Source organism: Xiphophorus couchianus, chromosome 11, assembly GCF_001444195.1.
Source record: "Xiphophorus couchianus chromosome 11, X_couchianus-1.0, whole genome shotgun sequence".
NCBI lineage: Eukaryota > Metazoa > Chordata > Actinopteri > Cyprinodontiformes > Poeciliidae > Xiphophorus > Xiphophorus couchianus.
The window spans coordinates 7,756,094-7,889,227 of NC_040238.1; the positions used below are offsets into that span (position 1 = coordinate 7,756,094).

The following is a 133,134-nucleotide window of genomic DNA, read 5'->3' on the forward strand; positions in this document are numbered from 1 at the left end:
TGAAGGCTGAGTTCCGTGCTTTTAGCATTTCCCGTACCTCCTTAGTCATCCAGGGTTTTTGGTTGGCCCGGGTGATAATGTTCTTAGTGATGCTGACGTCCTCTGTGCACTTGTTGATGTAGGCTGACACAGTCATGGCGTACTCATCGATGTTAATCTGGTCGTTGTAAGTGGCTGCTGCCTTGAACATCTCCCAGTCAGAGCACTCAAAACAGTCCTGGAGTGCCTCCATGGCCCCCTCAGTCCACACTCTCACCTGCCTCACTGTAGGTTTTGTTTTGATCAGCAGGGGCTTGTATGCAGGAATTAGCATAACAGATAGGTGGTCTGAAGAGCCAAGGTGGGGGCGGGGGGCTGCTCTGAATGCTTCTTTGATGTTGGTGTAGGCCAAGTCTAGAGTATTTCCTCCCCTGGTTGGAAAATCCACATACTGGTTGAAGTGAGGGAGAACAGTCTCCATGTTGGCCTGGTTAAAATCCCCAGCAATGATGAAAACGCCTTCTGTGTGTGAGGATTGCAAATCACTGATGGTCCGGTAGAGAACACTCATAGCCTCTTTAGTGTTAGCACTGGGGGGCACATACACAGCAGTGATGCTAACCACAGTAAACTCCCTGGGCAGGTCTGCAGTTAACAGTCAGAAGCTCGATGTCCGGGGAGCAGTAACTGGCGACAGTCATGGCATTTTTACACCAGTCGTTATTGATGTAAATACACAGCCCTCCTCCTCGGGTTTTACCGCTGAGAGCGCTGCTCCTGTCTGCGCGGAATGTAGCGAGCCCCTCCAGGCTAACAACGTTGTCCGGTATGGACGAGTTGAGCCATGTCTCCGTCAGAATGAGAGCGCAGCAGTTCCTCAACTCTCTTTTTGAAGACAGTTCTAGTTGCAGATGGTCTATTTTGTTGTCCAGAGAGCGAACGTTGGAGAGGAAGATGGACGGAAGCGGCGATCTGTGGGGGTTAGTGTTTAGCTTAGCTGTTAGTCCACTTCGACAGCCGCGCTTCCGCTGCCGGTCGCACCGCCTTCGCTTTCTCCTCCTCCGACTAGTGCTGCTAGGCGAGTCCGCTGCGCTGCGGGCCGCTGGGTCTTGCCTCCGTAGCACTCCGAGATCACGTAAACACTCCAGAGTAGTCGTTTTTATGAGTCCAAAATCACTTGATGATCGTAATTCCAGCAGACGCTGGCGATCATATGCTAACTTACTGAGTGGATGCAAAGTTTGTAGCGTTTTAGGCGGAGTATTTTGCTCAAATACTCGCAAGTTGTCGAGAGCCCATGCAGCCGCAGTCATACAGGGCGCCGCCATTTTAGTAGAGTATGAGCTTACTTTAGAAGTTAAAGCAAAACTTGTGATTCATGTTTTTTGTAACATTTTAGTACCTAAATGAAAATAAAAGAGATGAAACTGAAGCTAGCGTTAGCTTTGCTTCAAAGCTGTAATGGAGCGTTATTCCACTGGAAGTCGATTAAAGCTCATATGACTCGCTGTTTAAAATCAGAGAGAGTGATTGATTTATTGATGTTTGGCTCTTTGTCAAACATATACAGTACATAATAATATTAATATTGTGGTGAATGTTTTTAGGGTTGGTGTTGCTTTCAACGTCACAGCGATGAAAGTGAGACGCTTCTGGTGTTGGAGGCGAAGCAACGCTTTGGAAAGATCAGCTGAGCTTATTGACAGTATATCTCATATCTTTAACAGTCTTATTCAATTTTTCTCTTAGAAAAGTCGTACAAGGAGAATTTAAGGTGGTAAATGAGTCAGTAGTGCTGAATAATTCAGGATGTAAATGATGTGGGGAAACTAATTATGTAGAATGAATCCAATAACCAACAAATCTCTCAGGGATTGAAACTGTTTGTTCTGATCCAATCAGCGGCTGCAATGTTTCCGTCTAACAAGCTGCAGCTTTCTGAACCACATGTTGCTGAACATGTGGATTCAGAACCTGAAGTCTGACAGGCCCGAGTTTTTCTCAGGAAGTCGTTACCTGGAGGCAACATGGCTGCCAGCCGCTCACCTGGCTCAGGTTTCCTCCAGCCAGGCAGTAACTAATTACTTTTACTCAGTTACATTTTGGAAAAAATGCACTTTTAGGAGTACTTTTACTATGCTGTACTTCTTACTTTTACTTGAGTAATATTTTTATGACTTATTCTAAATTACTGCAGGTGCTGTGAATAACTTCACTGAATGGAAAAGCGTCAGATAAAGAAAAGCTTCATGTTTTGTTTTTCTAATGATTTTTATTTGCTACCTGCTGAAAATGCTATATTATATTTACATAAGATAAATATTTTTATGATTTACTTCCTGAATTTGTTATTTTGTAATCATGTTATTGAATTAATAAATCAGGTTTTTTGCATAATATTTCAGCAACACGGCAACTCAAATTGCTTCACATCACAAAAAATATTTTAAAACTCATCATAAATACATTGTATATTTAAGCTATGCAGGCATTATAAATAACATTGATTATTATTATTTTTTATTTCTTTTATTTAACCAGGTAAACCCCATTGAGATCTAGATCTCATTTTCAAGACGGACCTGGGCAGAAGTCTGCAATACACAGCAACCTGGTTACAAAATTAATTATTATTATTATATTTATTATTATTATTGTCCATCTATCCATCCATCCATCCATCCATCCGTCCGTCCATTTTCTTCTGCTTATCCTGGGTCGGGTCGCGAGGGTCGCAGCTTCAGAAGGGAGGCCCAGACTTCCCTCTCCAGCCACTTGTTCCAGCTCCTCCAGGGGAATCCCAAGGCGTTCCCAGGCCAGCCGAGAGACATCGTCCCTCCAGCGTGTCCTGGGTTTTCCCCTCCTCCTGGTGGGACATGAACTCCTCACCAGGGAGGCGTCCAGGAGGCATCCTGGCCAGATGCCTGAGCCTCAACTGGCTCTTCTCGATGTGAAGGAGCAGTGGCTCTACTCTGAGTCCCTGCTGGATGACTGAGCTTCTCACCCTATCTCTAAGGGAGAGCCCAGCCACCCTACGGAGAAAACCCATTTCGGCCGCTTGTATCCGCGATCTCATTCTTTCGGCCATGACCCAAAGCTCATGACCATAGATGAGGGTGGGAACGTAGATCGACCGGTAAATCGAGAGCTTGGCTTTTTGGCTCAGCTCTCTCTTCACCACGACGGACCGGTACAGCACCCGCTTCACTGCAGACGCTGCGCCAATCCGCCTGTCGATCTCCCGCTCCCTTCTTCCCTAATTCGTGAACAAGATCCCGAGATACTTGAACTCCTCCACTTGGGGCAGGACCGACCCCGACCCGGAGAAGGCACTCTACCCTTTTCCGGCTCAAGACCATGGCCTCGGATTTGGAGGCACTGATTGTCATGCGATCCTAAGGCCACCAAACCGGATCCCCTCAACACCTTGGCTGGTCTAGAAATTCTGTCCATGAAAGTGATGAACAGAATCGGTGACAAAGGGCAGCCCTGGCGGAGTCCAACTCTCACCGGAAACGAGCCCGACTTACTGCCGGCAATGCGGACCAGACTCTGACACCGGTCATACAGGGACCTGACAGCCCGTATCAAAGGGCCCGGTACCCCATACTCCTGGAGAACCCCCACCGAGCTCCCCGGGGGACACGGTCAAACGCCTTCTCCAAGTCCACAAAACACATGTAGACTGGTTGGGCGAACTCCCAGAACCCTCCAGGACCCTGCCGAGGGTGTAGAGCTGGTCCAGAGTTCCACGACCAGAACCAGAACCACCCTGCTCTTCCTGAATCTGAGGTTCGACTATCCAACGGACCCTCCTCTCCAGGACCCCTGAATAGACCTTGCCAGGGAGGCTTAAGAGTGTGACCCCTCTATAATTGGAGCACACCCTCCGGTCCCCCTTTTTGAACAGGGGGACCACCACCCCAGTCTGCCAATCCAGGGGAACTGCCCCTGATGTCCATGCGATATTGCAGAGTCGCGTCAACCAACACAACCCTACAACATCCAGAGCCTTAAGGAACTCCGGGCGGATCTCATCCACCCCCGGGGCCTCGCCACCGAGGAGCTTCTTAACCACCTCGGCGACCTCGTCCCCAGAGATTGGAGAGCCCAACCCAGAGTCCCCAGGCTCTGCTTCCTCAGTGGAAGGCATGTTGGTGGGATTGAGGAGGTCTTCGAAGTACTCTGCCCACCGGCCCACAACGTCCCGAGTAGAGGTCAGCAGCACACCATCCCCACTACAAACAGTGTTGGTGCCGTACTGCTTATTATTATTACTATTATTATAGGGTATTGTTAGGGTTAACATTTTGTCAAATTAAATATTTAGAATAATCAATACGTATATTGATCAATGTTCCAGTTATTTTTAATTAATATTCTCTTTCTGTTATGTTGTTGTTTGTTGAAGGTGAACCCAAATTCAGAGAAGCAGCAGCAGCTACTGAGTCTTTAGATGATTTAATGATGAATGGTAGAAAAAAAGATGGGCACTTACAAAAATCCAAAATCCAAAAGAACATCAAATCAGGAGACACATGGAGAAAACAAGGAAGCACAGAGGACTGAGGTAAATGAAGATGAGGATCTGATGGGGAATGGAGATGAATGAGAGGCTAAAATACTGGGAGGAAGAGAGAGAAACCAGGCTGAAGGGCGGGGAGAAGATCTGCTGGGGAACCAGAAGGAGAGGAAGCAGGGAGCTCAAAAATACTTCTGATAAAACACTAAGAATCAAGAAAGTCTAATGAACTAGGAGAGAAAGACATGAGGGAAACAGAAACAAGGCTGATCTAACAACAATAAGAACTAAGGAACATAGAGCTAGAGAAACTAGAAGATCTGAACAATGAAATAACCTATCTAGACTAACTAAACCTAAAGTGACAAAATAAGAAAACACTACCGGGGAACTAGAAGGACTTAACTTAACTGAAACCACTAAAAAAAAGTGAACCTGAACTCAGACATGTAAGAATAACTGAACCCAGACTGAGGAAAAAACTAAGAAATCAACTTTACTAGAGTCACTACAGGGAGGCTGAAACAAGGATAAAATACAAAATAAACTATAATCACTAAAGAAAACTCGACATGGACTCAGACATACAAGGAAACAGAACTGAAGGAACTAAAGAATAAACCCAACTAGAAACACGATGAAGGATGAAAATAATGAAAACGACAACAAGACAATAACCACTAAATAACCTCAAGCAATAAAACTGAAAGTGAGCTAAAAACATAATGACACTTTCCAGCTGCTTTCAGCTCACATTATTAATATATAATTTATGAATATATTTGTTGTTTCGGCTGATTTGCAGTTTTTTGGATGTTTGTTCCAGATTAAAGAGAATAGAATATGCTTTATTTGTATTTTTGTTATTTTCAATTTTGTGCGTAAAACTCCAGAAATTGGAAATAATTTACGTTGTTGTGTGATGACATCATTAAATATGAAATCAGAGGATCTGATCTGTTAAACTCTTATTCTGGTAATTTCTTTTTTTCTACTTTTGACCGAGGAAACGTTAGTTAGTTCCTCTGACTTAGCAGGATGTTTGGTTTCTGCTAATTGCAGCAGCGGTTTAGCTTCTTGAAAATGGCGGCGATGGTTTGTCCCAGAGGAAATTATGCGCGATGGCTTCAGGGTGTATTTTCCGGTGGGACCGGAGCGACATGCCCCTCTGTCTTTATCAGACTATTTTTGTCCTCCTCACTTTCCCAGCTGATTCTCTGGCGGCTCTTTAAATCAGACGCTCCACCGTCTGATCTGAGCTTCACTTTGACTCCCAGCAGCTTCACTGCGATCCTCTGAGCTGCTAAACGAGGCTTCAGCAAACGCTTTGCAGAAACTCTGAAGAGCTGAGAACAATTCTGACGTTGGTGGAGCTCAGCTGTTCAGAACCATAAATAGCTCCGGTTTCCTCCTGATTCGGACCACATCTGGTTCTGCCTCAGCAGACCGACCTGAATCAAACCGCTGAAGCTCTTCGGCCCACATCCTGCTGCAGGACAAACTCAGCAGCACAAGAGCAGAACCTCTGCTGGTTCTGACAGACCTGATGAGGAGATTTAATGTGTTAGCAGTTCAGCCAGCTAAAGCTCAGACAGATTTTATTTTCTGGTTGAAATAATCAAAGTAAAAGATGAAAATGTTTGACTTTAGTTGATGGATGGGTGGATGATGGATGGATGGATGGATGGATGGGTGGATGATGGATGGATGGATGGATGGATGGATGGATGATGGATGGATGGATGGATGATGGATGGATGGATGATGGATGGATGATGGATGGATGGATGGATGATGGATGGATGGATGATGGATGGATGGATGATGGATGGAAGGATGGATGGATGATGGATGGATGGATGGATGGATGGATGGATGGATGATGGATGGATGGATGGATGATGGGTGGATGGATGGATGGATGGATGATGGATGGATGGATTGATGGATGGATGGATGATGGATGGATGATGGATGGATGGATGGATGATGGATGGATGGATGGATGATGGATGGAAGGATGGATGATGGATGGATGATGGATGATGGAAGGATGGATGGATGATGGGTGGATGGATGATGGATGGATGGATAATGGAAGGATGGATGATAAATGGATGGATGGATGGATGATGGATGGATGGATGGATGGATTATAGATGGATAATTGGTGATGGATGGATGGATGATGGATGGATGATGGATGGATGATGGATGGATGATGGATGGATGATGGATGGATGGATTATAGATGGATAATTGGTGATGGATGGATGGATGGATGGATGGATGATGGATGGATGGATGATGGAAGGATGGATGATAGATGGATGATGGATGGATGATGGAAGGATGATGGATGGATGATGGATGGATGGATGGATGATGGATGGATGGATGATGGAAGGATGGATGATAGATGAATGATGGATGGATGATGGATGGATGGATGATGGAAGGATGGATGATAGATGGATGGCAGGATGATGGATGGGTGGATGGATGATGGATGGATGGTTGATGGATGGATGATGGATGGATGGATGATGGAAGGATGGATTATAGATGGATGATGGATGGATGATGGAAGGATGATGGATGGATGATGGATGGATGGATGGATGATGGATGGATGGATGATGGAAGGATGGATGATAGATGGATGGCAGGATGATGGATGGGTGGATGAATGATGGATGGATGATGGATGGATGGATGATGGAAGGATGGATGATAGATGGATGGCAGGATGATGGATGGGTGGATGGATGATGGATGGATGGATAATGGAAGGATGGATGATAAATGGATGGATGGATGGATGATGGATGGATGGATGGATGGATTATAGATGGATAATTGGTGATGGATGGATGGATGATGGATGGATGATGGATGGATGATGGATGGATGGATTATAGATGGATAATTGGTGATGGATGGATGGATGGATGGATGGATGGATGATGGATGGATGGATGATGGAAGGATGGATGATAGATGGATGATGGATGGATGATGGAAGGATGATGGATGGATGATGGATGGATGGATGATGGAAGGATGGATGATAGATGAATGATGGATGGATGATGGATGGATGGATGATGGAAGGATGGATGATAGATGGATGGCAGGATGATGGATGGGTGGATGGATGATGGATGGATGGTTGATGGATGGATGATGGATGGATGAAGTAAATGTCTCACTGATTCTCCATTTAATCTGGTCTGTTTATGTAAAAGCTAGCGATAGCATAGTAGTACAGCTTGCTGCAACAGAAGATTAGTAAAGCAGCTTAAAACGTTTTAAATTAAGTCAAGAACCTGAATTTCTTTGTAACATAACAGATTATATTGAATATCCTCTTATTTTTTGCACAAGCTAGCATTAGCTATCAGTGACTACAGGGCCGGCCCAAGGCAAAGCAAACTAAGCAGCCGCTTAGGGCCACCAAGGGGCCCCCTCAATGGAGCTGATTTTTTTTTTTTTAGTAATAATTTCTATGTCATTATAATATCAAAAACACACAATTTGAAGGATCTGTTTTTACAATAATATATATTTGATAATGAATGTAGAAATCTTTATTTTATGGATAAAAGAAAAAAAAAAAAAGAAATTGCTCTTGGGGCCCCCTGGTGGCCGCGGTAGGTACCGCACGCTTCGCCGGTAACGAGCTGCTGTTCAGAACATCCAAAGGTCCAAAGCTCCGGTCAGAAGTTAAGTCAGTAAAACTACAGTATGTCTCAGAAAAGGACTGATCCTTCAGGGAGAGAGAAAAGAAAGAGGAAGAATAGAAAAAGCCAAGATAAAGGTTTGTTTTAATGAGTCTTGCTAATGAAATGTAAAAGATTAGTAAAGCTGCTAACAGAACATTAGCTTGATAGCAACCTGGACCGGTCCAGTTCAGCAGTAAACATTTATGCTAGAGTTTAAACTTTAAATGAGTTGATTCTCATGGTGGCTCTGGATGTTTCTGAGCTATTTTGGCTTCAAACCATCTTTAATAAGAATAATTAAAACTTGTCAATGTTTGACATTGTTAGCTAAATGTTTTTCCGTCAGGCTACAAGCTGCTACATGATGAGCTGCTCTATGTTGTTTGCTGCTGAGCAAAATCATTTAGTGGCTAAAACATTATTTTTACATCAACTTCTAAGTTATGAGAAACTTCTGTTAAAATCATTTGAAGGCTCAGAATCAGTCCGGTACCGGTACCAGTACCAGTACCAGTACCGGTCCATATTCTAAGGGGAGAAAGACTCACCTGGTGTAAATAACATTTTAGCTGTTGGAGTAACACTTAAGAGAAATGAATTTAATCAAAGAACGTCATGAATATGTGTAGAGCTGCACCGATTGCAGTTTTCAGGCCGATCCCTGGTTACCGATCTTTAAAAGCCTGACCTGCTGATTTTGGCTGATATGAATTTTTTTTTGTCTGAAATGTAGCAAGAAAGTCACTGAGTTGGTAACAATGAGGTGAATATTGTTAGCTGTAAACGTTCAGACCTGGTGGGTCGGTCTGTCAGTTAAACGTCTCACTGCAGAGCAGAAGAGGACAGAGATGATTTTTAAACCTTTGCTGATGAAGATCAGATCAGCTTCACATGTAAGAATCAGCTGATCACGATGCCCCAAAATTATGGAAATCAGCTCCCAGAAATCAACTGGTCAATAAACCAGTTGGCCAGTAAAAGTATCTTATATTATACATGTTTATAATGTAAACAGCTAGAGATGCAATAAGTTTATAGCAGGTGTGTGAATGATCTAATGATTTGACGACATTCAGTTATTCAGACCAAGAAGCATCAAACCCGATGTTTTTTCATGGTTTTAATATTTTGTTTAATCGTAAATGATGAAACTGAACCACATTTATCCTCAGACAATAAGCTAACACGCAGACAAAATAAAGAAAATCAAAATAAAAGTATGTGAAAACCTCACTAGAATGTAAATAGTACTTTTCCTCAGTTTGTGTCTCCTAAAGATGTAACTCATCGGTCCGAGAGCCGAAGCGCCGAAATGCATCTATGGGTCATTTCATTGTCACTAAAATTGGATCAGCAGATTAACTCCAACCTGCTGATTAAAAATAATCAACAGGTTTGATTGATTGAAGGTGATCAGGTGTGAATGCAATCCCAGGTATATCAGTAGCTGCATCAAGGTGAGCCGCTACCTGAGGAGCTTTGGCTCTGATGGAGAACATGGAGCCATTGATCAGAGATCAGATTGATCTGCTGGTTTCTGAGCGTTTAGATTCATCCAGACTGATCATCCTGGAGCTCTGAGCAGAACTTAAAGCAGGTAACGGTACCGGTACCGGTCCAGCTGCAGCCGCCCGCTATGTGAATGCTCCTTCTGGACATGAAGCATCTAGTATTTACAATAATCGTCCACATTCCCACTCAGAGACTCTCTGACTGTCTTTAAATCCGGCTGAACGCTCTGCTGCTCTAACAGCCATTTACAGGATCTCTTTATTTTTCATTTTTTTAATTTGGATTTTTTTCTTTAAAATGTATTTTTATTTTCGTGAGGTGACATTATGTGTCCTCAAAGCACCTTTTAAATAAAAAATATAATTATTATAAACACTTTTACAGCTTCGAACAAGGACGTTGCCATGGTTACTGCTTCACGCAGCGGCAGACTTCCGGGTATTTATACCAATTTACATTAAGATGCATTTATGGAGGCGACAGGCGGAGCAGCAGCTGCTCTGCTTCCGCAAATTAGGATTTATAAAGGAAAGGTGCGCGGCCACGGTTTTATGCATCCGATTTTTATTTTGTGCGCCGCACTTTCCTAAATTTTTCCGTGCGCCAAGTTTTAGTGTGAAAACTGCAAACTGTTTTATGCACGAGGCCCCTGACCTTTATTCGTTTTTGAGTTTTTCCTTTCTATTATTTTGTTAAAGTGTATATGTGTTTATAAAATGCTTTCATTATATTGACATTATAAACAGAAACAATAGAAAAACAAATAATTTTTTTTTCTGCATTGTTTTCTAAATAGGCCTGTCACAATAGCAAATTTTGCTCAACGATTAATTGTCTCAAAAATTATTGCGATAAACGATAATATTGTCTGAAGACCTTTTTACACTGATTTAATGGAAATGATGTAATAATGATGTGATTTCCTGCCAAAGATTGATACACTTTATTTTCAAAAGAATATTTAACACTGGAGCTGATAAACAAAATAAACAAAACAACCAAAAACAAAATGGATTCTCAGTCTCCATTAACAAAAAATGTACTTGATAAAAACTAAACAACATAAAGCCAAAGTGGAAATAAATACTGCATTCAACCAAAAGAGTGCAGATTATGAAGTATGTATATTATGTTGCCCTTCAGTAATAATTAGATTTAAATACAGAAGATGGGCACATCGACTACCTGATGCAATAGTTCACACTACATGATTTTTTGCTCCTATTTTTCCCCTTATAACAATCTTAAAACGTTGGTCTTTCTAAGATTGTGTGGTGTGTTACGGTAGATCGTCGTTGCCGCTCTGATCTAAATCAGAGGTTTTCCCCGACTGGGAGCTTTAACTCCACCTGTTGAATGTGACAGGTAGCCAATCAGAAAGCGAGGATTCTCCTCCGTGTTTTCTGAGGGGAAATTATGGAGGGGAATCCCAAACAGCTGACACGGAGCAACAGCGGACATTGGAGATGATATGTGGAAACAACATTAATGTTTATTCAACATGCAAAGAATATAGAAATGACAAGAGGAGGAGTTGGAGCTAAATTGCTACCGCAGTTGATAAACCCAGTAACTTTTCAGCTGTTCTTCGTTACGTGACGTAAATAGGTTCTAATGATTTTCATTCAGTCAGGACTTTACTCTGACACTAGCCACATGCATTGCAGGTAGATTGTAGTAAAGCATTGATTAATGCCTGGTTTTAAAATTAGTTCACTGAACTTGTAGCCATTATTTGGTGCCCATTGTTGGACACCACACGGCAGGACCGAACCCGATGGAACCGTTATACCTAGGATTTCTGTCGGCTAATGTTTGGTCTGTTAGGTTTTGAAAATGGGCCGACAATCGGCCGACAGCTCTAAGATCGGGTCTCTGCGCTGGGCTTTACACTAAGGAAATGAGGAAGGGAGGGTCAGTGGAGAGCACCGGAGTTGAGCCTTTTTTCATTCGGTGTCATTAACAGAAAGAGAAAAAGGTCAGAAGAGACGATAATGCCGATAATTGAAATGAAGTCAATAGATTTAATTTATCGTATGAGTAATTGATTTACCGTAAACAAAGTGCAGAAGTTATTATTTGTGAGCAAATCTATGCAAAAATCTTTTTTACTTTAGAGTTGAGAATCTACAATAGAAAAGTAAAATAAAATTTTAAGAGGGATTCTGAAATGAACGTTTCAGTCTTATCATGTTCCATTACTGATATCGACTCGATATTTTGGCTTGATGCAGAGATTTAGTACTGGCTCTCCACAGGGCTGTGTGCTGAGCCCCCTGCTCTATTGTCTGTACACATACGACTGCACCTCTGCCCACCACAGCAACACCATCATCAAGTTTGCTGATGACACCACAGTGGTGGGGCTCATCTCAGGAGGCGACGAGTCCGCCTACAGGGGAGAGGTGGAGCGGCTGGTGGTGTGGTGCAGGGAGAACAATCTGCTCCTCAACAACTCAAAGACTACAGAACTCATAATAGATTACAGGAGGAATAAAACGGACATTACACCACTAACCATTGGGGGAAAATGTGTGGAGAGGGTAGCTGATTTCCGTTTCCTGGGGGTCCACATTGAACAGGGCCTCACATGGAACATGAACACCTTGGAGCTGATAAAAAAGGCCCAGCAAAGACTGAACTTCCTGAGGGTTCTCAGGAGGAACAGCATCAAGGAGAAGCTGCTGGTGTCCTTCTACAAGTGCTCCATAGAGAGCATACTGACCTACTGTATCTGCGTGTGGTATAACAGCAGCACTACGGCTCAAAGGAAAGCTCTCCAAAGGGTTGTGAATACAGCCCAAAAAATCATTGGCTGCCCTCTCCCCTCACTGGAGGACCTGCACAGCGACCGCTGTCTAAGAAAAGCACAACACATCACAAAGGACACTTCTCACCCCGGACCTTCTCTGTTCACACTGCTGCCTTCAGGCACAAGATACAGAGCAACCAGAACCAGAACCAACCGTCTCAGAGACAGTTTCTACTCGATAGCAATAACAAAACTAAATGCAATCAAAAACAACCATTAATCATCATGAATGATGGATGTGAGAATGTGGCTGTTCTTATTTATTAGTTTTTTTTCCAGTTGTTTGTTGATTCTTGCGTTGTGTGTGAATTGTGAGACAGTTATTTTTTGTTTTTGGGCATATGCACCGACTGATGGCACCTTTTGAATTTCGTTGTCCTTGTGACAATGACAATAAAGATTTATCTTATCTTATCTATCTCTTGCACCGCACACTGTAGAACCAAACCTCTTATATTTATGACTTTTTTAAATTGTCGGATCTGTTATGTTTTGAAAATCTTGCCATGTAAACCAAACATAACGTCAAACTCCAACCCACAATAAATGTACATTTCTAAATGATTTTATTGTAAATGTGTGCATGTTGGTGTCTGCAGTAGTACTAGCAGTGTAATTAGTTCCCAGTGTTCCCAGTCCTTTGTTGTATCTTTGGAGCGAACCTCTTCCCAACAGGCCTGTATTGTTGGTTTATTTTTATTTATTTATTGTTTTATTCAGAATATTGCGAGCGACAAAAAAACAGATGTTAGATGAATGGCAGCTCCTAGGACATTGTTCTGCCCAAACGAGATGAAACAGGCTAGGGCTGCCCAGCGCCACGGCCTCATCCAGCTTTTACATTCCTGCTGCACTCCGCGCGCCGTGGAGCCGAGCCGCGAGTTGCCATAGAAACCAGCGCTGCTCGCGCTCCCATATTCCCCCGGCGAGCGCGAGAAGCTTCAGCAGAGAGGAGAGATTTACTGTCTCTATTTCTGCTGCTTTTCCTGCTTCCTCCTGCTAGCAGAGCTGCGCAGCATCAATAGCTTCAGCTCTGATATGAGAGTTATCATGTTTGGATGTTACATAAATGGAGTCTGAGAGGTTTAAAATGGGAAAAGTGTTGAACACATGTAAAGGCTGACAGCAATTTAATCCAGGAGTGTGATCACACGTTTTACAAGCATCCAAAAGTTTATTTTATAAGTGTTTTTTAGGCCTACTGCTTTATGTTTAGCTGGCTGCTAAAGCTGCAGTAACTAATAAAATGTTTTTGTCAAATTGTCACCATGTTGAGACAGATAATCTGAACAGATCCATCTCCTTCTCAACTGATAGGTCAATTTTAACAAATATGTAAAAGAATATAGTCCTTATAAACATTATTGCACCTTTAACAGCTGCTCGTTTAGTTTGTATAATTTCTATAATACAGGAGGTTTGGGATAAAGGCAAACTAGAGTCTGAGGTTATCAATTAAGCAGAAAACCAATTAAAAAGTAAAAAAAACCTGAAAAGTTGATTTTAAGAAAAATATCAAAGGCAATTAGCTTATATTTTATAATTCATATTTAAAGGTTTAGTTTGAATTGTGTTGATAGATTTCAAGCAAAATCCCTAATACAGCCAAGTCTCAGTAAATAATGTTTTTCTGTAACTCAATTAAGTGAAAGTCATTATATAATTAATAACATATATAGTTGTTTTCAGGTGTTTATTTCTATTAATTAATAACACTAACCCACTGAAAGCTAATGTAAACGTGACATTTAAGATTAAAAAATTACATCAAACCAATTAAAAACATTTTTATTACATTGTGGACTTAATGAAAAGTACGTTAAACATCTACATCAATCTGACGGACATTTTTAATTTATTGACATGTACTTGGACATCTAGTATTTACTCATTTTCAATCCCGTTTTTCTGCAGCACAGACAAAATACTAGTTTCATGTGAAATAAAATATCTTTAAAACCGTAAAGAGAGCAGCACTAATTTAAAATACATAATGAGTGGGCATTGGAGAAAAAGCTGCGTTGGATGTTTGCTGAACTCTGAACTTTGCTTTAGACAGGCTCGATTGTGAAAAATATTTATTTTCGACAGTTTCTCTCATCGAGGCGATTCTGGTCCACCACCCGGCATCTGAGGGGGGGAAGCAGTACGGCACCAACACTGTTTATAGTGGGGATGGTGTGCTGCTGACCTCTACTCAGGACGTTGTGGGTCGGTGGGCAGAGTACTTCGAAGACCTCCTCAATCCCACCAACATGCCTTCCACTGAGGAAGCGGAGCCTGGGGACTCTGGGTTGGGCTCTCCAATCTCTGGGGGCGAGGTCGCCGAGGTGGTTAAAAAGCTCCTCGGTGGCAGGGCCCCGGGGGTGGATGAGATCCGCCCGGAGTTCCTTAAGGCTCTGGATGTTGTAGGGTTGTGTTGGCTGACGCGACTCTGCAATATCGCATGGACATCGGGGGCAGTTCCCCTGGATTGGCAGACTGGGGTGGTGGTCCCCCTGCTCAAAAAGGGGGACCGGAGGGTGTGCTCTAATTATAGGGGGGTCACACTCTTAAGCCTCCCTGGCACGGTCTATTCAGGGGTCCTGGAGAGGAGGGTCCGTCGGATAGTCGAACCTCGGATTCAGGAAGAGCAGGGTGGTTCTGGTCGTGGAACTCTGGACCAGCTCTACACCCTCAGCAGGGTCCTGGAGGGTTCTGGGAGTTCGCCCAACCAGTCTACATGTGTTTTGTGGACTTGGAGAAGGTGCTTGACCGTGTCCCTCGGGGAGCCCGGTGGGGGTTCTCCAGGAGTATGGGGTACCGGGCCCTTTGATACAGGCTGTCAGGTCCCTGTATGACCGGTGTCAGAGTCTGGTCCGCATTGCCGGCAGTAAGTCGGGCTCGTTTCCGGTGAGAGTTGGACTCCGCCAGTGCTGCCCTTTGTCACCGATTCTGTTCATCACTTTCATGGACAGAATTTCTAGACCAGCCAAGGTGTTGAGGGGATCCGGTTTGGTGGCCTTAGGATCGCATGACAATCAGTGCCTCCAAATCTGAGGCCATGGTCTTGAGCCGGAAAAGGGTAGAGTGCCTTCTCCGGGTCAGGGGGGGTGTCCTGCCCCAAGTGGAGGAGTTCAAGTATCTCGGGATCTTGTTCACGAATTAGGGAAGAAGGGAGCGGGAGATCGACAGGCGGATTGGCACAGCGTCTGCCGTCAAGCGGCGCTGTACCGGTCCGTCGTGGTGAAGAGAGAGCTGAGCCAAAAAGCCAAGCTCTCGATTTACCGGTCGATCTACGTTCCCACCCTCATCTATGGTCATGAGCTTTGGGTCATGTCCGAAAGAACGAGATCGCGGATACAAGCGGCCGAAATGGGTTTTCTCCGTAGGGTGGCTGGGCTCTCCCTTAGAGAGAGAAGCTCAGTCATCCAGCAGGGACTCAGAGTAGAGCCACTGCTCCTTCACATCGAGAAGAGCCAGTTGAGGCTCAGGCATCTGGCCAGGATGCCTCCTGGACGCCTCCCTGGTGAGGAGTTCATGTCCCACCAGGAGGAGGGGAAAACCCAGGACACGCTGGAGGGACGATGTCTCTCGGCTGGCCTGGGAACGCCTTGGGATTCCCCTGGAGGAGCTGGAACAAGTGGCTGGAGAGGGAAGTCTGGGCCTCCCTTCTGAAGCTGCGACCCTCGCGACCCGACCCAGGATAAGCAGAAGAAAATGGACGGACGGACGGACGGAGTTTCTCTCATAACAGCAGGAGATAAAACTTGCCGGCCGGTTTGAACTCGTTACTGCGGCTCGTTTCTCCTGCTAGCAGTGAAATGTTTCCTCTGTGGCTGTGGGACATGACGCGTTTTGCTGAATCTTCGCTCTGGACTTTAAACCGAGGAGAGCCGGAGCGTTTTGATTTGCCACATAGGAAACGTCCCATCAGGCGGCTCAGACTGGTCCGATGGGTCCACTGGGTCGTACTGGAAACAGGGTGCATTGTGTTTCCATGTGATTTATTTCATATAAACATAACATCACCACGTTTCATAAAAACTAAACAGGAATTCATTACATGATCTGATTTATTTAACTTAAAAAGGAAAGCAACAATTACTGTAATAGTTAAGATAATTCTTTCTAACTTTTAGTTCCCGCTCATTTATTGATGCAACTCAATGAAATCACAGAATTGATATCTGCTGCTGTTTTCAAATGCATAATGTTTAACTTAAGCTACTAAAAATGTAAAATATTACAAAGATTTCTCCTGCTAGGCGGCCGAGGGAAGGATTCAAACCGAACCCTGAGGCTGCATTCGCACCAGACCTGTTTGGTCCACTTTAACCTGACTCCGGTCCGTTTGCCTAAGTGTGAACACTAACCGACCTCTGACCCCTGACCTCTGGTCCTCCAAACCTCGGTCTGGGTTCAGTTGAAGTGAACTCTGGTTGGTTTGAATATGAACGCCAAGTGGAGCAAAGCCTGCTCCAAAAGCAGGAAGTGGACTACAGCGCAGGGCATTCTGGGTAAATACAACCAAAGCTAACGTGCTAGCCTAGCACTAGCAGCAGAAATGGCTCCTGGTCTTCAGCCAAAGACTAAAGAGAAATCCTCCAACACTAAAATCTGACGCCTCCATCTTGTTTCCATCTGGTGAAGAAGGAAGTTGCTCTCAGTGTCTTCAGAGGTTTTTGTGTGGTTTCCTTCAGTGGTTCTTGGTGCAGCGCCCCCACAGGCCAGGAGGGGAGCAGGTTGGTTTGGGTCAGAACCACAGCAGCTGGAGGTGGAACAGATGTTCTGGTTCCAGTAGAACCGGGTCGACCGGACTGAAGAAGGACTCAGCTGAATATAACTGGATTATACAAAACTGAAGGTTTTTTGTGAACTGGTGCCATTTAAAAATGATGAATTGTAAACAAAGCAGCAATAAAATGTTAAATTAGACTCATTAATTTATTGCTTTCATTGCAATATGATATTTAAGGGGGCAGTATTATGTAAAATTGACTTTTTTATCTTTATATCATGTTATAATGGAGTGTTGATTTGATTCTTTCATATTTGAGAAGCCCATTAATCTCTATGGCAACCATCCAGGTGTTAAAACACCTGGATGAACCTACCCCTGCCTTCGAGGCTTAGCTCCTCCCCCATTCAGCTCCTTTAGACAAGCCTGCAGCAAATAGCTGAGCTCTGCTGCTCAGAGTGACGCTGGTAAAAACGTTAAAGGGTTAATAGAGGAGCCATGTTAGGACGACTTCCTGGAGGCGGAGCTTCAGAAACAGTAGGAGCTTCTTAAAGAGACAGAGAGACAATTTCAAGGCGTTAATTCAGGGAGTAAAATGTATTAAGTCATATTTGATATGTAGCATTTTGTAACAGCTAGTGGTAACATAGAAAGGACAATCAGACGTGCAGCTGCCATCTGACTCTTAACAGTTTCCATGTTTGTCTTGTAGGCTTGAATCCCCCGGAGGCCAAATGGAGCAGGATGTGGAGAGTCCGGCCGCCGTCAGGAAACCCAAACTGCCCAAGCAGGCCCGGGAGGACCTGCCCAAGCAGCTGGCAGAGATAGACAGAGCAAAGAAGATCCAGCGCTACGTCCAGAAAGATGGGAAGTGCAACGTCCACCACGGGAATGTCCGCGAGACCTACCGCTACCTGACAGACATTTTCACCACGCTGGTGGACCTGAAGTGGCGGTTCAACCTGTTCATCTTCGTGCTGGTGTACACGGTGACATGGCTGTTCTTCGGCCTGATGTGGTGGCTCATCGCTTACCTCCGCGGCGACCTGGACCATATAACTGATGGTCAGTGGACTCCGTGCGTCAACAACCTCAACGGCTTCGTATCTGCCTTCCTGTTCTCCATAGAGACGGAGACCACCATCGGCTATGGATACAGAGTTATCACGGACAAATGCCCCGAGGGAATCGTTCTGCTTCTGGTCCAGTCAGTGCTGGGATCCATCGTCAACGCCTTCATGGTGGGCTGCATGTTTGTTAAGATCTCGCAGCCCAAGAAGCGAGCGGAGACTCTTGTGTTTTCCACCAACGCCGTCATCTCCATGAGAGACGGACGGCTGTGCCTGATGTTCAGAGTCGGAGACCTCCGAAACTCGCACATCGTAGAGGCTTCGATCAGAGCCAAGCTCATCAAGTCCAAGCAGACCAAGGAGGGGGAGTTCATTCCTCTCAACCAGACGGACATTAACGTAGGCTACAACACCGGAGACGACCGGCTGTTCCTGGTGTCACCGCTCATCATCTGCCACGAGATAAACCAGCACAGTCCCTTCTGGGAGATCTCCCAGGCTCACCTGGCCAAGGAAGAGCTGGAGATCGTTGTGATCCTGGAGGGAATGGTGGAGGCCACAGGTCAGTTCACACTCAGGAATTAACAACCTTCCTGCACAATATTTAATTCAATTTAAGATTTCTAAAGGTGACCAGCTTCCTGGAACAGATTAGGATCGGTCAATGGCCTATACAAAACATGTTCATTATTTATCACTAAATCATTCTTAGATGATGAGATTTCAGTCTGATTAGTTCTGCCTATTTGGAGTGAAAATAGCTGCAAACAGACGAGCAATTATACAACTGTACAACTTTGAAAAGCATCAGTGGAGCCTCCTGCTCAACCAGCCAGAATGCAGCAAGTCAACAACTAAACTCATGTCTTTTCCAGCAATGCATAAAAACCAGCTGACCAAACGCTGGAGGTCAGCCGGGGTTGCTAGGTAACGGTATAATACATGTCGATTGTGACTCAACGATCGGGACATTTTTTTAACGGCTCATTTTTCAGACACCATAAAACATGGAAACATGAACTTATTGCCAAAAACGTCTGGGTGTTTTTAAGCGCATGGTCTGATTTAAAAGCAGCAAAACCAAAACGGAAGAAGAAAAATGCGCAAATTGTAAATTTTGCATAATCGGTTCCCTTTGAAACTGATTATAGAAACATGAAAGGTATTTTTATGTTTCAGTTCCACAAAGACTCAAATTCTTATGATGCACATTTTGTTTTAATTCATCAAAAATATGAGCAGTCGTTTATTTTGGTCGCTGTAATTGAAACATGATTGAGTCATTTTTACATTTTGGACTCGAACAGAGTGAGAGTTATTAGGTTTTAGAGAAGATTATTATTATTTAATATAATTACTGCTGCAACTAATCGATTAATACGATGAAAACGGGCAGAATCTGGAGAGCGGATGTTTACTACAGTTAGTTATTAATCACGTTCTAAATTAGTTGATGATTATGTCAATAAATGATTAATCAGATTAACCTGATTAATCATTCAGCCCTAGATATAATAAACATGTTCAACTCTAAAAGATTTGATGAGGCATAATATTTCTACATGTCAAAACCATTTTTCTACCTCTAACATATTTGTTTTACATGTAAATATGAATCTTTCTGCGTGAACAAAACAAAAGTAGACAACCTGGAAATATTTTCCCTTTGTTTAGGAAATGAGAATTTTTATTAGCTTCATTTTAATAAGTTGAATTTTGAAATAAGCTCCACTCAGACCTGTTAACAAACAACAGATGTTGGAAAGTTGGACAGTTTAAGATTCTTTAATTTTGTACTGTAAAAACAATCAAAAATATAAAATCCTTTTGTTTTCACAGACATTTTTCCACTTCAGTGAAATTTATGTGTCAATACTGAACAAGCTGCTTTTGATAAAAACAAAAATCCAATTTGATCTGTACAGAAAGTTTCAGCAGCTTTTCTTTACATCATAGAAACACAAAGTCATGAAACAGAATCAACAATCAATCGGGACATTAAGTTGAGTTCCATCGTTAAATTGATTATTGATTACGTTTCAAGTAAAACTCTAACCAGCTGCTTTTAGTCTGGATTTAAAGGATCTCAGTGTTTCTGATGCAGAACCAGAACCAGAACCTGAACCTGATGGGTCTGGAAGGTTGATCCAGCAGCAGCAGCAGATCTTTAATGTGTTGTGGTTCTGATCCGTTCAGTGGTTTATAAACTAACAGGATTTAAAGTTTATCCTCTGAGCTACAGGGAGCCAGTGGAGGTTCTGGAGAACTGGGTTTATGTCTCTATCCTCCTGGTTCTGGTCAGAACTCCAGCAGCAGCGTTCTGGATCAGCTGCAGCTGGAGGATTGATTTGTTGGACAGACGCTGCTGCAGGAATCAAAGCGACTGGATGAGTTTCTCTAGATCTCACTGAGATATTAGTCATCTAGATGTTGTTCAGCTGATAGAAGGCAACTTTGTGACCGTCTTTATGTGGCTCTGGAGGGTCAGGTCAGAGGTCAGAGGTCATCACTACTCCAGGTTTCAGGATGATCGCTGGTTTGAGTTGTAATAACTGCAGCTGTACATTGACTCTAGATCTGTAACTCTAGATCTGTAACTCTAGATGTATAACTCTAGATCTATAACTATAGATGTATAACTCTAGATCAGGGGTCTCAAACTCCAGTCCTCGAGGGCCGCAGTCCTGCAACTTTTAGATGTGTCTTTGCTGCACCTGAACAGAATAATGAGGTCATTAAGGTTCTGGAGAACCGATCTACACCAGGAGGAGATGATGAAGCCATTTCATTCCTGTGTTTTGTACCTGAGGCACATCTAAAACCTGCAGGACAGCGGCCCTCCAGGCCTGGAGTTTGAGACCTGTGCTCTAGATCTATAACTCTAGATCTGTAACTCTAGATCTGTAGCTCTAGATCTATAACTCTAAATCTATAACTCTAGATCTGTAACTCTAGATCTATAACTCTAGATTGCTCCTCTTTAGGTCCAGAAATTATAACTTCAGTTTGATGAATTTGGACAGAAAATGATTATATTTCTAAATTTATTCTTGTCATCATCTAATAATCCAGACTTTCATCCTCAGAAATCCTAAACAGTTTTAAGCTGAAATGATTTGATTGTCCTTTTAGCAGAACTCCTCCCTGAAAACAGATTATAGTTTTATAAATAAAGTGTTTTGTTGACACCGAGCGCAATAATTAATAATATGGAAAATGATTTAACGGTGGAACAAACTCCAGTCAGAGTTTTGTTTGCTCCTTCTAAGCCCATAAACTCAAACTCTTTCATATTCGGTTCTCCTTTTTCTGCTTTTTCCTCTCCAATGCAGCAGGAAGAGTAAAAACCTGGAACTGGATATTAAAATTGAGATTTATGTGCAGATTAACCCACGGTGTCCAAAATGACTGAAAATGTTTTTTAAGGAAAAGATTCAGAGTTTTGAATCTGTTTTCAGATTATCCCTTAATCCCTGTTTATGTGTCAAATAATCCATATTAGGAATTTTTATTATTTTAGTGATTAATTGGATAAAAATGACTCATTCTGGAGATTTTACATTTAACGCTCCTTGTATAATGTTGAAAATATGCAAAAAATATAAATAAACAAATAATTTAATTCCTTTCTTAAATATTTTATTATTTAAATATTTTTAAAACAGTTTCTTAACAGCTTTCCTTCACTGAATACTTGATCATTTTCTGCAGGTAAAAATACTAAAATGATTCATTTGTCATTGACAGCATCAACACAGCAGGGCTGAGAAATGAACAGATTAATAACTGGATCATTTTACACATTTTAAATCAGATGAAATTAAATATCCCATTTAAGGAGTTCTGGGTAAAACTCATTCTGAGTTTTATGTTGCTGCATTTTTTCCTCCCATCACCTGAACTCTGCTGCTTTTAACTTCCAGCAAGTTTTGCTAAATTAATGAGTTTTTGCCCAGAAACTGGAGGTTCTGCAGCGGGTTGGTTCCAGGGGGGTCCAAAGTGACGGGTGACTCCTTGTTAGTATAGTGGTGAGTATCCCCGCCTGTCATGCGGGAGACCGGAGTTCGATTCCCTGACGGGGAGTGAAGTTTGTTTCAGGTCCCTCTTGAAAATGAGATCTAGATCTCAACGGGGTTTACCTGATTAAATAAAGGAATTAAAATAAAAAAGTGGGTCCTGGAGGCCCGGCATCCTGCATGTTTTATTCCCTCCCTGGTTTTAGTAACAACCTCCTCAGCAGGTCAGTGATCTTCTAATGATCCATCACTGGATCCAGGTGTGTTAAACCAGGGAGAGACTAGAACCTGCAGGATGCCGGGCCTCAGGGACCCACTTTGGGCCCCCCTGGGTTAGACGGAGCTGAAGCAGCCGCACACTTTACTGCTTTAATAAAGTCAAACTCTTTAATATTTAGTTATCATCTTACTGCTTTTTACTCTCTAATGCAGCAGAGATCTTCATAACTCTGACTCCATTTCTGACAGCAATTTTACCAATGATAGTAGCTCAATAGATGATCAATAATAAAAATACAAGCTCACTAATTAAAAGGAAAGCAAAAAAACTCCAAACCAACTTAATAAACGAGTGAAACGATAGGAAAAATTATCACATCTGAGTGAAGCGGACAGTCAGACATTAACCAACGTTACATGGAAACTATATTCTGCATTTTATGCCTCAAATATTTGATGCTTTCAATCATTTATTCTGCTAATCAACCTGATGATGTCATTTTTAAATTGCATAACATTTTAGAGAATTTTTGCTTCTTTATTGTTCAAATGTTTGATTTTGTAAATAACGTTTACATTTATGTGAGTTATGGATGGGCAGCAAACCTGCTGCCTTGCAGCCAGAAGGTTCTGGGTTCGATTCCCGTCCGCGTCTTTCTGCATGGAGTTAGCATGTTCTCCCTGTGCATGGTGGGTTCTCCGGGTTCTCCAGGTTCTCCAGGTTCCTCCCACAGTCCAGAAACATGACTGTTGGGTTAATTGGTCTGTATAAGTTAGGTGTGAGTGTGTGTGGTTGTCTGTCTCTGTGTTTCCCTGAGATGGACTGGTGACCCGTCCAGGTGACCCCTCCTCTCGCCCTTTGACCTCTGGAGAGACACCAGCGCCTCCTGACCCCAATGGGATAAGGATGGAAGAAAATGGATGTATGGATGGGCAGTAGTTGCTAATGATGCTAATGTCCTGCACACTTCTGCAGGAGGCTCCAGTTCTGCTTTTCAAAGACGTACGGTTTTAGAATAGAATTCAACTTTATTGTCATTGCACTGTCACAAGTACAAGCAACGAGATGTAGTTTGCATCTATCCAGAAGTGCTCTACGAGATATAAATATTTATTTACAGATGTACAAGACTATGTATGTATGGACTATAAGGGGTTATAGCAAGAGATATAGATATTGTGTATAAATATAAATATGGGAGCTATATGCACAGATTATACAAGAATGTTAGGGAATGGATTATAGATAAATAATGGCAGATAAAATGTACAGGTTGTATGTGTGTGTGAAGAAAACAGTCCGTGATGTGTGTGTGTGTGTGTGTGTGTGTGTGAGGATAGTCCATGTGTTATTGTTGTATGAGAGGATAGGGGAGTACAGTCCTTATAGTTTATGTTTTATGTCAGGAGGCGTTCAAAAGCGTGACAGCTGTGGGAAAGAAGCTGTTCCGGTGCCTGGTGGTTCTGGTCCATAGGCTTCTGTAGCGCCTCCCAGAGGGTAGGAGGGAAAAGAGTGTGTGTGCTGGGTGAGTGGAGTCCTTTGTGATTTTCCCGGCCCTTTTCAAACACCGCTTCCTGTAGATGTCCTTGATGGCAGGGAGCGTTGCCCCGGCGATATACTGGGCAGTTTTCACCACCCTCTGCAGCGCCTGCCGGTCGAAGACAGAGCAGTTCCCGTACCAAGCTGTAATACCGTTGGTGAGAATGCTCTCAATGGTGCAGCGGTAGAAGTTCGTGAGGATCTCTGAGGACAGGTGGTTCTTCCTCAGGGTCCTCATGAAGATGAGGCACTGATGCGCCTTCTTAATGAGTTTGGAGCAGCTGGTCGTCCAAGTCAGGTCCTCGGAGATGTGGACTCCCAGGAACTTAAAGGTGTCCACATGCTCCACCACTGTCCCCTTAATGTGGATGGGTGGATGTGGGTCAGCGTTCCTCCTGAAGTCCACAATAAGCTCCTTGGTCTTCTCGGTGTTCAGCTGCAGGTTGTTTTTGTCGCACCACTCAGCCAGACGGTCTACCTCCTCCCTGTAACCGGCCTCGTCATTATCTCTGATGAGGCTGATCACCGTGGTGTCGTCTGCGAACTTGATGATGGCGTAGAGCCATGGACAGGTCTGCAGTCGTAGGTGAAGAGGGAGTAGAGGAAGGGACTCATCACACAGCCTTGTGGCACTCCGGTGTTTATGATGATGGTGGATAAGAAGTGGTTGTCTAGCCGGACATGTTGAGGTCGACTGGTCAGGAAGTCGAGCAACCAGTTACACATGAGTGAACTGATGCCGAGGTCTGTGAGTTTGGTAATGAGTTGTGATGGGATGACAGTGTTGAATGCTGAACTAAAATCTAAGAACAGCAGTCTGGCGTAAGTGTTCTTACTGTCCAGGTGAGAAAGGACAGAGTGCAGCGCTATAGAGACTGCATCCTCTGTGCTCCTGTTCTATCTGTATGCAAATTGGTGGGGGTCTAGTGTGGGGGGGAGACAGGATCTGAGGTGTGCTAGGACCAGCCGCTCCAAGCACTTGGTAATGATGGGGGTAAGGGCTACCGGGCGGTAGTCATTGAGTCTGGTTGGGTTGGGATTCTTGGGGATTGGGACGATGGAGGTAGACTTGAAGCAGGTCGGTACCACAGCGCGGGCCAGGGACAGGTTGAAGATGTCCGTCAGCACTCCTGCCAGCACCCCAGAGCACGTTCTGAGGACACATCCAGGTATGCCATCAGGACCCGCAGCCTTGTGGGATTTAATCCTGCTCAGAGCCGCTCCTACGTCAGTGGGGAGGAACGTCAGTGGCTGTTGGCCTGGGGTGGTAGCTGCTTTGGTTGCAGTTGTGGTATTCCCTCTCTCAAAACGAGCATAGAAGTTGTTAAGTTCGTTGAGGAAGGAGACATCAGTAGAAGCGGGGGTGGTAGACTTAGACTTAGACTTGTACTTTATTGATCCCTTGGGAAGACTCCCTCAGGAAATTGAAGTTACCAGCAGCTCCCAGGCAAAAAAACAAAGATAACACACAGTAAGTAAAAGTGCAAAAGAATACAAAAATACAAATTAAATACTAAGGTACACACTAAATGTGAGTAACCAAAACCTTAAATTATGCAAGAAAAACCTTAAATTATGCAAGAAACAAGGAATAAGAATATAGAATATAAGAATATAAGTAAATATAAATACAACACAAAAAAAATATAAGAATTTGGCGGATAAATTGACCAGTGATATCGTATTGCACTATGTGGTTTGACCTGATAAGTATGGAGAAAAATACAAGGGGTCACTACTCCTTCTACCCTCTGTCCTGTGTCACCCCCCCCCCAATGAGGAATTGTACAGTCTGACGGCATGGGGGACAAAAGAGTTCTTAAATCTATTGGTCTGGCACTTGGGAAGCAGCAGTCTGTCACTGAACCGGCTCCTCTGGCTGCTGATGACGGCGTGTAGAGGGTGGCTGCTATCGTTCATGATGTCCAGCAGTTTGTTCAGTGTCCTCGCCTCTGCCACCGTCACCAGAGAGTCCAGCTTCATGCCGACCACAGAGCCGGCACGCCTGGTCAGTTTGTCCAGTCTTAGACTTAGACTTCGACTTAGACTGACTTTATTGTCATTTTGCATGCACAGGGTGTATACAGAACAAAATTTCGTTGCATACGGCTCAGGACAATGTTCAGTCTGGACGTGTCCTTGGATATGCTGCCTCCCCAGCACACCACGGTGTAGAAGAGGACACTGGCAATCACAGACTGGTAGAACATCCAGAGCAGTTTGCTGCAGATGTTAAAGGACCACAGTCTCCTCAGGAAGTACATCCTGCTCTGCACTTTCCCATACAGGTGGCTAGTGTGTTTTGACCAATCCAGTTTACTGTCCAGCCACAGCCCGAGGTATTTGTAGGCGTCCACGACCTCAACCTCAGTTCCCTCTAATGTGACTGGTCTCGGCTGTGGTCTGGACCTCCCAAAGTCTATAACCAGCTCCTTCGTCTTAGCGGTGTTGAGTTCCAGGTGGTTTGTGTGGCACCAGAGAGCAAAGTCCCTCACCAGACAGCGATACTCCTCCTCTCTGTCGTCTCTGATACATCCGACTATGGCTGTGTCATCAGCATACTTCTGTATGTGACACAGCTCCGAGTTGTAGTGGAAGTCAGAGGAGTACAGGGTGAAGAGAAGAGGGGCCAGCACTGTGCCCTGGGGGGCTCCTGTGCTGCTGACCACAGTGTCAGACACGGTGTCCTTCAGCCTGACATACTGCGGCCTGTTTCTGAGGTAACTATGGATCCAGGTGACCAGGTGCAGGTCTACTCCCATGCTGTTTAGTTTATCCTGGAGCAGAAGGGGCTGGATTGTATTAAAGGCACTGGAGAAGTCCAAAAAAAGGATCCTCACCGTGCCGCTGCCCTTATCCTGGTGGGAGTGGGCCCGGTGCAGCAGGTAGAGGATGGCATCCTCCACACCAACATCTGACTGGTAGGCGAATTGCAGGAGATCCTGGGCATGTTCAACCTGGGGTCTGAGGAGGCCGAGGAAGCAACGTCTTCATCAGGTGTGAAGTAAGTGCCACGGGCCGAAAGTCATTCAGCTCGCTGGGCCTGTTCTTCTTGGGCACTGGGACGATGCAGGATGTCTTCCAGAGGGTGGGCACTTCCCTTAGCTGCAGGCTGAGGTTAAAGATCCGCTGTAGTGGCTCTCCCAGTTCAGTAGCGCAGGTCTTCAGCAGCCTTGGACACACCTGGTCCGGCCCTGCTGCTTTCCTGGGCTTGAGCTTCCTCAGCTGTTCTCTGACCTGGTCTGTGGTGATGTGGGGCGGGGGTTGTGCTGAGGTGTGTGGGGGGTTGTCAGTGTAGTGTTGTCTGGGGGGAGGTGTGTGGTAAGGAGCAGGGGTGGCTGCAGTGAGAGAGGGGGTTGGGGGGCCATGGACTGGTTGAACCTGTTGAAGAAGTGGTATTGGGGTTCTTGTAGTCTGTGAGAATCTGAAGGCCTTGCCACGTACGTCGGGGGTTGGCGTTAGAAAAATGATCCTCCACCTTCCTTTTGTAGTGGTGTTTGGCCTTCTTGATTCCCTTCTTCAGCTCAGCCCTGGCTGTACTGTAAGTCTGTGCATCCCCTGACCTGAAGGCGATGTTGCGGGCCTTCAGCAGGAGACGAACGTCTCGGTTCATCCAGGGTTTCTGGTTGGGGTACATGGTAATGCGTTTGCAGGTGGTGACACGTTCTATGGTGGTGGAAATATGGTTCAGTACAGATGAGGCGTACTGATCCAAGTCTGTATGGTGGTAAATAGTCCAATCTGTATTCCTGAACCGGTCCTGGAGCACAGCGTCTGAGCCCTCTGGCCACACCTTTACTGTCCTCACGGCAGGTTTCACACGTTGGATGAGTGGTAAGTACCGAGGTGTGAGGAACAGGGAGAGATGGTCTGATTGGCCGATGTTGGGGAGGGGTGTCACATTGTAGGCTCCAGCCAGATTGGAGTAGACGTGGTCCAGGGTCTTGTCTCCTCTGGTGTGGCAGGAGACATGTTGGTGGAATCTGGGAAGAACCGTCTTCAAGTTGGAGTGATTGAAATCACCTGCAACAATAAAAGCAGCCTCGGGGTATTTGGTTTGGTGTTTGCTAATAGCCGCATAGAGTTGAGTTCTTTCATGGCTAGCTTGGCATTAGCATCCGGGGAGATGTACATGGCAGTGAGGATGATCGAGGTGAATTCCCTTGGGAGGTAATCAGGTCTGCATTTGACCATTAAAAACTCCACATTCTGTGAGCAGTGACTCTCGGTAGTAGCAGAGTCTGTGCACCAAGCTTTGTTAATATAAATGCACAAACCTCCGCCTCTGGTCTTGCCGGAGTCACCTGCTGTCCTGTCGGCTCGGTGTGTGTGGCGTCCACTTAGCTGGATAGCATTGTCCGGGCAGCTGTTGTTTAGCCATGTTTCGGTGAAAAACATGACATTTGAGTCCAGACAGGTCCTAGGGGAGGGACCAGACAAAGTGCAGCCCGAAGACCCCAATGATGAGTAAAAACATTGGACTTGGTGTTCCCTTGCCCGGACGCGGGTCACCGGGGCCCCACTCTGGAGCCAGGCCTGGAGGGGGGGCACGATGGCGAGCGTCTGGTGGATGGGCTTTTACCCATGGAGCCCAGCCGGGCTCAGCCCGAAGAGGAAACATGGGCCCCCCCTCCCATGGGCCCACCACCCGTGGGAGGGGCCAAAGGGGTCGGGTGCACCGTGTGATGGGTGGCGGCCAAGGGAGGGGACCCTGGCGGTCCGATCCTCGGTTGCAGAAACTGGCTCTTGGGACGTGGAATGTCACCTCTCTGGTGGGGAAGGAGCCGGAGCTAGTGCGTGAGGTCGAGAGGTTCCGGCTAGAAATAGTCGGTCTCACCTCGACGCATGGCTCTGGTTCTGGAACCAGTCTCCTTGAGAGGGGCTGGACATACTTCCACTCTGGAGTTGCCTAGGGAGAGAGACGTCGGGCAGGAGTGGGCATACTTGTTGCTCCCCATCTCGGCGCCTGTACGTTGGGGTTCACCCCGGTGAACGAGAGGGTAGCATCCCTCCGCCTACGGGTGGGGGGACGGGTTCTGACTGTCGTTTGTGCTTACGGGCCGAACGACAGTTCAGATTACCCACCCTTTTTGGAGTCCTTAGAGGGGGTACTGGAGAGTGCTCCTCCTGGGGACTCCCTTGTTCTGCTGGGGGACTTCAACGCTCACGTGGGCAACGACAGTGAGACCTGGAGGGGCGTGGTTGGGAGGAACGGCCCGCCCGACCTGAACTCAAGCGGTGTTCTGTTGCTGGACTTCTGTGCTCGCCATGGATTGTCCATAACGAACACCATGTTCAAGCATAAGGGTGTCCATATGTGCACTTGGCACCAGGACACCCTAGGCCGCAGTTCGATGATCGACTTTGTCATCATTTCATCGGATCTGCGGCCGTATGTCTTGGACACTCGGGTGAAGAGAGGTGCGGAGCTGTCCACTGACCACTACCTGGTGGTGAGTTGGCTCCGGTGGTGGGGGCGAAAGCCGGTCAGACCTGGCAGGCCCGAACGTGTTGTGAGGGTCTGCTGGGAACGTCTGGCGGAATCCCCTGTGAGACGGAGCTTTAACTCCCATCTCCGGCAAAACTTCGTACACGTCCCGGGGGAGGTGGGGCACATGGAGTCTGAGTGGACCGTGTTCCGTGCCTCCATTGTCGAGGCAGCCGATCGGAGCTGTGGCCGCAAGGTTGTCGGTGCCTGTCGCGGCGGCAACCCTCGAACCCGTTGGTGGACACCTTCGGTGAGGGATGCCGTCAGGCTGAAGAAGGAGTCCTACCGGGCCTTTTTGGCCCGTGGGACTCTGGAAGCAGCTGATGGGTACCGGCGGGCGAAGCGGCATGCGGCTCGGGTGGTTGCTGAGGCAAAAACTCGAGCGTGGGAGGAGTTTGGAGAGGCCATGGAGAAAGACCTCCGTACGGCTTCGAGGCGATTCTGGTCCACCATCTGGCGTCTGAGGGGGGGGAAGCAGTACGGCACCAACACTGTTTATAGTGGGGATGGTATGCTGCTGACCTCTACTCGGGACGTTGTGGGTCGGTGGGCAGAGTACTTCGAAGACCTCCTCAATCCCACCAACATGCCTTCCACTGAGGAAGCGGAGCCTGGGGACTCTGGGTTGGGCTCTCCAATCTCTGGGGGCGAGGTCGCCGAGGTGGTTAAAAAGCTCCTCGGTGGCAAGGCCCCGGGGGTGGATGAGATCCGCCCGGAGTTCCTTAAGGCTCTGGATGTTGTAGGGTTGTGTTGGCTGACATGACTCTGCAATATCGCATGGACATTGGGGGCAGTTCCCCTGGATTGGCAGACTGGGGTGGTGGTCCCCCTGTTCAAAAAGGGGGACCGGAGGGTGTGCTCCAATTATAGAGGGGTCACACTCTTAAGCCTCCCTGGCAAGGTCTATTCAGGGGTCCTGGAGAGGAGGGTCCGTCGGATAGTCGAACCTCGGATTCAGGAAGAGCAGTGTGGTTTTCGTCCTGGTCGTGGAACACTGGACCAGCTCTACACCCTCGGCAGGGTCCTGGAGGGTGCATGGGAGTTCGCCCAACCAGTCTACATGTGTTTTGTGGACTTGGAGAAGGCGTTCGACCGTGTCCCTCGGGGAGCCCTGTGGGGGGTTCTCCGGGAGTATGGGGTACCGGGCCCTTTGATACGGGCTGTCAGGTCCCTGTATGACCGGTGTCAGAGTCTGGTCCGCATTGCCGGCAGTAAGTCGGGCTCGTTTCCGGTGAGAGTTGGACTCCGCCAGGGCTGCCCTTTGTCACCGATTCTGTTCATCACTTTTATGGACAGAATTTCTAGGCGCAGCCAAGGTGTTGAGGGGATCCGATTTGGTGGCCTTAGGATCTCATCTCTGCTTTTCGCAGACGATGTGGTCCTTTTGGCTTCATCAGATCGTGATCTGCAGCTCTCGCTGGAGCGGTTCGCAGCCGAGTGTGAAGCGACCGGGATGGGGATCAGTGCCTCCAAATCCAAGGCCATGGTCTTGAGCCGGAAAAGGGTAGAGTGCCTTCTCCGGGTCAGGGGGGGTGTCCTGCCCCAAGTGGAGGAGTTTAAGTATCTCGGGATCTTGTTCACGAATGGGGGAAGATGGGAGCGGGAGATCGACAGGCGGATTGGCGCAGCATCTGCTGTCAAGCGGGTGCTGTACCGGTCCGTCGTGGTGAAGAGAGAGCTGAGCCAAAAAGCGAAGCTCTCGATTTACCGGTCGATCTACGTTCCCACCCTCATCTATGGTCATGAGCTTTGGGTCATGACCGAAAGAACGAGATCGCGGATACAAGCGGCCGAAATGGGTTTTCTCCGTAGGGTGGCTGGGCTCTCCCTTAGAGATAGGGTGAGAAGCTCAGTCATCCGGGAGGGACTCAGAGTAGAGCCGCTGCTCCTTCACATCGAGAGGAGCCAGTTGAGGTGGCTTGGGCATCTGGTCAGGATGCCTCCTGGACGCCTCCCTGGTGAGGTGTTTCGGGCACGTCCCACCGGGAGGAGGCCCCGGGGAAGACCCAGGACACGTTGGAGAGACTATGTCTCTCGGCTGGCCTGGGAACGCCTCGGGATTTCCCCGGAAGAGCTGGAAGAAGTGGCCGGGGAGAGGGAAGTCTGGGCCTCCCTTCTGAAGCTGCTACCCCCGCGACCCGACCTCGGATAAGCGGAAGAAGATGGATGGATGGATGGATGGAGTCCATAATCCGTCTGTCACTCGTGATGGATAGGCATAACTCGTCCATTTTATTAGCCAGAGAACGGACATTGGCGAGAAAAATACTGGGTAAAGGGAGCCGATGTGGTGTTAGCATTAGCCTAGCTCGCACCCCTCCACGCTTACCCCGCCTTTGTTTACGTTCTCGTCGCGGCCTGCGTACCCTTCCACCCGGCCGGGAGAAGTGAGCAGCCTCCGGTGTTCTGGAGATCTCTGGGATGAGTCGGAGATCGGCGATCATAGAGTCAAAATTGTAGCTCCAAAGGTCCAGAAGTTCGTGTCTGCTGTAGCGCAGCAACGCTGTGCAATTCTGAAAAAAAAGTCCAGTCATGAATAGATAAAAAACCACTAAAGAGCAGATTCTTGAGAGACGCTGAGCCTCGCGTTGTTGACGCGCCGCCATCTTGGTCATGGGCGGGTTGGTTCCAGGGGGACCAAATTGCACATCTGATTTTTTACAGTGAAAACGTCGATCAGACTGAAATCTGATTGTCTAAGATTAATTTAGTGCAGAAATGTCGTTTAGGCCATAGATTTATGCTAATGTCACCTTTCCTTTGATCTCTACCATGTCAGCGGTGATACGTGACGTGTTGTCGGTAGTGTCTGATCCTGGCTATGTCTGCAGGGATGACATGTCAGGCCAGGAGTTCCTACGTCAGCAGCGAGATCAAGTGGGGTTACCGCTTCATGCCCGTCCTGACGCTGGAAGACGGCTTCTACGAGGTCGACTACAACAGCTTCCACGAGATCTATGAGACCAACACGCCCGCCTGCAGCGCCAAAGAGCTGGCCGACACGGCCGCCCGCGCCCGGCTGCCCCTCACCTGGTCGCTGGCCAGCAAGCTGAGCCAGCAGGGGCTGGCCGAGTCGGAGCAGGACAGCGAGGCCGACCCGGAGAGCCAGGAAAAGGTGGCCGAGAGGAACGGGGAGATAGCCAACCTGGAGAGCGAGTCCAAAGTGTAGCGAGAACCAAGCGGCTCAGCGAGCGCACTGCGGGAGGGAGAACTGTAGAAATCCTTCACTAGATCCGCTTTTCAGATTCCCACCTGGAGAACCAGAACATGTAGACATGAGGCCACAGCTGGACTGAGAATCCTCTGCATGTTTCAGCTGTCATGTGACGACTCCTCAGATCCCTGTTATTTTTTCTAACCAGATATTCCTAGGGGCATTTGCAGAAGTATTTTTGTACATATTATAAGCAGTTTTGGATTCTTTGTTTTGTTTCTGTGTGATTATCTACAGGATGTTTGATACTACTACCTTTAGGTTAGTTCTGTATATATTTTATGCCTTACTGTATGTATAAAGCTTTCAATAACCTTTTTTCAGAAATATATCTAAGCATGTAACAGTTCATTTATCTGGTATTCTGCACAAACTGAACGACATTAACGCTCTGAGACAAACATGGATGGATGCAAGCTCTAGTGAAACCAATGAGGAGTTCTTCCCCGGGTGAAAAGTGTGTGTTTATGATTGAACTAGACCAAGCCATGACTCGCTGCTTACAGCTGATCCACTTCAGACAACGGCCCTTTAAAAATGCATTTTGTGTGCATTTTTTTGCACACTGGAGACTTCCTGTCAGGTGCAGGATGTTAACTGATGTTCTCCATATTTCCTTCACGTGTTACCTAAAATCATAGACAATAATAAACAGTAAGTTCCTTATTATGCACATATTTTGCTTGTTTTCATTTTCACAAATTGTTCTGGTTAGTAGACTTCATATGATTTACTCTTTGAAGCTTAAAGCTAAAGCACTTTGAAAGGCCTTGCTGCTGAAATGTGCTATACAAATAAAATTTGATTTGATTTTTTGATTTTAAAGTTCAAGCTAATAGACTGTAAACAATTAATAGACTCACAATTAATTGCAGACTAATGGATTATTATATTAAGATGAGTTCCAATAGATTAACTAATGTCCGCTGTTAGACCTTGTTTCAGTGCTGTACTTTGGCCGCCATCCAGCAGAGGGCGCCGCTGGTCGTCCTTAAAGCGAGACGTTAATGCAGAAGTAAAGATGGCGGACTGTCCCGGAACCGGAAAGAGAACCTTTCCGATCAGAGTTCGGTGTTGGATGGAAATGAACTTTATTCGGTTCTGTTTCTTTAAGCTGCTGCAGTTTCAGCTTCGTGTCGCTCATTCAGACGAACAGCGGAAACTTTTCAACCAGCAGCTGCGAAGACGGAAAGTTTAAATGATTTCATTTTTCTATTCAGCAAAAGCTAGGAGGTTGCTGTTTATTTATACGTGTTTAAGTTGTCTAATATTGTGAGAAAACAACGATTTTCTGTTTATTCAGTCAGTAAATTAAAATTTTATGTTTTAATGTATGCATATTGTGAAAAATGTAACCCTTTGTGTTATGGAGAGACGGTCGGCCGTTTTGATACAAGAGAAAATTACAATTTTTAAGAAGTTTGTCAGTTAAACATTAATCGATCGATAAGCTAAATCAACTTTAGATTAACTCAATCAATAACTTGCATCCATAAAACGAAGATAACAGTAAATACAATGACACAGCTCTTAAACAAACTTGTCTTAAATGAAATACAATATTCTTGAGCTACCCTGAAAGAGGGAGCCTTGTTTTTAGTTTTTTTATTATTATTATTTAAATTGAGGACAAAAGGCTCGACTGATAGTAACGAAGTAAAAATACTTCACTACTTTACTTAAGTATATTTTGGAGTACTTCATACTTTCCTCAAGTATGAACATTTTTGATGACTTTCACTTTTACTTCACTATATTTCCGAACTTAATTGCGTACTTTTACTCCGATACATTTTCAATGTGTGGTTTAGTTACTCGTTACAAAAAAGCGAGAGAGAGAAACAAAGTGTTTTGACCCCACCTACTGATTAGCAAGTAGCAAGTAGGCTACCGAACAAAGTCCGTAGCCTACTTGCCTGGGCTTGTTCATCACCACCAATAGGATACACCTGTTTCGCTTCTCCCATTAAACACAAAGCAAGTCTCGCAATCAGCAGCAGCCACATGGAGGAGGAGACGGAGACCACAACGACTGCAACTACGTCGGACACAGCTCCAGGGGAACCACCAGCTGGTGATGAGAGCCCATGGCCTTATTTAAACACAATATACTCTTTCGTGGGTGTTAAAGATTCGTCGTACCGCAGTTTATGTTATTCCTGCCCGAAGATGTGGAAATTCTATCTTACAAAAACTCCCCGTCCAACTTGAAGAAACACATCGAGGTAACTTCTTATGAAATGGTTATCATCCTCCTGTTTCAGTAACTATAGCTTGGTCACTAGACACTACTGTATTGTGAAACGTTGACCATAAATGAACTTTGTTTGGCATTGTTTCAGTTCCATACGTGGTGTATTTAGCTTAGGCCTAATGTTGACTGTAGCAGGCTACCTAGACTCCTCTGTTCAAGGGGGGACAGAAGCCATAGCGATAGCAATTTAGACTAAATTTAACGAATATAGGAAAGGCATGCAAGTTCAAAACCAGGTTTACAGATGCCAATAAGCTGCATTTCCCTCCCAATTCTTTTTTCTTTTGCATAATGACCAGTTGTGTGCACCACCTACTGACTGTAGGTGAAGTAGAGTAATCGTAACAGATCTTTTTCTTCATGTTGGCCGCATTTTCTGTACTATTTATTTTTCTCATTTTCAGCACTGACCTTACTTGAAGGGAAAACTTAAGGCTTACAAAAACTTTGTATTTTCTGTCCTGGAGGGTTTACTAAGAAGCTGGTTCAGTTGTAAAGCAGGTTAAGTTAACCTTGTGCTATAGGTAAAGCACCTAATTTTCTTAACTAAATGATGCCTGCAGGTATATCTATTAGCAGGTTTAATTTTGCCTGCACTTGGTTGGGTACATTATTTTAAGTGTATTTGACAAGTTTACCAAAATATAAAAAATGTCATTCAAACTGCATTTGCTTTGTTTTACTTTTCATTACATTACTTGAGTACATCCATTTTTACAGTAATTTCCATACTTAAGTACAAGAAGTTTCAGATACTTTAAGACTTTAACTCAAGTAACATTTCAGTCAGTGACTTGGACTTTTACCAAAGTCATATTTTGGAGAGGTACTTATACTTTTACTTGACTCTGAGATTTCAGTACTTTATACAACACTGTTCAAAACATCCACAGGTGCGATGAGGATACAAGATGGCGGAGCCGGAAACAGCCGGAAGAGGTCAGAGGTGACAGAATCAAGGGTTTGAGATGGACTTTAGAAATAGCTGGAGTGCCTCAAAAATTATACATGCATGTAGCCACAGCTAAGCTGTGAAATAAACTTAAAGTCAACATCTCAGTTTTTGAAACTGTTTTAAACATTTTGTTTGTTTTACAAAATTCTATTTTTGCAATTTTTATAAAATAAATTCACCTTAAGCGTTTTTCAATTTAGATTCAAAAACATTTTATTTATTCAAAAGGAAATTAAATGTTGTCTCATTTAAGTCAAATATCTTATATAATATCTGTGGCGGCAGGACGGATCTCTGGTAGCAGTCAGTCTTACAGCGACTCTGAAGAGGCCTCTGACTGAAGCTGCTGTTGCAGGATTCCTGATGCTAACAGCTCATTTCTCACCAACTAGACGACACTCTGCGTTTACGCTACAGATTTGGGCAAAATTTTATGATATTCCACTAATGTTACAAAAAACAATTTTGTAATTGCAGAGTTTATGCAAGTTATAAAATTACATGCGAATAAGATTATTAACACAATAAGTCATTAAAAAACAGCAGCCCCATCCTCCTCCTCCCACTTCCTGTCGTTTTCTTCTTCGTAGTTTCCATCAGTAGTAACGTCCAGTTGCTGGTCATGTGACTCGTGATGCGAACAAACTTTTTCCATTGCAGTTTAGCAAAATACGCCAATTCTGATCACAGCCGGAAAATAAAATAAAACATCTTTTATTTTTAAAAGATCAAAACTTTGATCTTTGTTACGCGTTAGCACGGTGTCGTCACGGTTACGCGTGAGCGCGGTGTCGTCACGGTTACTCGTGTGCGCGGTGTCGTCATGGTTACGTGTGATCACTGTCTGACAGTTTGGAGTTAAATCCCTCCAGCATCTAAACCGGTCGGGATTTTTATCCAAATGTGCAGAAGAATTTTTATTTGAACAATTCCTTGACATAGTCCACACTTATGTATTTTTACATTGCAAAATAATTACACATACAACTTTCAAATATGCGTAGTCCAGATCCCTCCTCCCCCTACAGAGAATCAGGGCCGATTTTCCAGGTATAGATTTACGGAGGACCATCTTTTATTCTAAATGTCTTTCTGTAGTCTCAGAGTTGCTGTTAGTTCTTCCATCAAGTTGCCAGTCCTCAGTCTCTGGACCCGTTGCTCTAGGGTCGGTGGATGTGGTTTCAGCCAGTTTGCAGTGAGCTAACCCTAACCCTAACACCAGGACTCGCAGCATATATTTTGTATTGGTATCTTCCACCAGAAGTTTAGCATCGTCTAGGACCAATCTGTGGATATTTAAAGGTTGTATTCAAGTTTAATATTTTTCCTATTTCCGTTTTTATTGTTTCCCAGTATCATTTCACCTTAGGACATTCCCAAAATATATGGGAAAAATCTCCTCTCTGTCTGCACTTCCGCCAGCAGAGGTCGCTGGCCTTACTATCATTATCGGGGTTCTAAAAAATCTCATTCTTATTTACTCAGACATTTATGCCATTTACCCTATGCAGAAGAATTTTGACCAAAATAATTAACAGAAATTTGCTTTGATGGCAGCAGGAGTAAAATCAGTTTATGCCTTTTTACAGTGAATAGTTTCATGTAGCTTCTTTTAACAAACAAAAACTTTAACTTACTGCAGCATGTTTAGCTGGACATTATGAGGCAAAGTTAATCTTGACAAAGTTTTTGCATTAATAATCTTTATTTCACCAAAACGAAAATGTTTTGACCATTTGTGAAATATTAAACTAACACTTTCATGTTAACCATCCTTTTAAAGAAAAGTCATTTAGTTCTTACTTCTAAACACATTTTCATTTTAACATTTCAATTAAACGGTTTCTGTTACAGTTAGTGACATAAATTTTAAGCTTATTGCCCCACTAAACATATTTAACACTTAAGTCACAAATGCAGAAATTATGTTTTTATTTTTAGAAATTTCTAAAACAATTCACAATAATTCAACAGGAAATCTGCTCTATTGTCAGCTTTGGGTTTTAATACATTTATTTTATTTGCTTCCAAAGAAAAGGTTATGTGGCACACAAATTAAAAATAACGAAATGGGAAACTCATTTGCAAATTCTGTAATTTCTCATCAAACAAAAGTAAAAATCAGTTAAAATCCCTCTATTCACAAGCTAAAAACAAAAATGTACCATAAATAAAAGTGAATGTTTTAAAGGTGTTTTTATGTTCAGTTTGAAATAAAACAAAAATCAGAATCATTTTATTAAGACAAAGTGATTCTGAAATGAACCAAAACAGATTCAGTCACATAGATTTAAACTGAATGTATATTAATGCAGAAATATTTGAACTAATCAAATATTCACAGATTCACTTTATTGGACTTTAACAAAGTGCTAAATGTTTACCCCGGATCAGTGATGTCATCTGGGCGCGATGACATCACTGATCTACAGAAGGAGATCATCGGCAAAAGAAAAACAGATTTCCCAAAACTTAAATCTTTTAAAACCCCAAATTTGATTAATCAATGAAATGGATTGATCGCCAGCTGTGTGACGATCTGCTGATAAATCAATGAAACTGAATCAGTTTTCAGGTGTTGCTTCCAGTTGCAGGTCCCTCCTCGGCGCCGAGGTCGGATCTAAAGTTTTCAAGTTTCCTCTCTAGCCGATGAACATGCGGGGCTTGATCGGCGCCGGCAGGTTCTCGCCGTCCACGCTGTTGGCGTCGATGGCGGAAGCCTTGGAGGCCTTGGTGTCCAGAGGATACCTGTCCAGGATGTGGCGGACGTCCCGCCGAACGCCGTCGGTCCAGGTCAGGAGGTCGGCCCGCAGGCCGAGCGCTGCCGCCGTCACGGCCTCCTGCCGGGCGCTCAGACCCGACAGCATCTGCAGGTTGTGGCTGAGCCGGGCCAGGACCGGGCCGGCGGCACTGCTGACTCCGGGACCGCCGTCGGGCCGTCCGTCCTCCGAGCCGCTGCGTCGGGGCGAGGCATGACCCGACATGTGGCGCTCAAACTCATCTTGGGAGAGGTTGAGAGACTGAGCGTCCAGCTTCTCGATGAAGGCCACGGCGCAGCACTGCAACACAGACACAACCGTTAGCGCTGAGCCGTCCGCCCGCAGCTAGCTTCAGCCGCTAACTAGCTGCAAAGGCGCTAACTAGCTACTGTGCTAACTAGCTGCAATTGCTAACCAGCCTTCTGATGCAGAGTTTTCTCTGGTCTGAACAGGAAGTGATGGGCGCCATCTTGGTAGGTAAAGCATGGTTTCCTGACCGACTGGTAGAAAATCTGCTGACACGTTTAAATTTGTCTAAACAGCAAACTTGAATTTAATTTGACTTTATTTACAGTTTCACTGGATCCTGTTCTGTTCTGGGTGAATCTGAACTGTAACTTATGAACTCAGTTCCAGTTCACTGAACCGAACAGATTCAGTTTCTCTTTTAATAAACGAGTGAGGAGTGAAGCGGACCAGGTTGGTGAAGTAGTATCCGTCCTCTCCGGTCATCAGCCGGCTCGGGTTGCAGAAGCGGGTGATGTACTGGATGTTGGACTGCAGCCGCGGCGGGTTGGCCTTCAGCACGATGTAGATGAGCGCCGGCAGGAAGTCGTCGGCGGACGCCGGCTCGTTCTTGGTGATCCTGATGGCGCTGAAGATGTGTTTGCTGCAGCGAGTGATGCAGGCCAGCTTGTCCCGCGGAACGCGCTTCGAGTCCATCTCGATGATGTCTGCAACCAGACCACAGGTTTCCCTGCTTTCAGTAGCAACGCTGTCGCCATGGTTACCGCTTATTAAAACTGATCATTATGATTTACAGCCATTTAACAAACAGCCCCATCGCATTAAACTGGAACAGGGAGGAAACGTTTACGAATGTAAATCATAATATCTGCAAAGCGAGCCGTAAAGTTCTAGAAATAATCCTAATTATTTAACTGGCTGATGGAATCGTTGTTTCTCACCTGTTATGGCTCTGACCACGTTTTCTGACACTTCGGCCGTTTCTTCCTCCACGGACACACACAGCATCTGGACGGTGACCCAGTGCAGCGCCCTGCAGACACACGAGGCTAACCGCGTCAGGCTAACGGCTCAGTGCAGCGCCCCCTGGGGGATAACAAGGCTCAGCACGGTGCGTGAAGTGCCACCTAGGGGACGCTGACATGCAGTGTGCAGTTGTTCTCGTGTAGAAACACGGAGCTGAGCTTTAAACGCTGCTGGGTAACAAAATGCAGACAGAAACTTTCAGACGGAGTTTCCTGAGACGAACACGAGTTACACAGGAAGTGATGAAGGTGATGCTGAGAGCGATGAAGAGCTGACCTGATCCGGTCCTGGGTTGCCAGGTCCTTCTTCTCATCGTCCGTGGTTTCTGGACAGAAGACGCTCTTGTACAGGTGGGTCATGATGTATTTCTCCACCTGGTCCATCACCTGATCCACCGACTCTGACGACCCTGATGAGAAACCCGGTGAGACGCTGCTGCCACCTGGTGGCTGGCTCAGGTCACGCTGAGTCATTCATCTAGAATAATTACCAGGTAGCGTTGCTGCGCTCACCTTTAAAATGGCTCATGAGGCGGTCGGCCAAACTCTGGTAGAAATCCTGAACGCACTCCGACAGCTCGTCTGCTCCCAGGTCCTGTCCAGAGCAAACACAACGGCTAGTGGCTAACGCAGCTAACTGCTAACACTGAACACACAGAACTACAGTAACGCTAACAGCTAGCGGCTAACGTTAAGCACACACAGTCACGCTAACAGCTAGCGGCTAACGTTAAGCACACACAGTCACACTAATAGCTAGCGGCTAACGTTAAGCTGTCTCTTTAAAAGAACCCTAAACTTTTCATTAAACTCATTTTTATTTTTAAAGTTTTTTATTGATCTGATCAGATTTGAACGTATTAATTGGATTAGTAGTAATAATCACAATTATTCGTGGTTAATAATTATTCAAAGAATCGTGAACTAACTTAGTAATCATAGCTGGTTAGTAAAATAATTTGTAGCCATTATAATAATTGGGTTAGATGTAATATTGTTTTAATTGTCAGTGAAATAATAACCAGAAATAACGACTTTCAAACAACCATTTGTGTGAAATTTCCTGAAATAAATGTCCAATTCTGACTAACTGGTTGAAGGGTTGGTTGGTTGGTTGGCGGCTCAACGATCCGTCCTCACCTTCTTGCTGGACATGCTGACCAGGAAGGCCCGGCACTGCTTGTGGATCTCTCTGCCGGGTTTGTGAAGGTTCTTCAAGAACTCCACGAAGTCTTTGGACACCTGGTCGGAGTCGAAGCTGGCGCGGCGGCTGATGGACGGAGACGCCGACTTTCCCTCCGGAGGCTCTGATCAGAAAAAGGGATTATCATTCGGACTTTCTCTCCTTCAGAGTTTCCTGTAAATGGCTGAAACAATTAATAGCATTAGTCGCGATTAATCTTAATACATCAATTATTAAAATCAACTAATTTAGTCATAGATTGATTAACTGTAGAATAAAAGAGAAATAGAAACAAACACAACTGAACCAGAAATGAAAAGAATTATGAAAAATATTCACCATCAGATGGAAATTATTCTGCTAATTTTAATTTATCATTGATTAATTGCTTATTGCAGCAGGTTTAGCTGTAAAACACAGGTATCAAACAAGATGGCCGCCTCGGGTGATGACATCACCCTGAACTACAGAAACCCAAAGAGTTCATGGTGGAAAATAAATCCAGATTTTCCAGGAATTAAATCCTTCTAAACCAATTTACTACCTAAACTGTGATCAATTGACAAAACTGATTTATTGCCCCATTTGTATCACGCTGTGAAAATAAAAAGTTTAAAAATGGAGCCGATCCAATCAGCAGCTGAGTTCAGACGCAGACAGGCGAAGCGGGACGAAGCGAGCAGCACCTTTCTTAGTGGCGGTTCTAGACGAAGGGCTGAAGAACTTCTTCACCGTTGTCACTTTGCGAGTTTTCTCGTTGGTTTTCTTCTCCTCAAACTTTGAGAACGGGGTGAGCGTGGTGTGACCCGCCGCGTGACCCGGTGCAGCCGCGCCGTGCGCCACGTGGCTGCTGGCGTACGCCTCCTCCTCCTCTCTCTGTAACCTGCGGCGGGGAAACGTTGAGCCGGGCGCACTGAGCTGAAACGGCGGCCATGTTCGGCGGCTGCTCTTACTTTTCCGCCAAGGCCCAGTCGTCCTGGATCTGCTTCTGCCGGACCCGCTGGTACTCTTCCCGCCAGCACTTGGAGCAAAGGCCCTGCCATGCGGCGTTGCCATAGTAACCGCATCCTTTTTTGCACAGCAGGTCCGACTGGTCGACGTGGATGCCCCGCCGCTCCGTCCGCTGACTCATGGTGGCCTGGAGAGGAAAACGCTGCGCTTGTTTGGCTGGTTTGTGTCTCAGTTTGAACTAAAATGTTCTTTAATAACTTCCTCTGCTGGAAATAAACACAAACACTGAAACTCATCAATAAATGACTGAACTTCCCTTCACAGAGCTTCAATCTGAACTTTAGGCAGTAGAGTCTGGTGTTTAACGTCTGTCTATTCTACTCATTCAGGTTATCTTAGACATTTTGAAGAAAAATAACACTATGGTAATAGTATAGGGTAATACTATCTATTATTACTATGATAATAGTATCTAAATGTATTTAATTTGAAACACTTGCTCATTTTATTTGCGTTTAGTGTTTCTGTGCTTTTCTTTCACCTTGATGCTCTGGTTTTATTCCACTACATGATACTGAATGTTCATTAATTTCTCAAATGAATGAAATGAGGAGAGTGTTGCTTTACTGCCATCTAGCGGTGAACGTGTAGATTGCGGCTTGTTCCAACCATCTTTAGGACAAAATCTAGTTTTTATTCTCTTCCTTCCTCTTTTGCCAAGTTGGCATTGGAAAACGTTGACGGAAATGAATAAATGAAAAAGTAAGTTCCTCAAGTTGTGAACAGTTTTAGTCTAAAATGCCTGTTTTGTTTTAGGAAGTGACGAACTGAGGAGGAAATGGAAATGTCTCCGAATCTACTAAGGTCACCGAAATGATCAACTATTTCTTTAAATTTCTGCTTAATCGGCTGTTTATCGTCCCGGTTCCACTGAGTTCAGAAGATTTAGTTTAATTTGATTAACTATGTAGCTGAATTGGCTTCTCAGATTTCTTTGCTTTTATTGAAATTATGTCTCTAAATTACTTTATTTGTTTTAAATAAATACTTTGTAGTTAATTTCCTCTGTTATGTTATAGACATAGTACACAATATGAATGAAATGATTCTTAACATTTATCTAAAATAACTGTTATTGATCAAGTCCAGCACCACTGATTTTGTACTAATTTAGTAATTTTATGCTCCTGCAACATAAAAGGTTTATTTTAAAGCTGAAAATGAATAAAGTTCACATAAATAACATCACTTTGTCAAAAACGGTCCAGATGATTGAGGCTTTGTTATTCTCCTATCAACCCGGCAGAGACTTTCAAAAGTGACATAAAATGATGTTTATTCTTCTGCTCTTTATAATAAGAGTTAGGATGGAAAACATGTAACATCCACTAAAGCAATGCTAGTCAGAAGAAATAAAAGAAGGTTAAACCCTCCAAAAATCCGCCTGTTTGCTCCCAGAAGGGTAATTAATGAAAATGTTATTAAAGCACTTAACGTCTTTATAATCGCATGATTTAGTCAATAAATGATCCATTTAAATCATTTAGAGATCTGCATTTACAGCTTTTCAGCATTAGCTGCGATCTGCTGGACTTTAAGGACTTCTGTTGTAATTGAGTTAACTTTATTACACTTTATAGATAACCTAATAAACGTATATCCTTCATATATCTGTGTCTTCATTAATTTGCTCATGTCTGGGACATATTTCCTACAAAGTGCGGGTGTTTAGGCGGCTAACAGATTTAGCTCTGATTTAGCAGCTAGTAACGAGTCCTACCGGCCTCCCCTTTAAGGCCGAATACTTACATTTTGTCGGATTAAAATGTTATAAACCCGTTGATCCGCTTGGCTACTCACCTGTAATGTTTTCACCGAGAGAAACTGAACGAACCAACTCCCCCTCTGCGTCCCCGACCGATGACGGGGCACGCTTCGAAGAGGCGCGCAATGACGTAATCGCGTTGAGCGAAGCGCGTCCGATGGGTTGTGGCCCAGAAACGTCTGTTTATCGGTCAGAGCGAGTTTTAAAACTAATCAGTGTTTCGTGGCTGCGATTGTTGGTGATTTCCTTGTGTTTGCTGATTCAAGGTCCAATTTTTAAACGTTTGGTCAGTGACGTCACGAAACCCAAGCAAATGATTCCGTGACGTATAGACCGAGAAACGAAACATCAGGATATTCTGCCGGAAGTATGGCAGAATAACAACAAATGTTTCTTTTGTTTTTACTTGTAAGTAAAATATTAACAGAATTCTTTGAAATTAATTAAAATTGGGTATTAGTATTTAAAGTAACCTTGTCATAATGCAATAAGTTTCATGCTAGAGTCACAGGAGAACCGTTACGCCTTTTTAAAGGAAACCTCAGGGCCGGCCCAAGGCATAAGCAAACTAAGCAGCTGCTTAGTGCCACCAAGGGGCCCCCTCAGTGGAGCTGATTTTCTTTTTTTTTTTAAATATTAACTTCTATGTCATTATAATATCAAAAACACACAATTTCACTATGAAGGATTTGTTTTTACAATAATATATATTTGATAATGAATGTAGAAATCTTTATTTTATGGATAAAAAGAAAAAATAAATAAATTGCTCTTGGGTCTGTCAGTTAAACGTCTCACTGCAGAGCAGAAGAGGACAGAGATGATTTTTAAACCTTTGCTGATGAAGATCAGATCAGCTTCACATGTAAGAATCAGCTGATCACGATGCCCCAAAATGAAGGAAATCGGCTCCCAGAAATCAACTGGTCAATAAACCAGTTGGCCAGTAAAAGTATCTTATATTATACATGTATATAATGTAAACAGCTAGAGATGCAATAAGTTTATAGCAGGTATGTGAATGATCTAATGATCAGACTGCTGACTGCAGCTGGTCCATACTGTTAGCAGAACTCGAGGGCCCCAAAACCACATTTGGCTTAGGGCCCCATGGAGGCTAGGGCCGGCCCTGGGAGACCTATTAGGTAAAATTTATATTTTGCACGTTTTTGTTCTTCCATTTGGGACTCCGCTGCTTCTAAAAACAACCCAAGTGTTTAAAAAATGGTTTTGTGGCAATAATGTAATGTGTTGGTGTCTGGAAAGTGAGCCATTTCAAAAACCTGAAATCTCATTATCTAAGATTAAAAATGTGATAAACATGTTTTGCATGGGCCATAGAAATGTCCTAACCTGTTCAACCTTTAATAAATCCTCGGTTCTAGGTTCAGGCTGTCTAATAAACGAATCGCTCTTCAGCAGACTGGGCTATCTGTGACAGATCTCTGGACTGGAGCCGATAAACTCGCCTGCCTGGGTCAAATAAACACAGATAAGCCTCATATCTCTGAGCTGGAGCTCAGTGTCTGCCATGATCCTGACGGCTCCGTCTCCGTGCCTTCCTTCTGCCGCCACCGTCCAGCAGCTGTTCTCTGTGGCCCGAGACGCCGACATCGTCCCGGATATCTCCCTGGATCCGGTGCTCACCACCTTCCTGTCCCTGGACTCTGCCGCCGCCCTGCAGCATCGGTACGGCTTCCTGCAGCGTGGCATGAGCAGCGAGCAGCAGGCGGCCTTCCACCTGAATCTCACCGCACAGCTGAGCGGCTGCAGGGTGGCGAACGGAGGCGTAGGGGTCGTCGCCTTGGCCCTGTCCCTGCTGTTTGACCAGGTGGCCCAACATGTACGTCAAATATTTCATTTTTCAGTTTAAATTCTTTGTTTTAGCAACAGAGTATTAAGGACAAAGGAATAATGGATAAATGTCAGAAATAAAGTTAGTAATATTATGAGAATAAAGTCATAAGTCATTGTATTATGATGTTATTCTTCTGTGACTTTATTCTCATAATTTTCTGTAATTTTCTTAGTGTGGCCTGGGACAGATTTTAGTTTACAGTTTTGGTAGCCCAGGGCTCCAAAGATTACTTTTATTCAATTTTTTAATGAATTCATGCTTTACATTGTGTCTTATATAAAACTGATTGACCAGATGAACTCCATGAATCTTTGGAGCTTTACAGCTGCAGGATCACCTACAGTGATCAGTAGGAGAGATTTTGTGCAGCGGACTGGGCACCAAACCGGCTCCAGCCCAGGGCCACGACCGGGTGAGTCCGGCCCTGCTGCTCTGCTGTAATGTCCATGAAGCTAAACTTTTAAAGCTGCCATCAGGTCCGCGCTGCAGCTTCGCCGCAGGGATCCAAAGTTCCGAGGGTGTTCGGCGTCAGCGCCTCGTCCAGAATCGGATCGATGATCCACGGCTACCTGCGCCTGGTCCCCGCCGTCGCCAACGACGAGGAGAAGATGGCGGAGGCCGCCGAGCTGTATGACGCCTGGCTCAACCTGGAGCTGATCGACCATTATGAGAGGATGACCACCAAGAAGAGGATGAGCACAGAAGCCATGCGGCAGTGGCTGGCCGGCGCCGCGTTTCACCTGCACCTGAGGATCCACCAGGTGAGCCGAACCAGGAAACCATGGAGGATCAAACTTCTACAAAACTCTGCATTCAAATTGACACCATGTTTGTTATGAGATAAATAATCTGAACAAAGATCGACCTGCTGCTGCCTTCTGGAGGCGGGGCATAGCGCTGTCAATCAACCTCATGTACTCGCTTGGCGTTGAGCATGATTGACAGTGCTAAGCCCCGCCTCCTGACTCTGATTGGTTGTTTCTGACTGACTGGTGTATTTCTGCAGTTTAGAATAGAATAGAATAGAATAAAATAGAATAGAAGTACTTTATTCATCCCAGCAGGGAAATGACTTTGCATTTACAGCATAGAGACAAGACACAATAACAACTACCACTGAGTAGTAGTTGTAGATAAAATAAAAATAAAATATAAAATGCTATAAATTGTAAAAATATAAAATGCTGTTAATATAAAAAGCAGCTTAGAGCAGTCCTTGCAAAGATTCAAAATGCAGATACAGTATGTATATGTAATATATGTACAGCAGTGTGCCACAGTGCAGTTGTGCAAAATTGGACTGATTAGTGCAGAACAATGATTTAGCTTTTATTGTACAGTGAGATGGCATGTGGCAGGAAGGATTTCCTGTATCTGTCCCTACGACAGCGGAGCTGGAGCAGCCTATGTGAGAAGGAGCTCCGCTGTCTGTCCACTATGTGGTGGAGAGGCTGCTGTTTATTGTCCATAATAGACAGAACCTTCTTCAGTGTCCTCCTCTCCACCACAGTTTCCAGGGACTCCAGCCTTAGTCCCAGTACAGAGCCAGCTTTCCTGATGATTTAGTCTATTAGAGTCGCTGGCTCTGATGCTGCTTCCCCAACACTGGAAATCAGTGGTGTACAGGGTGAAGAGAAAGGGAGAAGCACAGTTCCCTGTGGAGCTCCTACGTCACTGACCACCACATCAGACAGGACACTGCCCAGACGGACAAACTGTGGCCTGCCTGTCAAGTAGTCAGTCACCCAAGAGATCACTGAGTCGTTGACACCCATCCTCCGCAGCTTCTCACCCAGCAGCAGAGGCTGGATGGTGTTGAAGGCACTGGAGAAATCAAAGAATGTGATTCTCACAGTGTCTCCTCCACCATCCAGGTGCAACAGTGCTCGTTGCAGCAGGAAGATGATGGCATCGTCAACTCCTAAGTGGGGCTGGTAGGCAAATTGCAGGGGGTCTAGAAACGTCCTCACCGGAGGCCTCAGCTGGGCCAGGACCAGTCTCTCCATGACCTTCATCACATGAGATGTGAGAGCGACTGGTCTGTAGTCCTCTGGGTCGGATGGCCTTGGCTTCTTGGGAACAGGAACCACATGTGATGTCTTCCACCGCAGCGGGACTCTCTCCAGCCTCAAGCTCAGGTTGTACATGTGTGCCAGTCCAGGGGCCAGCTGGATGGAGCAGGTCTTCAGGATCCGTGTTGTAATGCCATCAGGTCCTGCAGCCTTCCCCTGGTGTAATCGCTCCAACTGTCTCTTAACCTGGCCTGTAGTCACCGTTAGCTGGGGGTAGGTGTTGTTGTCTGCAGTGGAGATGGGGGGATGGGGGGGCTGAAGGAGAGGTGGTGTGCACTGTACTGGGAGCAGTGGGAGGAGGCAGACGAGCTCGATCTGTTTTGTCCCAGATTATCTGTGTCATAGAGTCAGTGCATAATAATTTTAACAAATTTGTAAAATCTGTTTTTCTAAAAGCTTCAGGTGAAAGAAGAAATAAACAGACAAATGTACTCTAAAAGCAAAACCACCTGAGGAAAAGGAAGTACCTCGCTTTTAAAAGTACTTAAAGTATTTAAGTAAAAGTACTTTCTCAATGTATTTTTTTATGCAGGAGTGTCCAAACTGCGGTCCAGGGGCCTTTATTGGCCCTATGCTGATTGCGTGTGGCCCCTGACATCAGTTAAAGATTAAAACAGTACAGACGTCTGATGTAGACAAGGACTTTCTATATTTAGTTTGGAAGAAATTATCACAAAGTAATATCTCACAGCAGAAAATATTGGCAAAAACACAAATGATTTGTCTTTAAATAATGATGTGATGTTTATGCAAACGCTAATTTTGCTGCACACAAATCTGCTTTTAATTAATTCATAAAACTTGGCTAAATTCGGCAAGCATTCTAAAGAAACAATGACCTGAATCTGGATTTTATTGCTCAGAAATTACATTTTCTTCCAATTTCCTAGAAAATTTAGAAAATTTCTTTTAACAAGAAAAACTTACCAAACCTTCTAAGGTTTGTTTCTATAGTCATGTACACATCCCTCTCCAACGACAGATCTATTTGTTTGGTTGAAGTGGATAATCATGCCGTATTATTTTGTATCTTCCTGTATTTTGCCATATATTGCATGTTATGAGTTTTAGGAGACTTCAGGCCTGGCAGACATTGAACCAGAACTTTGATGTTTATCCCAGTGAATTAATAATAAACAAGGAATGGTAATAGAAAGCTGCTTTTTCTTCCAGTTCTGCTTGTTTTTGGATTCAAACCTGTTGGAGATGAAAGCAGGAACAGAGTAAATCTGAATTTATTCTCCAACAGGTTCGCCTTCACTCTGTGCCGTCTGGGTCCATCGAGTCTCTGCGTCTGTCCTATAAGACGGGGTTAGATCGCCTCATTAGAGGCTACTTCGCCTATTTACGTAAAACCATTTTGGAGACTGAAGCTGGAGGAACATTGGAGCCAAAAAGCAGCAGCGTGGAAAACAGCAACGCCTCCAGCATGGGGAATGTGACGGCTCACCCAGCTGATGCCAAAGCCAACTCGACGGCAGGCGACCAGAGGAGCTGCGGGCAGCTTGTGGAAAGAAATGCTTCAGCAGCACCGTGTTTCAGCCAACCGGGTCTGCTGGTCATCGAGCCGCAGAAGGAAGTCAGTCACGGCATCCGGCATCGGCCCTGTGAGTCCGCGGCCATCCAGGAGGCCCTGGTGACGCGCATCATGAAGGCGCAGGACCTGGAGCGCAACAGGAACTTCTTCCTGTATCCGGAGAAAGTTCTGCGAGGCCTGCTGAGGCAGAGGCAGCACTTTGAGCTGCGGGCGAACCGGACCCAGAGAAACGGCCCGTCCGGATCGCAGCCGCGGAGCGAAAACAACAAACTGCAAATTATGGAAGCTTAAGACGACGGAGGAACATAAAACAATACAATCAAGAGAATAAAGTCATAAAATTACAACTTTACTCTTGTAAGATTATGATTTTATCATCACACTATTACAACACTTTATTCTTGCAATTACAATTTTTAATTCTTAATTTTTCTTAGTGTGGCCCTAACACTCCGCCATATTTTAAAGACTAAAATTACAAAAACCTTTTAAATAACATGATAACAAAATAGAAAATTAAGGCAGAAGAAATTCCTTTCAAATGATTATTTTTTGCTACAAACTGATGAAACAAATGCTTACATTCAATCAATCAATGAATAAAGTTTATTAGTATTGTACATTCCAGCAACAAGGCTTTAAATCATAAAAACACAAACATACAAAGCCATAGAAGACGCGTCATAAATAGTGACATATTTAGTGTTTCTTTTTGATCTATAAATGCCTCACCATGCTCAGCAGATGGAAAATAACACGAAAACAGAAAACATTGTGCACAAACAAGAGCTCTCACTTAAACATAAACTCTAAGTTTGTCTCTGTGTCTCAAGTACTTTGGTTAAAATATTTCATTTTTTTACTCAGTGAAGTTATTTGCACTGGATTGAGAATCCAAAAGACTTTCTCAAATAGAACTAGCGATACTTCATAATAATTTTACTCAAACAAAAGAAAATGTATTCTGCAGTAAAACTACTCCTGAAATGATTTTTCCCCAAAAGGTCAGTGAGAAAATGTAATGTAATGGATGCTCTTTGCGACTTATTAAAATTCCTTTGAGATCAAGAAAGTATTTTTGAAAACGTACAGTTGGGGGTTTATTTTTAATATATTCATCCTGTATTGATTAGTAAGATCAATCTTGCGTCACAGTTTGAAGGACACAGCTCTTATTTTGTTGTTTATCCAACATTTGTGATGAAATGTCCACACCTTCTCTCCGGTGACTCGGGAACAAAGTGTAAAGGTTACAGACTTCCGATTTAAATAAAGCCAGCTGGGGGCGCTGTTCGCTTAGGCTGCAAAACGGCGCCGGAGAAGAAGAAAACCCTTTTCATGCGTGTAGCTACTTGCTTTTACGAAGCGCCTGAAAACAATTCAACACATTATGATCTGAGGAGCGCAGAATATCACCGTGAAACCTTTTATCAGCAGTTTTCATAAGGTAGGTTGTGTCTGACTCTGTTTTCAATCGCTTTAAAACATTTCGATTACATTTTGAATCGCTAGTTTTAGCTAACGGTCTAAGGCGCTAAAACAAAAGGCTGATAATGGATTGAAACGTGACGAACATCTGCGAAAATCTAGAACAGTTTTGGAATAGCTTGAACTCTGAAAGGAAATGCACTTAATAACTTTGAAAGGCTTTAGTTTATGTCCTTGTTAGGATGTTGGCCCTGTAAGGAAGTCAGTAAGTGAGCTAAAATGCTAATGTTGCTTCAATGGGAGGTGAGTTGTTTCAGGCATTAGGTTACTCTGAATATTGGTTGTTGTTTCCTTTTAATGTCAGTCTTGCCTGGTTATTGCTCAGCCTTTCTGTAAGTAGTGGACATATTGAGCAGTTGTGGCTGTTTGGGAACCGAAGCCAGACAGGTTTGGCCCCCGCCACACCCACACGTGGTTCCTTAAAAGTGGCGGAGCCGCATTTTTTTGGGAAAAGAAACTGGCGCAGAAAACACACCGACTCGATGCCACGTGTTTCAGGTCTGTTCCTGTGTGTGTTCTAGTTTACAACAGGAGGACGTGCAGTCCGGTGCTTTGCTTTCCAAGGGAGGGGCAGATATTGGTTTACGATCTTATAACCCCGGGGCAAAATAGTGCGGAAGCATAAAGGGTATTTACTCAGTTCGTTTCTCTTGTAATGAGTGATTGTCCAATATGCAGTGTTGGGTAAGTTACTTTAAAAATGTAACCCGTTACAGTTACAAGTTACCTTGTTTAAAATGTAACTGTAGTGTAACTTTTTCGATTACTTTTAAAAAGTAATGTAACTAATTACTTTTGATTACTTTTTGATTACTTTGAGGTTTTAATGAGTATTGACCCATGTTCAACACTTAATTTTTGAGAACTGAATGGGAACCTTAAAAGAGCACTAAGCTGAGAGGGAATTGCTGACAGGCAATCACAGGAGGTCCACAAGAAGAGATGCCAGCACCAGGCATGTAAGATTTTCTCAGACTCCTCTCATCGGGCCATACTCTTTTCTGCTCCTTCCCCAGGCTCTACCATTTACGCAGTTTGCAGACTAACACAAGCAGGTTCAGAAACCACTTCTTTCCTACAGTGGTCACCTTATTGAACTCTTCCCAAAGACCAATCTTTCCTTCCCCTCTATCCATACCTTACTGTACCATCCCAACATTTGTACATTGTTCCTCTTCAATTCGCACCTGTATAGCCCTATCTACAGTGGCTCTGCACATACATGCATTTCCCTAGGGGTAATTTATTTATTCTGCTGCACATATCTATCAACCATCTTTCCTTACCCTAGCTGTGAATAACTGCATTTTATCTCTAAATACTGCATGCTGTACAATCTGCACACGTTGCACTTGATTAGATGCCAAACTGCATTTCATTACTTCATACATGTGCAATAACAATGAAGTGCTCTAGTTTAGTAATAAATAAGCAAAGTAAGACTTTTACATCACATTTTATTTTTCTTGATTTTTTCTTTGCACACCCTTGCTTGTAAAATTAAACACGGCACAATACAGTGCATCAAGAATTAAGATGCACGATGGGTAGTCAAGTTAGTCACTGAACATTTAACAGTCAATGGAATGTTGACAAAAATAGAAGTGTTTGCAACATATCATTCAAAATCAAAACGGGAAAAACAATAGTTTTCCAAAATCACACAATCACTGTGTTAGACAAGCAAAACAACTGTGGACACTACAACGTAGTGCCAAGAGTTACGTCACTTAACATTTGCATTTAAACACTCAATGCAATTAAACAATTGAGTAGCTGCTGGGGTAGAACTGCCTGCCAGGTCATCTTCCCGAGTATCAGATGGACTAAACGTGCCTTTCAGAAGAACGCCTGGATGCTTCCTCTGAAAAGAGAGAGAGAAAAAAAGATAGAAGAAAAATATACTATAATTAATAATTATATGTTCAAAGTAGCATTAATTGGGGCCTGCCCATAGCAATGCATAAGGAGAGTAGTGACTGACTTATGAAGCAAGTTATAAAATTCCACAAGCTAATGACTACTATTTAGCTAAGCTTAGCATTGATGCTAATTTCTAGCATCAGAACGCTGGGTCCAAACCGACGGGCACACTTTGGCAGGCCCCAGTTAAATTTCTTCAGGAATTTTCTAGTTTACTTTATGTTCATCATGAAAACCATAACACTAGCACATTGCATACAATGTCTCATGGGAAAGAATAGATTCCAACGTTTGTCATGCATCAACACCAAACAGTCAAATATTCGTAAAACAATACGCTTCGTCTATCAGTGAGTTGCACTTACCTCTAAATGTTTCCTCAGGTTTGACATAGATTGCTTCGACGTGGACAAGTTCTTGATAGCCGGCAAACTCTTCTTGCACTGCACGGTTAAATTTGAGCCATTTTCACATATGTAAATGAAATGCTCCTTATATTTCCAGTGCTGGAAGGCTGTCATTTTTGATGCGCTGCTTGAGCTGAAATGGAACCGTCCGCTGCTTGCTGTTCCTCCAGGAGGCTCCACCAGCACAGGATGGACCATCAGTGGCATTGCGGCGGAAAATATGATAGAGACAAGGAGCCGTAGCGGGAAACGGCGATATAGGGCGCAAAGCAATAAAAATGTCATTACATATTTCGCAAAGGTTTTTGTTCATATTTTTTTAAAAATGTAACTAAATTTGTAATTCTTAATATTTTCGGAAGTAACTAACTGAATTACATATTTTCTCATTGTAACTGTACCGAATTACAGTTACTCTTTTTTTGTAATTAAATTACGTAACGTCGTTACATGTAATCCGTTACTATCCAACACATTTGTAAATATCCACTATTAATATGCTGTAGTCCTAATATGGCCAATATCATCTCTACCTTCATAATACAGTGGAGAAATGACTGCAGCGATGCTGCGCAGAAACGCGATAAAGGGCAATACGATGGGAATAAATGATGAATATCGACCGGTATTCCTTGTGGGTACCGGCGGCAAAATCGCTGTATTGTGCATCGTTGATGGAAATGAGTCAATATTTCAGCTGAACAGTCAAATATCCCTGGCATAAATCAAAGTAATAATAATGAACAGATCAGCAGAAAAGTCTGAGCTTTCCACATGTTGTTAGAAATCTATATTTTTTGCTACAAATGATCAAGTTATGCTGCATTGTAGGCAATAAAATGTTTTATTTGAAATAAATTACTTGCATCTTGTCGGATTTTTAATATTGTATAAAAGGCTTAAATTCTTAATCAGCCTCTTTTATTTGATTAATTAGAATAATTGATAATTAATATAATCATTTGTTGCAGTTCTGATGTTTGATACTGATAAATATCGCTTATCTTTAATATGGACAATATTTATATCAACTATCAACGTTGGCCCAAATATTCATGTTGGTGTCTTCCTAATGTTTTATCATAAAGTTATAAAACTGGGTAAAATGACAATATTCCATGATTAAAGACGTAAAGTTTATATTATGTTTCCAACATAACATAAAGTTTGTTATGTTGGAAACATAAACAGACAAACTTTAAAATTCTTTGACATATTAAAGTAAGATTTTAATGAAAAACTATCATGTGTTATAAAATGAGACATTTGAGCGGCAGCAGAGTCGTCGGTCCTGCGGAGCGTTTTTACTTTTATCGGAGGATTTATTTAAACCAGAGGAGGAAATGTTTTCCTGGCAGCAGCCCGTCTCTGATTTCAGGCCGACTCCACTTCCAGTTTCTGTTTCATTAAATGTTTTACCTAATGTTGGTGTGGACATCTGTCTGTCATTTTCTATGTTTTGTTCCGCCATCACAGGACAGGAAAACGTCCAGTTCACATAAATACAGTGAATGTTAGGAAATCTGCACCACCGTCAAAATGCCAGGTTATTATTTAGAAAAAGAAAAATGCGTTCAGAAATGTTCCCGGCTCATTATATGGTATATTGGGTCCAATATAATGATTGAAACTTGGCCTGTCACGATAGCAAATTTTGCTGAGTGATTAATTGTCTCAAAAAATTATTGCGATAAACGATAATATTGTTTGAAGATGTTTTTACACTGATTTAATGGAAATGACGTAATAATGCATGTGATTTCCTGCCAAAGATAGATACACTTTATTTTCAAAAGAATATTTAACACTGGAGCTGATAAACAAAATAAACAAAACAACCAAAAACAAAATGGATTCTCAGTCTCCATTAACAAAAAATGTACTTGATAAAAACTAAACAACATAAAGCCAAAGTGGAAATAAATACTGCATTCAACCAAAAGAGTGCAGATTATGAAGTCTGTATATTATGTTGCCCTTCAGTAATAATTAGATTTAAATAGAGAAGATGGGCACATCGACTACCTGATGCAATAGTTCACACTACATGATTTTTTGCTCCTATTTTTCCCCTTATAACAATCTTAAAACGTTGGTCTTTCTAAGATTGTGTGGTGTGTTACGGTAGATCGTCGTTGCCGCTCTGATCTAAATCAGAGGTTTTCCCCGACTGGCAGCTTTAACTCCACCTGTTGAATGTGACAGGTAGCCAATCAGAAAGCGAGGATTCTCCTCCGTGTTTTCTGAGGGGAAATTATGGAGGGGAATCCCAAACAGCTGACACGGAGCAACAGCGGACATTGGAGATGATATGTGGAAACAACATTAATGTTTATTCAACATGCAAAGAATATAGAAATGACAAGAGGAGGAGTTGGAGCGAAATTGCTACCGCAGTTGATAAACCCGGTAACTTTTCAGTTGTTCTTCGTTAACGTGACGTAAACAGTTTATAATGATTTTCATTCAGTCAGGACTTTACGCTGACACTAGCCACATGCATTGCAGGTAGATTGTAGTAAAGCATTGATTAATGCCTGGTTTTAAAATTAGTTAACTGAACTTGTAGCCATTATTTTGTGCCCATTGTTGGACACCACACAGCAGGACCGAACCCGATCGAACCGTTATACCAAGGATTTCTGTCGGCTAATGTGTGGTCTGTCAGGTTTTGAAAATGGGCCGACAATCGGCCGACAGCTCTAAGATTGTGTAGTGTGCGCTGGGCTTTACACTAAGGAAATGAGGTCAGAGGTCAGTGGAGAGCACCGGAGTTGAGCCTTTTTTCATTCGGTGTCATCAACAGAAAGAGAAAAATGTCGGAAGAGACGATAATGGCGATAATTAAAATGACGTCGATAGTTTTAATTTATCGTACGATTAATCGATATCGCGACAGGCCTAATTGAAACATTAAATAATAATGTGGATTTGCTGTTATTTTCCCCTTATTGATGATTTATATTTATTTGCTTTCCTCATGACTTTAAATTTTCCTGCCAAGATTTAATGTTAATGAGCAACTCGTTGCAACAAATGACGGTCTGAAACTAGAATTAGTCAAAATGCCAGTCAAAGGAGTTTGGATATTATTGTAAAATAACATTTATTGAGAGTAGAAGGTAAAACCTGTAATGCTGTAAACTTTGTTTGGACAGACTTGAGCAAAATGTCGGATTCAGACTCGGACAGCGATTGGGGTTTCCACCGCAACAGGAAGTTTCTGGTAAAAATCCAACAAACATTTTCCATGTTTGATTTGTTCTTCATCTAAACCAGTTTTTCTTTTGGTGTCGTAGAAATCTCACGGGGACATCAAAATAAACCTTTCAGGTAAGAAAGATTTAAAACTTTGATAGGAAATGTGTTTCTTAGGATTGACTTAAAATGAAATATTATGAAAGTTTTCTACCATTTTTTCTTTTAAATTGTGACTCGTGAGGAATGTTTTCATTTTTGAAGCTTCTCAAGTTTAATTTATGTTTAATCAACAGGAAAGTTCAAAAAGCCTTAAATGATAAAAACATGAACAGAAAATGAGATGAAACAGAGTTGGGCATTTACTGTATTGTGAAAAATTATCACCATAAGTTTTGATAAATAATTTTAGAAAAATGGCAGTTTGATTAGAAATGTTATTTTCTCCACTTTTCGTTCCACGAGGCTACGAGTAAATGTAACTTATTGCCAAGAATGTGTTCAGTTTTAGTAGTTAGGTTTTTCCTGTAGAAATCAATTTCAGATGAGAATATTCTTGAAGAATAAACTTTGTGTTTGTGTGAATTAGAGCTGCACTGTTTGCAGTTTTCTGGTCGATTGTCGACTACCGATCTTTAAAAAACCTAACCTACCGATTCCGATTTTGGCCGAAACCAGTGTTTTGTCTGAAATGTTGCTCAATATATCAAGAAAGTTGCTGGATTGACTGAAGGGGCAACTGGTGGAAGAACTGGCGCTGTGATAACTCTAGATCTGTAATTCTAGGTATATAGCTCTAGATTTATAACTCTAGATTGTTCCTCTTCAAAAACTTCAGTTTCTGTTCAGAAAGTTTTGGCACATCCATGCATTGATCTGTTCTCAGCATCTGTTCAGTGGCTGGATGGGGTCAAAGGTGACGTGGAACTGCGTCTCCTCGGCGTAACTATGGTAGCTAATCTCATACGAATATGTCCAGTTAAAAGCGACATTTTGCCTCCTGCTCCTCCAGAGAGAGTGTTCAGCCAGTGGGGCTCCATCCCCCTACAGACCAAGAAGGAAGGCGCTCAGCGGATGAGAGTTTGCGTCTTCTGGTTTCCCACGCTGCTGCAGCCCGACATCTCCAAGACCTTCACTTGGGCCGCAGAAGTTGGCTTAATCAACGAAGAGTGAGCGCAGCTCGGCCCGCCTCTACAGATCAGACGGGAATCGTTGCAAAGCGCTGAGATTTTATTCTGTCTGCAGGACAAGTGAAATGCTGGATGTGGAGAACCTCCGCAGGATTCAGGTGGTTGAAATGATTCTGCTGCACCTGGAAGTGGCAAGTGTAAGTCCCACCTCCAGCTAGCTGGGTTAGCCTCTGTCGGCCAGCTGGGTTAGCCTCCGTCGGCCAGCTGGGTTAGCCTCCGTCGGCCAGCTGGGTTAGCCTCCGTCGGCCAGCTGGGTTAGCCTCTATCAGCTAGCTGGGTTAGCCTCTATCAGCTAGCTGGGTTAGCCTCTGTCGGCCAGCTGGGTTAGCCTCTATCAGCTAGCTGGGTTAGCCTCTATCAGCTAGCTGGGTTAGCCTCTATCAGCTAGCTGGGTTAGCCTCTATCAGCTAGCTGGGTTAGCCTCTGTCGGCCAGCTGGGTTAGCCTCCGTCGGCTAGCTGGGTTAGCCTCCGTCGGCCAGCTGGGTTAGCCTCCGTCGGCCAGCTGGGTTAGCCTCCGTCGGCCAGCTGGGTTAGCCTCTATCAGCTAGCTGGGTTAGCCTCTATCAGCTAGCTGGGTTAGCCTCTATCAGCTAGCTGGGTTAGCCTCTATCAGCTAGCTGGGTTAGCCTCTATCAGCTAGCTGGGTTAGCCTCTATCAGCTAGCTGGGTTAGCCTCTGTCGGCCAGCTGGGTTAGCCTCTGTCGGCCAGCTGGGTTAGCCTCCGTCGGCCAGCTGGGTTAGCCTCCGTCGGCCAGCTGGGTTAGCCTCTATCAGCTAGCTGGGTTAGCCTCTGTCGGCTAGCTGGGTTAGCCTCTGTCGGCCAGCTGGGTTAGCCTCCGTCGGCCAGCTGGGTTAGCCTCTATCAGCTAGCTGCTCATAGTCATTGATTTGATGACATATCAGATATTCAGATATTTTTGCTAAATTTTCCGGGTTGATTCGTTCTGTAGCTGTTTTGTTCCAAACATGATCCGTTTCTCTTCCTGATGTTTAGTTGTTCTGAATGTTTTCTGTTTCTCCTGCAGTTGGACAGGGATTCCTCCAGACACGTTTTCATTTTTTGCAACATGTTGCATCAGGTAAGCTGCACCTGATTGGCTCACAGATTCCCATCTTATTGTTGACATTTTTTCATTCATAAAACAACTTGATTTAAGTCGGGCTGTGAGGAAATAAAAACCTTCTGCTGATTATGTATATGTTGGTTAGCCAGTACTGGTGCGTTCAGTAACATGGAGACTTTCCGCGGCAGCACTGCTCTCCAGAGATCCTGGAGGAAGCGGTGCGCTGGCTGGAGACGCTGGGCGATGGGTTCAGACGGGAGCAGCTGCTCTGCCTGGGAGGATTCCCCAACTGCTACACAACATTCGGCTTCATCTTCTCGGAGTGTGAGGCGCCAAGTTAAATTGAAAAATCTCAAGAGTGTGAGGTTTTTAGAGTGCAAGGTTTTCTGTTTGATTAAAAACAAATAATTTCTAAAATGTGAATTGTTTTTTGTTTAGATGCCAAGTTTATGCGGGAGATGAGCAACAACCTGGACGCTACGATGAGGGCCCTGAAGGCACCGCCTGATGAGTCGTCTGCAATGGTAACAATCAAATCCTCTACACTGTAAAAACTGTAAAAGCACTAAAGCCTAACAAGTTATTTGGTCTGATCTATGGAAAAAAAGATCTATATAAAACAAAACTAACTAAAAAGTAACTATTAAGCAAAATATTTTGTTTTAAGTCAATAAATCTAATATTCATTCAACAGATTAGTTTCCTTAACGAGACATTTTCATGTTTTAAGTGAAATTCACTCCTGCTGAAACTAGAACTTTCATCAATACTAAGGAATATCAAGCTCTTATATTAAACTGAAAAATGATTTAAAGTTTATTTCAAGTGAACTGAATCAACCTGGTAAGATTTTTTTGCAGTGTAGGACATTTTAATGCATTTTCTTCAGTTTTTTTTATTTGTAATGACATAAAAACCAAACATTTATACACAGTAAAAACTTCTGGGTTAAAAATTAACCAATTCGTAATCCAGTGCTGGGTCTTATATTGACCCAACACTGGAGTGTTTTAACTCAACTGGGTTGATGGTTCGGCCCAACACATTGGGTTATGGCAACTAACCAAAGGTTGGGTTAAATTGGTTAAATTGACCCAAAATTGGGTTGAAACTCATGACCCAACACAAGGGTTATTATACCACCATATTTGGGTAAAAAAAAGGTTGATTTATTTAAAATTTCACCACATAAAAACAGGATTAAAAACAATCTGAATTCAAAGCTTCTTTTATTTCCATGTGATAAATATATAGTCAGCAGAATTCATTTACAAAAGTTACAAAACAGAAGTTGTTTCAACAGTATATAATGAAATCACTTCAAGTAGTCATTATTTGACTACAACTCCAGAAGTATCTGTTACTGCATTAGAAAACATTTCATGTAAAAAGTCTGTTTTAAAACAAACTACAAGTAAAACTTGTAGAAACTGCGGCTTCTATGTTGTCACATTTTGTAGATGATCCACCAGGTTTGTCCCAACCTGATGGAGAGAGAAGACAGAAAAAACAGGCCAGTAGTGATGAACTTGTTTAAACAGCAAACAATTTGAGCATGATTCAGAGATGAAGGTGGACTTACAGCCTGGATATCAATAAAACCATCCGAACTTCCAGGTTGATGGGACTGAAAATCTTCTCCCAAATGTGAAGGTGGAGCAGCTGCAGGGCTACATCACCTTCTCTATCAATCAGAAACTAGTGTTAAAATGTTACAGTAACTAAAAGCATGAAACCAGTTTAGAAAACATTTCTTCTTGGCTTCAATGCCTTGAGGGAGCAAACTCATGTTCTTGGCCATACAGAAGGTCTTCGTTGAGAACAAGGAGTTCGGTTTTCGCTTAATTCTCCTGAAGATCCTGGATGTAAAATTATAACTTCCATCAGAAAAGACAAAAACACAAATCAAACTTTAAGAATGATTGAATTCAACCTTCTAGCCGATAATTTGTAATTAACCAGCAATTTCAAAATTGGAGTAATTTTTATGGTCCTAGAAATAAATATAGCACTCAGTAAAATAAAATGACACATCATTAAATTTACAAGTAAAAGTTAACTTAAACACTAACTTAGTGCTGAAGTTACTTCTTTGATGGTCTATTTGGTTTTTGCCACTTATAAAGAAAAGAGAATCAAGTTTGCTGGGGAGACAAGATCAGGATTCCAGGTGTAAAAATAAAGAGTTCTTTCTATTCGAATTATTTTTGCTTTTAAGTCGTTTCTTAACCAGCCGCTCCGCCCAGTCAACTGACAGAACGGCTGCAGTGGGAGAGGATAAAAGTCCGATCCCATTTGTAATTAAGCACATAATTCAGGTTTACACTACTAATTTATCGCCTAATAATGTTGTGAAAGTTATTTTATTTTCCAAAAAACATAATATACCCACTTTATTAACAGCTCTGCTCGCTCTCCAGCGCCTTTACTGCTGGTGTTGGAAAACGTGGCTTCAACCCGCTGAGGAAGCGCGCATATCGCCCCCTGCTGGTGAACTAAGCCCACTATCTTTTCTTTTAAAACTAAATCGATTTTTAAAGATTTTGACTACGATAAGTTACGAACAAATATGGTTGAAGTTATATTAAACAATTGAATTTAATTTACTTGACAAATTGTGCCCTCTTCCTTCCCCTTCATCTTTTTATTTTTAATTTTTCAACAGCCGTGTTGCAGCAAAACCAAAGCTCTTTGTCAGAGCAACCCACTGTAATAAACATTTTAAATAACCATAAAAATAAATATCAAACATGTTGTAAATAAATTCCATTTATTAATTCACGTTGAAACTTTATCTTCTTTTTACTTACCATGTCTTATTTCAAAGTAGAGGAGCAACGTTCACAGTCTTGTTGAACATGGAGGCTTGTGAAAAGGGGCGTGGCTTCTTCCACGTTTCGTCTGTAACCCACCGACTGGGTAAATGTACCCAACCTCTGACCCAACAGAATATTCAACCCGTAGAGTTCTGGTAAATTTCTGACCCAACTCTTGAGTTATGAATTTTGACCCAATATTTGGTCAAACTGACCCAACAGCTTCTACCCAGAAATTGGGTTATGAAAATAACCCAACATTTTTTTATTGTTTTACTACCAATAATTTTAAAATGTAGTCGGTAAATGCCTGCATATGAATGAAGGAGTGAATGAGTGAATGAATGAGTCCAGCTCTCTAACAGATGTTTTCTGTTATTGATGATCAATACGTTGATCAAAACGTCAGCCGATCTATTTCTGTCTTTAGACTGAAGTATTGTTTGTTACAGTTTGAAAAATAAAATAAATTTGTGATAAACGTTTCCTTAACTTTGTATAGCACAAGTTTGTTTCTGTACTGTGAAAACATCCCAGATTCTTTTGTTTCAGGAAAGTGAAGCGATGAAGATCCTTGGGAACGAGAAGTTTCAGGCCCAGCAGTACGCAGAAGCTCTGAAGTTTTACACCAACGCCATCAAATGCTAGTGAGTTTCTGTCAACGATGAAACGATGTTTCTAAACCGCTAATGTCACAATGTTTTCTCTCAATACTTCCAATAAAAGTTTTTCATAAAGTAAAAGTTTCATTAGTACCCATGTTTTTTGTTTTATGAGAAGTTTTTATGTGCTGAGTCAATCTGAAATCACTTTCAGTCATTTTGTGATTTCAGTTTTAAACCAGAAAATATAAAAATGCAGCAAACATTTCTGCTGGTGATAAAGACAGTTTGAACTGCATTTTGTGTCCTGAATGTGATAATTTTGTGCTCCTTGCTTTAGTCCTGATAATCACATCCTGTATGGGAACAGAGCGCTGTGCTACATCAAGCAGAAGGAATATCTGTGAGTAAAATCAACCTTTGCTGCAAAAACATTGGATTTATGCAAAATTATAATTTTCTTTGTTTCATCTTGTCATTATTTTACATGATCTGCATGTAATATGTGGTTTTTTTGGCGCCGGCACAGCTGGCTGCCTGCAGACGCAGCTCCCGTCGTGTGTGTTAATCTGTGTATATTTGCTGTAACCGATTAAGGATCCGTGCTTAAAGAACCCATAGATCATCAGTTGGGCTTTCCACAATGGCTGGATGTGGTTCTGTCGCTGTTCTCTACGGAGTAGAGGCATTGATTGTTGCGGAGAACCTCGCCAAACGGAGTAGAGGCATTGTTTACTTGCGTGAACAGCTGATTGCGCTGTGTGGGCCTCTGCTGCTGCCCAGAGACGGGCCTGTGGTCCGGAGGAGTTACGGAGGAGACGACTGGGCTGCAGGTCTGGAGTTAAACGGAGGGAGAAGAGGAGACGGCACAAACCAGCGGTACCGGCGATTATTGTGGGGAACGTGAGGTCTATAAGACGGACGAACTCACGGCGCTGGTTAGGACCCAGAAGGAGTACAGGGAGTGCAGTATTTTCTGCTTCACGGAAACCTGGCTACACTCGCTTATTCCGGACTGCAGCGTGGAGGTTCCTGGATTTTCCTTGGTGCGGGGGGACAGGGACTTTTCCAAGAGTCGGAAGAAGAGGGGCGGCGGGATTGCACTTTATGTGAGTGAGAGGTGGTGTAATCCCAGTCATGTTAATGTGAAGGAACAGATTTGTAGCCCGGACATTGAACTTCTGGCTGTGGGAATGCGGCCGTGTTATTTACCGAGGGAGTTTACGTCCGCCATTTTGATCGCTGTTTACATTGCCCCATCAGCTGATGCAGCGGTGGCCTGTGACGTCATCAGCGCTACTGCAGCCAGACTCCAGACTCAACACCCAGACGCCTTCATGGTCATCACAGGTGACTTTAACCATGCCTCATTGGACAAAACTCTACACAACTTCCAGCAGTATGTTGACTGTCCCAACAGGGAAAACAAAATGCTGGATCTCCTCTATGCTAATGCCAAAGATGCATACAGCGCCACAGCCCTGCCCCCCCTTGGCAGGTCGGACCACATCTTGGTAAGGATGACTCCCAAGTATGTCCCTCGACTGAGTAGGCAGCCTGTGCGCATCAGGACGGTGAGGAGGTGGACACAGGAGGCAGCTGAGGCACTGCAGGACTGCTTTGGGTCGACAGACTGGGATGTGCTCTGTGGGCCTCATGGGGAGGACATCGACAACATGTCTGACTGCATCACAGAATACATCAGATTCTGTGAGGACACTGTCATGCCAGCCCGGATCGTGCACTGCTTCTCCAACAACAAACCCTGGATTACCAGTGACCTGAAGGCACTTCTAAACAAAAAGAAGATGGCTTTCAGGTCTGGAGATAAGGAGGAGCAGAGGAGAGTCCAGCTTGAAATCAGAGAGACACTGAGGACATGCAAGGACAACTACAGGAGGAAGCTTGAGTCCAAACTCGAGCAGAACAGTGTGAGAGATGTGTGGAAAGGAATGAAGAACATCACTGGAATGAAGGGGAAGGACACACAGAGATCTGGGAGCCTGGATAGAGCAAACCAGTTCAACCAGTTTTTCAACAGGTTCAGCTCACCTCCTGCTACTCCCATACCACCACCAGCCCCCCACACATCCACACTGCCCCAAGTCGTTCAATCCACCAACCAGCATTCTCCAGCACACCACCTCTCCTTCAGCCCCCCCATCCCCCCATCTCCACTGCAGACAACAACACCTACCCCCAGCTAACGGTGACTACAGGCCAGGTTAAGAGACAGTTGGAGCGATTACACCAGGGGAAGGCTGCAGGACCTGATGGCATTACAACACGGATCCTGAAGACCTGCTCCATCCAGCTGGCCCCTGTACTGGCACACATGTACAACCTGAGCTTGAGGCTGGAGAGAGTCCCGCTGCGGTGGAAGACATCACATGTGGTTCCTGTTCCCAAGAAGCCAAGGCCATCCGACCCAGAGGACTACAGACCAGTCGCTCTCACATCTCATGTGATGAAGGTCATGGAGAGACTGGTCCTCGCCCAGCTGAGGCCTCCGGTGAGGACGTTTCTAGACCCCCTGCAATTTGCCTACCAGCCCCACTTAGGAGTTGACGATGCCATCATCTTCCTGCTGCAACGAGCACTGTTGCACCTGGATGGTGGAGGAGACACTGTGAGAATCACATTCTTTGATTTCTCCAGTGCCTTCAACACCATCCAGCCTCTGCTGCTGGGTGAGAAGCTGCGGAGGATGGGTGTCAACGACTCAGTGATCTCTTGGGTGACTGACTACTTGACAGGCAGGCCACAGTTTGTCCGTCTGGGCAGTGTCCTGTCTGATGTGGTGGTCAGTGACGTAGGAGCTCCACAGGGAACTGTGCTTCTCCCTTTCTCTTCACCCTGTACACCACTGATTTCCAGTGTTGGGGAAGCAGCATCAGAGCCAGCGACTCTAATAGACTAAATCATCAGGAAAGCTGGCTCTGTACTGGGACTAAGGCTGGAGTCCCTGGAAACTGTGGTGGAGAGGAGGACACTGAAGAAGGTTCTGTCTATTATGGACAATAAACAGCAGCCTCTCCACCACATAGTGGACAGACAGCGGAGCTCCTTCTCACATAGGCTGCTCCAGCTCCGCTGTCGTAGGGACAGATACAGGAAATCCTTCCTGCCACATGCCATCTCACTGTACAATAAAAGCTAAATCATTGTTCTGCACTAATCAGTCCAATTTTGCACAACTGCACTGTGGCACACTGCTGTACATATATTACATATACATACTGTATCTGCATTTTGAATCTTTGCAAGGACTGCTCTAAGTTGCTTTTTATATTAACAGCATTTTATATTTTATTTTTATTTTGTCTACAATACTACTCAGTGGTAGTTGTTATTGTGTCTTGTCTCTATGCTGTAAATGCAAAGTCATTTCCCTGCTGGGATGAATAAAGTACTTCTATTCTATATAAAAACCTTAAGTTTAAAAGTTAAACTTTGTATAAATGGACAGGAATGTGTATATTTTTGTATTTAATATTATTTTCCTGTTGCAGAAAAGCAGCAGGAGATGGAAAACGTGCCGTTCTGATCGACCCGCTCTGGGCGAAGGTACAATCCAGCTGAACTAATAACTGCTTAGGGTTTCCTAATTAATAATTCATATTATTTTAATATGCTTTAATATGTTTTGCATATTTTTTGGCGATGTTTTATCGGTTGGATTATTATTTTTGTCTTCAGGGTTTCTGCGCGGTAGTAAAAGGTAGTAAATTAAATGAGCTCAAATTAAGGCCAGTAAAAGGACACATTCAGTCCTCAACAGTTTCCTGTTTCCAGGCTGGATGTTTTTTAGATTGTAAAATGATCTGAACTCAGCGCTGGTTGATCAGCTCATTTAAACTGCTGCTCTAATGGTGACCATGATCTGACACTGTGTGTGTCGGTCGCCTCGCTCGCTGCACATGGACATTTGTTTATTAAACTGTCCAATGACCTGTGAAATATGACACCTTGAACCTTGTTATCAAGTTGTCCTAGTTTGACGATTAGTAGCAAACTAATATTCTGAGAATAAAACATCAGCTTGTGAAATTAGAATGTCGTTGCATTTTGCTGATATTCTTAAAAAGAACAAATATCCTGAGTCTTATGGATTTAGAATAAGCACTAAAAATAGTGCTTCCTGTTTTTGACATGTGAGGTTTTGGTCTAGTTAAAGTCACAGTTAGACCTTCAAGTAAGTGAGATAAAGTTTTACATGAGCCGTCATCTTACATGGTCAGTGAACCGACTGCAGATTCTCACAGATTATCAATCTATAAAAGGTTTGACCTGCCGATTTCAATTTAGCCAGTTAAATCTTTTTTGATTGAAATGTCATTAAATATAGGAAGAAAGTCTCTGTTGGTCACAGTGAGGTCACTACTGATGACGACAGGCTTGCAGACTTGACCTGGTGGGTCGGTCTGTCAGTCAGTCTGTCCTCTCACTGCAGAGCAGAAGAGGACAGAGATGATTTTTAAACCTTTGCTGTAGTAGAAACGATCAGAGGATGAGATCGGCTTCACATAAATATCCACCGATCTCCCAAAATGGAGGAAAATCAATTTTTCCTCAATTTTGAGGAATTGAGGAAATCACGATTTTGTGTTGGTAGTAAAAAATATTGTAGAGGTAGAAAATTCAACTGAGAATCTTGTATAGAACCGTTTTTTAAATTTTTGTTTTTTTAAATTAAATGTTTTTTCATTTCTTTAGCGAGGTTTTATTATCAGGTTTTCGGGGGGTCGGTGATCATTTATCGGTTGGATTTAGTTGTTTTTTTTCTCGGGTTTTTTTAGAGATGTTTTATGGGTTGGATTTTGGGTTTTTGGCGATATTTTGCTGGACTATTCTCTAGTGTTTTTTTCTCTCCTGAGGTTTTTGTTGCTGCCCCCTACAGGGCCACTACCGGTATTGCGAGGCGCTGTTCTGTCTCGGGGCCATGGACCTGGCATTGGAGGCCAACAGCACCGCCCGGTGGCTGTGCAGAGAAAACCCGGAGGGACTCAGAGATCTGGACCAGCAGTTCCTGAAGTTCAGGCCGGAGCCGCCGCCTGGTACCGATCCAACTCCTTTCTATCAGCTGGGAGGTTTGGGCCCAAACCAGAAGTGGCTTCCTATTCCAGTCTTTATTTGTGTTCTATTGTTTGATTGGTGAATGGCAGCAGGAAGTGAGTCAGCTCCTGCCTGCTATTGCTTCCTGTTTGTGAAAGTGAAACTCACGCTGCTCTGCTTTTCCTCCAGCTGAGCTGCCGCAGAGGCCTCACAGGTTCGTCCGTCGACCTTTTTACTGACACAGTAACTAATAATAATGGTTGTTGGTCGTTAACTGTCTGCTTGTTTTTAACGCGCTGCAGCTTTAAGGTCGGGCTGGTGAAGAAAATCCCTCAGCCGACAAAAACAGGCGGTAAAAACAATCCGACCAGGAGTTTAGCTGCGAAGGTGAGTGAGTCACGTTTGTTTTGCTTTTACAGCCTCAGGTTTCATTTTAGGTTTTAGCTGTAAACTCATGTTTTCCTTCAGTTTTTAAATGTTTTTTTTAGCAATATTTCTCATTTTCTCAATCAATTCCTGCTTTTTTCTGTTTTTATTTTTTAATCTCTGTATTTTTATCGCCCGATAATTGAAGTAAGCAGCAGGTTTTTCTTCCAACATCTTGGAGTAAAACTGAGAAACGAGTTAAAAAAAATCGACAGAAAACAGATTTTCTGAACCTATTCAAGGTGGAAAGCTGATTATTTTAGTTATCAATTTATTGGATTAAAAATTGGTGCACCTTTATACAAAATTAGAAATACATTAAGATTCAAATAACCAAATAATTTTATTTTTTAACAAGAAAAACATTTAAAATGCAACAACAACATAGCAATATTCATTTTTCTTCCCCTTTTTTCACTGTTTTTTTCACCATATTTTAGTCTGTAATCAATTAGTTTTATAATTAATGGATTACTAAATTAGGTGGATTATTTCAATATAAGATTAGACCGATTAATCGTTTCGGGACTGCGCTCCGTGTTCGTCTCGATGAGTTTTGGGTTTTATTCTGAGCAGCATGAAAAATCAGGATGACGATTTTCACCCTAAACTGATTGAGTTTTCGTCTTTACTGTCCAGGAGTTTAGCGCCGCCGCTGATGTTCCAAGGTTCGATTCAAAGTTTGCAGCAGTCGCCCTCAAGCATTCAGCTGGCGAACGCTGAGTTTTGAACTTTTCTTTTGGGATAAAGACTTTGTGAATATTTAAGCTAGATTTAAAAATGTGAAATAAACGGAGGTTGTTTTGAGTCTGTTTGTGTTTGTTCTCAGTTTTAGTCAGGACTGCAGAGTGTTTGTGTTTTTTTTTTTTTTTTTTATCTGGCTGTAATTCATGTTGATCATTAATTCGTGTTTTTAGGTCATCAAGACGAAAACGGACAAAAAGACAGGTTAGTTTGTTTTCCAGTTTAAATAATTTGGTGGTTGAGTTTATTTCATGTTATTAAATGTTCACGTTAATACTAAAGATCCAGCTGTTTAATTTAAAACCCAAGAACAGAAAGTTTGATATTTCCTCTTTTGGGCTCCAACAGGGGAATTGAATCAATCAGAGGAAATTACTAATCGATTGTCTGAGCTCTGATGGAAACCCAGAATTCTGCTTTTCAGAACATGTCATGTTCTGAAAAGCCCAAATAAAAATAATTTTAATGCAGAAAGCTCATCCTGATGCTGAATGCATGGATGTTCCAAACTCCCGGCTCCCTCCTCCCCAGTGGCCGTCGGCGACTGTCGGCGGTCTCTCTTTGATTTGGGCCAAAAATACTTTCATCATCCAAACGACTGAATGTCTGAACTAAATTAGAAATGAAAATTTTTCTGACCCAAAATGAATTCAAACCGGCTGTTGCCTTGGCAACCATTTTCCTAAGAACTTGAAAATAAACAGGAAGGAATGTTCTCAGCAAGCAGCTCTGTGATTGGTCGCCAGCGTTCTCGTCCTGGTTGCCTGGCGACCAAACGAACCCAAGGGAACACGGGATGGGTTTTACGTGTCGTATGTTTTAATGACTGTCAGTGTTTTAATCTCTTGTATCTCTGAAGCGCCGTCCGACCCGGAGGGACGACTCAAAGACCCTAAAACGTCCAGAAGGTCAGTGAGGTCACGCGCCGTCCGTTTGATTTGCTCATCAGAGTCTTTAGTGAAAGTCTTTGTAAAGATGGTTCCTTCCCTTTAAACACAGGATGATGTCTGAGAGCAAAACCAGCTTCTTTCTTTGACTAGACCATATGTAATTATCCTGGTGTGTCCTGTGGTACCCTGGTGTGTCCTGTGGTACCCCGTTGTGTCCTGTGGTACCCTGGTGTGTCCTGTTGTGTCCTGTGGTACCCTGGTGTGTCCTGTGGTACCCTGTTGTGTCCTGTGGTACCCTGGTGTGTCCTGTTGTGTCCTGTGGTACCCTGGTGTGTCCTGTGGTACCCTGGTGTGTCCTGTGGTACCCCGTTGTGTCCTGTTGTGTCCTGTGGTACCCTGGTGTGTCCTGTGGTACCCTGTTGTGTCCTGTGGTACCCTGGTGTGTCCTGTTGTGTCCTGTGGTACCCTGGTGTGTCCTGTGGTACCCTGGTGTGTCCTGTGGTACCCCGTTGTGTCCTGTTGTGTCCTGTGGTACCCTGGTGTGTCCTGTTGTGTCCTGTGGTACCCTGGTGTGTCCTGTGGTACCCTGGTGTGTCCTGTGGTACCCTGGTGTGTCCTGTGGTACCTTGGTGTGTCCTGTTGTGTCCTGTGGTACCGACGGTCTGTGAAACTCTGTCTCTGCTCTGTCTGCAGTGAGCGCGACGACTTCAGCGGCTCTAAGATCAAGTCAAAGAGCCAAAGTGAAACGCAGAAAGCGGTGAGTCTTTCCTCCTGTCGGCTCCTTTCATCATCCTGGGTTTCTCTGTCTCTGACCCGCTCCGTTTGGGTTCATCAGAACCAGAACCAGAAGATGGCCGACAGCAAAGCAGATTTATGTAAGGAGCTGCGGTTTCTGGTGCATGAGGCTCACAGCGCACTGTTGGACCTGCGCAGCCGCAACGCAGAGCAGGCCTTCAGCCAGGCGCTGGGGCTGCTGGAGGCCGCCCCGCCCAAGGTAAGAGACTTCCGAATGTCTGGTAACGCGTAGTTTATCTGTACGGGAACTAGTCGATTCTTTACTCTGCAATTACTTTTTTGGGGGGTCCGGTCCAGTAGTCACAATCATCTGATAAAACAGATTTTTCCAAGAAAATGAAAGTGAGCTAGGTGAGTTCCTCAGACAACTCAAGTTGTATAAAAATGTAAATAATTTACCAAAGAGAAACTGAAACTTCCAGCAAAGGCTACCGGAATAGGGGTGTTGCGCGGTGGCGCAGTGGTTAGCGCGGCGCCGCACAGAGAGACTGTAGACCGGGTATCTGGAGTCCGACTCCCGTCCTCGGTTCGCTGGGCCCAGGCCTCTCTCCCCTCTCTGGCCCCTTCCGTTCGAATTGCTGTCAAATAAAGGCAACTAGTGCTGAAAAAATTAATAAAAGACTATCAGAGTAATGTGGGACAACGTGTCATGATGTCGGACTTTTTTATCCATCCAACTGATCGGCGTCAGCCTGCTATTGAAGCTTCTAGTAAATACTTATAAAAATACTGTCTAACATCTGGAAACAAAGTCCAATCTTCACTCTGAGGCCCTGATGGAGGCAATCTCTGCCGCCTGCATGTCGGTTCAGAGAGACGCTGCCGATCCGCGGAGCGTCCTGCTGCGCGTCGGGCGGAGGAGCAGCAGGACGCAGCGCTGGATTCAACTGTAACCAAACTGGATCCGGTCATGATTAGTTTGGTTTGATGTTCTGCTGTGGTCAGTGAGATAATTTGACTGATAACGTTTTTTGAACCTGTTCACTCCAGTTAATTGACGATTATTTGAATTATTGATTAATCTGTTTCAGTGACTACTTGATGCGTCTGAATGTTTGTTTCTCAGAGACTGGGACTTTCCTCTCTGGATGTTCTGCTGCTGCTGTTCGGTCGAGCGTCGGCCTTGATAGAAATCGGACAGCCGGAGGTGAGTCGCCCAGAAGAACGCGGTTTGGATCATATTTCATTAAAATGTCTTTAAATTATCCTAAATTAAAAACAGCCAACCTGACGAAACACACAGACGTGGAAAAAAAAAGCCGTCCAGAAAATGATCAGCTTGTGTTGAATTAAGTAGCCAGACATTAATGCCTGACTAGAACCAGTCTGGCAACACGAAGTAGACAAAAACAGCTTGGAAACGCGATCAGCAAAGTCCATCAGGCTGCAATGGCATACAGTGATTTTCTAATTATTAAACGGTTTATAAACACACAATTTATCACCATAAATGTCCTAGTTGTTTTTTCAGAAACATCCAATTCAGAAATGTTAAATTTCATCGTAACTCGTATCATCCAAGCATCTCCAAAGAGTCGTGCTGCAATAGCAGTCAGTGCAGGGAATCTGAAGCGGCCTCTGACTGTAGACTGTTGCTGTTTAAACTAGGGATGTTCCCATACCGATCATCCATGAGGCCGATCTCTGCCCATCACCTGGATTGGCTGTTAATTTTTCGCTTTACGTATAAATGATACTAAATTATCTGGCAATAAATTGACCTAATTTAGATGTAACAGACATATTTGACCACATATCTAAAATCAGTTTCAGTTTCCTGCTGCAGCTCAGCTGCTGCTCGCTGTGACAGTTCACCGTCTGGAGGTTCAGCGACTCCGTCTGAAATATCACCTCCAGTAGAGGCGGTCCAACAGCCGGAGCAGAACCGGCGTCTCGCTCCGCAGCTCCAGGCTTGAATTATTGTTCATCTTTCTGACCGTGTTGGAAGCTGCGCTGCTCTACCTGCTGTCTGGATCCGGACGTCTTTGGTTCCTGCGTTGAGCCTCCATGCAGCCAAATCAATCAAGTGTTTGGTTTTTAAATATCTTATTAGATTCGTTGTGTTTCGCCCCCGAGGTCATTTCCCGCCGCAACACGCAAACGTCCCGGTTCACTCAGAACGTTAAAGTTCCTCACTACAGGACTTGATGCTGCGCAGCGAGAAGGCAGGAGGAGAGCAGCTGCAGGCTGAGAAGGAGATACAGGTGATCGGCAACTAGAGACGCTGATCGATCACCGATCACACACTTGCACGGAAATCGGCCGATTATGATCGGCAGTCGATCGATCGATCGGCACACCTCCAGTTTGAAGGTTTTCCGTCTTCACAGCATCGAGAACCAGAGGGAATAAACATCCGATCAGAGCGACGGCAGCCTCAGCGCCGCAACAACATAACCCTTAAAATTTAAACCTCTGAGGAAATGTTTTCTCTCAATCCCAGATTTTTTGGTCTGTCAGCTCCTATTTTCTGTCATTTCTGTTCTGTTGTGGGTTTATGAACCGTTTTCTTGATGATTGTTGCTGCAGGAACTAGCAGAAGCAGAGAAACTCCTGGAGAGGATGAAATCGTTTGAAGAGCGAACGTTCCAATGTCTGGTTTATTACACCATCGGCAGAGTGTTTCTACGAGAAAACCGGTACGTTTGTTGTACAAAATTGACCTTTTGCACTTTTTTGGTCCTAAATTTTAGTTTCTGTTTCAAAAAAGACACCCAGCTGATTTCTGGCAATAAGTTACTATTTCTGGCAAAACGTTTTCTGAATTGCATTTGACCGGCACAACCCTGTTGCCTAGCAACATCGCTGGTTTTCCTGCTGTACAATGGCTGCTGGAAAAGACAAAAGTTTAGTTGTTGACTTGCTGCTTTCTGGCTGGTTGTGCAGGTAGCTCCACTAACTGAAATCTGATTTTCTGAGAATGATTTGGTGTAATAAATGTGGTGATCAGGTTTTGTCTAGGCCCTAGCAGGAAGTGTCTCCCGTATCCTCGTTTCTTGCTCTCCAGCTGTTGCTCTTCGTGTTTTGCAGGTTTAAAGTTGCCGTGCAGCAATTTTCAGATTCGCTGCAGATGGTGAAGAATCAAATTACGCCAGGTAAACTCACCTGGCCGTTAACCAAAGAGATTGTTAAAGAAACCCAAGCAGACAGTTTCAAGGTTGGTGCGTCCTGATTGATCTGGAATGTGTAGCAGTGAGGAAAGTCCTGAATCATCCTGTCTGTTTCAGGAGATGCTTGAGAAATCGATAGAGTTGTGTAGATTTCCCCCCGCCCCTGACGCCGTCTGTCGTCTTGAAAAATGTCTTTGCCCTCTAAAAGCTGAGATCTATTTCACTGACCCAGATTTTAAGGTAAGCAGCTTCTCATTTCTGTGGTTGGGAGCGAAACGCGTTGAGTTTTGAACGAGAAGCTTGTCGTTTTAGGGCTACATTCAGATATGCTGCTGTCAGAGCTGCAAGGTTGAATTTCACATCAGCTGCTGGAAGAGCCTAAAGTCTACAGAGTTCAGGGAAAAGAATGAAAAGGTTTGCATTTCATTCCTCTTTTCGGCAGCTTTGAGTCCCTGACATGCAGATAAATGCGTTTTGTGTCGCAGGATGTCCTGAATGAGGCGTGTTTGACTCCCGACTGTCTGGGTAAAATCTGCTCTATACGAATCTTTGGTCCTACGGGTTTGGTGAAATGTAAGGTGAGAAAACGTCCAGAGGAGCGTTGCTGCAAACGGCGGGTCAGCGCTGACTGCTTTGCTTTGTGCTTTCAGTTTGAAACGACGATCACGAAACCGGAGTTGCCGAAGAAACCTCGAGTTAATCAGAAAGCCACCAGGTGAGTTCTCCTCAGAAAACCGGAGAAATTATTAAAAATGGCTCTAATACTTTCTTACAAAGAAGATACTTTGAATTTTGTTCCATCAACATTTTTAATGAAATGCTTTAAAACCTGTTGCCGGCGGTTATCGTGTAGTGAGAATTAGTTTTGGAGCTTAATTACTGCTGAATATTTCTGTCATCAGGGTATTAATAGTATAAATTGTAGGCCTGAAGCGATTAATTAGATTAATCAATTAATCGATAGTTGAAATCAATTAATTTAGCAATCGATTAATCATTAACTGGAGTAAACAAACTCAAAAATTATGCGGAAATTTAGTTTTTAGGATAAATGAAAACCTTCAAACTGGAGGTGTGCCGATCGATCGATCGACTGCCGATCATAATCGGCCGATTTCCGTGAAAGTGTGTGATCGGTGATCGATCAGCGTCTCTAGTTGCCGATCACCTGTATCTCCTTCTCAGCCTGCAGCTGCTCTCCTCCTGCCTTCTCGCTGCGCAGCATCAAGTCCTGTAGTGAGGAACTTTAACGTTCTGAGTGAACCGGGACGTTTGCGTGTTGCGGCGGGAAATGACCTCGGGGGCGAAACACAACGAATCTAATAAGATATTTAAAAACCCAACACTTGATTGATTTGGCTGCATGGAGGCTCAACGCAGGAACCAAAGACGTCCGGATCCAGACAGCAGGTAGAGCAGCGCAGCTTCCAACACGGTCAGAAAGATGAACAATAATTCAAGCCTGGAGCTGCGGAGCGAGACGCCGGTTCTGCTCCGGCTGTTGGACCGCCTCTACTGGAGGTGATATTTCAGACGGAGTCGCTGAACCTCCAGACGGTGAACTGTCACAGCGAGCAGCAGCTGAGCTGCAGCAGGAAACTGAAACTGATTTTAGATATGTGGTAACACTTTCACTGTCCTAGCATGAGACAGATAATCTCTGAAAATAATTGATCTCCTCTGCCTCGTCTCTGTGTTCCGGAGAATTACTCGCTCAGTCAGAAGCAGCCAATCAGAGCCAGCATCACTCAGCTAGCCATGCTCAGGAAGTTTTGATTTAATAACTCAGGATTGTTTATTTTGATGAAACCTGCATTTAACTTTGAATGTTTCTTTTTTTTACTTGACATTATTTGATATATTCAATGATTGGTGATTGGCTGTGAAGTGGGAAAAAGTCTAAGACCCAAAAGTCAAAGGTAGAGAACAAAACAGCTTTAATTCAGCTGCAGGTGGAGAGCAACAGTCAGGGAGGCTCTGACTGCAGCACACAGGATGTTAGATTTTATACACATCTTGTCACAAACCATAGGTGGAGCAAACAATTCCAAGAAGCTTAAAGGATAAATGCATCTAAGAAAAGAACATCTGGTTTCTGTCAACTAGGTGAAAAGGCAGAACATTGTGACAGTTTCCAACAGCAACCTGTTCTGTGCACATCAGCACTAAATTAATTATAAGAACTTTGATCGTGAATTTGTTTCCTCAAGTCCAGGAGTCAAAAAGTTAAACCACCGGGTGTGAAAACTATTTGTCTGTTTCTGATGTGGAGAGAAGAGCTGCAGATGCAACAATCGCTTCTGCAGGCAGGATGAGCTGAACTCTGTGGTTTAGTTCAGACTGTCAGGCTGATTTCCGTTCCTAGCTGAGACGTGCAGCTTCAACAGAAAAACATCTTTTACTTACACAAGTTAGATACATGAATATATTTAATGCTTTAACTGAATTAATAAACACTTTTAATTAAGTAAACACACTGAATATTTTTCCATTCCACAGGGCAATGATTGGTGATGGGAGCATCCCTAGTTTAGACACTTTAGTCTGAAAATGTTTTAGTTAAAACTCATTAGACTCACTAAAACAATGCTGCATTTTAGCCAATAAAATGTTTAATGAAGATGGAATTTAATAGTTTAGTTGCATCTTTTAAAGTATTTCTAATGTTGTATAAAAGAGGAAACGGTGGTTAATGACAGATCTATAGAATGCGTCCATTTTTATTCAATCGATTGATTGCTAAAGTCATTGTTAGTTGGCGCTGTGTTAAAGGGTAACTAATGAGTCTCTGTTTTTCTTCTGGTTTTTGTTGCCAGTGTGAAGAAGTTAAAGTCCAAAGAGGATCAGAAGCAGAAGAGGAAACAGTTCAAACAGACGTTTAAGGATCAGAAAACCAACAGCCATGAAATCCTGCAGAAGAAAGACGACTCGGGATCGCCGAGTCAGCAGAAAGGTCCGCTTCACTCTGAACTGTTTTCCTTCCACAGGACTTTCCAATGCAAACCTCACCAAGAAGGTTTGCAGAACAAATAAAATGGACCAGACATCAGATCAGAAATATTAAATCTCATTATTGATGAAAAGTTCAGGTTCCAATAGCAAAATGGAAATTGGACCGATACCGGTGTTGGTATCAGATCAATAAAACAGATATTGGAAAAAATTCCAGTTAAGTATCAGTGACATGTCTGTTCTATTCAGTGTAATTCTACGCTTTGAGTTCTGAGTGATATCTAGTTCCTCTGGGTTTCATCCTGAAATGGGACAAAAAAAAAAGTAAAATATTTATTATTTGACATAAAATGTATTTATTTACAATTAAACTTTCTGAATCAATCAATCAATCAATCAATCAAATGTTATTTGTATAGCACATTTCAGCAGCAAGACATTTCAAAGTGCTTTACATCATTACAAACACAGAATCACAAAGCAACATAGAATCAATCATGAAGTCAAGTTCCATCAATAAATTTGTAATTGATTACATTTCAAATACAATCCTAAACAGGTGGGTTTTTAGTTGAGATTTAAAAGAAGTCAGTGTTTCAGCTGTTTTACAGTTTTCTGGAAGTTTGTTCCAAATTTGTGGTGCATAGAAGCTGAATGCTGCTTCTCCTCGTTTGGTTCTGGTTCTGGGGATGCAGAGCAGAACCAGAACCAGAACCTGAGAGGTCTGGAAGGTTGATACAACAACAGCAGATCTTTAATGTATTGTGGTGCTAAGCCGTTCAGTGATTTATAAACTAACAACAGTATTTTAAAGTCTATTCTTTGAGCTACAGGGAGCCAGTGGAGGACCAAAAAAATTCACACCCTTACTGATAACCAGGTCCAGTGTGTGTCCTTGAGTGTGTGTTGCTTGTTTGACATGTTGTGTTGGACCAAAAGTCTCTAAAATATTAGCGAGCTTTTTTGCCCCTCTGTCTTGGGTTTTGTCAACATGAATGTTGAAATCACCAACAATTATTAAACAATCATAATCAATACATATAAGAGATAGAAGTTCATTCAAGTCAGTAAAGAAATTTTCCACAAAAGTTGGAGTTTTGTATAAAGTTACAGTCAAAGTTCGTTTGTGGCCTTTAACCTCAATTCCAAGATGCTCAAAAGAGGTGAAATGACCCAAAGAGATTTTACTACAATTTATGGTATTCTTAAATATTGAAGCCACGCCTCCTCCTTTTTTATGTTTTCTATATTTAAAACTGGTGTTATGTGCTCTATCTTCCTGGTTTTAGTCAGAACGCCAGCAGCAGCATCTGGATCAGCTGCAGCTGTTTGATTGATTTGTTGGACAGACCTGTGAAGACGCTGTTGCAATAATCAATACGACTGAAGATGAAGGCATGGATGAGTTTCTCTAGATCTGGCTGAGACATTAGTCCTTTATTCCTGGAAATGTTCTTCAGGTGATAGAAGGCCGACTTTGTAACTGTCTTTATGTGGCTCTGGAGGTTCAGGTAAGAGTCCATCACTACTCCCAGGTTTCGGGCTGATCGCTGGTTTTCAGTTGTAATAACTGAAGCTGTGCATTGACTCTAGATCTATAACTCTAGATCTATAACTCTAGATCGTTCCTCTTTAGGTCCAAAAATAATAACTTCAGTTTTGTTTCTGTTCAGCTGGAGAAAGTTTTGGCACATCCACACATTTATCTGTTCTAAGCATCTGTTCAGTGATTGGATGGGGTCAAAGGTCACCTGGTGACATCGTAATGTAGAGCTGTGTGTCATCTGCATAGTTATGGTAGCTAATATTATTTCCTGTTATAACCTGAGCTAGTGGGAGCATATAAATATTGAATAAAAGGGGTCCTAGGATTGAACCTTGGGGTACCCCACATGTGACCTTTGACCTCTTTGATGAGAAGTTTCCTATTGAAACAAAGAAATCCCTGTTCTTTATGTAGGATTCAAACCAGTTAAGCACTGGACCGGAGAGTCCGACCCACCTCTCCAGTCGATTCAGTAATATGTCATGGTCAACACTGAGGTCCGACAGAACCAGCACTGTGGTTCTGCCACAGTCCGTATTTATATGGATGTCATTGAACACTTTGACTAGGCCAGTCTCTGTGCTGTGGTGAGCACGAAAACCAGACTGGAAGGAGTCAAAGAGGTTGGTTATTGTTAGGAAGCTAGTTAATTGTTTACACACAACTTTTTCAATAACTTTGCTGATGAATGGGAGGTCAGAGGTCAGAGGTCGGCCTGTAATTCTGCATTAGTGATTTGTCCAGATTGTTCTTTTTTATAAGTGGTTTGATTACTGCTGTTTTCAAAGCCTGGGGGAAAATGCCTGATGAGAGCGATGAGTTTACTATCTGGATCAGATCAGCAGCAATAACAGGCAGGACTTTCTTAAAGAAATGTTCTAGAGTTATAGATCTAGGACATCCAGGCAGCAGGAACTGGAGCTTATTGACTTATAATTTCCTGTAGGGTTTTATAATTAAGTAGTTGGAATTGGGTCATTTTTCCTGTATTTGTTTTGTTTGGGCACAGCATTGGTACTGACTTTATAGTGGATGTTCAGATTAATCCTCTGATTTTATGAATTTTCTCTGAAAAGAAACTGGAAAACTGGTTGCAGGCGGCAAAACATTGGAATTCAGGCGGTAAAATCACAGGAGGGTTTGTGATTCTGTCTACTGTTGCAAATAAAGCTGGAGCATTGTTAATGTTTTTGTTTATGACATCTGCAAAGAAAGCCTCTCTTGCATGTTTTAGTGTTAAATGATAGTTACGTAGTCTTTCTTTATAGATGTCACAATGAACGTGGGGTTGAGTTTTACGCCATTTTCGTTTTGCTCTACGGCAGAGTTGTCTTGCAGATCTAACTGTTTGTGTATTTCTCCATGGAGATTTCTTTTTACCAGACACAACCTTCATTTTAATGGAATCAATAATATCTGAAACTTTAGACTGAAAATCATTTACCAACTTATCTACATCATTACAGCTTAAGGGTGAGGAAGAAGAGTAGATTTGATTAAAAGTTTCTGCTGTGTTTTCAGTGAGAGAACGTTTTGTGATGGTTGCTGTTTGTCCAAGTGGGTTAAAAGATAAAGAACTTTCAAAGATAACAGGAAGTGATGCGACAGGCGACATCAGTTACAGAGACATTGGAAATATTCACACCCTTACTGATAACCAGGTCCAGTGTGTGTCCTTGAGTGTGTGTTGCTTGTTTGACATGTTGTGTTAGACCAAAAGTCTCTAAAATATTAGCGAGCTTTTTTGCCCCTCTGTCTTGGGTTTTGTCAACATGAATGTTGAAATCACCAACAATTATTAAACAATCATAATCAATATACATAAGAGATAGAAGCTCATTCAAGTCAGTAAAGAAATTTTTCACAAAAGTTGGAGTTTTGTATAAAGTTACAGTCAAAGTTCGTTTGTGGCCTTTAACCTCAATTCCAAGATGCTCAAAAGAGGTGAAATGACCCAAAGAGATTTTACTACAATTTATGGTATTCTTAAATATTGAAGCCACGCCTCCTCCTTTTTTGTGTTTTCTATTCTCATTGAAGAAATTGTAGTTAGGAGGCGCAGATTCAATTAGTACGATCGATTCATTATTATCATTCAACCATGTTTCTGTCAGAAACATAACATCGATATTATGCTCGGTGATGAAATCATTAATTAATAGAGCTTTAGCACAGAGAGATCTGGGATTTAAAAGAGTTTAAGTGACTTGGAGGCCAAACGTTCTTTAGTCTGAGGTTCTTTTAGGCAGGGGATCAGTCTGATGTTTGAATTAGGTCCCCTATATTTTATGTTTCTGTTTCTTGTAAATTTTCTTGTAGTGATCCGGACAGGTAATGTCCTGTTCTGCAGTGCCAGGGGGCCAGACACATTCTGGAGCAAGAAGGGTGTAAAGATAAAGTCTGGACCCCGGCCTCAGACCTCAGAAACGCAGAGTGACGGATCCTCTGGGAAGTTAGAGTCAGGTGGCTTAAATGAAGTGAGGTCTGCTACGTGAGCGCTAAGGAGAGACGTCCCAAGTACAACCTGTTGATTCATTCCATCTGTAAATTTAAGAAACTCCGGTCCAGAAGACATTTCTCCATGTGTACCTTGTGAATCCTGTGAATGAGTGGGTGAGCAGAGAGGGAGGGGAGAAGAAGGAAGGGAACCAGTCGCTCCGTCTCCAGTCGATGTATCAGCTTGTTTTTGTTCCTGATAAGCCGACGGTTCCTTCCTAGTCAGAAATCCTTGAGCCTGTTCTTCTGAAGCGATGATCACGTTGCTGTCCTTGTTGATAAAATGAAAAAGATTTGCAGTGAGTAGCTTTATCCCATGTTTATTAAGATTGCGTCCACTTCTTCCAAAAAGGTGAAAGTGCTGCCAATAGATCCAGAGGTTATCGATGAAGGTCACTGAGCTGGCAGAGCAGATTTTAATCAGCCATTTGTTTATCATGTCCAGCCTGGAGTGTTTTTCGTCTCCCCATTGAGGTGATGCAATTGGACCACTGAGAAATAACTTCATTTTTAACTTTTCCATAGTGTTCAGTAGAATATTAAAGTCCTTTTTCAGAATCTCAGATTTCTGCTTTGCCACATCGTTGGCTCCAACATGCACAACTAAGGACTCAATATCTGACTGATCAGTGGTTAGAGAGAGAACTTTAAGAGTTAAATCAGATACAGTGTCACCAGGAAAAGAAATCACTCTCGTTTTCTTGGGATTGCAAACGTGACTGATTCCATTTACTGCCTCATCTCCAACAATAAGCACTTTTAGCATACCTTTCGTTTTCCTGGTAGCTGTTTTGTCTTTAGGGGGTGGATGTGTTGGTCTTGCCTCATTGTTGGTGTTTGAAAGTGAGGTTTCACTCAGAGGCTCAGGCTGGAGTACAGAAAATCTGTTTTTCAGTGGGATTCCCACAGAGTCAGAATGTTTTGAGGCCCGGGCTGGTCGCTCTGTCCTTGGGAGCGCGGTCGGTGGAACCGTTTTGGTTGCAGCTGCTTGTTTGTTTTTCTTTGGTGGAGCAGGTGTTGAGGTTGAAGGTGGGTTTCGGCTCAGAGCCGGCCACGCTGATTCGTCCAGGTGAGGGGTTCTCCCTGTCAGTCACCTCATCAGATCTGCGGTGTGAGACTTTTGCTTCGGCTTGGCACCCAGAGCGTTCCAGGGTGAGCTGCTTGATGCGAGGCGTACAACCTCTCCGTTGATTTGAGGAAGAGTTGTCTGATTTCCACAGTTAGCGTTGATTTCAAAGTTCACCTCCAGCTGTTTGATCTTCATTTCTATAGACTGAAGTCGTTGTATAATACTGCTAATGTCCTTGGGGTCGGCCAGAGGCATTTTGTCCTGGTTCAACTTGGAGATGAAGAAAAGTAAGATAAAAATAAAAGTGAGAAAATCCCCCAGTCCTTAGGTTTGTAGTAATCCAGTTATGATGTTGAAAATGTGAATATAACTATAAAAACTGTCACTTTAAAAATAGCTCAGGCAAAGTTATCAGTAAAAACGGGAGAGAGCAGGACAAGCTGTTCCTCCTTCAGCTGCCACACTGAATGAAAGTTTAATTGTAACATTTGACCAAAACAATCAACCAGTTTCAGTTTATTTAATTTATTTTTTGTTTTTCTCCCAACGGCACCAACTGAACAAATTAAAGCTGATTTCCCATGTTGGACCAGATGGTGGCGCTGTTGGTGAATTTAAATGAACTGGTCCAGAGGAATAAGATGATGTTTAAAACTTGAATGTTTTAAATCAACCAGCTGTCTTTCTGTATCGGACCGGAACCGCCGACAATAAACCTCAGATATCTGAACGGAGAAGGTGGAACGACGGTCCAGTGGAACCGGCGCCGCTCTGAAATCAGCATTAAAGATTCATTCAGGCTCATACTTCTGCTGATGCGCGGCTTCGTTTCTAATTTGGGTTTCAGTATTTGCTTTAGAACCAAACCCAGAAGAACTTTTCCGGTTAGCCTTTTGTCAGTGTCCTGTTGTGTTTCTGTTGCAGCCTGGTTGGTGTACAGAGACCGGGTTCTGCTGCAGATCAACCAGAACCTGGACCTGCTGCGGGAGGAGCAGGGCCTGCAGGTGTCGGCGCTGGTCAGCGGCCTGCGGCCCTGGCTGGAGCTGGACTGGGCCCGGGGGAACTGCCTGGCCGGCCGCCTGCTCCACTGGCAGCAGGAGCAGCTGCAGACGCTGGGCCAGGCCGTGGAGCTGCTGCTGGAGCGCAAGAACCGGGTCTGGGCCCGGGTCTTCATCCAGCAGCTCAGCGGCTGCGTGGGAATAAACGCCAAGCTGAGCAAGTGGGCGTGTCAGCTGGACGGCGCAGGTAGGACTCGGCTCGGCCTGACGGGTCACAACCAGAACCAGTTATTAGAGTTGGAGCACAGCTTCAGCTGTTCCAGCTGGAAACTAGAGATCAGTCTGCCCTCTGACCTGACCCCTGGGTTCCACAGTGGGCCTTCTAGCAGCTGCAGAACATTTCCAGAACCAGAGACTAAAGTCTCAGATCAGAGAAACTCATCCAGGCTTTAGTTTCTCTTTAGTGGCTTTGATTCCTGCAGCAGCGTCTTCACAGGTCTGATTGGCAACCCAACGGTCCAGAACGCTGCTGCTGGAGTTCTGACTAGAACCAGGAGGATAGAGACACCACCCGGCTCTACACCACCTAGTTCTACACCACCTAGTTCTACACCACCCAGCTCTACTGTACATTCCTTCACTGAGACTTTAAACTGCTGGTAGTTTATAAATCACTGAACAGATTAAAGATCTGCTGCTGCTGCTGGACCAACCTGTTCTGGTTCTGGTTCTGCTCTGCATCAGAACCAAACTTGAAGAAGCAACATTCAGCTTCTATGCATCAAAGATCTGGAACAAACTGAAAACTGCTGAAACACTGAGTTCCTTTAAATCCAGTGTAGAAACCCTTAGCCTGGTTGGACTTGCTATTGATTAGTAACTGGATCATTGATCAATAATCTGGGTGTATTGATCTTCATGATGGCATCAAACGTTTGTTTCCATGAGGGTAAATTCTAACCGTGAGGCTGAAATCTGATCAGATGAAACTGATTTCACTTCATGTCTGGATGTTTGAGTGGCTTTTTCTGTCTGGTTGCCATGTCTCTAATTGCCGTGTTTCCGGTCGCCTGTGTCTGGTTGCAGGGCTGACCGCGGCGCAGACCTTCATCGAGCGGCACTCTGAGTGCCTGGAGCAGCTGGACCTGGTGGTGCTGCTGAACTTTGACCCCTTAAAACAAATGATTTTAGAGAAACTGGACACTAAACCGGATTTGTTTTGGCGCCTCGGCCTGACGGTGACGGAGTATCTAAAACAGGCCTCGGCGCACGACGTCCGGCTTTTTATCTGGACTCTGGAGGAGCATAGACACGACTACGTTTGTTGTCACAGTATACTGGATGAATATTTTGATATGATGGGTACGTACACCAACCTGGCAACCCACCCACCGGATTCAGTAGCGTTCCTCTTTGCTCTAAAATGTTCTGTTTGCTTTTCAGATGCTCATTGTTCTGTGTTAAAAAAGTCTGAAAATGATCATGTAAGTTCTAACACCTGATTTATACACCTGAACCTGACCGGGGTTTCATCTAGTTCCCTGGGGTTTCATCTAGTTCCCGGGGTTTCATCTAGTTCCCCGGGGTTTCATCTAGTTCCCTGGGGTTTCATCTAGTTCCCGGGGTTTCATCTAGTTCCCGGGGTTTCATCTAGTTCCCGGGGTTTCATCTAGTTCCCGGGGTTTCATCTAGTTCCCGGGGTTTCATCTAGTTCCCCGGGGTTTCATCTAGTTCCCCGGGGTTTCATCCTGAAATTGAACAAAGAATTTCAGCAACAGGCAGAATGCTAGTTCAGGTCTTAATGTTGATTTTAAAAAAGTTCTGGTTCCACTTCCAGATTATTATTAATCTACATTGACTGCGCCGTTGCCTAGCAACCCAGTTCCAGTCCCACTGATAGCAAATGATTTTCCATGTTGTTATTTAGTATTTTATTAGTTTGATTTGAGTCGAAGCGTTTTCATCTTTGAATGAATCTGTTCATTTACTCAGAAAAACACAAAATAAAGTAGAAATATTTCTAGATCTAGAAATGAAAACAAAAGGATCTAAACATGTTTTAAATGTGCAACCTGCTGTGTTTGGGCTTCACTGCAACCCTCCTACCAAAATCATAAAGTGTTTTGTCTGTCGGTAAAATAGCACTGCTTTGCTCCGTCATAAAAATTCAGGTTGTCGTTTTTAGATTTTTGTCATCTTAGTTTGTCCTTGGAGCAAAAAGTTAACAAACCTTTTCCTATAAATTTGGGACGTTTTAAGATGGTTTTGTTTTTCAAGAAAAACTATCAATAAAATTGTTAGTTTTTGTATTTAAAAATAAAATGTGGATAATTTATGGAGCAGCTATTCATAAAACACAAGTCTTGCTCTTCTCAGCTGCAGATCATTTTATTGTAACGGCTGCTGAAGCCTCTCACCTGGTCAGGTGGAAAGCTCCTCTAAGCTAAGCTAACTTAGCGCCGTCTCGTTCCAGATTTCTCCTACTCGAACTAAAAGTCGAGGCCGGAAAAAGAAACGAAAGGTAGATGGTCTGAAAATGTCTCTTGTTGTTGTTGATGTTATGCTAAGTCGTCTCCTGCTGCTGGTTTCCTCTCAGGGTGTTTTCGGTTTGCCTCCGACCCGAGCGCTAACGCCCAGAGACGAGTGGGACCAGGACCTTTTTGAAGAAGACTCTTTGTGAGTTCAGCTCCATGGTTTTAACGAGCTGCTGGTCGTTTCACCGTTTCCATGGCGATGCTGATGCTGAACTTCCTGTCCACAGATCGTTCCTTCACCCAGGTGACCCGTTTAGCGTTCCCAGCCACCTTAGAGAGCAGGTGGCTGATTTTGAGGACCAATACAGAACGGCCTATACAAAGTTTTTAGACAACCACCCCGACTCCACCAAAGAAAGTTTGTATGAGTAAGTCACTAGAAAACTTTAATAGCACTTTGCACACACAGCCACAGCTGTAGGCCGACAGAAATACTTTAACAGATCAAATGAAAACATTTTATGAAAATGTTCCAACATCGGGATTATTTTCCTCCGAGCTTCCAGAATGTCGAATTAATCATATAATCAGATTATTAAGGAGTAAAATATGATAAATTGAACATGGAAGGTTTGGTTCGGTTCAGATCAGGTTGGGATCGGGTTCGGATCAGGTTCTGTTCGGGTTTCCATGAGTATCAGTTTCTGCTTCAGTTATTTTGATATTCAAGAAAAAAAATGTCATGAAATAAACTGTTGGTCTAGTTAAAGTTAGAACCAATTATTTTCTGTCCAAAAGCTAAAACTCCAAAATGAGATTTTAGTCCATTTTAATATTTTTTTATATTTTAAGATTGACACCAATATTATTGCCTAATTTCTCCATATTGTCAGCAAACAGACACCAGATAACGAGAAGCATCACAACTTCTAGAAAATAAAACTTGATCAGCCACTTTTCACACCAGCTGAGAAATGGTTTGATAACCGGCGGTGAGGCCAAACGTTTTTACACATTCACACGTTTTCTAATTTTTCTGCTAATATGAATATATTTTCACAATTAAACAAATTCTCATAGCCTGACCCTCATATTCTGTCATGCAACTCACAGAATACACTTTTGGAAAATGTTTTTTTAAAATCCGTATCGGTCAACTCTGGTTCCTTTTGAAAGTAAAAAATAAAAGCCTGTCATAATCATGAGATTTAGTCATAATTGTGACTTCCTGTTGTGCTTTAATTGATGGTTTCATGGTGTAACTGGGCTTCCTGCTGTGTTTCTGACTCTTCCTGAGTGTTTTTTGTTTTCCTCCCCGTCCTGCTGCAGGTATTTTGCCCAGATCCTGGAGGAGCACGGCCCGCTGGTGGACGAGGACCGCCTGCTGGTGGGCGAACTCGCCAACTTCCCTGCTGAGGCTCGGAGGAAGATCGCGGAGGCGGGCGGCCTGGAGAGCTTCCTGTTGGAGTCGCTGCGCTTTATTAAGATCGGGCGGCGCATCGGCCTGACCCGGCACGCCGTCGGCCCGCGGCTCGCCGCCAGCCTGGACGACCTAGACGTCATCGGCGACCCGCGGCTCAACGAGGCGTCGCCTGACCCGTACATGCTGGGCGACTTCTCCGACTACCTGTCCGGGTTCTGCTTCCCCGTTGCCGGTGCGCAGCCGGTCCTGCCCAACCCGTACTCCTTCTACCCGGCAGGAAGTGACGCTGCGCCCGCCTGGTCAGACATCGACTGCGTCTTCATTGCCAACGGTTACGCCGAGCCTCACCTGGACGCGCTGGACGATATTTATGAGCAATTGGAAAGAGATCCGGCTCCTCAGAGGAGCGTTTTGTCCTCGAAGGCGAGTCGTTGCTGTAGCGACGCGGCAGTTCAGGTGAAGGCCGCCGCCGCCGGTCCCGCCGTATCGCAGCTAGCGTTTCACTCATGATGTTTATTTTGCTCTGGCAGACGAGTGCGGGCGCCGTGGGCAGCGTGGCGGTGAACACAGAGCGGCACGAACACTGGGAGGCGCAGCAGGTGAGTCACGATGATGATGATGATGATGATTCTCCCACCTGAGTGGTGGCTCGCTGCAGCTCCTCCAGAGCTAGTGTTGTTCCTCTCGGACGATGACCTCCGACCCCGCAGTCAGTGTCCAATCTATCAATAACATCTAACGCCAGAAACCCGTGATCAATATCCATAGATGATCCGTCTGATGGGAGAATCCCTGAACTGCTCGGCATGCTGGGAGATGTAGGCAGAAACTCTTTAGCCGCTCCACCTCACAGTGAGCTAAGCTAACTGCTAGCATCAGCCAACTCACTCACTCTCTGGGTAACCTAGCAACAACGTGTAAAGTAACTGTGGTTGCCTAGCAACGTGTTGCATTATGATTCTGTCTGTCTGTTTTGGCTACAGGGTCAGAGGTCACGCTGTTCTGGTTCAACTCCAGGATCAGACATTTCCTCAGAAACTCAGAATAACTGGATTATTAATCCAGAATTAGAGATTAATCGTTATTACAGATTTATCACATTCAAAACTTCATCTAAACATTGAAGTCATCTTCACTTCCTGAACTTTAAGGATCCATAAATAAGAAATATGGCTGCCGGCCTCTTCGTCACTCCATTTAGTTTTCCTTTCAGGTTTTTCTTCGTTCTACAGAATCCGTTTGTGTTCTCTTCCTGGTTTCTGACCGTCTGCAGGGTGACATCATCAGGCAGCAGCGGAGCAACAGGAAGTTGGAGCAGCAAATACTGAAAACCCAAAACGGCAACAAAGTGGACCAGAGCGAGCAAGACGACGTCCGGCTGATGGAGAAGGAGGTGAAAGAAATCACCACGAATATCCAGGTGAGTCTGAGGAGCTGCAGCTCCTGCATGAGGAATGTTTAAATGTTTCTAATATTTCTAATATTTAAATGTTTTGCTGATCAGGTGACCCATAAGGAGCTGCTGATGTTCCAGCAGAAGCTGGAGGAGGAGGTGAAGAAGGACCAGAAGGAGAAGAAATCCAACCAGGAGGAGCTGAAGGCGCTGAAGACGGAGGTGGAGCACCTGGTGGAGGAGCAGGCCAGGTGAGCCGGCTGCACTGTAAAAACACTTTGTCACAGGGTTTCCTCGCGGTAGTAAAAGGTAGTAAAAAGTAACTAAAGGTAGTAAATTTTTCATCATCCCTTAAAAAAATGTTTAATTTTCCATTGATGCTCACTTATTGTTTTAAGTTTGTTTTACTAAAATCTGTATAAAAATGATAACTACGGTTCTGGCAGGACCTGAGCTGTCACTGACCGACTCCAAGCTGCGTAGTGTTGGACCCGCCTAACCTGTTGAGACTAGCCAGTCATTTTGAGCTTCACCAGGGGAAAATAGAAGTTTTCACAACGTTGGCTCGATGATCCAAGATTCAAAGACTAGGAATGACCGAAAGACATTTTATAAAGTATGCAGGAAAAAATGTAAATTTGACCCGGAACGACGTGACGGAGATCAAATCAGATCAAATCAGACCGAGCGGAGCGTCCAGCTTTCATGAGCAGCGGATTCCTGCGGGTTGAGGCTCCACCGTGGAGCAGATCCCGTTTCGTTTTTTGGTGCTAAACGAATCTAAAGAATCTTGTATAAACCCTGTTTCAGCACCATAAACCAGCTTGTTTTAATGGAGACGTATTGTGAAAAATTCACATTTTGCTAATTTTTACCCTTCAATTTTAGATTTTCCTTCTTCTAAAAACAAACACTTAAACATCCAGTCGTTTTTTGCCAATAAATTAATGTTTTTGGTGTCTGGAAAACAAGCCGTTAGAAAAATCTGATTGTTGAATCACACTGCGCCTTTACCTAGCAACCGCAGCTGATCTCAGGCGTTTGGTCAGCAGTTTGTATGCGCTGTACAATGGCTGCTGGAAAACACAAGAGTTTTTGTTGTTGGCTTGCTGCATTCTGGCTGATTGTGCAGGAGGCTTCACTGACGCTTTTCAAAGATTTATGATTGTGTAGTCGTTAGTCTATTTGCTAATTGTAGATTCGGTTGTCAGTTGGCGATCAGATCTTTCATCCTAAACCTGCAGCGTAGCTTAAGATTTCACCAGGATCCTTCCTGACGTTTTTCTCCTTGCAGCTTTTCGAGGAGCATCAGAGAGAAGAAGAGCAGCTATGAGGCCAAACTCAACGACTTCCTGGAGCTCAGGTGAGCAGCAGCAGGAAACCAGGATTTATTAAAATCCCACCGATTCCTCACGCGATGCATCGCTTTCTGTAGCAACCAGTCAGCGGCTGAGAAGATGAGTTTGGAGGATGAGATCAGGCGCCACCAGGCTCTGCTGACCTCTGCTGGCAGGAGGTCCTACATGGCTCAGGTAACCATGGAAACCAAGGAAAGGACCGGAAACGGCAGGTCCACGCTAACGTTTATCTGCCCGTTTGCTGCAGCTGTCGGCGGCTGAAAGCAGCAGGGATCAGAGTCTGAACATCCTGCACAGAGAGTTAGCCGATGCCAAGACGCTGCTCAGCAAGCTGGACGAGGCGGCGCACAGGTGAGGCTAACGCTAATCAGGCTACAGATGGGTGGGGCTAACGCTAACCAGGCTACAGACGGGTGGGGCTAACGCTAAATAGGCTAGAGATGGAGACAGCTTTTGTTACATTAATATTTTTAAAAATGAACTAGCAGGAGCCGCTAGCAGCGTTCTGAAATCTGCAGTTCATTCTGAGTTTATTTAGTTATTAGGTTTTTTTTTAATTGAATTTGAATTAAAACTTGGTGTGTGACTCCTTTAGAAGTCTTCCTTATTTCAAGTGCTTGAAATCCTTGAATTCTTGAAAATTCTTGTTTTCCAGGTTTGGAATGTCCTTGAAAGTTCTGGATATTTAAATAAACAGTTTTGTAATAAAATTTAATGTTTGAAAGTCTAAATTTGGAAACCTTTATTTACAGTTTATTTTCTCTTTGTTTGAAATTAAATCAGAAAAAACCTTTCTTATTTTTAGGTTTTAGTTGAATCACCAGAATTATTTATGTTTGATAAAAACCAGAAAGCTTTAAACCATAAATTTTTCTGGAAGGTTGTTTACCATCTGAATTGTTTCAATATGATCAACATTTATTTACTGCATTTTTCAGACTATAAGCCGCTACTTTTTTATAGCGCGGTGCGGCTTTTCTGTGGATTTTTCTTCGACCACCAGGGGGCTCTGTAGCAGGAAGTGAATCATTGGAAGTCAAAATTGGAAATCAAAGAAGAAAGCGCTGCTTTCATTTAGAACAAGCTCATGCTAGCAGCAGCACCACGGAGAAATGTTTACCCACAGGAAGACGTCGATATGATGCAGCTTTCACATGCACCTCAGAAAGTATGTAGTTGCCCCCTGGCTGTATGGCTGTAACGAATCCTTGGTTGGGCGTTTAGACACAAGGCTGCATCCTTAATAGCAGATTTATCAGGATGCTGCCCTCTGCTGGGTCCTTGTGGAAAACCGACAGCGGCTTATAGATGCACCTTTCCAGTTTTTTTTAAACTTTGTAGATGTGGCTTATAGTGAGGTGCCTCTATAGTCCAGAAAATACGGTATTATTCCTAATATCTCAGTGACTTGTTGATCTGTGTAATTAAAATAAAGTTTGGCTTATATTTTATAAACAATGTTATTGAAATGTATGTTTTTTTTAAATTGTTTTATTTATGTGTAAAAGAACATTTAAATATTTTAGTTGACTCTGGAAAACCAGGACAAACAGACATTCCTTCTGTTTTCAACCAATCGGCACCAAGAAAAACAAGCGGTGTTCTAGGATCACGCGTCGGCTAGCGTTGTTACTTTATCTTCTCCAACTGTGTTTTCTTTTCAATATTTTAGATTTGATCTTCGGAAAAATCTGAATTTTCCACAGATAATTTGTTGTTGCAAAGAACGAGGCGGGAATATTAAACCAGGGATTTATTTCAGGAAATATTAAACATCAGAAATGCTTATTTATTTAAAATTATTTATTTTAAATTATGTTTGTCACTTTTGCAGAACTCAGAACCAGGAGCTGGAATCAGCGAGGAATGGCTGCAAAGCTGAAGTGGAGGAAGTAGAGAAGAACATTTCCACCGCTGAGGTACCAGAACCAGAACCTCAGGCTGAAGCATTTGGTTGCATTGGGTCCAAACCAGGCCGGCCTCATTCCCTGTTTCTCTGCAGCGCCGCTTCCAGGACCTTCTGGACCAGCTGAGGGGCCGCCGGGTCGGAGACAGTGCGGCCGCTCCGATCGGACCGGTTCTGCAGGTTCTTATTGGGTCATCAGAACAATTCAGCTGCAGAGTCGGCAGTTTGACTCCAATTATTTTAGATCAAAAAGTTCTGAATGTTTTCTGCTTTTGATCAGTGAAGCTTTTAGCTTCAGATAAATTTTATGTAAATTTTCTGAATGTAGCGATGAAACGTTACATTCTGTAGTTCTATATATCTATATACAGTATATACAGGGGTTTCATTGTCCAACCCCTGTATATATATATATATATATATATATATATATATATATATATATACAGGGGTTTCATTGTCCAACCCCTGTATATATATATATATATATATATATATATATACAGGGGTTTCATTGTCCAACCCCTGTATGTATATATATATATATATATATATATATACAGGGGTTTCATTGTCCAACCCCTGTATGTATATATATATATATATATATATATATATATACAGGGGTTTCATTGTCCAACCCCTGTATATATATATATATATATATATATATATATATATATATATATATATATATATATATATACAGGGGTTTCATTGTCCAACCCCTGTATATATATATATATATATATATATATATATATACAGGGGTTTCATTGTCCAACCCCTGTATGTATATATATATATATATATATATATATATATATATACAGGGGTTTCATTGTCCAACCCCTGTATATATATATATATATATATACAGGGGTTTCATTGTCCAACCCCTGTATATATATATATATATATATATATATATATATAGAGATATGTACATCTATAGAGCATGTACGTCATCTGGGTTTCAGATGACGTAACTCTGACGTCACCCAGTGCAGACGGAAGTAAAAGCAGTTTGTTTATTTGTGCTGATCCAGCATCAAAAAGCCTAAAGTCTGAGTCCTGTACGGTTGTTCCAGCCGTTCTAACACAGAGAAAGATAAACGTTATTTTCCTGTTTCTAAGGTAGTCGGTCACAAGGGAGTTAATTTAAAAAACTTTCAGGAAAAAGAGGAGAAAAGTGGATCAACAATCTACAGTTAAAAACAGGAGGTGTGAAAACTAACAACGCCAGTTTGCAGCGCCGAGTTTCTAACGGGTAACGATCGCATCGTTTATATTGCATTTTCAGAAATGTTACTGGACAGTTCCTTAGAAAGACAAGCATTCATATGTAAGATATTATTTTATGGCCTAGCTTGGTTGTCCTCAGAGCGCTAATGTTGTTAGCAGCTAGCTCAGGGCCGAGTCCCGGACAGAAAAGATCATGTTTATTGATGCTAAAAGCTAAAAGCTAAATAAATGAAATGTAACCTCCCCAGCCATACAGACAGAGAGCTGTGACTGTTCCCCCACACGGTTCATGTCTGAGTCCAACACGGAGGTTCTGTAGGTCGGAGCGAATCCATGACCTGCATTGGACCTGAATCCTACAACCACTCAACATTAACCTACAACTCCTGCATGAATTTGGTTTACAGAAGCTAAATAAATGATTTACCAGGAGATCCAAGCTCATAGAAATAACCTGGGTTAGCTTGTTGTTAGCGGTAGCATCGTTATCATAGACTAATGACTTAAATAGCACAACTCACTACTCACCCGGCAGAAACCAGCCCACAGCCATTTAATGATTCTGTTGGTCCTAAATTTGACCCAACCTGAAACTAAAGGATTTTATTCTCCAGGCTTTTGGAAACTTTCTTCTGGCTCGTCGTATAATTTGAGGTCTGAAGCTCCAGATAGTTAGTTATGTGGATCTAACTAACTATCTGGAGGGTAAATCCTCAAGATTATAAGAGAAGTCTTTTTTTACAGAGAGAATATGGATCATATCCTAAATATACGCATATTTTTTTAGATTCCTCGTCTGTTTCAGCCCATTTAGAGCGTTAGCTGCTCACTGTGGTCCATTTTGTTCTGATTTGAACCGGAGAAATCCACTTCCGGACCTACATCTGAATTTCGCTCGTCATCTGGGTCACGTGTCTGAAACCCAGGAATTGATCTACATAGATCTATAGATCTATAGATCAGGAAACCTTCCTGGAACATTTCCCTGCTGTTTGAGTCTAGTCAAAGTTTATTTATGAAGCACATTTCCAGCAGCCTCAGCTGAACAAATCCCTTCACCACAAACGCATCACAGGTAAATTAATGATAAAATTGAAAATAACATTAAGACAAATATAAAATTTTCAAAGATTCCAAAAGCTAATAGTTTGAATAAAACCCAAACAATATGGAGTTTTAGCTCCTTTTCTTTTTAGCCGAGTTTCAGCCAGAAGGAGACGATCCATAGATTCTCTGTCTGCTTCCATCCTCGCTTTAGGGACAGACGGTAAAAACTCAGGGCTCTGGGTACCAAGGACCCAAAAACACTTAGAAACTATCACTAAGACCTTAAATTTGATCGATAAGATAAGATAAATCTTTATTGTCATTGTCACAAGGACAACGAAATTCAAAGGGTGCCATCAGTCGGTGCACATGCTTAAAAACAAAAAATAACTGTCTCACAATTCACACACAATGTAAGAATCAACAAACAACTGGCAAAAAAACTAATAAATAAGAACAGCCACATTCTCACATCCATCATTCATGATGATTAATGGTTGTTTTTGATTGCATTTAGTTTAGTTATTGCTAGATGGTAGAAACTGTCTCTGAGACGGTTGGTTCTGGTTCTGGTTGCTCTGTATCTTCTGCCTGAAGGCAGCAGTGTGAACAGAGAAGGTCCGGGGTGAGAAGTGTCCTTTGTGATGTGTTGTGCTTTTCTTAGACAGCGGTCGCTGTGCAGGTCCTCCAGTGAGGGGAGAGGGCAGCCAATGATTTTTTGGGCTGTATTCACAACCCTTTGGAGAGCTTTCCTTTGAGCCGTAGTGCTGCTGTTATACCAGACGCAGATACAGTAGGTCAGTATGCTCTCTATGGAGCACTTGTAGAAGGACACCAGCAGCTTCTCCTTGATGCTGTTCCTCCTGAGAACCCTCAGGAAGTTCAGTCTTTGCTGGGCCTTTTTTATCAGCTCCAAGGTGTTCATGTTCCATGTGAGGCCCTGCTCAATGTGGACCCCCAGGAAACGGAAATCAGCTACCCTCTCCACACATTTTCCCCCAATGGTTAGTGGTGTAATGTCCGTTTTATTCCTCCTGTAATCTATTATGAGTTCTTTTGTCTTTGAGTTGTTGAGGAGCAGGGAGCCAGTGAAGGGTTTATAAAACCGGGGCCACAGATTCACTCCTCCTGGTTTTGGTCAGCAGACCAGCTGCAGCATTTTGTTTGCTCTGCTCCAACCCTGAGTACAAAGAGTTAAATAATCTAAACGTGATGAATGATTGGATCAAAATCAGGCAGAGGAAGATCAGATTTTATCTTAGTAAGGATCCTCAGCTGGAAGAAACTGACTTTGATAGCAGCGCTAACATGCTAATCAACTCTAACACAGGATCAACAATCACACCCAGATTTTTCACAAATGGACGACAGCAGGAGGACGGGGGACCGACCACAGCGTCACGTCCAGCAGAGGACGGCTCTGACCAAACATACAATCTCAGTTTTTATTATTTGGGTCCAGAAAATGTCTGAACATCCTGAAGACGATCCTGGAACATCGGCCCGGCAGACTGGAGGTCATGTTGAGGCAGAAAGATCTGAACGGATGTGCAGAGCAGCAGAAAGAGACTTTGTGCTTTTAAAGATGCAACCCAGAGGCGGCAGATACAAGGCGCCAAAATCAACCCTGAGGAACCCCGTACTTCAGAGGACCAACGCTGCCCCAGATCTGCAGAGAAAGTCCTGTTGGAAGGAACCGGAACCGGTTCAGTGCAAGCAGACAGATCTAAAGACCTGCTGATTAACTTTTTAAAGGGCAGCTGCAGTCACCAGTTTCATTCAGGTCAACATAAGTCTGCAGTTGGACAGAAGCAACTTTCTCCAAAACTTTGGACATCAATTTAGAGGTTGGTCTGAAGTTGGATAAGATGTTTAAATGGAGGTTTAATGATGGGATGGAAAACCTCCAGACACCAGAACATGGACCAGTGACTGCATGCTGTCATGAAGGAAGCTTTAAGTTTCTAACAGTTTGTCAATTCACTAAGAGACACTCGCTCAAAATACTGAAGATGAGCTGGTGAGGCTCTGGATCCACTGGAGAACATCAGAAATGTTTCTGAAAAATGTCAGGATGAAGGCAAAGCAACATTTCCATCAGAGATTTGAACGAAACCGTTTGACAAACCTGACTTTGCAGCTTTCGCATTTCTCTGCTAGTTGGCAAGTCCAGATGATTTTCCTCCAGCGGCGCTCGGCACTTCAGAACCGATTTTTTTGTAGTTTCTGATGCAACTTGAATAAACGGCAGTTAGAGGAGGGTGAATGGGAAGAATCCTGTAAGTTCTTTGAATTCTCTCCATTTTGAAACTACTTAAAACATGCAGCAGTTTTATTCTGACGTTTAAGTAAAATAGAATGAAAGTCAGATGAGTAGGTGAAGAATCCATGATTCCAGACCAGAGTCGCATCGTCACCTTTTGCTGAGGTCAAATCTGGCCGACCCCGAGGCCAGTCCTAACCCTTATACAGATATTCAGTAACCCCGGCCCGTTACCTAGCAACCACAGCTGATTTTCCAGCAGCCATTGTACATCAGGAAAAGCAGCAGACCAAACACTGGAGATCAGCTGGGGTTGCTAGGTAACAGCTCAGTGACTCAATAGTCGCAAGGTTTTTTTTTTAAACTGCTTGTTTTCCAGACAGCAAAAATCTTCTTGCTGAACGTCAGTTTTTGTTTTTAGGATCAGATTTTCTCTGTAGATTCCTCCCAGGGTCAGCGTAAGGTCAAGTTTTGTTTCCGTTCCAGCTTCCTGTCGCAGCCAACGATCCTCCGCCTCAGCCGGCCCGCGCCGCCTCCCCACCCACCACAGAGTCCGCCCCGCCCGCCGCTCCGCCCCGAGCCGCCGCCAGGAAGGAGCCGCTGCTTGTCTCGGTTTTCCAGAAGGCCATGGACAGCCTGACCGCCATGTTTCCAGACTATTCCAGGTAGATTCCAGGTAGAACCGAGCGGTTAGAAACAGCTCAGCCGCTGATCTGTGGATTGCCTGGTTCTGACTCAGTTCTGACCCGGTTCTGGTTGGTCTGCAGGTCCGGCTTGATGCGTTTCGTTCAGGACTTCCGTCTGGCCAGAGGAGGAAGTCTGAACCTGGTGCCGCTACAGGAAGTGGTCAGCGGCGTGGCGCAGCTCATCCTGGACCATCAGGTAGTGGTCCGTAGAGCCGCGCTCTGATTGGCTTACTGCCGCGGCTTCCAGCCAATCACCTGCTTTCCTCCTGTTCCTCAGGAAACGCTGAAGTCATCCGGCGCCGCGGGCCGGTCCAGCCCGGCTCAGGGGAACCAGAACCCGGTGTGGCAGCTGGTTGGAGCGCAGAGAGTCCGAAACCCGAACGCCGTTAGTCTGACTCAGCCGCCGAGCAAAGAGACGCTTGATTTGACTAGACACTTGGTTTCCTTCAAACTAATGAAATCCAAGGACCCTTTCAGCTCTACTTTATTATTATTTATTGCCCACTTTTAAAGCTGGAGACATTTTGAGACATTTTTCGCTCACTCCCGTTTTGTTTCTATTCTTTATTTCCATACTTAGAATATTTATTTTTAGCTCATTTTGTTGCAGCTGTTTTAAAGTGTAAATAAGTAAAAGTAGAAAGTAGTCAATAGGGGAAAAAATGTAGTTTAAAACATTAGAAACTAAATATTCATGAATCATTTAAAGTAATTGAATTATGGCATGAAAAAGGCAGAATGAGCCACTTTAACAGATTCATAATTGTTTAGTAGATTAATAATAATTTGCTGCTCTAATCTGGATCAAGTTTGAAATGTCAGAGTATTTCAGTTTTTTAACCAGAACAGATTAAAGATCAGGTGGAATCGCCCTTTAGTCAATCAAAAACTAACTTCAGCAGCTAAAAGTTTCTGACCAACAGATGAAGTGACAGAAAAACTGTAAAAACATGAAGTTAATAAAAACGGTTGATTTAAAGCTGCAGTGAAATAAAGTGGAGAAAAGTTTCACTTTTTATTCTCCATCTTTTTCTATTCCAGTTATTTTTATGAAACGACGTTCAGTTTATTCAGTCAGGATTTCAAAACAACAAATGTTAAAATAGTTTTTTTTAAATCAGGATGTGATGGAAAGATGGTTGTTTAGATTCAAGAGAAAACGCCCACTTATCAATTAACCAATAATCAATGATGAATCGACCAGTTAATCAATATCCTGCGTCTTCCTGCAGCTGAACATGGAGGATCCCTGCATCATCTGCCACGAGGACATGAGTCCAGAGGACGCCTGCGTGCTGGAGTGTCGGCACAGCTACCACGACCAGGTGAGGGCCGGGGCCCGATGGGACCCTCCAGGCTCCCTCTGGTTCTGACCCGGTTCTGTCTGTCCAGTGCATCCGGTCCTGGCTGAAGGAGAACAACACCTGTCCCACCTGCAGGACCCATGCGCTGCTGCCTGACGACTTCCCCGCTCTGTCCACCAGGAGGCGCCAGGCCCCCTGATGCTCCTTCTCTGCTTTTATCCTATTTTTATTTGTTCTTTAAATTCTTTGTTTTCCTGATTTTATTGACATTTAAAACCTGAGAAAATAAATTAGTCAGTGTTGGAGCTCGTCTCTTTCAGAGTACAAATCTTTATCAGTGACTCTTTATTAATCAGTATTCAACATTATGTCACTAGATCAACTAAAATATCAAGTTATGTGGAAATTTTGGTGTTTAGGACCAAAATGAAAATGATTTATAGAATCTTTTACTCAACAGTAGAAATACTCAGTTACTCAGATGTAACTAGTTACTTCCTGGTTGTTCATGTCTGAGTTTAAAAGTGCAGATAATTTAATAAGATGAAGCAAGAAATCAATAAATTCTCTGGAATCATGAAAAATGACATTTATTTTACAAGCATTTTATAGCTCAAATAACTTCAGTTATAAATTCTGCTCAACAAACATGATTTAAAAAAATGTTACAATAATTGAGATGGAATCAATAAATCTGTACAGGCTGCAGAGAAATATAATAATTTCAAAGTTTCAGAACAATTATGGGATGAATTCAGATTTGAGTTGAAAGGCCAAATATGTTCAGCTACCAAATATCCTGTGCAGCTCAAACTATCTGAATGCCGTCGGTATTTTATGGATCATTGATCGATCAATCGGTCGATCGGGTTGGATGTGATCAGACTCTGCAGAGCTTCAGAGGGAAGTTCTCGGTGATCAGGTGATCGTCCTGCAGGATGACCACGACGTTGATTTCAAACTCTGAGGAAAAAAACAAATCATTAGTTTCTGATCAACTGGAGCTGAAACCTTTGATTATAGAAATGATCAACTAATTTAGTAATCGATTAATCGCTTACTGGAGTAAAGGTTAAATAAAGGCAAAAAGTTTGGTGGAAGAAAAACTCAGAGCATAAGTTAAAGTAAAACTACAAGACATAAATTCTATACAGATTCAATATATAAATGTGTTTGACCAAAAACTCCTGAAGTGGAATCGTTTCACCTGCTTCAACTTCTCTGAAGATCCATTAATCACCTTTTGTTGATCCGTTAATCAATAATAATCTCCAGTCCAGCAGAAAGGCTGATGCGTTTCTCCTCTTTAACCGATTGATCGATTATGAAAAAAATCACCAGATTGAGCTGGGAGGTGAAGGTGGAGCATTCTGATTGGCCGGTTGTACTGACCCACTTTGAAGTTGGTGGTCTCCAGGGTGGGGCAGGTGAAGAGTCGGGGGAACACCATGTGGACGGGTATGGGCAGGCCGTGGCCGACGTCTCCTTCTGCGATCTGGATGTTCTGGATCTCCGTGGCGTCTCGCGCGTAGCCCTCGGCGCAGCCTGCAGGTAAAACAGGAAACCTCCAGGGGGCGCCGACGCCAGGCGGTGTTCAGGAAGAGGGAAACTCACCGCAGGTCTCGACCCGGACCAGCTGCAGCTCGATGCTCTTGATGGGGACGTCGGATTTGTCCACCTGCACCTCTCCGGTGAGCGGCTGGCTGATGACGCAGCTGGTGGCGTCCAGATGTCCTCGGATCAGGAAGTGCGGCAGCTGACCCCTCTGCCGACACAAACAGTGAGTGAAACGGACCTGCAGACGTTTCCAGAACCGCTCAAATGTTTCAGCAGCTTCACGTTTTTTACACACCAGCTGAAAATATGAGGAAAAAAATCCACCGATCTGATCTACACACAAACCGACAATCGATTGATTGATTGATTAATGGCTTCAGATTAAAATTAGCATCATTTATATAAAAATATAAATTTATAAAGACATTGATGGAAATCGATAATCTGAGTTATTTTGCAAAAGTTTCCATTTAAACTGGTAGAAACAAATTGAAAGTTTGCAGTGAAAGTAGCTCTGAAGTTTCAGCTGAAACTGATTAATCACGATTAATCAACTTATTAAGTAATCGATTAATCGTTTCATTTGCTGAAAAAACAGAGTAATTAAACATTTAGCATTTAAAATCAAATCATCTAAATATGTTCAACCAAAAACTGTTTTAGTTTCTCCTGGTTCAAATTCCCTAAAAATGTCCAATTAATTCTGTTCTGATTAAACCTTCAGTAAAGGAATAAAAGATTAATCAATAGATTGATCTGTGATGCGACAGCAGCAGGTCAAAGGTCGCACCTCGCGGACGTTCTGTAGCGTCTCTGGAGTGATGCTGAACTTGACCGGAGTTGGAACAATTTTTGATTTCTGCGGCTGAAATGAAAAACCAATCAAAAGTTAATAATCAATAAGGTAATGAGCGGCTAATCGATACTTTGCTGACGTTCACCTGACTGTGAACGATGAACTCGCAGCTCCTGCTCAGGTCTTTGGCCAGCAGGGGGCGCTTCAGGTCGCAGCGCAGTGTGTACTGAGCAGCAAAAGGGGAAAAGTCAGAAAGTTGGAACACAAACTGCACAGCCTGAAGCTGTTCAGACTCTCGTTAGCCATCCATACGTTAGCAGACAGGCTAACATCGAGCCCGACCTGGATGTTGACGAAGACGCCGTGGTAAGTCTCGTACAGAACTTTGTTGCCTTTGCTGATGAGCGGAAACTCAAACGGGATTTCCGTTTTCCCTCCTGGGATTTTCCCGGCCTTGGCTGCCTCGATGCTGCTGCTGATCAGCGGGATTGGCTGCAGATTAACCGGCAGACGTTTCACAGATTATTATTAAATAAATTATTCTCTAAGTTTGTTGAGTAAATCTGAATTAATGCTTCATTTACCAAACCATCAATGAGATTGATCAGATTGATCGATTATTGAAATAATCTGCAACTGACTTTGTTAACTGGAAAATAAAAAGGCCATTTGCTGAAAGAACAAAAAGTAAAAACAATTTGCATTTAAGATGAGAAAAACATTTTCCGTAAAATCATTCAACCAAAAACTTCAGGTCAGTTTTAGCTTCACCAGATTATTTAAAGAAAAATCCGATTAATCATCATGATTACCAATAGTTACAATAATTCTTATCTGCAGCCTTTCATCTTTAAAGCTTCTCAGTCAGTAAGACTTTTTGAACTCCAGAGGAGCAGAGTGGACCGGACTCCGGTCCGGAGTCCCACCTTGACGGAGTTGTAGAACGCCTCGAAGACGCCGACGCTCTTGGAGCTGAGCTGCAGGTTGACGATGCCGTCCATGCTGAGCGCGATGCCGTTGTGCTGCAGCGGCTCCTTGCAGCACAACGTGACGACGCCGGCCACAGTTTCCTGAAACAGACCAGAATCAGCTGCTGCTGCAGAATCACCTCACGGATTATTGATCCCTTTGAACTCAGACGATTAATCGATTATTAGAATAAACTAGTTCAGCAATGAATTAATCATTAACTGGACTCAATAAAAGCCATTTGCTGAAAGAACAGAGCAGAAATTAACACAAAACTATACAGAATATTTTTATTTATTGCGAAAAAATTCTTATGATAAAGATTTAGATTTATTCTCACAATAAATTTCAATTAATGTTTAAAATCTAAAACTGTCCGTATTGTTGGGATTGATAGTTTTGCCATTTGCTCCACTTTTGGTCAATATAATGATCAATAAATATAAAATAAATTTGAAATAGACTTACTGTGAGCAGATTAATGACATAAATCACTTTTTTTATGACAGGCGTCTGAAAGATTAAAAATGGGAATGTTTTTAAATGAGCTGCAGCCATACAGTTACATAAAGAAATAATAAATAGTTCTTATCTATTATTTATTTATTATTTTTTAACGATTACCATCATTTATCTAGATAAAAGTTGAATTTTAATAAACATTTTGAACAGCATAAGTGGCAGTTTTAGGGACACACCGAGCTAACCACACCGGGTTTCTATGGCGCTCAAAACAAATAAATAGAAAGTTATATTTTTATATGTTGTCTTTAAGATTTTAAATTATATTTCTTATTTATTGTCATGTAAAGAAATAATAATCGAGCACAGAATTTAAGTGGTGACCAAATTCGTCACAACACCATGGAAGCAGCTGCTGGTCATGTGACTGCGAATTAGCTTGTTGCTAAAGCAGCAAGCTAACTGTCTATGCTAGCTAGTCAATGGCTTTATCAATGTTTTTATAGTGTAAATAGAGGGAGGCTAACATTAGCTTGTTGCCTCAGTGGGTCTCTTACCCCCTCATGATAGACTTTGTTGGCTCTTTTCAGTTTGATATCCAGAGTGACGCTCATCTCCGAGCTGAACTGACCGCGTCACAAACCTGCTGCTGCCAACCAAGAGCAACGGCTCCACATTTACTCGGCCTGCTTCTGAATGAGAAATGAATAAGAACTAGAACTGGTATCTGGGTAAATCTTTCAAAATAAGAGTGCGATTTCCGCCGACTTCAACGACTCTGGGTCAAAATTTCAAAATAAAAGCATAAGGAATAATGGCTTGAAACTAATGATAGATAGATAGATTTTTATGACAGACTCAGAGTCCAGATTACATACAAAGGAAAGCAAAGACAATAAAAAAAATAATGCAGCGCCGGTCGGAAAAAACCTCCAAAAAACAAAAAACAATTGTTAAAATAAGAACTGTTAAATAAAACTGGAAGATTGTTTGTCTCTGAATTAATCTCAGGGGTAAAAAAAAAGACAAAGTTTAAAATAACATTTATGTTCGTTTTAAACATTCCTTTAGTTTTATGTAAACATGTCAGAGAAACATTAAAGGTAGTTTATTAAGTATTTCTGCAGATAAAGAATGGAGGCTCCTGCCTTGCAGATGTTTAAATTTCTTTGATCACATGCAGTTCTTTTTATTCAATTTAATTTTAATTATTTTGAATATTTTAACATGTTCCTGTTGAAATAAAATGTTGGGCTTCACCTTCAATAAACACATTAGACTGAATCATAAAGTTCTTGTCCAAACGAAGGAAACCTGTAAAATCTGCATCCTGTTGGTGATTTTTGGAAAATCTCCTTTCGCTCCTTTAAGATGCCAACATCAACATTTGCAGACAAGAAGCATCAGAGTGAGATTTCCCAGTTCATTTTGTACCGCAGTAAAGAAACGATAAGCAACGATCTCTCGGCTCTCAGGAATGTGGAAATGAAGTTAATAATAAAGCTGAGGATCCAAGGTCGGTCAGCCAGCAAACATCACTCCTTCTCTGCACTGAAAGGCTTTTAATTCACTTCAACAAACTTCACTGCGTCTGTTTCTGCCGATAAACAGAATTCTTCATTTTTTACACCAAACCTCTCCTGGTTTTTGTTTTTAGCTTCATTTTGACTTCTCATTCTTTAACACTTTATTTAAGTGTTCGTTTAATAAGTTAATGTGTCCTGTTCTTCACAAAACACCAAACAGCCACCAGCAGAATCCCGCATTAGACTTTGTTTAGACCACAGGTATTTTGTCGTTCAGCCCTCCTGCTGCTTATTTCCAGTAATCATTCACTTTGTTGCAAAAAGAAAAAACTCTTTTTCCAAACATTTCATGAACAGAAAACGTTCAGCTGACTGAGTCCCGTTTAATTCCAGTCCTGTCCACGTTTTCCATCTCGTCTCATTACAACAAACTTTGGCGTTTTTTAGGTAATTTAACACGACTATCTACCACTTCCTTCCTTCCTTCCTTCTTTCCTTCCTTCCTTCCTTCCTTCCTTCTTTCCTTCCTTCCTTCCTTCCTTCCTTCCTTCCTTCCTTCCTTCCTTCCTTCCTCGGCTCATTTTAATTTATTAGGCTCAGGAATGAGGTTATTCATCGATTATTGAAAAATATCATCAACTAATTTAGTAATCAATTAATCGTTAACCAGAGTATAAACTCAAAAAAGGCCATTTGCTGAAGAATAACACACTCAGAACCGTAATTAAGCCAAAACTGTACAAAAGTATATATTTGCCTTTAGGATAAAAAACATTTGTCTGTAAAGGCGTTTTACCCAGAACTCATTAAAACTTCCAGTTAATCACCTTTTGCTGTCAATTATTAATCAGTTAATGAAAAAAATGAACCAATTAATCTACAAAAAAATCATGCATGCACTAAAAAATGTTATTGCATTTTTTGGGAATACCATTTTTATTTTGTTATTTAAAAAAGGAATTGAATTATTTGTTTATTTCCATCTTTTAATGTCTTGTTAATATTGTTTTAAAAAGGCTAAAAGTGTTTAAATAAAAAGTGAATGTCAAATTTTTTATCCAATTAGTCGCCTGAATAATCAATAGTATAATTATTTAACAAATTAACTGTCAGTTTCAGCCATAATCAGGTTTATTCAGGTTGATCGGATCTTATTTTCGGGGTATCAGAGTAATGGGGGTTGGATACAAACATAAACCACATTTTCTGATTTAATTAGTAAAAATGTCCTCCCGTTTGCTAAAGTTACTGATTACACCAAAAAAACACCTGCAGAGAATGAGAAGCAAATTGATGCTCGAAATCTGATCACATTGACTTTTTAACCACAAACTGAGGCATCAACAACAAATACATTTTATTTATTAATACCAGTCAATTCGTAGCATTTTCCTGATTAAATAAATTACCAACTACAATCATTGGGTCTCAGGATTATTTTCTGATCTCCAGGTGTCAAAATGTTATTTGAGATCATATTTATAGAGATTTAGAGAATTTATCAGATAATTCACACCATGCCTTCCTCCGGCAGTTTGACCTTATTTCAGCCTTTTGTCTGTCACAAAGTTCGTCGTGTCCTTCAGACGCTCTGAAAGACATAAATCTGGTCTTGTGTGAAGCAACAACAATGGTAAAGGAGGAAACAAACGTCAGGCGGTCACCTTGTTGCCCCTACCTGTGGACAGGTGAGGGGAGGGACACAGAGCCGGCCCCAGGATCGCAGATTACGCTCGGCTTTGTCTCGCTCCGTTCCTCATTGTGCCAAAGTTCAGATCTCACAACAAACGGAGAAAGAAGACACTGAACTTCAGCTCAGGGTCAGCTTTCACATTTATGAGGACGAGCTTTTCAGAGGTGAGTACAACACAGATTGATGAAGAAATGACTGATTATTAATTAACATGGCCACCTGCAATGCTTCATGCTTTATCTACTCCTGAGGAAACGTGTCTAAATAGGAACGGTTTACGTGTGACAACTTCAGGACACATGAACTCATTTTATTTCTAATAATTCTGTGGAATAACATTCAGTTTGGTGATACTGACAAACTTGGATCGAAATAAAGAATCGGTACTTATATAGAAGTACTAAAAAGTATTTTATGTTTCTTATGTTTTTGATATTTTTGTCACTCTTCCATCTTTCAGGCCAACAAACAAAATTTGATATCAGACAAACAAAGTGAAAAAAGACAAAATACTGTTTTCAAATTATGGCTTCAATTATTTAGGAGAACACTGCAAAAACACAAAATCTTACCAAGTATTTTTTCTCTAGTTTCTAGAGCAAATATCTTAGTTCACTTGAAATAAGACAAAACAAACATACAGGTAACTTTTCAGGAAGATAAAGGAGTTTATTTTAAGTCAATAATTTCTTAATTCTAATGGACAAAGTTCCAGTTTCATTGGCAGATTATTTCACTTAAAGCCTGGGAAAAATGTCACGTTATTTATAAATTATTTGCCAGTTTAATTAGAACTTTTGATCAATATTAAGAATTACTGATTAAAAACAAGCTCCTTCCTATCTTGCTGAAAAGTTAGTCATGAGTTAGTTTAGTTTCATTTCAAGTGAACTTGACCAACTAGACCAAAAATATCTGTTACTATTTTGTGTTTCTACAGTGAAGAAACTTTCAAACCAAGTGAGAAAATAACGGACAGGTCAGAGTCTGTAATTCTGAATTGTTTATTTGCAGAATTGCTTTCTTCAGCCACAGTGGAGGCTCTTTAAGCCACGACATCTCCATCATAACTCATTACTTTGACTAGGAAACTCCATAATCTTCATTCTGTTGCTTTTTTAGCCATTCATAGTTGGATTTATGTTTTTAATGATTGTTCCACTGCGTAACTCAAGTTTACTTTAAGATAAAGACAAGCTTAAATTAGAAAATTAAAGAAAGCACAATGGATGTTTGAAGCTCGGTGGTGGAGGAATGATGATCTGGGTTTGTTTTGACTTTGTCACTCTGATGAAACATGCAGCCATTATTTAATCCACAGCATTTTCATGTTTTTTTGACTGACCTTCAGTTAACGAATTCTGTTTACGACACACCAATAACTCGCTTATTGGTCTCTAATATCATTTGTTAATTTTTAACTCAGTGGACCTTAGATGAAAACTATGAAGGCTACAAGCTGGTTAATATTTTAGTCAAGGTGTATAAAATCGTTTTTTGCTTGGAACAAAAGTGCATGGAAGAGTTTCTGGATCCCATCCATCCATTAGCTTAGCTTCAAGCTAACAGTGCTAACGTTAAATCAGGCTCAGTGATGGACGGATGTACTCTACCATTAAACCCTGTGGATTAAACAGCTGGAAATAGTTTGGTGATTTCACTTTGTTTAGTTGTTGGATTATTGTTTAATCCAGGGGTGTCAAACTCCAGTCCTTGAGGGCCGCAGTCCTGCAACTTTTAGATGAGCCTCTGCTGCACCACCTGAACAGAATAATGAGGTCATTAGCAAGGCTGGGAGAACTGATCTACACACGCAGGAGGTAATTAAGCCATTTCATTCCAGTGGCACATCTAAAAACTGTAGGACTGCGGCCCTCGAGGACTGGATTTGAGACCCCTGGTTTAATCCCTTACATCACAATTCAAACATTTTAAATCATTCCAAATGTCTTCATATGTTTTTGCTTTCATGCATTCTGATCTGGTCCTAATCAATAAATGTCGAGGTTTCCTGAAGGTTTTCCTTCAGAACTGATTTCGCTCAGCATTCACTGAACAGTCCACAGACTGGAGACAGAAAATCTTTCAATACCTGCATAAAGTCACGATTAATTTAATGAAGACTTTCAAAGATTAGAAGAGAATCTGGATCTCTGGAAGCAAAACATGCAGAAATGACTGAAGACTTCGGCAATTACAGAAAAACAGTTTTAGAATATTAATCTTATTTCTGTTTGTGTCTGTTGCCAGCTCTTTAATCTGCAATGCGCCAATAAAACCTCTGCAGTTACAGCCAGTTCTTGTTGAAGCAAAGCATCATGGTCAACAGGAAGTCAGAGGTCCAGCGAAGGATCGTGTCCAAAGACGGTCACAACAATGTTCAGATCGACAACGTGGAAGGAATGGTCAAGCTCTACCTGCACGACATCTGGACGACGGTGGTGGACATGAAGTGGCGCTACAAGCTCACTCTGTTTGCCTCCACCTTCGTCATGACCTGGTTCATCTTTGGAGTCTTCTTTTTCTTCATCGGCATGGGGAACGGAGATTTTGACACTTGGCGCAATTCTACCCACACACCCTGCGTGATGCAAGTGGAAACTCTCACCGGAGCCTTCCTGTTCTCTCTGGAATCGCAGACCACCATAGGTTACGGTTTCCGGCACATCACTGAAGAGTGTCCTCTGGCGATCTTCACGCTGGTGGCTCAGCTCGTCACCACCGGTCTGGCTGAGATCTTTGTCACCGGTGCCTTTCTGGCCAAACTGGCCCGACCCAAGAAGCGAGCAGAAACGATAAAGTTCAGCCAGGTGGCGGTGATCTGCAGGCACCAAGGCAAGCTGTGTCTGATGGTGAGAGTGGCCAACATGAGGAAGAGTCTGCTGATTCAATGCCAGCTCACCGGAAAGCTGTTTAAGTCCAATGTGACAGAAGAAGGAGAGAAGACGCAGATCCACCAGAGCTCCGTAGATTTCTACATGGACACCAGTGGAGACTGTCCGTTCCTGATCCTCCCGCTCACCTTCTATCACATTATCGATGAGAAGAGCCCATTGGCAGGACTGACCCCAGAAACCCTGAGCAACCGAAACTTTGAGCTGCTCATAACGCTCAACGGCACCATGGAGTCGACAGCGGCCACGTGCCAGAGCCGCACCTCCTACGTCCCTCAGGAGATCCTGTGGGGCTACGAGTTCACACAGGTGCTGTTCAGCTCCTCCAACTGCCGCTACGTTGTTGATTTCAACTTTTTTGACAAAGTACAAGCGAGCAACGACCCCGCCTTCCCTGGCAGCAGCACAGGAAAGAAATAATTGAAACAAGACTGAGAGGAAATTGTGGAAGCTGTTAGTTTTACAGTGCTGTGATCTTTCATGTCAAATGAATTTTCTATGTCTTGGTCATAGTCTTACGTAAGAAAAGACAAAATCAGTAAGAGGTTTCTTACTCTTAGTTTATTTTGGTTTGATCAGAGGTTTTAATCTGTCATATCTTAGAGCAAATGAGTAGAAGCATAACAAAGGGAACCAAAGTTTTCAGATAAGAAACTGATACCCCATAATTTGAGTAGATGTGTATAAAACTGTTTGTTTACAGTTAGTAAATCAATGCAAGAAAGGGAACTTATACAAAATGGAGGAAATGAAGTGTTGAAGAGGCAAATTGAGCCTGAGGTAGTTATCACACCAACTCTGTTTTAGAACGTAAAAATATTGTATTCAATAGTCAGAATTTCCTTGACCCATAAAGGAAAAATCAAAGAGAAAACCTGCAAAGATGGGATTCCAACCTGGAAACCAGAAAGTCCCTGAGTTCAAATTCAATATGGCTGCCGTTCAAGTAAAACAAACAGAAAGATGGAGAAATAAAACACTTTTGTGCTTTTCTGATTGGTTCTCCATGAAACAGTGGCTGACAAAAAACATAACAATGTACAGCATTTATCTGTGGACACATTGTTTTTGTATTTGAATGCACAAAATAGAGACAAATATGTTCTGATTAGCTTGTATTGCTAACTGGAGTTAGCTGAAGGACAAAGCAGGTCCAAGCTGCCGCTAACTGTCACCTTCTGTTGTGGCAACACCGAGCTGCAGCTGCTGGGCGTCTGTATCTGGTCCAAACAGTCCGAGTCACAAACAGCCGCTGCCTGTCCGACTGCTTGGCGAGACAAAAGGAAGGGAAGGAAAGGAAAGGAAGCAAAGGGAAGGGAAGCGAAGAGAAGGAAGCGAAGGAAGGGAAGGGAAGGGAAGGAAGCAAAGGAAGCAAAGGGAAGGGAAGGGAAGGGAAGGGAAGGGAAGGGAAGGGAAGGGAAGGGAAGGGAAGGGAAGGGAAGGGAAGGAAGCGAAGGAAGGGAAGGGAAGGGAAGGGAAGGGAAGGGAAGGAAGCAAAGGAAGCAAAGGGAAGGGAAGGGAAGGAAGGGAAGGGAAGGGAAGGGAAGGGAAGGGAAGGGAAGGGAAGGGAAGGGAAGGGAAGGGAAGGGAAGGAAGCGAAGGAAGGGAAGGGAAGGGAAGGGAAGGAAGCAAAGGAAGCAAAGGGAAGGGAAGGAAGGGAAGGGAAGGGAAGGGAAGGGAAGGGAAGGGAAGAGAAGGGAAAGGAAGGGAAGGGAAGGAAGGAAGGGACGGAAGGAAAGGAAGGGAAGGAAGCAAAGGAAGCAAAGGGAAGGGAAGGGAAGGAAGGAAAGGAAGGGAAGGAAGTGAAGGGAAGGAAGGGAAGGGAAGGACGGAAGGAAAGGAAGGGAAGGAAGCAAAGGGAAGGGAAGGAAGTGAAGGGAAGGAAGCGAAGGAAGGGAAGGGAAGGGAAGGACGGAAGGAAGGGAAGGGAAAGGAAGGAAGGGAAACGAAGGGAAGGAAGGGAAACGAAGGGAAGGGAAGGGAAGGGAAGGGAAGGGAAAGGAAGGGAAGGAAAGGGAAGGGAAGGAAGCGAAGGAAGGGAAGGGAAGGGAAGGGAAGGAAGCAAAGGAAGCAAAGGGAAGGGAAGGGAAGGAAGGGAAGGGAAGGGAAGGGAAGGGAAGGAAAGGGAAGGGAAGGAAGCGAAGGAAGGGAAGGGAAGGAAGCAAAGGAAGCAAAGGGAAGGGAAGGGAAGGGAAGGGAAGGGAAGGAAGCGAAGGAAGGGAAGGGAAGGAAGCAAAGGGAAGGGAAGGGAAGGGAAGGGAAGGGAAGGGAAGGGAAGGGAAGGGAAGGAAGCGAAGGAAGGGAAGGGAAGGGAAGGGAAGGAAGCAAAGGAAGCAAAGGGAAGGGAAGGGAAGGAAGGGAAGGGAAGGGAAGGGAAGGGAAGGGAAGGAAGCGAAGGAAGGGAAGGGAAGGGAAGGGAAGGGAAGGAAGCAAAGGAAGCAAAGGGAAGGGAAGGGAAGGAAGGGAAGGGAAGGGAAGGGAAGGGAAGGGAAGGGAAGGGAAGGGAAGGGAAGAGAAGGGAAAGGAAGGGAAGGGAAGGAAGGAAGGGACGGAAGGAAAGGAAGGGAAGGAAGCAAAGGAAGCAAAGGGAAGGGAAGGGAAGGAAGGAAAGGAAGGGAAGGAAGTGAAGGGAAGGGAAGGAAGGGAAGGGAAGGACGGAAGGAAAGGAAGGGAAGGAAGCAAAGGGAAGGGAAGGAAGTGAAGGGAAGGACGGAAGGAAAGGAAGGGAAGGAAGCGAAGGAAGGGAAGGGAAGGGAAGGACGGAAGGAAGGGAAGGAAGGGAAGGGAAAGGAAGGAAGGGAAACGAAGGGAAGGAAGGGAAACGAAGGGAAGGGAAGGAAGGGAAGGGAAAGGAAGGGAAACGAAGGGAAGGGAAGGAAGGGAAACGAAGGGAAGGGAAGGAAGGGAAGGGAAAGGAAGGGAAACGAAGGGAAGGGAAGGAAGGCCGGAGCGGGAAAAACGAACAACACACATAGAAACATGGCGGATTTGGGCATAAACTGGTATGTGAATAGTTTGGATGGAAACGCAGATAGGAAATGAGAAAGACTTGGATGTTGTGACTTCTTTACACTTATTTGTTGTTAAGTATAATTTGCATGATAAGTAACTGATTTACAATTATATTATACGTATGTAAATGTATGTATATTGTATGTTAAGCATAATTTACATGACAATTATTATTAATTGAATTTAACATGACTGTATATAATTACAAAAGCTGAAGTGAAACATTGAAGTGCGAGGCATGATTTATTTGGATAGAGGAAGTCTTTTATTTTGAAGAATACTTAACAGGATGTGGTTCTGTCTTTTGTCACTGTCTTGCTTCTGTTGATTTGGTTGCTAGGTAACGAACAGCTGTCGCCGTTTTCTCAATAAACTGAACAGATATGTTCAGACATCCGAGCTTCCGTATTGATTGAGCAAGTTTTCACTCCGTAACAACAGATTCTGAAATAAAACAGGTGAAGGAAAGGAAATGGGTCAGAACCGGAAGGAAGTAGTTCAGAAGAAGAAAGGAGAGTTAGGAGGAAAGTTGTGAGGGAGGAATTGAAAATAATATTAAAACTTAAGAACGAGGAAGAACAGGATAACATCCGCCCCATTGTGGTGTCAGGAGACATAAAAAAGGAAATTGGAGATGTTGAAATGGTAAAGATTTTGAGAGATGGAAACCTATTGGTAGTTTGTAAAAATGAAGAACAAAAGAATAAGGCTTTAAATGTGGATAATATCTATATAAAAAAAACTGTGTTGGAGAAAAGAATCATGGGAGAAGATAAAAAATAGAGGAGTGATTTATGGGATCCCTCTAGATGAAGATCTTGATAAAATTAAGAGAAATATTGTTGCAAAAGTGAATAACCTGGAGAAATTGTCAAAAACAATTAATGGAGAAAAAGTAGGAAGTTTGTTGACCCTCATTGAATATGAAGAAAAAGAGTTGCCAAAAAACATCAAAATAGGTTTTCTCAGTTTTCAGATCAGGCCTTATATCCCTCCACCACTCTGTTGTTTCAAATGTCAAAGGTCACAAAGGACACAGAGCAGCAGTTAGGAAAGGGAAGCAGAGATGTCCAAAATGTGAAGATCACAAAGTACGATGACACCAGGTGACCTTTGACCCCATCCAATCACTGAACAGATGCTTAGAACAGATAAATGTGTGGATGTGCCAAAACTTTCTCCAGCTGAACAGAAACAAAACTGAAGTTATTATTTTTTGACCTAAAGAGGAACAATCTAGAGTTATAGATCTAGAGTTATAGATCTAGAATCAACGCACAGCTTCAGTTATTACAACTAAAACCAGCGATCAGCCCGAAACCTGGGAGTAGTGATGGACTCTGACCTGAACCTCCAGAGCCACATAAAGACAGTTACAAAGTCGGCCTTCTATCACCTGAAGAACATTTCCAGGATTAAAGGACTGATGTCTCAGCCAGATCTAGAGAAACTCATCCATGCCTTCATCTTCAGTCATATTGATTATTGCAACAGCGTCTTCACAGGTCTGTCCAACAAATCAATCAAACAGCTGCAGCTGATCCAGATGCTGCTGCTGGCGTTCTGACTAAAACCAGGAAGATAGAGACCATAACACCAGTTTTAAAGTCCCTCCACTGGCTCCCTGTAGCTCAAAGAACAGACTTTAAAATACTGTTGTTAGTTTATAAATCACTGAACGGCTTAGCACCACAATACATTAAAGATCTGCTGTTGTTGTATCAACCTTCCAGACCTCTCAGGTTCTGGTTCTGGTTCTGCTCTGCATCCCCAGAACCAGAACCAAACGAGGAGAAGCAGCTTTCAGCTTCTATGCACCACAAATTTGGAACAAACTTCCAGAAAACTGTAAAACAGCTGAAACACTGACTTCTTTTAAATCTCAACTAAAAACCCACCTGTTTAGGATTGTATTTGAAATGTAATCAATTACAAATTTATTGATGGAACTTGACTTAATGCTGTGTTTTGATTATTGATTCTATGTTGCTTTGTGTTTCTGTGTTTGTAATGATGTAAAGCACTTTGAAATGCCTTGCTGCTGAAATGTGCTATACAAATAACATTTGATTTGATTTTGATTTGAAATTAGAAGAATGTAAAGAAGCACAAGAAAAATGTTGTGACTGTGGAGGGAAACAGAGTTACGTATGGAGGATGTGAAATAAGGAAGAGGGCAAAAGAAATCATACGGATTAAAACGAGTAAAACCATAAGCTATGCAGAAGCAGATAAAAATGTGAAGGAACAGAAAACAAGACAAATTGAACAAACAGTGAGTCAAATTTCACAGCAAAGCAAAGTACAGTCAGAAGAAAACATCACAATATCAGCAGAAAAACTTTTGAAGTAAATTTTTTTTCTAGAATTGTTTTAGCAGAAATTTACTCCGTCTTTCCTTTTCTATCTACAGTGACCCTAATCCACTGCCGTAGAAATCCGACTTCTGAAGATGTTCCAGTTAGATTTTCCAAGCAAAACTGGAACTCTGCCCGGTACCCCAAACTCCCGGAGAACCCCCCACCGGGCTCCCCGAGGGACACGGTCAAACGCCTTCTCCAAGTCCACAAAACACATGTAGACTGGTTGGGCGAACTCCCAGAACCCTCCAGGACCCTGCTGAGGGTGTAGAGCTGGTCCAGAGTTCCACGACCAGAACCAGAACCACCCTGCTCTTCCTGAATCCGAGGTTCGACTATCCAACGGACCCTCCTCTCCAGGACCCCTGAATAGACCTTGCCAGGGAGGCTTAAGAGTGTGACCCCTCTATAATTGGAGCACACCCTCCGGTCCCCCTTTTTGAACAGGGGGACCACCACCCCAGTCTGCCAATCCAGGGGAACTGCCCCCGATGTCCATGCGATATTGCAGAGTCGCGTCAACCAACACAACCCTACAACATCCAGAGCCTTAAGGAACTCCGGGCGGATCTCATCCACCCCCGGGGCCTTGCCACCGAGGAGCTTCTTAACCACCTCGGCGACCTCGTCCCCAGAGATTGGAGAGCCCAACCCAGAGTCCCCAGGCTCTGCTTCCTCAGTGGAAGGCATGTTGGTGGGATTGAGGAGGTCTTCGAAGTACTCTGCCCACCGGCCCACAACGTCCCGAGTAGAGGTCAGCAGCACACCATCCCCACTATAAACAGTGTTGGTGCCGTACTGCTTCCCCCCCCTCAGACGCCAGATGGTGGACCAGAATCGCCTTGAAGCCGTACGGAAGTCTTTCTCCATGGCCTCTCCAAACTCCTCCCACGCCCGAGTTTTTGCCTCAGCAACCGCCCGAGCCGCATGCCGCTTCGCCCGCCGGTACCCATCAGCTGCTTCCAGAGTCCCACGGGCCAAAAAGGCCCGGTAGGACTCCTTCTTCAGCCTGACGGCATCCCTAACCGAAGGTGTCCACCAACGGGTTCGAGGGTTGCCGCCGCGAGAGGCACCGACAACCTTGCGGCCACAACTCTGATCGGCCGCCTCGACAATGGAGGCACAGAACACGGTCCACTCAGACTCCATGTCCCCCACCTCCCCCGGGACGTGTTCGAAGCTTTGCCGGAGATGGGAGTTAAAGCTCCGTCTCACAGGGGATTCCGCCAGACGTTCCCAGCAGACCCTCACAACACGTTTGGGCCGCCAGGTCTGACCGGCAGTTTACCCAGCCACAGTGAATCAATTAGAACAGGATTTCTGATGAGGCTCATTGGTCAGGTTAAAGGTAGTTTTTGAAAATAACAATCTTTATGCAGAAATTAAAGCATTGTATTCATAGTAAATTGTATTAAAGCACAATTTATGGTACTTTCACGTACTTTTTTGGAACAACTTAAGTTACACTTACTATACTTTAAGTATTTTGCTTTTTATGTAATTTAAACATGCTTGATTAGTATATTTTGAGTGTACTATTTTTGCGATTGAATTACATTTAAAATATACTTAGAATGTATTTTCAGTATATTGGCATTACATATTTTATATATTAGTAGTGTGATTATTACAGTTTGCTACAATTACACTGTGGTTTATTATAATTGCTAATGAAGCAACTTTTTAGTTACTTAATGTCTTTTATTATTCTGCGTTGCCACTTTGTACATTAATGCTTCATACACACTGCAGTACTGCAAATATACAGTATATGACTCCCAAAACACAGTAAACTTTAAATTGTGCTTTAATACAATTTAAATACTATTAAAATACACTAAGCACAAAATTAGTTGTTCCAAAATGTCCCACTTTAAGTTAACTAAAGTGAACTTGGACTATACTCATAATTAGTCTGACTCAAAGTATGCTCAAATTTAACAGTATATTTATTTTTCACCAGGAATGTAATTCTCCCCATCAGTCTTCAAGCTGCTACCAGCAACAAGTTGATTGTTTTTGAAGATATTCTGTAGATATTTTTCACTATTGCTGTTTTTGGTTGTTTCTCTGTTTGTGCTCATCTGGAAGGAAATCAATCTGCTTGGTTTCCGCAGCAACTGCTTGTCATTTGAAACTTTGGACCGAGTTAAAAACAAAGTGGGGCCATCTAGTGGACAGAACGTGCAATTAAGAAATGAGAACTTCGAAATGAGGGATTTCATAAACCATTAAAAAAATCAGACTCTGATAATTAAATGTTATTTATTTACAAAAATGAGAACATAAATCAAAAACCAAACTAAACATTTTTAACTGATGAATCTGCATGATACACATGTTGCATTTCAGTTCTGAAACCTATGAAGCCAACAGGAATCCCTGATTGAACAAAAAACATGCACAGCACCCCCTACTGGAAATTACATTTCCCATTTTCAAATTCTCCAGAAAACTTAATTGTTAAAGTTAGAAAAGATATTAAATGTACATAAATCTGGTTTCCTTCAACAACTTACAAACAGTCAAAAACCTCAACAATCAAACTCTGATTTTCGGAGCTCATCAGCTTTGCTTTAGAAATCACTGCAGCATAAAGAGACGCACTAAAGGCCATTTGGTCATGATAGCTCGCATTAGCACGTAAATGATGATGCTTCCATTCTTCAGAAATGAATCTGTGTGCATCTTAAAATCCCAGACTGGATTCTGGCGCCTGGTTGGCCGTGCCGACAGCGCCGCGGGTCACTGAGGGTCACTGCGGCGGGTTGGCCGTGCTGGCCCGCAGGACGCCTCGCAGCACCTTGTAGTTACTCAGCGGCTGGTTCTCTTTGGGGGGGAAGCAGGGCCCGCGCTCGGTGGCGTAGGAATACGGAAAGCGCAGAACCCAGAAGCCGTCGTTCGGCAGCGTCACCTCCGTCTGCTCGGGGTGGAAGATTGGGCAGGGAGGAGCGCCGGGCTGCACCTGCAAACAGAAAAACACTGAGAGCAAAGCAGCAGAAGAACTAAAACCATCACAATTCAATTCAGACTGAACCACCAGAACCATCGGATCATGAGACAGAGGTTGGTTTTAGGAAAGGGTTGGAGTCAGAGAGCCGACATTTATATCATTTGTATAATCAGCAGCTAAAGACACAACTCTTTCAATAACGGCTTCATCATGAATGTCCGTGCCCCTCCTGGCTTGCCGTAGTTTACCTGGGGGTTCAGGGTAATCTCCAGCGGTGCGTCGGGCACCACGACGAAAAGCCGAGCCAGCTGAGCGAAGTGCGGCTTCAGGCCGCGGCCCTGGGCGGGCGACGGGACATAGAGTGGCATGTCGGCGTTCAGCACCCTGCTGGCTGGATCTTTGGCGCCGCCCGGCCCCAGCGCCTTTACGATTTTGTCGGGCCCGCTGCTGATGAAGCGCCGGCCCCGACCGTCTTCATACTCGAACCCCACGAAGGCCCTCGCCGCGTCGTCCCTCCGACGGCTCCGGCCTGGCCCGGCGCCGCCGCGCTTCCCCACCGGGTTCTTGTTGGGCGCCGGCCAGGAAGCCGTCCCTCCGTCTAGAGGCTCCGCGGGGCCGGCGTCCTCCTCCGAGCGGGAGCGGATCACCAAGTCCCATGGCAGCAGGAAGGAGGAGCCCGGCAGGAAGCCCGGCTGCTCCAGACCAGTGTGGCAGTTGTAGGACTTTGCTGGTCCCAGTTTGAGCAGAGACCAACTGGAGAACTTTGGGAGGAGACCTTTGGGACAGGCGGAGTGCGTCATTCCTGGAGACAGACAAAAACAGCAATGTGAACACCATATTCCACTTTTTCTGCTTTGTTCATTGGATTTGGCCAAATATATAACTGCAAAACATTTTGTTTAATAAGATATATTCATATAAATTTGTGCAAAACCAATCATTTTATATACAGCGCCTTGTGAAAGTATTCAGGCCCCTTGAACTTTTCAACCTTTTGCCGTTTTTCAGGCTTCAAACATAAAGATCTAAATTCTGGCCCGTTCTTCCTTGCAGAACATTTGGAGCTCAGTGAGGATGGATGGATGGAGAGCTTGTGAACAGCAGCTTTCAGCTCTTTCCACAGATTCTCCATTGGATTCAGGTCTGGACTTTGACTAGGTCATTCTAACACCTGGATACGTTTATTTGTGAACCATTCTATCGTAGGTTTTGCTTTCTGTTTGGGATCTTTGTCTTGTTGGAAGGTAAATCTCCGTCCCAGTCTCAGGTCTTTAAAAACTCCAACAGGTTTTCTTCCAGAACGGTTCTGTATTCGGTTCCATCCAGCTTCCCTGCCCTGCTGAAGAACAGCAGGCCCAAACCATGATGCTGCCACCACCATGTTTGACACTGGGGATGATGTGTTCAGGGTGATGAGTTGTTGCTTTTATGGAAACATATCTGACCAGAGCAACTTCTTCCATGTTGCTGTGTCTCCCAGGTGGCTGGTGTCAAACTTTAAACCAGACTTTTATGGTTCTCTTTGAGAAATGTCTTTCTTCTTGCCACTCTTCCATAAAGGCCAGATTTGTCCAGTTTACCACTGACTGTTGTCCTATGGGGGCTGCACAGTGGCGCAGTTGGTAGCACTGTTGCCTTGCAGCAAGAAGGTCCTGGGTTCGATTCCCGGCCGGGGTCTTTCTGCATGGAGTTTGCATGTTCTCCCTGTGCATGCGTGGGTTTTCTCCGGGTACTCCGGCTTCCTCCCACAGTCCAAAACATGACTGTTAGGTTAATTGGTCTATCTAAATTCTCCCTAGGTGTGTGTGTTGTGTGTGAATGGTTGTTTGTCCTGTATGTCTCTGTGTTGCCCTGCGACAGACTGGCGACCTGTCTAGGGTGTACCCCGCCTCTCGCCTGGAACGTAGCTGGAGATGGGCACCAGCAACCCTCCCGACCCCATTAGGGACAAGGGTGAACAGACAATGGATGGATGGATGGATGGATGGATGTTGTCCTATGGACAGACTCTCCCACCTCAGCTGTAGATCTCTGTAGATCCAGAGTGATCCAGAGTGATCAAGGGCCTCTTGGCTGCATCTCTGATCTTCTCCTTGTTCCAGATAAAAGTTTAGAGGACGGCCGGGTCTTGGTGGATTTGATCTGATACTCTTTCCGTTTCAATATGATCGCCTGCTCACTGCTGCTTGAGGTGTTTAAAGCTTGGGAAATCTTTTTCTTTCCAAATCCAGCTTTAAACTTCCCCAACAGTTTCGGAGCTGCTGGTGTTCCTTGGTCTTCATGATGAGAGACCATCACAGAGCAGCTGCATTTATACTTTATTATAAAGAGGTGATTCTATTTACCATCATCAGTCACTTAGGACAACGTTGGATCATCCAGAGATCCAAACTGAACTTCTGCAGTGAGTTTGCTGCACTGACAGTAAAGGGGTAAATAAAATGGCACGTCCCACTTCGCAGGTTTTTATTTGTTAAAAAAAGTTCGCTCCGCCTCCCGATTGTTGTTGATTCTTCACAAAATAATAAAAGTTTTAGATCTTTATGTTTGAAGCCTGAAAAGCAGCAAAAGGTTGAAAAGTTCAAGGGGGCCGAATACTTTCACAAGGCGCTGTACATAAACCAATTTCCTTCCTTCCGTCTATCAGATGTTGGACTTCATTCATTCTGTCTCTGAGCTCCACCAGGTCCAGGAACCGGTTTCAGGACTGACCAGAACCCCTGAGTGTAAATTACCTTGAGAAATATGAGATTTGTTTTTATAAAAACAGGCTTTAATGCCGAAAAACGAGCAAATTTTACAAGCCATACATGTCATCCAAATGGATCAGAACCAGAGTTACATTCACCATCCAGCACCGGCCCACTGAGCTCAGCTGATGGACAGAACCAGGTGAGGCAAAAACTGGAGAGTTTAGCTTTTTATTCCTCTCTGCAGTCTGTTCCTCCCTAAAGGCCAGTTAATCAGGTTCAGTCTAATCAGTTTTATGTGTGACTGCCAGCAGTCACACATAAACATGGTTATGTAAGATGCAGCGTCTGTGTGTAAGCAGATAAAAGAGGCTAAAAGAGATGGAAGAAAAGACAGAATCTACAACACAGATATTTCCATGGAAGAGTCACTGCTTTCATGTTGCTAGCTGCTAGCTATAAAAACCATTTTAATGCAACTCAGAGGCTCTGAACTTTTTGCTGTGACTCAAGTTTTGTTTTATTTGGAAAGACGTCGGTGTTTCAGAGTTCTTTTCCCCCAATCACTGGCTGACATTGATGATTAGGTTTATGATCATATTGGACTGCTGCGAATGCAGGAGTCAGATTATTACATTTATGTTGGAACATCATAAACTCAAGCTATGAACGATCAACTGGTTACAGGTAAATTCAGTTAAACCCACCTGCTGCCCTGACGGGTTCTGTGTTAACGATGTAAAACACTTTGAACTGACCGGTTGCTGAAATGTGCTACACAGATCAACTTGACTGACGTGCAGCTGCAGCAGCAGAAACAGCAGCAACTGCAGAAACAGCAGCAGAAACTGCAGCAGCAGCAGCTGAAGAAATAGCAGCAACTGCAGCAGAAACAGCAGCAGCAGCAGAAACAGCAGCAGAAACAGCAGCAGCTGCAGAAACAGCAGCAGCTGCAGAAACAGCAGCAACTGCAGAAACAGCAGCAACTGCAGAAACAGCAGCAACTGCAGAAACAGCAGCAGAAACAGCAGCAACTGCAGAAACAGCAACTGCAGCAGAAACAGCAGCAGCAGCAGAAACAGCAGCAGCAGCAGCAGCAGAAACTGCAGCAGCAGCAGCTGAAGAAACAGCAGCAACTGCAGCAGAAACAGCAGCAACTGCAGAAACAGCAGCAACTGCAGCAGAAACAGCAGCAACTGCAGAAACAGCAGCAGAAACAGCAGCAGCAGCAGAAACTGCAGCAGCAGCAGCTGAAGAAATAGCAGCAACTGCAGCAGAAACAGCAGCAGCAGCAGAAACAGCAGCAACTGCAGAAACTGCAGCAGCAGCAGCTGAAGAAATAGCAGCAACTGCAGCAGAAACAGCAGCAACTGCAGCAGAAACAGCAGCAACTGCAGCAGAAACAGCAGCCGCAGTTCTCTGACTTTATGGGATGAACAGAAACTCGCAGAGGGACACAAAGCGAAGGTCGACAGGCGGTGGTCATTTAAGTGACGTCATCATTTGATTTTGTGATATTAGTTTTTTCACCGCAGTAAAAAAAAAAACTCGCCGGTGTTCCCCTAAGCGACTCGGCTGCCCTACCTGGCAGGTACTCCACGGTGGACGGCTGGCGGTCCACGAGGCTCGGCCTCTTGGGCTGGACCGGGCCGTCGGCCGGATCTGCGTCCGCGTACGCCCCCAGGCTGTCGGTGGACTGGCCCAGGCTGAGCGCCAGGCTGAGGCTGGCGTCGCCGGGCGTGTGGCTGTGAGCCGCGCTCGGCTCCTTCGGCCGCTCCCCGTCGGCCGACGTCTCTGGCGGCGGCCGCTGGGCCCGGTCTGAGGCCGGCGCCGGGTCCGGAGTGCTGGGCTGGAAGACCGGGAAGTCGATCCGCTCCAGCTTCCCGCAACATTTCTCCTCCAGGATCTGAGCGCGACAGAAGAGACAAACTAAATCTGCTTTCCTCCAGGTGGAAACAAAACGAGCCAACGGGAAAATACCGAATCAGCTGAATGGTGAGACGGGCTGATACCGGTCCAATAGTTTCAGAATAATAAGGAAAATACCTTATTGTTAAAATATCACAGAGAGTTAATTGATGGAAGGAAGGAAGGAAAGATGGATTTGTAAACTGGAAAACCTTTTCTGTTAGGGGAATGTTTCCATAAACATGAATTGTTCAAAAAGATGATTATTTTATTTCTATGATTTCAATTCAAAATCAAGTTCAATCTCACAGAAAACAAAGAAATATTCTCTAAACAGGAAACAGACTCCACTTCCTGTCCGGTCTGTCTGCAGCATAGATATTTAGAAATAGATTGAACTGGTCTGCAGCGTAGATCCTGACCTGGTAGAAGTCGTGGTTGGCAGCCTGGGTGTCAAACGGATCGTCTCGAGGCGCCTGCTTCCTGCCGCAGTTACAGGCACTGGTGGAGCGCCCCCTGCTGTTGTGGTTCATGATGGGCGGGTTGTGGTCCAGGTCCGGCTTCTCACCTGCAGAAATTACATTCATTTGGGAGGCAAACTGCTGATAGAATTATGATTGTCAACTATTAGGTTAAAATGAATTCCAATGGAAGAACTATGTTCACGTGAACTGTCTTCATCAACGGAGCGGAGCGTCTGACCTGGCTGAGGCAGTAGGTGGAACTTGTGCACACAGTGTTGGTCCGTCAGGCTGCGCTCCTCACACAGCTGGTGGCCGTTGCTCCAGAACTTGTAGCAGTCTTCGTGAAGCTGCACCGCATAGCGTTGGAAGGCCACACCTCGCGCGTGCTGGCTGTACACCCGCAGCGCCTGCGCCAGCTGGTTCTTGTGGACCGTGGTGGTGTAGTTGTGAGGGAGGTTGGACTGATAGGCGCTGTGGGCCAGAGGCAGAGCTTTCTGACACCGGTTTTCTGAGAACTTGGTGTCGGCGTCCAGAAAACCATCCAAGACCTTCACCTGGCTTTGCACCTTGGTGGCCAGCTCGGCCAGCTCCTCGTCAGTGTTGGTGATCAGGACCTGGTAGAGTCGGGAAGCCAACTGGACCCACTTGGTGAAGGTCGGCAGCTCAAAGTGGGAAGGTTGGGGGTTGCGGCCGACGCTGTCGTCGAAGCCCTTCTTGGTCAGAACCAGCTCGACGTGCTGCCAGAGGAATTCCTTCAGGCTGCAGTCCACCAGCTGGCCTCCCATCGGGCCGCCGGACTCCCTGCTGCTGCTGGGCTGCCGAGCTGACCTACGCATCTGCTGGTACCTCCTCGGCCCGGTGAGGACCGGGGCGGGGTCTTGATCCGACAAGACGCAGTTGGACCGGAGCTGGCCGAGCAAAGCGCCCACCGGGTCCTGATCTGCTGCCGGGATCACGTAGACGAAGGCCTGGTTGGCGGGCACCGTGAACAGACAGTTGCTGCTTTGGTTGGTGAGGACTCGGCTTTTACGGAAGATCCGGTAGATCTGGTCCTCCAGAGCGTGCTGCAGACGCCTCCTCGGGGAATGCTTCTTGGGCTTTTCAGGGTTTCCTCCAGAGTCCGAGCTGTTCCCAGGGACCTTTGGAACAGCAAAGAGAAGAGAAGAAGTTACTCTGTGAGCGGCAGTCTGGCCACCGGGAGCTCTGGGGCTTTTCCTGCTGGCCTAGCCACTGAGGGGCGGGGCTAAAGGTTGGGGTCATCTTGCACTTAAAGCTGCAGAATTTAACTTTTGTAGAAATATAGTTTTTACATATTTTGTTGAAACTGTCGCTATATTAGTTTGCTATGAGGTAATCTATGAAAAAAAAAATCAAGCTCCTCTGTCTTCCCCCTGAGATAACTAGAAACAACCAATCAGCAGGGAGCTGTCAATCACAATCTTGTGTGGCGCTGCTCATCCCAGTTTTCCCTTCCCTATCCGCTATGTTGCAGCTAGCATACAGTTAGGGCCAGAAATATTTGGACAGTAACACAATTTTCGCGAGTTGGGCTCTGCATGCCACCGCATTGAATTTGAAATGAAACCTCTACAACAGAATTCAAGGGCAGATTGTAACGTTTAATTTAAAGGGTTGAACAAAAATATCTGATAGAAAATGTAGGAATTGTACACATTTCTTTACAAACACTCCACATTTTAGGAGCTCAAAAGTAATTGGACAAATAAACAGAACCCAAACAAAATAGGTTTTTTTCAATATTTTGTTGCGAATCCTTTGGAGGCAATCACTGCCTTAAGTCTGGAACCCATGGACATCACCAAACGCTGGGTTTCCTCCTTCTTAATGCTTTGCCAGGCCTTTACAGCCGCAGCCTTCAGGTCTTGCTTGTTTGTGGGTCTTTCCGTCTGAAGTCTGGATTTGAGCAAGTGAAATGCATGCTCAATTGGGTTAAGATCTGGTGATTGACTTGGCCATTGCAGAATGTTCCACTTTTTTGCACTCATGAACTCCTGGGTAGCTTTGGCTGTATGCTTGGGGTCATTGTCCATCTGTACTGTGAAGCGCCGTCCGATCAACTTTGCAGCATTTGGCTGAATCTGGGCTGAAAGTATATCCCGGTACACTTCAGAATTCATCCGGCTACTCTTGTCTGCTGTTATGTCATCAATAAACACAAGTGACCCAGTGCCATTGAAAGCCATGCATGCCCTTGCCATCACGTTGCCTCCACCATGTTTTACAGAGGATGTGATGTGCTTTGGATCATGTGCCGTTCCCTTTCTTCTCCAAACTTTTTTCTTCCCATCATTCTGGTACAGGTTGATCTTTGTCTCATCTGTCCATAGAATACTTTTCCAGAACTGGGCTGGCTTCTTGAGGTGTTTTTCGGCAAATTTAACTCTGGCCTGTCTATTTTTGGAATTGATGAATGGTTTGCATCTAGATGTGAACCCTTTGTATTTACTTTCATGGAGTCTTCTCTTTACTGTTGACTTAGAGACAGATACACCTACTTCCCTGACAGTGTTCTGGACTTCAGTTGATGTTGTGAACGGGTTCTTCTTCACCAAAGAAAGTATGCGGCGATCATCCACCACCGTTGTCTTCCGTGGACGCCCAGGCCTTTTTGAGTTCCCAAGCTCACCAGTGAATTCCTTTTTTCTCAGAATGTACCCGACTGTTGATTTTGCTACTCCAAGCATGTCTGCTATCTCTCTGATGGATTTTTTCTTTTTTTTCAGCCTCAGGATGTTCTGCTTCACCTCAATTGAGAGTTCCTTTGACCGCATGTTGTCTGGTCACAGCAACAGCTTCCAAATGCAAAACCACACACCTGGAATCAACCCCAGACCTTTTAACTACATAATTGATTACAGGTTAACGAGGGAGACGCCTTCTGAGTTAATTGCAGCCCTTAGAGTCCATTGTCCAATTACTTTTGGTCCCTTGAAAAAGAGGAGGCTATGCATTACAGAGCTATGATTCCTAAACCCTTTCTCCGATTTGGATGTGGAAACTCTCATATTGCAGCTGGGAGTGTGCACTTTCAGCCCATATTATATATATAATTGTATTTCTGAACATGTTTTTGTAAACAGCTAAAATAACAAAACTTGTGTCACTGTCCAAATATTTCTGGCCCTAACTGTAGCCACCAATGATGGTGAATGGCGGATAAACGGTTTTCATGTAATGGTAAGTTCTGTCTCCACCATTAGCACATTTAGCCGCAGATACACCATGTTCCAAATTATTATGCAAATTGGATTTAAGTGTCATAAAGATAAAGTTTTTTGTTGTGCTATTAAATTTATAGATGCTATTGTGTGTCAGGGCTCTTTGAATCACTATAATTAATTTCAGAGAACTGGTTGAGTAGTTTGTCTGGTCAATTAAAGGAAACCTACTTCAGAAGGATGTTCCACATTATTAAACAGGCCACAGGTTTCAAGCAACATGGAAAGAGAAAGAATCTCTGCTGATGAAAATCATCAGATAGTGTAGTGCCGTATGACAAGATATGAAAACTTCAGATGTTTAACGAAAACTGAAGCGTCATTGTCCTGTGAAGAGATTTGTGGCTGATTCAGAACAAAGATGGTTTTACAGATAAAAACAGAATGAGGAAAGTTTCTGTTAGACACATTCACACATTCATACAGATAGACCAAGATGGCGGCGCGTGAACAACGCGAGGCTCAGCGTCTCTCAAGAATCTGCTCTTTAGTGGGTTTTTTATCTATTCATGACTGGACTTTTTTTTCAGAATTGCACAGCGTTGCTGCGCTACAGCAGACACGAACTTCTGGACCTTTGGAGCTACAATTTTGACTCTATGATCGCCGATCTCCGACTCATCCCAGAGATCTCCAGAACACCGGAGGCTGCTCACTTCTCCCGGCCGGGTGGAAGGGTACGCAGGCCGCGACGAGAACGTAAACAAAGGCGGGGTAAGCGTGGAGGGGTGCGAGCTAGGCTAAAGCTAACACCACATCGGCTCCCTTTACCCAGCATTTTCCTCGCCAATGTCCATTCTCTGGCTAATAAAATGGACGAGTTACGACTATCCATCACGAGTGACAGACGGATTATGGACTCAAATGTCATGTTTTTCACCGAAACATGGCTAAACAGCTGCCCGGATAATGCTATCCAGCTAAGTGGACGCCACACACACCGAGCCGACAGGACAGCAGATGCTTCCGGCAAGACCAGAGGCGGAGGTTTGTGCATTTATATTAACAAAGCTTGGTGCACAGATTCTGCTACTACCGAGAGTCACTGCTCACAGAATGTGGAGTTTTTAATGGTCAAATGCAGACCTGATTACCTCCCAAGGGAATTCACCTCGATCATCCTCACTGCCGTGTACATCTCCCCGGATGCTAATGCCAAGCTAGCCATGAAAGAACTCTATGCGGCTATTAGCAAACACCAAACCAAATACCCCGAGGCTGCTTTTATTGTTGCAGGTGATTTCAATCACTCCAACTTGAAGACGGTTCTTCCCAGATTCCACCAACATGTCTCCTGCCACACTAGAGGAGACAAGACCCTGGACCACGTCTACTCCAATCTGGCTGGAGCCTACAATGTGACACCCCTCCCCAACATCGGACAATCAGACCATCTCTCCCTGTTCCTCACACCTCGGTACTTACCACTCATCCAACGTGTGAAACCTACCGTGAGGACAGTAAAGGTGTGGCCAGAGGGCTCAGACGCTGTGCTCCAGGACCGGTTCAGGAATACAGATTGGACTATTTACCACCATACAGACTTGGATCAGTATGCCTCATCTGTACTGAACCATATTTCCACCACCATAGAACGTGTCACCACCTGCAAACGCATTACCATGTACCCCAACCAGAAACCCTGGATAAACCGAGACGTTCGTCTCCTGCTGAAGGCCCGCAACATCGCCTTCAGGTCAGGGGATGCACAGACTTACAGTGCAGCCAGGGCTGAGCTGAAGAGGGGAATCAAGAAGGCCAAACACCACTACAAAAGGAAGGTGGAGGATCATTTTTCTAACGCCAACCCCCGACGTACGTGGCAAGGCCTTCAGATTATCACAGACTGCAAGAACCCCAATACCACCCCCGCTTCTACTGATGTCTCCTTCCTCAACGAACTTAACAACTTCTATGCTCGTTTTGAGAGAGGGAATACCACAACTGCAACCAAAGCAGCTACCACCCCAGGCCAACAGCCACTGACTTTCCTCCCCACTGACGTAGGAGCGGCTCTGAGCAGGATTAAATCCCACAAGGCTGCGGGTCCTGATGGCATACCTGGACGTGTCCTCAGAACGTGCTCTGGGGAGCTGGCAGGAGTGCTGACGGACATCTTCAACCTGTCCCTGGCCCGCGCTGTGGTACCGACCTGCTTCAAGTCTACCTCCATCGTCCCAATCCCCAAGAATCCCAACCCAACCAGACTCAGTGACTACCGCCCGGTAGCCCTTACCCCCATCATTACCAAGTGCTTGGAGCGGCTGGTCTTAGCACACCTCAGATCCTGTCTCCCCCCCACACTAGACCCCCACCAATTTGCATACAGGCAGAACAGGAGCACAGAGGATGCAGTCTCTATAGCGCTGCACTCTGTCCTTTCTCACCTGGACAGTAAGAACACTTACGCCAGACTGCTGTTCTTAGATTTTAGTTCAGCATTCAACACTGTCATCCCATCACAACTCATTACCAAACTCACAGACCTCGGCATCAGTCCACTCATGTGTAACTGGTTGCTCGACTTCCTGACCAGTCGACCTCAACATGTGCGGCTGGACAACCACTTCTTATCCACCATCATCATAAACACGGGAGTACCACAAGGCTGTGTGATGAGTCCCTTCCTCTACTCCCTCTTCACCTACGACTGCAGACCTGTCCATGGCTCTACGCCATCATCAAGTTTGCAGACGACACCACGGTGATCGGCCTCATCAGAGATAATGACGAGGCCGCTTACAGGGAGGAGGTAGACCGTCTGGCTGAGTGGTGCGACAAAAACAACCTGCAGCTTAACACCGAGAAGACCAAGGAGCTTATCGTGCACTTCAGGAGGAACGCTGACCCACATCCACCCATCCACATTAAGGGGACAGTGGTGGAGCGTGTGGACACCTTTAAGTTCCTGGGAGTCCACATCTCCGAGGACCTGACTTGGACGACCAGCTGCTCCAAACTCATTAAGAAGGCGCATCAGTGCCTCATCTTCATGAGGACCCTGAGGAAGAACCACCTGTCCTCAGAGATCCTCACGAACTTCTACCGCTGCACCATTGAGAGCATCCTCACCAACTGTATTACAGCTTGGTACGGGAACTGCTCTGTCTCCGACCGGCAGGCGCTGCAGAGGGTGGTGAAAACTGCCCAGTATATCGCCGGGGCACCGATCCCTGCCATCAAGGACATCTACAGGAAGCCGTGTTTGAAAAGGGCCGGGAAAATCACAAAGGACTCCACTCACCCAGCACACACACTCTTTTCCCTCCTACCCTCTGGGAGGCGCTACAGAAGCCTATGGACCAGAACCACCAGGCACCGGAACAGCTTCTTTCCCACAGCTGTCACGCTTTTGAACGCCTCCTGACATAAAACATAAACTATAAGGACTGTACTCCCCTATCCTCTCATACAACAATAACACATGGACTATCCTCACACACACACACATCACGGACTGTTTTCTTCACACACACATACAACCTGTACATTTTATCTGCCATTATTTATCTATAATCCATTCCCTAACATTCTTGTATAATCTGTGCATATAGCTCCCATATTTATATTTATACACAATATCTATATCTCTTGCTATAACCCCTTATAGTCCATACATACATAGTCTTGTACATCTATTTATATCTCGTAGAGCACTTCTGGATAGATGCAAACTACATCTCGTTGCTTGTACTTGTGACAGTGCAATGACAATAAAGTTGAATTCTATTCTATTCTATTCATCAGATTAAGAGAGCAGCTGTTAAAATGTCCTTACAAAGCAGCAAACAGTTATTAGAAGCTGCTGGAGCCTCTGGAACCTCAAGGTGGAGGATCCTCCAGAGGCTTGTGGTGCAGGAACCTACTATTGGGCCCCTAACCAGAGCTCACAACCAGAACCGGTCCCAGTGGGCCCAGCCGTACATGAAGATTAATTTTCAAACAGACTTGTTCACTGATGACTGCTGTGCAACCCTGGATGGTCCAGATGGATGCAGTAGTGGATCGGTGGTGGACGGCCACCACGTCCCGACAGGGCTGTGACATCAGCAAGGAGGTGGTGGAGTCATGCTGTGGGCCAAATCATGGGGAGAGAGAGAAAGAGAGAGAGAGCTGGTCGGCCCTGATGGTGTGAAAATGACCTCAGCAAAGTATCTGGACTTTCTGACTGATCATTTTCTGTCATGGTTCTAAAAGAAGAGCTGAACCTTCAGTAGCAAAATCATCTTCATCATGACAATCCACCATCTGATGCTGCCAGGAAAACCACTGTGTCATTGGCTGCTATGGGCATAAAGGGGAGAAACTCATGGTGTGGTCACCATGACCTCTGACCTCTACCCTACTGAGAACCTTTGGAGTTTCCTCCAGCAGAAGATCTGAATCCAGTTCATATCAACCAGCAGCTCTGGGAAGATTTTCTGACATCCTGCAGAGAAATTCAGCAGAAACTTTCCACAAACTCACAAGTTCAATGGATCCAGAATTGTGCTGTGATACCAGAGAAGGTCCAAAGTTAACATGGAACTGGGTCTGTTAAGATGGTTCTGATTGAAATAGATTTGATTTTAGTACATGTGAACACTTAATGCTGCATATTCACAGAATGACCTTTTAATGTTCTTTATAATACATAAAATGTTTGGAAAATCTGCTGTGCATAATAATTTGGAACATTTTGAGTTTTTTATTTTTGAAAGAATCCTGTTGTCCTGGGGATCTTTGTTCAGTAAAATTAGATTTATACTGTAATAGTTCATGACTTGAAACTTATACTGACCATCATTTGCATTGACTATTTAGGAAAACCTGAGAAAATATCACTTGCATAATAATTTGGAAGATGGTGCACATGAAGTTGACTGACAGCGCTAAGCCCCGCCTCCTGGGGCTGGTTGGTTGTTTTTGGTTCATTTCTTCATAGCAGTTAAGGGAGGAGGTCGATCTGCTCACAGATTTTCTGTCTCATAAACTGTCATAACACGACGACAGTTTGAACAAATGTGGAAAAAACGTTTTTTTAATTTAAATAAAAGCTACAAATTGCAACTTTAACAAAAACAATCCATGCAGCACAGGGAGACACCAGGTGAGCAGGTCGTTCCATTGAAAAGCCTGCAGGGATTCGCCTGCTCTGTTGTCGATCAGAACTCCTGCATATGGACGAGAACATGAGCTGAAGTTTCCCCAACAGGGAGGCTGTTATAAATATTCATATTAACTTGTTTCTGATCCATGAATGTCCAGAAAATATATTTTCTGACACTGGATGGATGGATGAATAATGAACCAACTGATGGAAGGATGACTGGTTTGAGCGCCAAAGAGAGAGAATACTAAATAATGGGTGGAATAAAAATAGAATTTGTTGATTCTCTGGCCTGAAAATCCTTCAACTTTGGGCTTCTCCTGCGTAAGAAAATCTTTTTCTACCTTTAGAGAAACTCAAGACCAAACCCTTTTAGGAAATGAAACCCGTCGGAAGGAAAATGGCTGAAGCTTCAACATGAAACCAGAACTGAAGCAGCAGAAGCTGCAGCTCAGACCTTCAGAGTCGCATTCATCTGGAAGACGAACAGCAGCCGCGGAGGACACGGCCTGCAGTTCAGCTTCCACTCTTTGGACACCGCGCAGTCTTTGATGGCAGCCCGGATCAGGGGCAGGACCTTCTGCCGCAGGGCGTCCAGGGCCCGGAACAGCCGGTCGTAGGTCACATCGAAGGTCTGGCTGGGGTGGACCAGCAGCAGGACGTGGCACACGGAGAACATGTAGAGCAGGTGCAGGCAGTGCTGGCGGTCCAGGCCTTTCCACAAGTCGTGGGCGTCGACGTGGCTGATCCCGGCGCTCAGGGACCGGCAGGCCCGCAGCAGCTGCCGGCTGTCGCAGACGGAGGACAGCAGCAGGTACAGGACCCGGTTCTCCTGGTCGTAGAGAGCCTGGACGTGGCTGTCCGATGAGTCGCCCTCCTCCGACCCGAACAGAGAGAAGATGTGTTTGTCCGCCAGCGTGTTGAGGAGCGCCTCCTTCAGAGCCCCGGTCTGTGTGCTGCTCTTTCCGAACACACCGACCACACACAGCCCGTCCTCCCGGCGAGAAGCGTCCTCTTGCGGCTCCGCCCGAAGCAGAACCCCGAGGTCCACCGGCGGAGCCATGTTCGCCTCCTTCATGACGGAGAACCGGGGAATGAAAACAGAAACGGAACGGTTTCCCTGCACACTTCCGGTTCCATTCACTATAACGTCCGGGTAGGTACCACACTTTGATTTATTTAAATTAACGACTCCGTTTTGTAAAAATGTCGCTCAAGATGTAATTAAACCTATAAATAAAGCAAATTTTAACTACATGTGGAAGGATAAAACACACTAAGACCTATTTCTTTTAATCAAAGAACAGGATTCAACTAATTGTTACACCTCTAAGACACTGAAATAAAGGGGATTTTTCTGATATAAACAGTTCAAGACAGTCTAAGTTTATCCTCATAAAAACTTAAAGATAAACAAATGAAATAAAATAAATGAATTATGATGTAAAATGCTTACAGAATAAATAGTTAAGCGTTGGCTAATGTATCCCAACTCCTGATGTCCATTGGAATGCACATTCAAGCCTGCAATTTAATGATAGAAAATATTTCCAAAATAACTTCAAATACTATCACTGGAAATACTTAAACTATACCAACAGTGAGTTTATTATGGTACCATGAACTTGCATTTCTATTCTTGACTGAAAACAGACACTTACTCAACCCCTTCTCTGGTTTCACAGCAGCACTTTTCTTGTCTGAAGTCTGAATCTCTCATGTCAAGTTCAGATTTAGAGCTTCAATGTCAGTGGTCAATAAAAAACTAGTTAGTAACAAGAACCATTCCAATTTAATAAATAAGGTTTTTTGGACAGAGGAGCTGTTTGGCACAAAGCAGTTACATCGTTACACAAAAAGGGGTAACTAAGTCTCCATAACAACCATAAAGTCGTCCTTTTCATGGCAACTTCATGTTTTGGAGGAAATTTTATAACAGCTTGTCTTTTAATACTGAGAACCTCATTAAATCTCAAAACCTGTTTATTTATTTACTTTTCATTCTTTGGCATTTAAACACGCAGAGCCCTTTGGTCAACAGGTTTTGTTTTTTTAGATGTACTAATGAATAAATTTCCTTTGACATTTACTTTCCCAAAGAAGTCCATCTACCTCCCTCATCATTTAAAGAAATAGGACAAGCTAAATGTGCATCACTGTTAGTGCTGCAGCCTTACAAAAGGAATATATTATTTATGTTGCACCTTTCACATGTCAGAAAACCACAAGCTGCTTTAAAATACAAACAAAGATTAAAAACAAAGTGATAAAAACAGAATACATCAAAGATCAAACATTTTCTCAATATCCACCACAGGTTTTAATACCCATGATTGTCGTCTACGCTCTCTTGTTTAACTGGCCATCACTCCATTCACCCAGATTAAGAAATTGGTACAAATTCATCTTTTAAACTATTACTGGAAAAACCAAATCCTTCCTGCTGTTGCCTCACTCATCCATTTTTTCAGCAATACCTGCATTTTACATTCTAATAAATTAATCACATCAATGGACCAATCATCATTTCATTTTGCTGCACTTGCAAAAACCTCTAAAGCTCAGAAGAAAAAGTCCAATATTGATTTTGATCAACTCAGTGAAAAACTGTTGACTTATCCTGTGTGTTGTAGTTTGTTCAGTCCAGGGATGTTCAAGTCCTCCAGAGCTTCTGTCCTGCAGCTTCCAGATGCTTCATGCTTCAACACACCTGAATCCAGTTAATGGGTTAGGTTTGCCTTACCCCTGACCTCTGACCTCTGACTCCTAACCTCTAACCCTAAGCCTATGCCAGGCCCATCAGAGCCAATCCCGCTCTGTTGGAGTAAAGATGTATCTAAAAGTTGCAGGACGGCTCTGGAGGACTGGACTGGAGCACCCCTGGTTTAGTCAATATAAATTTGGTTGTATTTTTATTTTTGTTCTATGATATTCTTCTGTTTTCTGCTGTGTGATGTTTTTATATTTCCTGAACAAGTCATTGTTAAAAAAGAGGATTTTAGCTTCCCTGGCTAAATAACATTTCAAATAAATAATTAAAAGGAAACATAAAACCTATTAGAAGCCTTTTTTGTGGGCTCTAGTGTCCCTTAGATGAAAGTAGGTTAACAGGAAACGGGGAAGACATGCGGCAAATATCGCCGGGTCCAGGAATTGAACCCGCGACGGCGACTCAAGACCTCCAAACATGGGTTGCGCTATCCCCTACACCAGTGGTTCTCAAATGGGGGTACGTGTACCCCTGGGGGTACGTGGAGGTACTGCAGGGGGTACGTGAAGCTTTTCAAAATATCTTTAAAAAATCAGTAGGCTCCTTATAATACGTCTTGGGAAAAATTATTTTGTAAAAAGTTCAATAAAATATAAATGTGTGTTCATGCACTGAATTTTATATTCAGTATTTAGTTTCAATATCCTTTAAAATAAAACGGTTTGACTGGTTTTATACCTTCCTGGTGGTCACCGTCTTCTGCTTTTCTTTTTTGTTTAACCATGCAATGTTTGCAATATGGATGTATTTGTCAGGTTCACTGATATAAGTTGTTTGGCTTTAATAAATCAGACAGTGATTTTACAGCACTGTACCTCTTTTTAATTCCAAAAATGTTTTGCCCGTGTCAGGGGGTACTTGACTAAAAATACATTTTTAAGGGGGTACATCACTGAAAAAAGTTTGAGAACCACTGCCCTACACCGCCACGGCTCGCCCTAGAAGCCAGTTTTAATAAATTAATTTTCTGTTTCTTAGAAGAATCAACAGAATCAAAATGGCACAGAGATGGAGGCAAAGATGGAGGCAAAGCCGCCTGCGATCTTCGGCTGGAAGCAGAGCCGAGCCAGAGACAGGCGCTGTAACCGTAAATACTAACATTTTAGAATGAATTTTAAAATGTGCTGGCAGCCAGTGTAAATAGATTCAAACTAGAATAATGTGCTGCCTCTTTTCTTGTGTTGGTAAAACGCCCGGCATCAGTAAATCGGCCAACTATCTTTCTCTGCTGATCGTCTGAGATGAACTGATTGTGTGCAGCCTGCAGCTCAGCTTGGTGCTGCAGCTGAGCCTGGTGCTGCAGCTGAGCCTGGTGCTGCAGCTGAGCCTGGTACTGCAGGACTTCTGGTGCTGCGTTCAGGATGAGACTTTTCCGGGAAAACGTTAGAAAAGGGGAAATGG

The 133,134-nt window shown here is 43.6% G+C and overlaps 7 protein-coding genes across 18 annotated transcripts; 4 read left to right on the plus strand and 3 right to left on the minus strand.

The window, feature by feature from the left end:
* The first annotated feature begins 8,152 nt into the window (after positions 1–8,152).
* Positions 8,153–49,834, plus strand: LOC114153081 (uncharacterized). 2 transcript variants are annotated; one of them, XM_028031375.1, is made up of 4 exons: positions 8,153–8,321; positions 45,438–45,858; positions 46,350–46,634; positions 49,195–49,834. In XM_028031375.1, the coding sequence occupies exons 2-4, from the start codon at positions 45,547–45,549 to the stop codon at positions 49,771–49,773; spliced, it is 1,176 nt and encodes a 391-aa protein (XP_027887176.1). In that variant the 5' UTR covers positions 8,153–8,321; positions 45,438–45,546; the 3' UTR covers positions 49,774–49,834. The 2 variants fall into 2 exon arrangements, with proteins under 2 accessions (XP_027887176.1, XP_027887175.1); XM_028031374.1 differs by lacking the exon at positions 8,153–8,321 and having other exon boundaries at positions 45,404–45,858.
* kcnj6 (potassium inwardly rectifying channel subfamily J member 6) lies at positions 9,754–33,490 on the plus strand. 2 transcript variants are annotated; one of them, XM_028031373.1, is made up of 4 exons: positions 9,754–9,759; positions 9,890–9,893; positions 17,981–18,902; positions 32,435–33,490. In XM_028031373.1, exons 3-4 carry the CDS (start codon positions 18,005–18,007, stop codon positions 32,770–32,772), a joined length of 1,236 nt encoding a protein of 411 aa, XP_027887174.1. In that variant the 5' UTR covers positions 9,754–9,759; positions 9,890–9,893; positions 17,981–18,004; the 3' UTR covers positions 32,773–33,490. The 2 variants fall into 2 exon arrangements, with proteins under 2 accessions (XP_027887174.1, XP_027887172.1); XM_028031371.1 differs by lacking the exons at positions 9,754–9,759; positions 9,890–9,893 and adding an exon at positions 17,267–17,396 and having other exon boundaries at positions 17,983–18,902.
* rabgef1 (RAB guanine nucleotide exchange factor (GEF) 1) lies at positions 37,712–44,180 on the minus strand. 3 transcript variants are annotated; one of them, XM_028031368.1, is made up of 9 exons: positions 44,051–44,180; positions 42,193–42,377; positions 41,926–42,122; positions 41,197–41,363; positions 40,570–40,651; positions 40,334–40,466; positions 39,973–40,064; positions 39,482–39,738; positions 37,712–39,085 (listed from the first exon to the last, which is right to left on the minus strand). In XM_028031368.1, exons 2-9 carry the CDS (start codon positions 42,369–42,371, stop codon positions 38,669–38,671), a joined length of 1,524 nt encoding a protein of 507 aa, XP_027887169.1. In that variant the 5' UTR covers positions 42,372–42,377; positions 44,051–44,180; the 3' UTR covers positions 37,712–38,668. The 3 variants fall into 3 exon arrangements, with proteins under 3 accessions (XP_027887169.1, XP_027887170.1, XP_027887171.1); XM_028031369.1 differs by having other exon boundaries at positions 42,193–42,456; positions 44,051–44,176; XM_028031370.1 differs by having other exon boundaries at positions 42,193–42,453; positions 44,051–44,106.
* A 938-nt stretch (positions 49,835–50,772) lies between the features above and the next one.
* On the plus strand, positions 50,773–97,656 carry ttc3 (tetratricopeptide repeat domain 3). Of its 5 annotated transcripts, none has more exons than XM_028030942.1 (46): positions 50,773–50,929; positions 56,459–56,526; positions 56,600–56,633; positions 57,511–57,667; positions 57,744–57,825; positions 58,715–58,768; positions 58,942–59,077; positions 59,192–59,277; positions 62,122–62,216; positions 62,512–62,574; positions 65,684–65,738; positions 67,072–67,261; positions 67,416–67,440; positions 67,529–67,613; positions 68,570–68,600; positions 69,256–69,304; positions 69,980–70,043; positions 70,122–70,280; positions 71,148–71,228; positions 72,611–72,720; positions 73,112–73,238; positions 73,309–73,431; positions 73,504–73,605; positions 73,677–73,769; positions 73,842–73,906; positions 76,008–76,144; positions 82,179–82,499; positions 83,339–83,614; positions 83,696–83,736; positions 84,726–84,773; positions 84,849–84,928; positions 85,014–85,154; positions 86,056–86,605; positions 86,680–86,748; positions 87,423–87,569; positions 87,654–87,793; positions 88,837–88,905; positions 88,978–89,074; positions 89,148–89,251; positions 90,735–90,819; positions 90,903–90,986; positions 95,848–96,026; positions 96,129–96,243; positions 96,325–96,432; positions 97,280–97,372; positions 97,440–97,656. In XM_028030942.1, the coding sequence occupies exons 2-46, from the start codon at positions 56,470–56,472 to the stop codon at positions 97,548–97,550; spliced, it is 5,118 nt and encodes a 1,705-aa protein (XP_027886743.1). In that variant the 5' UTR covers positions 50,773–50,929; positions 56,459–56,469; the 3' UTR covers positions 97,551–97,656. The 5 variants fall into 5 exon arrangements, with proteins under 5 accessions (XP_027886743.1, XP_027886741.1, XP_027886742.1 ...); XM_028030940.1 differs by lacking the exon at positions 50,773–50,929 and adding an exon at positions 54,729–54,846; XM_028030941.1 differs by lacking the exon at positions 50,773–50,929 and adding an exon at positions 54,729–54,846 and having other exon boundaries at positions 70,128–70,280.
* A 268-nt stretch (positions 97,657–97,924) lies between these two features.
* Positions 97,925–101,879, minus strand: vps26c (VPS26 endosomal protein sorting factor C). 4 transcript variants are annotated; one of them, XM_028030950.1, is made up of 9 exons: positions 101,693–101,879; positions 101,142–101,186; positions 100,631–100,774; positions 100,017–100,196; positions 99,850–99,930; positions 99,699–99,773; positions 98,966–99,116; positions 98,744–98,896; positions 97,925–98,314 (listed from the first exon to the last, which is right to left on the minus strand). In XM_028030950.1, exons 1-9 carry the CDS (start codon positions 101,747–101,749, stop codon positions 98,232–98,234), a joined length of 969 nt encoding a protein of 322 aa, XP_027886751.1. In that variant the 5' UTR covers positions 101,750–101,879; the 3' UTR covers positions 97,925–98,231. The 4 variants fall into 4 exon arrangements, with proteins under 4 accessions (XP_027886751.1, XP_027886753.1, XP_027886754.1 ...); XM_028030952.1 differs by having other exon boundaries at positions 100,047–100,196; positions 101,693–101,877; XM_028030953.1 differs by lacking the exon at positions 101,142–101,186 and having other exon boundaries at positions 101,693–101,877.
* A 2,183-nt stretch (positions 101,880–104,062) lies between these two features.
* Positions 104,063–108,060, plus strand: kcnj15 (potassium inwardly rectifying channel subfamily J member 15). The gene is made up of 2 exons (XM_028030949.1): positions 104,063–104,518; positions 106,605–108,060. The coding sequence occupies exon 2, from the start codon at positions 106,673–106,675 to the stop codon at positions 107,666–107,668; it is 996 nt and encodes a 331-aa protein (XP_027886750.1). The 5' UTR covers positions 104,063–104,518; positions 106,605–106,672; the 3' UTR covers positions 107,669–108,060.
* A 6,808-nt stretch (positions 108,061–114,868) lies between these two features.
* smg8 (SMG8 nonsense mediated mRNA decay factor) lies at positions 114,869–130,090 on the minus strand. The gene is made up of 6 exons (XM_028030945.1): positions 129,421–130,090; positions 120,874–121,774; positions 120,594–120,739; positions 119,848–120,169; positions 115,822–116,375; positions 114,869–115,585 (listed from the first exon to the last, which is right to left on the minus strand). The coding sequence occupies exons 1-6, from the start codon at positions 130,039–130,041 to the stop codon at positions 115,376–115,378; spliced, it is 2,754 nt and encodes a 917-aa protein (XP_027886746.1). The 5' UTR covers positions 130,042–130,090; the 3' UTR covers positions 114,869–115,375.
* Positions 130,091–133,134: the final 3,044 nt, after the last annotated feature.

What these genes read in the sequence shown, in the direction of transcription:
- ttc3 (XM_028030940.1), top strand. An exon ending in CTGATGAGTCGTCTGCAATG is followed by an intron (nt 59,278 to 62,121) that starts GTAACAATCAAA and finishes CTTTTGTTTCAG; the next exon opens with GAAAGTGAAGCGATGAAGAT. An exon ending in GACCCTAAAACGTCCAGAAG is followed by an intron (nt 69,305 to 69,979) that starts GTCAGTGAGGTC and finishes CTCTGTCTGCAG; the next exon opens with TGAGCGCGACGACTTCAGCG.
- smg8 (XM_028030945.1), bottom strand. Translation starts at nt 130,041, where the DNA reads ATGAAGGAGGCGAACATGGCTCCGCCGGTGGACCTCGGGGTTCTGCTT. An exon ending in AGATGAATGCGACTCTGAAG is followed by an intron (nt 121,775 to 129,420) that starts GTCTGAGCTGCA and finishes GCTGTTCCAAAG; the next exon opens with GTCCCTGGGAACAGCTCGGA. An exon ending in AGATTACCCTGAACCCCCAG is followed by an intron (nt 115,586 to 115,821) that starts GTAAACTACGGC and finishes TTCTGTTTGCAG; the next exon opens with GTGCAGCCCGGCGCTCCTCC.
- LOC114153081 (XM_028031375.1), top strand. Translation starts at nt 45,547, where the DNA reads ATGATCCTGACGGCTCCGTCTCCGTGCCTTCCTTCTGCCGCCACCGTC. An exon ending in TTGACCAGGTGGCCCAACAT is followed by an intron (nt 45,859 to 46,349) that starts GTACGTCAAATA and finishes AGCTGCCATCAG; the next exon opens with GTCCGCGCTGCAGCTTCGCC. An exon ending in TGCACCTGAGGATCCACCAG is followed by an intron (nt 46,635 to 49,194) that starts GTGAGCCGAACC and finishes ATTCTCCAACAG; the next exon opens with GTTCGCCTTCACTCTGTGCC.
- rabgef1 (XM_028031368.1), bottom strand. Translation starts at nt 42,371, where the DNA reads ATGAGTCAGCGGACGGAGCGGCGGGGCATCCACGTCGACCAGTCGGAC. An exon ending in TAGAACCGCCACTAAGAAAG is followed by an intron (nt 41,364 to 41,925) that starts GTGCTGCTCGCT and finishes TTTTCTGATCAG; the next exon opens with AGCCTCCGGAGGGAAAGTCG. An exon ending in GCAACCCAGGACCGGATCAG is followed by an intron (nt 40,065 to 40,333) that starts GTCAGCTCTTCA and finishes GTGTGTCTGCAG; the next exon opens with GGCGCTGCACTGGGTCACCG.
- kcnj6 (XM_028031373.1), top strand. Translation starts at nt 18,005, where the DNA reads ATGGAGCAGGATGTGGAGAGTCCGGCCGCCGTCAGGAAACCCAAACTG. An exon ending in GGGAATGGTGGAGGCCACAG is followed by an intron (nt 18,903 to 32,434) that starts GTCAGTTCACAC and finishes CTATGTCTGCAG; the next exon opens with GGATGACATGTCAGGCCAGG.
- vps26c (XM_028030950.1), bottom strand. Translation starts at nt 101,749, where the DNA reads ATGAGCGTCACTCTGGATATCAAACTGAAAAGAGCCAACAAAGTCTAT. An exon ending in AGTTCATCGTTCACAGTCAG is followed by an intron (nt 99,774 to 99,849) that starts GTGAACGTCAGC and finishes TTTTCATTTCAG; the next exon opens with CCGCAGAAATCAAAAATTGT. An exon ending in CGCTACAGAACGTCCGCGAG is followed by an intron (nt 99,117 to 99,698) that starts GTGCGACCTTTG and finishes TTGTGTCGGCAG; the next exon opens with AGGGGTCAGCTGCCGCACTT.
- kcnj15 (XM_028030949.1), top strand. Translation starts at nt 106,673, where the DNA reads ATGGTCAACAGGAAGTCAGAGGTCCAGCGAAGGATCGTGTCCAAAGAC.